The sequence below is a fragment of the Mytilus californianus genome, unplaced genomic scaffold, assembly GCF_021869535.1.
Source record: "Mytilus californianus isolate M0D057914Y unplaced genomic scaffold, xbMytCali1.0.p SCAF_3, whole genome shotgun sequence".
Classification (NCBI taxonomy): Eukaryota; Metazoa; Mollusca; class Bivalvia; order Mytilida; family Mytilidae; genus Mytilus; species Mytilus californianus.
In genome coordinates, this window is record NW_026262679.1 from 57,161,201 (window position 1) to 57,305,379 (window position 144,179).

General features: G+C 32.2%; 3 protein-coding genes and 2 long non-coding RNA genes across 6 annotated transcripts; 1 reads left to right on the forward strand and 4 right to left on the reverse strand.

The window, feature by feature from the left end:
• Positions 1–40,790: 40,790 nt before the first annotated feature.
• LOC127733020 (stonustoxin subunit beta-like) lies at positions 40,791–49,141 on the reverse strand. Its single transcript, XM_052242273.1, has 3 exons — positions 49,079–49,141; positions 44,699–44,928; positions 40,791–43,432 (listed from the first exon to the last, which is right to left on the reverse strand). The coding sequence occupies exons 2-3, from the start codon at positions 44,926–44,928 to the stop codon at positions 41,944–41,946; spliced, it is 1,719 nt and encodes a 572-aa protein (XP_052098233.1). The 5' UTR covers positions 49,079–49,141; the 3' UTR covers positions 40,791–41,943.
• Positions 49,142–49,179: 38 nt separating this feature from the next.
• Positions 49,180–61,895, forward strand: LOC127733023 (neoverrucotoxin subunit beta-like). Its single transcript, XM_052242276.1, has 3 exons — positions 49,180–49,220; positions 52,449–52,614; positions 60,213–61,895. The coding sequence occupies exons 2-3, from the start codon at positions 52,463–52,465 to the stop codon at positions 61,414–61,416; spliced, it is 1,356 nt and encodes a 451-aa protein (XP_052098236.1). The 5' UTR covers positions 49,180–49,220; positions 52,449–52,462; the 3' UTR covers positions 61,417–61,895.
• A 14,747-nt stretch (positions 61,896–76,642) lies between these two features.
• On the reverse strand, positions 76,643–78,831 carry LOC127733055 (uncharacterized). The gene is made up of 3 exons (XR_007996684.1): positions 77,897–78,831; positions 77,813–77,854; positions 76,643–77,770 (listed from the first exon to the last, which is right to left on the reverse strand). It is a non-coding gene; the product is annotated as an uncharacterized LOC127733055 (long non-coding RNA).
• An 11-nt stretch (positions 78,832–78,842) lies between these two features.
• LOC127733022 (MFS-type transporter SLC18B1-like) lies at positions 78,843–111,521 on the reverse strand. The gene is made up of 14 exons (XM_052242275.1): positions 111,454–111,521; positions 103,979–104,204; positions 101,220–101,315; positions 100,286–100,359; positions 95,758–95,905; positions 93,590–93,658; positions 91,842–91,932; positions 88,824–88,960; positions 87,888–87,986; positions 87,093–87,187; positions 86,074–86,169; positions 84,718–84,792; positions 83,345–83,438; positions 78,843–82,959 (listed from the first exon to the last, which is right to left on the reverse strand). The coding sequence occupies exons 2-14, from the start codon at positions 104,189–104,191 to the stop codon at positions 82,810–82,812; spliced, it is 1,437 nt and encodes a 478-aa protein (XP_052098235.1). The 5' UTR covers positions 104,192–104,204; positions 111,454–111,521; the 3' UTR covers positions 78,843–82,809.
• A 10,913-nt stretch (positions 111,522–122,434) lies between these two features.
• Positions 122,435–126,877, reverse strand: LOC127733058 (uncharacterized). Of its 2 annotated transcripts, XR_007996689.1 has the most exons (4): positions 126,753–126,877; positions 125,786–125,858; positions 124,219–124,282; positions 122,435–122,989 (listed from the first exon to the last, which is right to left on the reverse strand). It is a non-coding gene; the product is annotated as an uncharacterized LOC127733058 (long non-coding RNA). The 2 variants fall into 2 exon arrangements; XR_007996688.1 differs by lacking the exon at positions 126,753–126,877 and having other exon boundaries at positions 125,786–126,447.
• Between the last annotated feature and the right edge of the window lie 17,302 nt (positions 126,878–144,179).

Sequence of the window (144,179 nt, forward strand, 5' to 3'; positions counted from 1 at the left end):
CGGCTTTACTTTAAAAATATATCTATCATAGCAACGTTACAAATTGGACCACATACTGTAAGCTTAAGATTATAAATGTCTACATATATATTGTAAATATACAGCAGACTAAACCAGTCAATAGACAGTGAAAAGAGACAAAAAACTTGAAAATCACATTTCTTGGAGTGGCATTTTAACCTCAATAATCTAAAGTTCTCACTCGTTACAATTTCATAGCTTACTCGTCAATGATAAGCTCTGTATCTTACAGGAGTAGATGATACAAAATACAAAAAACTATGTATTTGCTTAAAGGTAAGGATAAGCCCGAATGCCAATTTTTGAGAAAAGAGAGAGAAAATACCAATAAGATAACCATACCCATAAAAGTATAAACAATTATAAGCATTGTATCATTGACGAATTTTACAACTTTGTGTCGATGCAACTGGTTTAACGGGTATTAGCTACGATATGTAAAAAAATATCAAAGTATGACTTTTTTGTTCAATCATTAATGAAAGTGAAATAGTAAAATAATAATTTGCTTTTAGCAGCAAATTTGGTTCAATTTAGTCAAAATAAGCTAAGAAATATTGCTGATGAATTATTCACTTGCAAGTGAATAATTCGACCTCATTTAATCCGTATTCATGTGACCTTCAATTTAACCACCTCACTGGAGATGGGTTACGCATGTATTCATCTATTAAAAGAAGAAAAAATGTCAACATTAACAGTGAAACAAGGATGAACCATTTATTTGACTAAATCGATCCACAAAATGTCATTCTTATACAGGTAAAAATGATGATTAACATACTTTTTAACCTACAATATTAAATCAAACAGACATAGACAAATCCAATTGCACGTGGTTTCTATCTAGCTATATTTATAGTTATATTCATATATGGATAAAAAGTAAAATAACAAAAATACCGAACTCCAAGGAAAATTCAAATCGGAAAGTCTGTTATAAATTGTAATTGTGGATTAACCTGACTTTATAGCTAGCTAAACCTCTCACGTGTATGGCAGTCGTATAAAATTCCTTTATACTGACAACAATGTGTGAATAAAACAAACAGAAATAATAGGTAAAAATGTCACAATTAGGGGTATGACCGGCGGCAGTCTTCGGATGTCATCTCGATGGTAAATTGGATGACGTCTAGACAAACATACTCATGAAACGTTGATTCATATTATCAAGTCCATGCATTGTTAATTGTTTATTTTAAATTTTTTGAAACCTGGATATACGTTTTAGTATGTTATCAATCAAATATGAGAATTTGAGTCAAATCGTTGAACATAGACATGACAGCCTATTCCCCATTAAATATATGATTTGGTTATTTACTGTAATATTATTGGATACTTTTTTAGCCATGATTCGCAGATGAAATTCTTGCAAATATGTAATATCATTATCACCCGTTGGTATGTTGCCCTTACCTTGAAACAAATACTACATCAGATCATAGGTTTTATTTGGTTCGAATAGTGATAAAAGCGATCAAAAAATTGTTGAAAAATAATGCAATCTCAGTCAAAATCAAGGTAAAAAGAAAAATCCTTAACCAGGATTTGCACCGAGCAACTCAGAAACAATTAAGCTTTGATAATTATTATTTGAGAGCATGTTTAGCAGTTTATGTAGTAACATTCGAATTTTCTATGTAGCAAAGTTTCACCATTCATTGTAGCAACAGCCCTACATATGCCGTATATATCTACCAGTTGATACAATACTCGAGAGCTTGCGTTTACTGTCATGAACTCATTGAAAGTTTGCTGCTTATAAAGAAGCTTTTGAACCAAGATCTTCTAGTTTTAATGTTGAGGATAGCCCTTCGAAATTTATATGGACGCCATCATGAGTCAGCTGGCCGTAATTGAATATCTGTGTAACAGATGACTACGGGTACGTTCCAATTGTCGTAACCACGATTTTGTCCTCGATTCCCCGAATCCTTGATTGTCAAATCACCGAATTCGATAAAAAGCAAGACCGGATATGTCGACAGGGTGAGCGTCTCATGCTATGCATGCATTTCCCGCCTTGTGAATCCACATTTTGTCAGTATGTTACAATCGGTAAATTACCAGACTAGACGACTATTCCCTGTATCTAAAGACCTACAACTACTAAATTGGGACACATACACATAGTATCGGTGAATGAATTTCTGATGTGGACCGTTGAACTGTGGATTTTAGTCTTCCTCGTAACTCCGTTTTTTTTGTAAGAAGAACATCCCTACTTGTAAAGTCCGTAAAGTGTGAACATGCACGAGAGTAACGTATCAATAGCATTTAACTGTTTGCTGAAAAAAAGAGAGGCGAAAGATACCAATGGGACATTCATACTATAAGTCGAAAATAAATTGACGACGCCATGATAATCAATTTATTAATGTTAGAAGCTTCAGATGTTATGCGAACTTTCTGAATTAGTTTATAGACAGTAAATGATATGGTCATAACCAAGAAAGTATCTATCGTATGATATAGTGTTTCATTCTATTGTCTATTCTTTACTTCTTTTCGAGTTGTAGACAATTTTTTAAACAATGTGGCTTGTAGCATTCTGAAATAATGGTCTGTGATTGAAGTATAATCGGAACTTGAAGAAAATGATCGTATTCATAAAACAGTACTTTTACATTATAAATGTGATTAACTATTAAAATATTCAGCAAAATCATCCTCAGACACAAACCAGAGATCCATAATGATAATTTGAATATTGTAATCTTAGTGTTACCTAAAGCGAAAATTGAATTGCATTATCACATAATTACGGTAGAGGCTTTATACTAAAACATAAAATTTCATACTTTTATGAGTCAAATCACAAACTAATAATATTGTCAATTATATTTCATGAAACTAATCAAGTATAAAAAGAGTTACTCTAAGCTCTTCGTGACTTTAATTTTACGATAGCATACCTTTCAACAGGAAAAGCTGAAATGCTAGTAGTTTAAGATCATGTATGTAAGAAACTACCTGTGTGCAGTCTTTAATAATGACAGCGTAACGCAGGAATGTACCTTGATATTGATTTTCTGAATATTTGGAAATGACTAGGTAAGATTTGTTTTAAGGTTCACAACTATGATAGTGCAATACAAATGTAATACATCGATAATTCTATTTCAGCAGAATTTAACATTGAAACGATTTCAAAGACTAACTTTTGTTATAGATTACATTTTTCATTAAATTGATTCTACGAACACTAGACAATTTCATGAAAATTAGTAGTTTTTCTCGGTGTTATAGGAAATACGATACTGATGTTTTCAGATCAATTATTAATGTCACTATATACATCAACCTTTTTTTATCAATCACACATTGCTCTGTGATGACCTTATGTTTACTTTTTCAATTCTTTCCAAATATTTTTTTTCTAAACTTTAATAATCGATTTGTTTTAAAGGCTTTCCATCAATGTTATTTGGATCCTGCCTCCCCATAAACCGACTGTAAATTGAGATCAATTGGTATTTTTCGCTGATTTTATCATGTTCCGAATGTGTCATGTTCCGATTGTGTCATGTTCTGATTGTTACATTTTGACTGAGTGTCATTTTATTCATGGGTTTATTAAACAATTTTACTTCAATTTGTTACCTCCAATGGTAAAAGTGACATTTCATATAATGAATAATGTTACTTTTTAACAATTTACATTTATAGATAATACACCCAGGTTAAAAGTGACATTGGAAATACTCGCTAAACCACTAACTGAATATACTTTCGAAGGGTTTTTCGTTTGTCGGCCTTTTGAGATGCCAACTTATCGTGCTCTTTTTATAATCTGACTTGCATAATCATTACATATATAAGCTAGGTGAGCCATACGTGTTTCATGGAGCCACTAGGTCTGTGGTTATTTTTTAAACTGCTAACACATCCTGATCATTTGAGTGCATCCAATCTACGGTGAGCTCGTGTTGCTCAATTTATAATTTAGTATGTAGTGTTCTTTCATTGTTTGTTTGTATTTTTGTCGTGTGTATTTCTTTGAACATAGTGTTGTCTGGTTTTATTAGACTTCTGACTTTTGATTGCACCCCTTTTTGACTTTTTGAAATGTTTATTACAAAGTATATTTGCCCAACAGTGTCTATTATTCATTTATTCTATCCTTTATTCGAATGCTATAACAATAGGAGATAATCAATAAATTTAACGGAGTAAATTTTTATAAACGTAGGTTAAAAGTTGAATTATGAAAGATATTAAACCTTTCACGTCAATATAGGTAAATATATAAAGATCTTTTGAGCTCTTTGCCCTCAATATAGCAATAGAATGAAGCAATAATTGTTCAGTCTTTTAATAATCCACAATTTAGTAACTGCTTACAGCTCATATATCCTAGTGAACTTGCGATTAAGAACAATAACGAAGATAGAAGGTTTGCTATATACCTTGAACATTTCCTCGATATAGACTCAGTTTTACTACTTAAAATTAGAATCTATTACAATCATGAAAATTTTATCTTTCCATTTGACGTCTTTTCATTGTCAGCAAAAACATAACCTCTGCTCAGTCTGATGGCGTTTACTACATATCTCAGTTAATACGTTACGCTCGTGCTTGTTCACACTATACGGACTTTTTGTTTTAAATAAATGGATTTGATAATAAAACAACACTTTATAAATATAAGACTAATTTGCTTAGCTTGGTACATTGTATCCAATTTCATTACATATGGGAAAATTCATTTCATTTGTATCGTTTCTAAGTTGGCTTGAATTGTTTTCTCTTCATTGGTTTTATTTATAAAAAAAATCTGAACTTTGTAAAGCTTTGAGCGTTACTGATAAAGGTATATCCAGAAAAGCGTTCGAACGCATGAAACTTTAAAGTGCTACTTTTTTGTTTATTTTTTCACAAATTATATACCTAGATTTAAGGTCAATAAAGCTTTAAAATTTAAAGATTGTAATGAATATTTCTATTATGATTACCATATAATTTGATATACATTCAGTTTTTAGGGTTTTTTTTGTCATAAAGAGCTCTTCTGACTCTTTCGGTTATTATATATCAGGGGCTCTGATTAATGTAGATCCAATTTTCTGGTTGACACCTACGACCACCTTTGGAGTTCATTCATATGGAGCTCACACTATGAAGTTATTATCTTTTACACCATTTTCTACATAAGAAAATGCCTGTAACAAGTCAGGAATATGACAGATGTTATCCATTCGTTTGATATGTTTGAGATTTTGATTTTGCCATTTGATTACGGACTTTTCGTTTTGAATTTTCCTTGGAGTTCGGTATTTTTGTTATTTTACATTTTACATCTTCATCGTTGCATAGACAATCATTGATATTTTGTTTTCTCGAACTTTGTTTGAATACGTTAAAAAACAAAGAAAATTGTTTATGCAACTTTTAATATTTTATATGATTTACTTCGCAGTAGACACTTACCCTGTCGACGCATCCGGTCACACTCGTTTTGGTTTTGGAGTTTATGTGATTTTCTTGGTTTTTGTCTGTTGCTTTGAAAAGTCTTCTTAATCAATTAATGAAACATGAATATCAGTTAACTACATTTGATGAGTTTAATTTATTAGTTTCATCTACGAAAGTATTTTCAATTCAATAAGATTGAGCTAAATGCAATTTGAACAGTTCATGAAAACGAGGCTAAGGTCTCAATAAATCTAGGAATGTTTTCATGCTATGGATATCAAAACGGAATGAACCCGTTTCAGCGTCCTACACAAAGGTAAACAACCGTTCTTTGGAAAATGTTTAATAAAAGAAAAAATAGATATTGCAAAATGAATAAATGAAATACGTCTGGAATAATGTGACGCCTTTTAAATCTAGCATTCAATACTGATGATATTCGTTAGCCGAAACAGCAATCGTTCAGAATAAATTACACATGCACTTTATGTAGTCTCTAACAAAAGCAATAATGTACAATTGGTTAACAAAACAATAATTAGTGCAAGGACTTTTAAAATATATTTAATGAACATTATTACTATTCAATCTTTATATCCTACACTTTCTATAAAAATGAAAACTTCAGCTTTCTAAATTAGTCGAGTTAAAGATTTATTATATGTTAATGTCATTAAACAAGGTCATGGAAATACTTTGAAAATACTATCCCTTGCCGTTTCCTATACCGAAACACTTTCAGTGATATACGCAAGTTTAATAATACTACATGACTTGCATTGTGATATAATTTATTACTTTGTGAATCATTTATACTTGTTGGTTACTTGTTTATTACTTAAAAAAGAATGACACAAGGTAATAATAAGTTGCAAAATAAACACCCAGATTGTAAACCTTCAAAACGTTTGCTTTTTGTTTATTCAAACTATATCTTACGATCATTAAAATAATATGAGGTATGCTAGTCATTGAGACAACTATCCACCACCATTAAACAAGAAAATCTTATATCCAATTGACAGTGAATTGTAGGAGCAATTTACTTAACCATGTTAAATACGGGATAATATAGAGATTACCACTTTTTGTTTTGTTTTTTCAACACTTTAAAGATTTAGTTCTATTTTACAAGAAATAACTCCGAAAACGGATCTTTTAAATTTAAGAAAAGATGAGTTTGTGCGAACCAGGTGCGTCGATTAGGTAAATGACTCTGCTATACATGCAATAACCGCCACGCGAATCTACACTCAGTCATAATGACAATCGGGTATTGCACACAATCGATAACATTACAGATCATTATTATGATTATTGGAAAGTTTAAATCATCACGTTTGTCGTAGGTTCTGGTTTAAAGTCGTCAATCGGAGTAAATATCTATGAAACGACCAAGATATGAAGCATATCTACTAATTTCTGTAATATCCGTAATTTGCAGCTTACTGAGATGTGTTAGATGCAAGCGATCACTAAAAAGTGGGTTATTGAGTGCTATATGAGTACTAAAACAAGTCGAGAAGGAGGGATGCACCATGAGTATTCATTTGTTAACCAACTATCTTGTCTGTTGAAATATCAATCAACAAACTTAACAAATATGTTATCGATCAAAAGTGTCCTTTATGTCATCTACGATGTGTTGGTGTTGGAACCATTGTAAAAAGCGATGATAAAGTATATTCATGTTTACCTTAATTTGGAATTTCTGTGAAACTTTTCCTAAAGTTCTGATTTTGAAGAATCATTAAACCGTAGCGTCAAGATAGCATCATGTTGAAATCTCATAGTTTATTCCCTGTTTTTTTTTTCAATCACCACTGACACTTCAACGATTGAGACAGCAAAATTGAAGCCAATATCAGATGCAGTTAACCTACTTTTAAATGCATGTAAAATTTAATAAAAAGATCCGAAATAAGGCCCAATTCGTACTTTGCCTTAATAAACTAAAAGAAAAGTTATAATTATATTTAAAACAGTGCTAGACACATTTAACTTTGCCGAACACTAATTTAACAAAATACATAACGAATAAATGGTCAACTATGTTTAATCTATGTGATAATTTTAATGTGTACATGTCTGTCTAGACAGGAGTCCCGTCACGCTGACAATCTCCTTTTATGGTTAAGTGATTAGAGAAAAAAGTTTGTGATGAGGTCAGTTTGTCAGTTACTAGTATACTATAAGCATTAAATCTACTGAATTATATATATTTAATTTACCAAAAAAATTTACCAAATCAACCATTATATATATATATATATATATATATAATGGTTGATTTGGTAAATGTTTGTATTCTTGTCTTTCGTTTTTGCTAATGAGCTTTGTCTATATGCATTTTTGTTTATCTTTGTTGACATATTTGCTTCTTTTTATAGCGATTAGGATTATAACACAATGTTGACTGCTATTTTTGACATTTTTACCTATTCTGTCTGTTTGTTTTAGTCACACATCGTTGTCAATATAATGGAATTGTATGCGACTGTCATACACGTGAGAGGTTTAGCTAGCTATAAAACCAGGTTTAATCCACCATTTTCTACATACGAAAATGCCTGTACCAAGTCAGGAATATGACAGTTGTTATCCATTTGTTTGATGTTTTTGAGCTTTTGATTTTGTCATTTGCTTAGGGACTTTCCATTTAGAATTTTCCTCGGAGTTCGGTATTTTTGTTATTTTATATTTTAAGGTGTTCATGCAAGTCTGATTGGATTCGACTGTCATCGTCATCTTTCCGTGTTTTTGTTAACTATTTTTACTTTGGTTATTTTCTAAGTAACTATGAGTAATTTGTCAATTTTGTTTGGTTGATAGACTCATTGTCCGTCTGACAGGCGAAACCTAGCTTTTGCCTTATTCATGATCAATGATCAACGTTAATGTTAAGTGCTTCAGAATTTTTTCATTTGTCAAAAAGAACTATTGTTATCTAATTATCAAACGTAAGTTTTAAATACAAAGAATCATAGATCGATTCACGTGTCCATCTTACAGGGGTTACCTGACATTGACCTAATTTTCATGGTTAAAATATCAATGTTAACGTTTCTTATGACGGTAAACATTTGTAGTTACTATCATTATAAGTTCAAATATATTTGGTTTCTAGAATCAGTATAAGTTGTCTGTATCTTGCCATCTGCCTTGAAATAATTTCTATGATTCATCGATAAAGTGTTCTTGATAAATGTAATGTGTTGTTTATTAGACGTGTTAGATAAATAAATACTTTTGACAAACAACAAACGAGAGTCAAGAGACGATAAACATTTTAAAGGGGTCGTCTCAAAAGACGTATTGATTTTTTTCTATCGTTAACATAATGCATTATGTAAAGTCAAATGAAGCACGATTAGGTAAAGATTGCATTTTCAGTCAATTACATTGCTACCAAACCAGCGCAAAGTTTAACAATCTGATTTATTTTCCAGCGCGGATGACCCCACATTGTACCAAGTACTTAATAATATTTAAGTCTGCTTTTGGATATTATCTTGTCATTATTGGATAACGGTTAGCATATATTCTATCCGCTAATATAAAAAAGATTCTCTATGAAATCAAGTAAAAGTCCTTGTCCTATTTCTGACATTGAGTTGAATTGTTGTGCATCGTTTTAGTGGCCCAGGAAATCGCTGCGTACAAGTCGTATGTGGTTTTGGTTATCAATCAAAACCTGGGTTTGAATACAGTGCATATGTCTGTGTACGGAATAAAACTGTTCCTGTGGCTCATTTGGCGGGCCATAGATTACATGAGATGTACCGTGTAATTTTAAAGGCTTTTGCTATTGACTCTGATTCTGATTCTAAATTAAAAAAAAAAGAATATCCTAGTATATGACTCATTTTTTTTTAATATATCGCTATGCGAGAAAAAATAACTATAAATTTAATATATACAGACGTTATAATTCATGACATGTTGTTTGAGTCTGTTCTCTGAACTGCAAAACATTATCGTCGATTGAGGTAGCATTGGCGGATCCATATGGTGTTCCGTGGGTTGGAACACCCCATTGTCTTTCGAATTTATTTTAATTATGTGAACGTTCAAGGTGTTCCGGATGTTAGATCCCCCCTTATTTTCAAAATGGCTGGATCCGCGCCTTTGTAGCAATGTTAAAAAGTTATTATTTGTACATTGTAAATCAATTATCAATTCTACTCGTTTGAGATGGTCCCTAATTTGAATGTCTCAACTATAGACTCTCGACTCTCACTTGTCAACAATAGTTATGTATCTAACATGTCTATTAAATAAAAACTGTCAACAAATTACTCAGAGGAAAATTTTTAGTACTCTTGATATCAAGTAGATGTAAACAAACTGTGTTAGAATTGATATATAAAAAATGTTTGTTTTTCTCACATACAGCTGGACAGTAAATTCCTGATTTGTCCGCTAAAATCTTGAATTATAGCCAGAGAATCAAATTGAGTAAATTTCCAAAAAAAAACATTCAACAGATGTTGTAGATTAATGGGTTGCGTTGTGTATTGTTAATCGTGTTCGTAAGCTTGCTTAAGGCATTATAGATATAAATACGTCTGCCATTACATCTTTCTATTAAATAATAACATAATCGTAAATCACAATAACGCGACGTCACAAAGATAGCGGCCGCAACCCAAAAGGGTACGTTTAACGTTAGCGTAATTCTTAACATTCTGGGGCCGCAGAAATGATATTTAACTCAAAAATACAATGGTAAAAAAACTTAAGTGTACAATTAAATGTTTCTGATCAATTACGTCACAAAATAGAATAAAATGATAGTTAAAGTCTTTCAAAAATTCTTTAGAAACTTCACTGTTCACGTTTGAATAAATTAACAATTTCACAAGTCAATCTAATAAGTGTAGTAAATTTGAACAGTCTATGCATAAACCTATTTCTTTCGGACGGAAAAAGTTCATTCACTGTCACCATTTGTACTGTGTATTTCCAGCGGGTAGAGCATCTCAATTGCACGGTTGGTAATTCTTGTGTCGGCCTCGATAACAGCGGATCGAATGAACCCATCTTTTCCACGAACTTAATTTTGTACAACTGCTAATTTCCACATGATACGATTTGTATCATTTTGTACTTGTACAATGTCTCCTATTTGTATTGATTGTTTATTTCTTCCAGATGTACGGTGGAATTCGCGGAGTGATGTCAGATATACGTGTTTCCATCTTGATCGAAAGTGGTTGATAAGTTCGTCTTGTCTCTGTAGATTTTTATTCAGTAGAAAGTAAAATTGAGAATGGAAATGGGGAATGTGTCAAAGAGACAACAACCCGACCATAGAACAGACAACAGCAGAAGGTCACCAACAGGTCTTCAATGCAGCGAGAAATTCCCGCACCCGGAGGCGTCCTTCAGCTGGCCCCTAAACAAATATATATACTAGTTCAGTGATGATGAACGCCATACTAAACTCCAAATTGTACACAAGAAACTAAAATTAAAAATAATACAAGACTAACAAAGGCTAGAGGCTCCTGACTTTGGACAGGCGCAAAAATGCGGCGGGGTTAAACATGTTTATGGGATCTCAACCCTCCCCCTATACCTCTAGCCAATGTAGAAAAGTAAACGCATAACAATACGCACATTAAAATTGAGTTCAAGAGGAGTCCGAGTCTGATGTCAGAAGATGTAACCAAAGAAAATAAACAAAATGACAATAATACATAAATAACAACAGACTACTAGCAGTTAACTGACATGCCAGCTCCAGACTTCAATTAAACTGATTGAAAGATTATGTCTTCATCATATGAATATCAGGCACAATCCTTCCCGTTAGGGGTTTAGTATCATACCATCATAACATATATGAGAAGAACATAACCCGTGTCATGCCAACAACTGGTTTTTAAATAAATGTGTTTAGTGCCGATGCAAAGACCCTATAAGTGAATCAATATTAACGCCAAAATATGCAATCTTTAATGACCTGACAACAGTATCGTAACTATATCCCTTCTTATAAAGTCTATTTAAAGGTTTTGTTAGCTTCTGAGGTGAATACTGACATTTTTGTGCTTTATAAAGAATATTTCCATAAAAAATTGGATGTGAAATACCTGAACGTATAAGAAGTCTGCATGTTGAGCTATATTTACGAATGATGTCCTTATACCGATGATAAAATTTAGTAAATGTTTTGACTAGTTTGTGATATCGAAAACCCTGGTGTAATAATTTTTTCAGTAATACATAAATTTCTCTCGTTAAAATCTAAAACATTGTTACATACACGAGCGAATCATACAAGTTGAGATGTATAAACACCGTAAGATGGTGACAAGGGAACGTCACCATCTCAAAATGGATAATTAACGATAGGAAATGAAAAATCATCTCTTTTATCATATATTTTAGTATTAAGCTTTCCGTTAATGATATAGATATCAAGATCGAGGAAAGGGCAGTGGTCATTGTGAGTATTAGCTTTATTTAAAGTAAGTTCAACAGGATAAATTTCTTTAGTATACACACTGAAGTCGTCATTATTGAGAGCCAAAATATCATCCAAATATCTAAAAGTATTATTAAATTTGTGTATCAGATGTTTTTTCGATGGGTCTTTGCTGATTTTTGTCATAAATTGTAACTCATAGCAATACAAAAAAAGGTCCGCAATAAGTGGTGCACAGTTAGTTCCCATTGGAATTCCGATAACCTGACGATATACGGAATCTCCAAAGCGAACAAAAATGTTATCTAGTAAAAACTCAAGGGCATATATAGTATCAAAGCATGTCCAATTGACATAGTTTTTTTGTTTATTGCTTCTAAAAAATGACCTAAAAGAGTTTGAACATATATATTCACATTCTGACTTTTTAGATGCCCATTTAATTAGGTGTGTGAATTTTTTCTTAATGAGAATGTGAGGCAATGTGGTATATAGGGTAGAAAAATCAAAACTTTGAACAGATTCAAAATCATTAATATATGCATGTAATTTATCAAGTACTTCCAACGAGTTCTTGACACTCCAAAAGTAATTAATTCCACTATTTTCGAAGGCCTTATTTGAACAATTTATTATCAGGTTTTTGATTGTACCAAGTGTACTGGTAAGAAGAATAGACAATTTAGTAGTGGAATAATGGCTTGAAGACGAAATGAATCTATATTTGTAAGGTGTTTTGTGTAGCTTCGGAAGCCAATACATAGTTGGGACTTTCATTGTATTTGGTTCTGCATGTAAAGCGGTAGCTAAAAGTTTATGTTTGTTACAAATGTCGTTTTCTGAAAATGGAGTCAGTTGGAATGTTAGTGAATTGGTGATTTCTTTTTTCAGAACCTCAATGTAAAATTTACGTCAAACAATAATAATATTATTAGCAGCTTTATCGGCCGGGACAAAAACAAATTCCTTGGCTAGTTCTTTTAGTTTATGTTTGATACGAAAAATAGGTTTATTGTGGTTATTGTTAAGAATAAAATGTTCTTTAAAATGTTGAATACGCATATCAACTATGTTCATTACTGAATTAAAAAAAGAGTCTAAAGATTTTTTGTCAGCTTTTTCCCGTTTTATCCATTTCAAACAGTAAGTATGGAGTGAGTCGTGGGTGATATTACGACACTCATTCCAATTAATAATTGACGGGGGACGATATTTAGGTCCTTTACTGAGGAATGATTTTAACTCTCGGTCTTGAACGATGTTAAGATCTCCTGTTATAACATGGGAAATGGGTCCATAAATGTATTCTGAATTACTGCAATTACATGAAGTAGGTGTATTTTCACTGATATTAACATCTTTACACAATTGGCTATAATTAAACACAAATTTCCGGGTAGATTTCTTGTAAATATAACAAATAAGAGGGAGCTCAGTATTATCAAAATATCCCGGAATTTGTTCTTTAACAGAATGGTCGTTAAAAATACCGGCAATATTTACAAAATCAAAACCTTTATTGACATACTTTATTTTAATAAACTGTTTTTTATGATCTTCAGGGCGATCAATTTTGGGAAACAGTTTAGAATAACAATATGCCATTATAATTTGAACGATTTCATACTTAGGACTGCTATATGAAATTGTGTTGCAATCCTCAAAAATTTTATTTAACTTATTAACCGGTAATGAACAGAGCTTTGTTAACAGATAATGTCTGCCGTTGTTTTTTGAAATAGAAATTAGGTCCGAAATATTGGTATGATTGGTCCGAAATTTTCTTTGATTGCGATTTTTTCTACGACCATGAGAACGGTTTTAGAAACTATATCCAAAATGTTAACAGAATCGGTTCTTGATATATTACCAATTCCCATGATATTATCATTAAGACCGAGAGGGTAGACTGTCTGTAATTTTTTAATCCAATTTAATTCAATTATTTTCCGTGATCGTACAAACTTTGAATGAGATTCACCAGGCTGCTTATTTACTACTTCTAAAGGTTGAACTGCTAAATATTTAATAGGATGATTGTGCTTCTTAAGGTGTTGATAAATGATACTTTTGAATTTATTGGGTCTTTTAAAACGATACAGATGTTCTTGAATGCGTTTAGAAAAATATCGTCCAGTTTCACCTACGTACCGAATACCGCATCTCGGTTTGTTTCAAGTGAGTAAATAAATAATAGTGTTTGTTTTTCAAGTTATATCAGTTTCAAAATTTAAAGAAAATGTGCGACCATTAAACGTGGACCTTACCGTATTGTTGGTGGAAAGAGGGGGACATGTAAGTCATTTTTTAGCATGACACTTATCGATAGAAGGGTAACCACGATTTTTATTGTTAAAAATGTTAGCGATGGTAGTATTTTTAGATAAGCGATTTTGAAGATTGAGACGTGCAGATACCCTTTGAACGAGTTTAGTATTTAATATTTTTCCATTTCTAAGCTTCATATTTGTTTTTTGTTTGTGAATTATATTAGAAAGGAGCAAAGACTGGCGTCCAGAATATGAACCAGCATACAATGCATTAAATTATGTAAAAATGATAAATCTGTTCGGCTAAAGATGTCAAACGCTATCCGTATTAATTACCCGAAAAATAAAGGGTATATCAGGGTAGTGACTGACGTCTGACTAAATAGTAGAATGGGGCTGAATATTGAAATACTACTTTTTGATAAATATTACTAAAGTAATGAACTAGAGAAGTTCTCGCTCGGACACACACTCCATAATCTAGTATATTTTAAGAGCATAAACCTGAAGCACGGGGAGGCACTCTACTGTCTCCACACGGCACTAAAGACAAACTCTGTAAAAAATAAAATTGAGAATGGAAATGGGGAATGTGTCAAAGAGACAACAACTCGACCATTGAACAGACAACAGCAGAAGGTCACCAACAGGTCTTCAATGCAGCGAGAAATTCCCGCACCGGAGGCGTCCTTCAGCTGGCCCCTAAACAAATATATATACTAGTTCAGTGATAATGAACGCCATACTAAACTCCAAATTGTACACAAGAAACTAAAATTAAAAATAAGACAAGACTAACAAAGGCTAGAGGCTCCTGACTTGGGACAGGCGCAAAAATGCGGCGGGGTTAAACATGTTTATGAGATCTCAACCCTCCCCCTATACCTCTAGCCAATGTAGAAAAGTAAACGCATAACAATACGCACATTAAAATTGAGTTCAAGAGGAGTCCGAGTCTGATGTCAGAAGATGTAACCAAAGAAAATAAACAAAATGACAATAATACATAAATAACAACAGACTACTAGCAGTTAACTGACATGCCAGCTCCAGACTTCAATTAAACTGATTGAAAGATTATGTCTTCATCATATGAATATCAGGCACAATCCTTCCCGTTAGGGGTTTAGTATCATACCATCATAACATGCCAACAACTGGTTTTTAAATAAATGTGTTTAGTGCCGATGCAAAGACCCTATAAGTGAATCAATATTAACGCCAAAATATGCAATCTTTAATGACCTGACAACAGTATCGTAACTATATATAACTTAAAGTGCAAATCTGCAGGTATGATACTGTCAATATTTCGTTCAGATCGGGTGTCAAGTCGGCAACCATATAACAGGTGCGATGGCGTCAGCGGCGCAGGATCTTTAAAGTTTGGAGTAAAATGTTTAGAGCTTCGATCTTGTTATCTTTTTAGCGGCTGCCTTGAAGGTTGTTACATTATCGGACAACATAATCCTTGGAATAGATCTTCTGGCAACAAATCTTTTAAATGCAAGTATGAAAGACTCCATGGTTAAATCTGTGATTATCTCTAAGTGTATAGCTCGTGTAGCGGCACATGTGAATACACATGTGTTCCTGTTTTCTACAAAGCTCCTGTAAAATCAACAACGGTTACTGAAAAAGGATAATCGTAGTTGACTCGTTCTTTAGGCAGCGGTGGCGGATCGGGTGCGCTGTAAGGCATTCCTGATATCTAAATGTGTTTTTACGCACTGCCTTATTCGGGGTTTCCAATATTTCTGTTGAATATAAGCAATTGTACTATTAAGTCCGCCATGTAAAGTCTTGGTGTGTGCATCCTTAATGATTTAGGACGTAAAACTGTGATGTGTTGGCAATGACAACTGATATGTTGTACTTTTCTCCACAGGTTCGTTTTGTATTCTCCCGGTACATCGTAGTAATCCATTTTTGTCTAAATATAATTTAAGGTTCATCATAACCTTTTTGCTGATATGGCCGTATTTTCACCACAAATTTTACTCTGAGTACAGACAAACCTGTGCACCTGGAGAAGTTTTAAGGCATGGCAGGAACTAGATAATTAAATTCTAAATGCTTTTTATGTTTCAGAAAATTATAAACTTTTCTGGATTTTGCTATTCATTTTTTTTTCATTCCTTCAGAAGGTGCAAAAATAAACTAAGTTGGGAAAGAGGTTTGAGAAGCTCCCCTCATATAATCAATGTTGTGAGTAGTATTGAATTCAAGCTATCAATTTCATTCGTAAATGTATCCTGTTTTTCTGCTCCTATTAGAACTTTTAATGTTTTATATCGCTCCTCAACACTGATAAATCCGATTTGCCTTTTATCTTTTGAATTTTGTAAGTTCTGTATAAAACGCAAGACGTATGCTGTTACTGGGCAGTAATTCCATTCAGCATTCTCTGTTAATTTTCTTATTTCTTTAAGTCGATTTGCTATGAACGGTTTCAAGTCTTTTGGGGATTTTATCCAACTCAAAACAATTTGACTATCGTTCCAATATACACATGTTCTATTGTTAAGACTTTCAGAAGATGCTAGGCTAATCTGGCTCCGATAAGCGCGCCCATAAGTTCTAAACGTGGTAGTGAAAACAGTTTTATGGATGCTACTCTGTTTGTAGTCATGACGATGACCGATGAATTTGCTAAGTAGGCACAAGCTCCGTATGCTAACTGACTAGTGTCCGTGAAAATATGCAGCGACGTTTTCTAGTTAAAAACTCTTTCCGTTAACATTCGTGGAAATACTATTTTGATAGCCTCCTCGATATCCGAAGCGATAACCTGCCATTTCATTCTCAATTCGTCGGACAAACATTCATCCCAATCCAACTTAGCCTTCCATAGAGTCTGCATAAAAAGCTTAGGTTTCACCGTTATTGGTGAGAGTAATCCTAGGGGGTCGAAAATTCTAGACGCTCAAGTTCTGTTACAATTTTGTCCTTTTCCATAAAATCAATATGTTGAAATCTCAGATCGTCGGATTTCCTATCCCATCTCATGCCTAAAATTTTGACTATGACGTCATGGTCGCCGATCAAAAGTGATTATTCATCTGTAAAACTGGTGAAGACGTTATACACGTATAAATTTTTCTGTAATTCTGTTGATGTAGTTGACGGATTGTCTCTTAAATGGTTCATTAGCGTGGCGCTTAGTATGAATGGCAAACAGGTGGCCCCGAAATGTACAACATTAAACCGGTAAGTAATCAAACGGTTTTCTAGGTCAATCGGATTCTCTTACCAAAACATCTTGTGACATCTCTGTCATTAACATCTAGTTGAATATGCAAAAAAGCTCTTTCAATATCCGCTGTAACTGCATATTTAAACATTCTAAACCGTACTAATATCTCCGTCAAATTAGTCATAATTGGTGGATAGGTTGTTAAACAATCGTTAAGACCAAGGGTACTGTCGTTCGCCCTACAACTACAGTTATATATTGTACTTATTGGGGTGGTGGCTGAATCCTTTTTTACGATGATGCGGAATGTAATGAACCCTGTTCGTGCATTTAATTTCATCGGATACCTTTTCAATGAACCCCCTTTGTTCAAGATCTTGATCTGTAATTATCTCACCATACTTTCGGAACGTCTCGGGATCCTTCTTGAGGCAACGAATATCACTTTCCGTTCTGCGTTTTGCGATGTCTTCATTTGTCGGTAGTTCTGGCGCATATTCTCTCTATGGTTCTTTCGTAATATATCTATCATTTTCCTTCGTAATTGAGGAATGTATGTAATTTTCAATTGATTCGGCCAGTTCTGGATCATTTTGTTCTTTAGTGTCAATTCACAACGATTCAAGCTTCCAAAATTTTTCAAGATCACACTCTTCTTGTTTGTGACATAATAGTATATTCATCATTTAGAAAGATGCATTACTGGTTCGTGTAGGGACAGTACCGGAAAGTAGATATCCAATCTTCGAGCTAATAGCGGTTGGACCGTTCCCACGCACTATTTTGTCTTAAACTATGTCCCAGTAAAAATCACCTCCAATTAATAAGGATATCTCAAATTGTCCTCCTTCCATGACTGAGTGTGCTAATTGTAGACCACGTAAAAATGGAAAATTCTGCGTCATTCTTATGTTGTGACTTTGATGTGGTGAATTCGAAGCAATGGTTGGTTCAACTAAACTTTAATAGGAATTAATTTTCCTTCGGTAGACTTTCGATTAATTATTGTTGTTTTATCAAGATTTCTCACCTTTTTGTAGTGCTTCCAAATATAGCACTAATTTCTTTGTGATAGTTTGGATTTGTCATGTTCAATCCTGAAATTACGCAGCGAGTTCAAATTCAAAAATGTCTTAATGTCAGTTACTGTGTGATTGTTATGTATCGTGGTTTTGTAGGAATCCAATAGATATTGCCATTGTAAAATATCTTCGCTAAAATCTGGAAGCGATAGCTTTGGTAGGCGATGATTATTACTTGAGGTCGACCTTGATAGTGATAATTCTTGACTTGCATGTATAAATGGGTTTGAATACGGTAAAAACTCTGGGACGTTAGAATTTAGTATTGAAGATGTGGTTTGTGCTACGGGTTTCAAGAACTTTTTTTGAATTTTTGAATTTTACCCTCTAATTCTAGATAATTCTCATCTGTTTCAAATATTTCATCAGTAATATCCTCGGATTCGACTGCATTTAGTATCTGTTCGTCTATTGTGGGTAGCGTATTCTTTTTCTTCTCAACTGCTTCGAGCATTGTTGATATTTCCTCCGCGTCTATTTGCAAATCTCCGATGGCGTCCTCAAGTTTTTTAAAAACTTTTGTCACCGCTGCTATATTTCCTGCTCTCAAAGATTTTAATCGGCTGATGTCCATTCTCTTCGTTTGTCACGGCACCAATGTAGATTAATGGGTTGCGTTGTGTATTGTTAATCGTGATTGTAAGCTTGATTAAGGCGTTAAAGATATAAATACGTCTGCCATAACAATTATTATTCAATAATAACATAATCGTACATCACAATAACGTGACTTCACAAAGATAGCGGCCGCACCGCAAAAGGGTACGCTTAACGTTAGCGTAATTCTTAACCAGTGTTGCTGCGCAGAAAATTTATTCCCGGCGAAGGACGACCCGGTAGGAATCGTGAATTTGTGAATTTTTAAGAAACCAAACGTATCATGAGCGGTATACATGCTATTTTTTATTCTATGAAAACATAAAAAGTCAAAGTAATATGTCGTTGAAAAAGAAACTCAAGCCACTAATTTCCTGTCATCACTGCCATTTTTAAACTTCGACGGCCATTGACAAATTTTCAGCTGAGGACGGATTGACACAGGCCTTGTTTACCTAGAAAAAATAAATGTGAGTTGTTTATTTTGGTATACTTGGATATGAAGAACAGAATTAGAATGGTCACATGACGTTACCATTCTTTGTTTACACACGAACACAATTTCAATATACATCACAATATATTTTGTGAGGCCGCGCAAGGAATCTTTTTTTTTCTCAAAACCTTTCTTGACCAAACGGCTCAGAATTACGACAAGATTGTCACATAGGAAAACAGTCAACTTGTCATTTAAATTATCAAAATCTGTTATTGTTTTGTGATTTATTTTCCCTTTTCGTGTCTCAATGATGTCTTTTGGTACATAAAATTACAAAATATGTCTACTTTCTCAAAAATCACTGGATTCATTCTGGATTAAGCACATTATCCATAAATGGATATGATATTTAAATTTCTCAATCATATCCTTAAATCAGTGCATTTGTTTGGGAAGTCCAGTTGTAAATTTTTGTGATCTGTTAGCATGTCAGGATTTGTCCTGAGATAAGATCTGATGTATATTATAAATAAAAGACAGAAAAAAACACAATTTGAACAGAGTCAGATCTTTATCTTTTATCTTTAGCTAACAGATGAAATTGCAAAAAAAAAAAAACGTTATCACATCATAATATAATTGTTTGTTCTCATTCCCTATTCATCTTTTCCAGGCAATCGATAATTTTTTTTTAATTTGTAATCTTCATTATTTCACATTTTTTTGTATGTTACTAGAGATGGTTTAATATGTCTCTGATGGTACAATTTAGACTTTATAAAAAGCTTTTTATACCAATAATATAATTAATTTCACATCCCATGGCCTTGTTTATGTTTTGATATTTTTATATTTGATTACATTTATATTCACTAAAAAATACACAATTAGATATTATAAAATTAATGTTATTGTCAGGTTTTTTTACGGTAAATAAGCATTTTACTTTATCAAGTTTATTGCATGTTTTGCAATATCTTGTTATTTGATAAACATTTTTGGGGATTGTGGATTTAAGTTGACAAATTCATAGTATCTGTCACACCCAGAGTACATCATACATCCTGATTTTCTTGGCATTGACAATAACTGTTCTATAAAGTAATTTGACATTTCTGTTAGAGCCTGAAGGTGCATTTTTTCATAATATTATTAAGCTTTCAACAATTGAAGAACTAGTGGATTCATTTAATAATAAGTGTTAATTTTTTTCTAATTTCTGTTGAATAATTAAAAATTTAATATATCTTGTTAAATACATGCATGACAACTCAAGGGGGACTGTAAATGGTGGATGGGTATCCATGTCATATGTTAAGCTTTATATATCCTAGGTACTGAAAAGTTCTGAATTATTAAAAACAGAAACAACTACATTTCTAGTGGTTTTTTTTAATCTTCCTCATATAAAATAAGACAACACACAACAAAACATATGACAGGTTTGAAATCATTGTCTGGCCAAGGGTCAACATACAAGTTAGAGTGAAAAACCACTGCAAAGAAAGAAAATATTTAAAGAAAAAAAATGCAATTCTGACATTAATTTGTTCAACCTATTATTATCAAGTTTCCTTCTACAGTGATAGGAGAGGAAAGAACACTCAGTCTATAGATAAACTCCTGATTATAGTTTTACTATTTTTTTTCTGAATTTTTATTTCCTTGTAATATTGCTACATATACCTACATACACACAGAAATTATATGTTTCATGAATAAAAAGCCTTTTTATAGAGTACATTGATATTTCCATTTGTAATAAACATTTCATGGGCATCATATGCCAGTGGCTTGGAGTTACATTTCAGTGTTTATCATTAGACCTCAGATTCATAATCTTTATTTAACTAGTACTGCATTTAGAATGGGCAAAATGTAGCTCACAGACATAACTTGCAATGGGTCTTAACAGAAATTATCTAAAAATATCACTATACAGAATAGAATAATAAAACTAGTACATTTCATACCCATAATCTTTATAATTTTTTCATGGAGATCTACAAAGAAATAATCTGTTTCTGAATCATTGTATTCTAAATCAACATGAAGTCTTTAAGTGTTTTCGAGAATAAAACTTGATTCTTCTAAGGAGATGTATGCCTTCAAACAATTATGTCGATCAAAGTATGATAAAATAAAGGAAAACATGTTAACGGGGAAATGATGATAAAAAATTTCCCCTTTTATTGCTGGAAATGTTTCAACTTAGCCTGGAATCAGTATTTTTTTCTAATAATTTATTGGTCCAAAACCCCTTACTTTGTGTTAATATGTTTACCACATGCTTCTTTTTATTCCCTATGAAGCTGATTGTGTGTAATATTATAGTTCTAAAAACAATGTAATTGTGTTTTAAACTGAAAAAAAGATCTTACTATGTATTGTTTACCTAAACTACACAAAAAACAAGCAAAATAAGTGTTCTACAACTAATCTTTCAGTGCTTTTAACTAGTTCCTTAACTAGTATCAAAGAACTTATCATAAACTTTTGTAATAAAATATATGAAAATAGTGGAATTAACTATTTTTGGAGTGTAAAAATTTCTTTGGATGTTTTGATAAATAACTTGCTTTTGATGGTCATTTTGATTCTGTTGACAGTTTTGACTTTTAAACTCTTTACTCTACACTTCCACACAATTTTATTAATCAAAAGTTTTACCTATTTAATTCAATGGGCGTTTTGTAAATCTGAATGCAAATATATTTGCTGCAACTCATTTAAAGCCTTCTTCTCTAATGAGAAAGGTAAATATGCTAGATATACGTACTAGAGGTGAAATGAGAAGATTGAAGCTGTTAATTTTCTCCTTGATAATATTTATGTTCGTTTCGGCAACAAAGTTTATCGATAGGTTGTAGGTATTCCTATGGGCACTAATTTCGCCCTTTTTAATAGCAGAATGGTTTTTGTACTGTCATGAATCACAGTTTATGACCAAACTCAGTAAAGACCCGTCTAAATTGCATTTAATTGATAAATTCAACAACACTTAGCGTTATCTTGATGATATTTTTTCGTTAAATAATCAAGAATTTTCTAAATATACTGCCGAAATTTACCCAAGGGAACTTACTATAAATAAATCTAATGTAAATGGTAATAACTGTCCTTTCTTAAATTCAGATATTATAGTTTTACACGGGAAACCCCACACTACAATTTACGACAATAGGCACGAGTTTTCGTTCCCTGTTGTTAATTTTCCTTTTTTGGATGGTGATGTTCCTTTGGCACCATCTTACGGTGTTTATATTTCACAACTCGTTCGCTATGCCCGTGTCTGTTGTGACGTTTTTGATTTTAATGAACGTAATCTATGTATTACTGGTAAATTATTAAGTCATGGATTTCGTTGCCACAAATTACTTAAAGCCTTTACTAAATTCTTTTACAAGTATAAAGATTTGGTTTAAAAATTTGGTTGTATTTCAAACGGGATAGCACATCCTAATTTTTACGGAGATGTTGTAAACCGTGCCCGGAAATTAAGAAACGATCCTGGTAAACTTATCGATCCTTTAAATAAACTTATTCTAAAAGGTTACCAATTCAACGCTGTAATTAGATATTTGAATATTGTTTTTATTGGTATTAATACTGATTTTGTTATCGTAAATTATTAGCAAACTAAATATGATTGTTGTATACATATGCACATTCATGGATCTACAATCTGTCGATACCTGTATCTTGGATTGCACAATGATATGTTTTTCTCTGACTGTTTATGACGTCTTTACACTAAATCCATTGGATGTTGGATGTGAACTGATTGATAATTTAGTCTTAGATGCATGATTTTTTTTATTAGTTGTTATTGGTTTTGAACTAGCTGTCAGTAACTGCGAGTACTCTCAGATCTGTACTCAGTGTCTTTTTGTTTGATGGGATGTACACATACCCGGCCACATCCACTCTGTGTTTTTGTTAGATGTATTTCTATTTGTATCCATCTGATGAGTTAAACCTTTTTAAACTGATTTTTATAGTTCGTTCTTATGTTGTACTGTTACACCAATGTCCCAGGTTAGTGGAGGGTTGGGATCCCACTAACATGTTTAACCCTGCCACATTCTGTATGTATGTGCCTGTCCCAAGTCAGGAGCCTGTAATTCAGTCGTTGTCGTGTGTTGCTGTGTTACATATTTGTTTTTCGTTAATGTTTTGCACATAAATTAGGCCGTTAGTTTTCTCCTTTGAATTGTTTTACATTTGTCATTTCGGGGCCTTTTATAGCTGACTATGCGGTATGGGCTTTGCTCATTGTTGAAAGCCGTACGGTGACCTATAGTTGTCAATGTCTGTGTCATTTGGTCTCTTTTGAAGAGTTGTCTCATTGGCAATCATACCACATATACTTAATGTGATAATTGGCAATTTCTTTAGCAATATCCATGATTTCTAGATGATTATAAGAAAAAAGTAAATTGTGATCTAACAAAACGGACATACATTTTGTAATAATTTATCTCACTATTTAGATCCTGAAACGTGACAGGTGCCCTAATGCCCATTATTAATTGTAATTTCCAAGATATTTTGCATATTTACATATTTTACTACCTTATACAGATAAAGTAACGGAGATTATGCCCAAGAAACACATCTTGCTTTACTAAAATTGAGAAAATTGCTTATTTTCACTCGTTGCTAATCAGCCGTCCCTTGACCGAGTTATCATTCGAGTTCTCTCCCTTTGTTCAGCCGTCAATTTTGAACCTGTTGAATTGGCACACGGCCGATCTACCTGGCCGGTTTGAATAGGCATTTCATATACAAACCTCTTAAAAAAAAATACGTTACTATTTTGTGTGTCATTTCAAGTTACATTAATTAATTGACAAGTGTCATGGCCGCAGCCTGTTTTTTTTTTATCTTTGCCATCAATTTATCAAGGTAATTCTACCTCTCCATTCGTCAAAAAATAGCGTAATGAACGTATAAAACCTGCCGTATCAAATGATATATTTGGCTAAGCATGGTAAATACACAAAATGTCTTCACATCGTCGATTTCTGGGGGCTATTGCCATTGCTAAAAATGTCATTTTTGAACTGAAAATCATATGACAAGAATTATAAGATCGACGTCATTATGAAATTTGCTGTCCGGCTGATATTTACTGTTTTAATGCGTAGTTATGCTGATTAAAAGTTCAACATTCAATTTTTCACATTGTGATTTAAATCTTATCATTACAACTCTCTGCTAAACGTTAAACTTATTTACATAAGTGTATAAAAACTAGAAATTCTTTTCTAGATATGCCATTTTAAAGACTTGAAATTTCTATTTGATCAAGGTTCTAACAGATGAACGAAAATGGGTGAAAACGAAATTCCAGCCTTAGGCAGACCCTTTGAAATAGAAATGTTGTATGTTATTCGAACCAACAATATAATAACAAATCGAAGAATTTGGGAAGAAAGGAGCATTAACTTACATAACTTATACAGTGCAAACCCGATTTGTTACCGGGTTTGTACTAACATGAGCAACACGACGGGTGCCACATGTGGAGCAGGATCTGCTTACCCTTCCGGAGCACCTGAGATCACCCCCAGTTTTTGATTGGGTTCGTGTTGCTTAGTCTTTAATTTTCTTTGTTGTGTTTTGTACTGTTGTTTGTCTGTTTGCCTTTTTCTTATTTATCCATGGTGTTGTCAGTTTATTTTCGACTTATGAGTTTGAATGTCCCTCTGGTATCTTTCGTCCCTCTTTACACACTGTTTCACAGCTGCAACCATAGTAATTCAAAGCAGAAAGAAAATCACCAAAAAAAAAAACCGAAAGATTTTGATTTCTAACCAGTTTTGTTTGAAAAAAACCGGAATTAAACGTGAAATAGTTTCGATAGAGAGAAAAAAATAAACAACAAAATACCAGGCATTGAAACAAACAATTGAAATTTTTTTTTTTTTTTTTAATTCTGTCATTTATAAGAATGTTTTGTTACAATACGTATGATTCTCGTACAATTATAGTTTGGAAGATCAAACATGTCATTTTATGCTCTTTAATATGTTATTAGGGAGTTTGCTTTTGTATATAAACATAGTGTATTAATAAATTTGAATGCACGAAAAATTATCGCGATACTTAACTGAACAACACTATGGCCTATTCAATTCTACACTTTTAAGAACCTGTTAAATTAGCTATAATTTAGTTCAATCAGGAGTTGATATTGAAAACAACGCACCAAATTCTAATTAAGCAATATGTAGGTCCATAATGTTTCTCAAAAAGACATCCATCGTGTTGCTCAGAACTTTGGTGCTAGCAAGATAATACGGATATTATTTTCAGTCATAAATTAGAGTGACAGTAGTTTACCGATTGTCAATTATCGTAAATCGATTAAGAAGTGAGGGAATAGCATTATTTCCAAAAGGAGCGAGAACGGGTGCGTCATCAGTGTACGCTTCTGCTATACACTAATTACCCACCACTCGAATTCTTATTCAGTCAGAATGTCACAATCGACAATAAGACACACAACCAGAAATAACAGATCAGACGACTATACTGGTATCTAAAGATCTTAGACCGCGAAAGCATGTCATTAATGAGTTGAGACATTAACACATCATATTGGTCAACGAATTTGTGATAATGACCGTAAAACTGATAATTTGTCGAATTCAGTCGTTTTAACCTCATAACTCTGTAGGAGCAGGTTTAAACTTTGGAAATCCTTTTGAATTTAAAAATGTATCTACCTTAAGCACAATTTTTATTTCTTGACCGGGTTTGGTTGTTTTGTGTGTAAATCACTTTATATAAACTTAGGTATGGACGACAATCAACCAAATATATATATACCAAAAGAAAATCTTGGGCAATCATTGCCAAAGATTAGAACTTCATCTTCGTTAACACTTTTTGATACCTGTCAGACAGACAGAAACGTTTACCAAGTAGCTATTGAAGCAAAGGTTCTTCGTGGTAAAGTTAAAGTCATCCCGTCAACAATTTTGCCGAACATTTGTGTAACTGATGTTGCAGGATAAGTTCCGTTTGCCGTAGTCACAATATTGTTCTTTTCATCGTTTAAGATTTATCTAGATCTTCCAAAAGCACCATATCATATCATTTTTTTTATTTGAGCGTCTCTGGTAAGTCTTTTGTAGACGAAACGCGCGTCCGTCGTACAAAATTTTAAGCCTTGTATTTATGATGAGTTTATTGACACGGATTCTCGACTTCAAACTAGTATCTATGAAAAGCGTGATGATTAACTTAACTTTCCAATTGTCAACTTCCCATTTTTCAGCATTAACATACCCTCTGCTCTATCGTTTGGCGTTTACAATTGTCAGTTAAAACGTTACGCTCATGACAGTTGTTGTCCATTCGTTTGGTGTGTTTGTGCTTTTGATTTTGCCATTTGATTAGGAACTTTCCGTTTTGAATTTTCCTCGGAGTTCAGTATTTTTGTGATTTAACTTTTTTTATGCATGTTCATTCTATACGGACTTCATTAACACAAAAACTCCTCCAACAATGTTATTAGATAGAACGACTGAAATCGACACTGCATAAGTTTCACGGCCACCATCACGAATTGGTTGACCGATATGATGTGTCGGTGTCTCAACTCATTAGCGACATGTTTTTTTTGGAGTAAGATCATTAGATACCAGAAAAGGCGTCTGATCTATACTATAACCGATTGCGTCCTATTCCCGATTGTGACATTTGGAATGAGCATGAATTTGCAGACAGGTGAAAATGCATAGCAAGAGAAACCTGCTCAGTAGATGCACCCGGTCTCATTCCTTTTGAAATGCATGCGATTGCCTAAGTTATTTTTTGTTACCTTGATGTGTCTCTTTTTAATCGATGAATGAGCTTTTGAAAATTGGTACACCACTGCCGCCTTAATTTGGACCCTAATTTTAATGAAATTTTCAAACAAAGTTCGCTAAAATAATATCCTTTATGTTATATTTCAATATATTCACCAACCCAACGGCAAAAAACATAAGCAAACTTTCGTCTTTAGTAATAGAAAAAATCTAAATACAATAAGCCAAGTTCTTCATTACCGAGATTTTGAAAAGTAATAAACTAATTTAAGGAACTATTAGCGCAAATGTCATTAAAAAAAATATTACACACAAAAACTTCTCTTACAGACTTATGAGGAAGTATCACTTGATTCTACACTGAATAAGTTTTTCACCACCACGAATTAGTAGACCAATATGAGGTGTCTGTATCTCAACTCGCTTGCATGTTTTCGTGATCTTAAAATACCAGTGAAGTCGTCAGATCTTTTATTTTACTGATTGTGTCCTTTTCCCGATTGTGACATTTTGACTGAGTGTGGATTCGCTTGGTCTCGAACCTTTTATAATGCATGCAATGCATGTAATGCCCTAAGTTTTTGTTTGTTACCTTGATTTGTATCTTCTTAATCTACTAATTCCTAAATTTAAGTGACAAGATATATAGTTTTCTTAATTAAATTGTTTCATATTTTTCATGTCGGGGCCTTTTATAGCCGACTATACGTTATAGGTTTTCTCGTTGTTGAAGGCTGTACGGTTGCCTATAATTGCTTACATCCGCTCCATTTAAATTTGGTAAATAGTTGTCTCATTGACAATCATACCACATCTCCTTATTTTGATATTAACAAAAACATGTTCACTAAAGAGATCCCGGTTAAGAAATATCCCAGAAAAGAAAATATATGAAAACAACCATAATGTCTGAATTTACAAAATTAGCAATCAGAACTCTTCAACAATTAGTCATTTCATTAGAAAGATAAAATCTGGACATCGAAATCGAAGTTGTGTTGTCACAAAGATGTCAAAATTTGCATATTAGACCTAAAATTACTATAACACATTTTGTCCCTGAAGAATAAGGTATGAACTACAACCGACACAAAAAGTTACATCACCCACATACACATACACATCTAAGTATAGATATGAGAAAACTATCCAACAGAGTCCAAAAAAAAGCGGCTTCAGGCAAATAGGCCACATCACGGCCATTAAAAATTAGCAAAACCCATACTGTGTAGTCCGCTATAAAAGTACCTGACATAAAATTAAATAATAGGATTTTGCTCATATTTAGATATAAATGACAAGATCTCATACTGGGGATTAATTGAAGTTTTATGCAGTTTTGTATAAAATAAAGATATTTTCAAGCTGTAAGAAAATACTCGGACGTAGAAATGCTGATATCTTCCTGGTTAATTTATTGTTAACTGCTGAATTATGCTGTTTGATAAACTTAAAATACTTTTTATTTTTGAATTCAATGGACCGTCACCATGCTTTCGCTTTCTGCTTTTTCTTTGTAGATAAGTATAATAATAAATCCTATAGTTGTTTATACTGGTAATAAATCTTAGGTCTTGTATAGTTAATATGAATATTGTTTTAATTTTTTACACCTTGTATTAAAATAAAATAGTGTCATTTATTTTTTATCTTTCTGCTATCAGTCTTTGTATACGGATCTATCTCATCGTCTAACTATGATGAGAGAAAGGTCAATGGAATGCGCAGATCAAACAAGTAAAAGTTGTAATATCTCTGGATTTTTTAATTCATAATAGTTTATCTGTTGGTTCCTTCTAGATGTGATTTTGATTTTACTACAGAAGACACGATATCTGAGAAAACATCATTCTTAGATATAAATGCTGATCTAAAGCTAAGCGTTTTTTTTTGGTTTGGTTGGAGTCAATGGATCAGCTAAATACTTAGAAAATCACAGAAGATTCACACGACAATCCCGTGTATCACTCAAATACAGATGTAGAACGCATTTCAAAGAACTTGAAATAAAAACATAATTTCTGAGCGGCAGGTAGATCGAAGAGCACTCAATTATGGAAATGCTACGCATATGGTTAGTGGTGTTCTATACGGAATAGATGTCATATCTATATTTGACAGAAACGCGACTGACAACGAAGATGAACGACAAATTAAAAAAAAAATAGAGGCAAAGGTAAAATTTCTTCCGAAAGCTTCAGTTGCATCAAATACAGATGAAGGAAAACTATTAAATAATGTCAAATTTACATATCATGGTGATAAACCCCTAGATTGCGAGCTTACTGCATTTGAAGAAGCCATAAACATTTATAAAACGTTACCTTAAAAAACCACAAAGAGGTGAAAATTGTGTACCAATGACTGTATGGTTATTTCCATTATGTAAGATTACAAATAAGACGTTGACATAAAACAAGCCTCTAGAGGTAACACTTGTCAATCAGATTGAAGAAAGACTGGAAAAAGTTCAATTCCTGAAAATGAAATGCAACGATCTTTATGCTAGACCTACATGTGAATACGACGAGAGATACAGACAAAGAGAAGTTGAAATGCAAACGATTATTAAACAATCTGAACAGAAGTTTAAGCGTCAGCTGGCTAGAAATGTTACCGAGGCAATATCAATAGATTTGATAAAACGAAATGTAGGGAATCTTTTAGATGAATACGACAAGTCACAAAAAAGCCCCAAGAAACTAGATAACGACTTATCAGATATGAGAACCGTTATAAATGTTCTAGACACTTGTGTTCAAATAATTCAGTCGTCTATTAAAGGAGATATTCAATCTAATACACTTATAGATTTCAAATATCAATTGTCTCATTATGATGAACAACTTGAATTACCGCATATTGATTGCTCTTTTGAGGACTTCACAGAAGGCAATTGTCGCACAACTACACAGCTAAAACAAGACATTAGGAAAAATGTGTTAATCATGGGAAATAGAGTGAAAGAAGACATTGACACGTTTATTTCAAAATTGGTTGAACAAATTAAAAACCAGCGTGATACAAATACCGTATTTCCATTACCTTTACAACCAGGTAAACCGTTTTTATTTATAAATAAACCGGTTGTGAGCCTGGTACCTTTGATAACTCTTTAATACGATCTTTTGAACATGAAATCGAAATTGCATGGCAAGTTCCGTTGGATGTATCTGACGGTTACTTTTACGAGGTTTCTTATGTCTTGACCATGAAGAGTGGGTAATATATCCAACTGTAACAATCAATCCCCAAATGGTGATTGATTCTTTTCTTAAAAGTAGTACTGCCTACGTATTTTGAGTCAGATGTAATTGCGATGGAGAGTTTGGAGAATACAGTGAAGTTTCAAATGCAATTAGAACAGAATATTGTCTTTGTGATAATTGGTTTGTTCTGTAATTTTTGGTGTTCGTTCGTGCAAAGGAATCATCAGCAGTTGAAACAAATAATGCCAAGATTGTTCTGAAAGTGTTCACCAAAAAACTTTTGTTGTTGTTTATTAAGCATTTTTGAGTTATTTTTCGCTTACATAAAGCATAATAGTTAACAAACACAACCTTCACCACACAATTTTAAATTTTACAGCGTGTCCTCTTTTATCACATTATTAGAGTTTACAAAAACGTGTTCTGTTTCATTAATCTTTGTATGCAATGAGATGTTATGATGTCCTTGATTTTACTCCATTTAAACAACTGTTTCGGTCCGAACCCGTGTTTGTCTGTTTATTACCAAAACTGACATAGAACGCTTTCTTTGTATATCACAAAATATGTTTTTACATTGTTATGAAAGAAAGTTTCAGCAATCACAAATATACCACAATTTATGACAAAAGAGACGATTCTAATTTTAAAATTATAAATTCACCCCCACCTTAGCAGCAATATACCAACTTCACCTGCATATGGGATATACATTTCCCAACTTATCATCGGTACAAGGACATCATTCGTAAATATAAATCAACGTGCAGACATCTCATACGTTCAGGTATTTCATATCCAATCTTTTATGGTAATATTCTATACAAAGCACAAAAATGTCGTCATTCACCTCAAAAGCTAACCAAACCTTTAAACAGACTTATTCAGAAGGGATATAGTTACGATATTGTTGTCAGCTCATTAAAGATGGATTTTTGGGGAATTAATATTGATTCACTCATAGGGTCTTTGCATCGGAAATAAACACATTTATTCCAAAACCAGTTGTTGGCATGGTACGGGTTATGTTTTCGTATATTTTATGATGGTATGATACTAAACTCCTAACGGGAGGGAGTGTGCTTGGTTTTCGTATGATGAAGACATAATCTTTAATCAGTTTAATTGAGGTCTGGAGCTGGCATGTCAGCAACTGCTAGTAATCCTTTGTTAATTTATGTTGATCATTGTTTAGTTTCTTCTGTAACCTATTCAAACATTAGACTCGGACTCCTTTTAAACTGAGTTTTACTGTGCGTATTGCTGTGTGTTTGTTTATTCTACATTGGCTACAGGTATAGGGAGAAGTTTGAGATCTCACAAAACATGTTTAACCCCGCCGCATTTTTGCGCCTGTCTCAAGTCAGGAACTTCTGGCCTTTGTAAGTCCTGAATTTTTTTAAATTTTGGTTCATTTATATGTTTCGGAGTTTAGTGTGACGTCCATTTTCTCTGAACTAGTACACATTTTTGTTGAGGGGCCAGCAGATTTCCGCCTCCGGGTGCGGGATTTTCTCGCTGTGTTGAAGACCCATTGGTTGCCTTGCCCTGTTTTCTGCTCTTTGGTCGGGTTATTGACACATTCCACGTTTGCATTCTAAATTTTTATCATTCGGTATTCAAGAGCTTGCAGCTGCTACTCAGACTTTTATAAAACGTCACCAGTGTATGAGCAGAAAGTTGATGAACCTGGGTTTTGTCAAAGAACGTCTCGTACTTTTTCTGTTTTCTTTTTTTGCTTATGTGCTTTGTCTATAGAGTCTAAACATGCCATTTTGTTTGTCTTTGTTGACATAGTTGTTTGTTTTTATAGTGATTAAGATTATAACACAATGTTGACTGATGTGCCCCAATTTTAGACATTTTTACCTATTATGTCTGTTTGTTTTGCTCACACATTGTTGTCATTTAATGGAATTTTATGCGAATGTCATACAAGTGACAGATTGAGCTAGTTATAAAACCAGGTTTAATCCACCATTTTCTACAAATGGAAATGTCTGCACCAAGTCAGAAATATGGCATTTGTTTTTCGTTCGTTTGATGTGTTTGAGCTTTTGGTTTTGCCATTTGATAAGGGACTTTCCGTTTTGAATTTTCGTTGGAGTTCGGTATTTTTGTTGTTTTACTTTTTTATACCGAAAAACAGCTTCAGTAGTTTACATAATCTTCTTTGATTCAGGTGACAATCATTCGAAACCTGCTTATATCTATTCACCGTATTAAATGCAATTAAATGAAATCAACTTATTCAAACGAATAAAGTTCCCATAACTTTGTTTCAATTGTAATTGTATTGTTAATTTTGCTCATTTAAAGCCATTGAAATTTCATACTGTGATCAATGCACATTAGATTTTGTAAAATTTGGGAGGTCATAAAAATATATTACATTTAAGCGCTTTTGGTATATTATGATGTAGTAAGCCTGTCTTAGACTTCAAGTATCGGTATGAAAATCTAGATTGAACTTTTCAACATTCGGACAATGCTTACATGATTCGATAAAGTAACCTATAAGAAAAATTCATACAATAAATTTTGTTTATGTGTGTCTGGTTTCTATTCGAAATTCATTAAAATATTAATGTATATGTTTTTTTTTCTAAAACATTTTTTGAAAACTCTGTAACAAAGTTCACATATTTTGGCTACTTGAAGTTTTAATTTTTACAAAATCTCCATAAATCAATTATTGACACTCACTGCAAAACATTTCATAAAAGAACAAATGACAATTACCATTCTAAAAAAAAATGAGATAGCACTTTATGTATTTCATGCGTCCGAGGCTCTTTTCTGGAATTACCTTCATCATTTTGGCTTTTTGATATTTTTTATGTAGCCTGTGATTGATTTTATATATTACTCCGATTACGACAATTTAAAAGACTGCTCTTTTCATTCATAGATCCCCCCTTCCAAAAAAAACAAAACGAGTTACGGGGTTATACAAATACTGGTCTGCCCTCAGTTCGTGTGTCCGTCCGTCCGTCTGTCCTCTGTTTGTGTGTCCGTCCGTATAGTCTTGTAAGCGCTCTCATCTATACATTCTTGCCAGATTTTTCTGATATTTTTATCGACGGTATATATCGCTGTTGAAAAGAAATTATATGAAAAATTGTATTGTAGGCGTTCCCAAGCCTACATTTGTAATAGAATTTTTAGTTCGAAAAACAGAGTTGATCAAATACTTTTACAGCAGTTAAATAACTGAAAATGTAAATTTTATGGATATTTGCAATGTGAGCAGTCTCAAGCATACATTTCAGGTACTACAAAACATATTTTTTAAGTATTAGAAGGTATGAGCGCATTTTGGATCCGTCAGACAACTACTTCTTTCCAATAATTTGAATTACAAGTGGGGGTATGCTTACCACAACAACACAGACTATTTTGTTGGAATTATTGACATTGGACAGATAATGTATGTGCATCGGCGGGGGACATTGGAACGCTGTAACTTTAAGATACCTTTTATGTCTTTCATGTTTACCCAAATATTGGAAATTTGAAAGTTTGAACGTTCAGGATAATTATATTTTATCCGCCTTATAACGCTATTTATGAAATGATATGTATTTCCAGTGTTCTGAATAAAAGTTATTTTTTGTATTTCTTTTCACGATATGTTATATTTTTTAACACTTTTGTTTGTTTAGCAAGTATAATTTGAATTTTTTCTTCTACTATTGAATATTTGATTTACGATTCTGTAGATTATATCTGTGAATTGAAATATTAATGAATTTGTTCATTTATTAAGATCATTGTAAATATCTGTTATGGTTTTGTTCAAATGATTAAACTTAAAGGCTAAAATGTTTATGTTGATTAAGTGAAAATTAGGAGAAAATAAATGTGCATTATGTAAGGTCATAACATATACTTCACTCAATACAAGCTTCATTTAAAGATGTAGTCTCAAGCATACATTTCAGGTACTACAAAACATACGTGTTAAGTATTAGAAGGTATGAGCGCTTTTTGGATCCGTCAGACAACTACTTCTTGTTTTCTACTTTCACAACAAACCGAATTTGCAGCCCTTTCTTCTCCTTCGCAGAAATTGAAATATTTCCTCGGATGATATTTTAACTCACATTGATGAACATATATATGTCATGAGTCTTCAAATGAAGAAGAAGGTGTTGTGTCGTTGTGTCTTTAATGTTCCATTTTATCAAAAAACTACACAGAAAATATATTGCCCTGCATTGTCGAACTATGCTAGGAAATTAACGAAACGGCTGTTTTATCGATACAGTTAGAAATTGTACATAGATTATAATATTTTATATAACAGCTAGAACAATTCCTGTTGTATTTATCTACCAAATCAAATGGAATTAATATTTTTTGTGCAATGTCGATTTCATGCCACGTCACTTTTCTTCCCAATTTGGGTTTCGTTTAGGGATTGAAAATGCGTTTTGTTTTTGTATAAACATTTTCATAACTTTAATTTAAACATTTTTAGCTATAGCATAAAAACAATATTAAGCCAATGTCAGAAAAATATCAACTTCTTTTTTATATTCGGCACGAAACAGTTGAAGAGCTCGTTAAAACTTTTCAATCTGCAGTTTTTAAGCCTCATACAAAAAAAAGTTTATATTTTCCGATATTGACCTTATATGGTATATATATTGACTTGACATAATAACGATATAAGAATAAGGCTTAAAAACGGGGAAAATGCGAGGCTTTGTGGAGCATTTTCGGTGTTTCGTGCCTAATCTTTTTATCGTTATTATATCAAGTCACGTCAGTACACTATTAATTTCTTTATATTGAAATCTAAAACAACTTCATACCCATTTTGGTAACCATTTTGCTTAAAAAAATATATCTTCAAACTGTTAAAGTTTCACCATAGAAGTGGCCTCTGACTTTTGCGGAGTAAAATAGTTACGTTCTAAAATGTGACGATAAAATCATGCAGTTCATGCAGTCGGCTGAATGAGTGCGGCAGATTTTGGAAAGTATTTTTTAACACAATTTTATTTGAATATGACTTTACAATGTACAAAAACACGATTAAAGTAAAAAATGTGTGTATAATTTAGAATAAAGTTATTGAAAGCGATTCATTTTTACATTTGGTGCGATGCATTATCACTGTAAGTGAGATCATTTCTGATGTGGGATTTTTGGAGGTACGATTGATTTTCATTGTGGTTTTATGTGATAATTGGACATGCAAAAACTGACAATATCCATTTGATGACTTAAATATTGATGATATTTACAATTTAAAAATCCAAACTTATCGTACATGCTTACTTGAATATACACGGGATATAACCATCATACAGTTGATTCCAGACGTTGTGCGTTTTTTTAGCGATAAACAACAAGCTGAGAGAAGCCGATATATATATATTGTATACAAGAAAATATTATATACGTTGCATGCATATTAAGTCATCAATATTCATTACAGAGTTCCAATTCCAACTCAAACTGTACTTACTGAATGATAAACGCACGTATGTTTACAAACCTTGGGTCACAAAAACTTGCTTAAAAATGCTTCAAAAATGCAAACATTAAATAAGTTTAAATAACAACTGATATATGTGCAGGTTAGTGAGCGTATCTGCCTCCAGAATATATCCCACATACCTAGTTCATTGTTATTATCATGATTTTCTAAAATAGTCATAAGTTTTTGAAATTGTTTATACTGTACCGTTTGTTGCGCGTTTTCGTAACAGTACTGTTTCCTTCGTTGTTAAAAATATAGAGAAGAACAAATGCTGTCTCCTTTGAAATATCAATCTTTTATTTTTACGACTTAAATATTTGACATTTCTAACATTTCATATTGAAAATTAAAACACTTGAATTGTGTGTATATTTAATATGAGATCAAGAGGACCCCATTCATCGGGAGCACCTGCATGATTGCAATCTAGTGTCTGATAGATTTCGCGAAAACATCTAGTTTTTGATCTTGAGGTCAAGGCCACGCAAAGGATATGCGCCACATCTTCCTGAGTTTGCAATTCGTGTGTCAGGGATTCGAAAATATTCGGGAGTAGAAATCTATGAATGCAACGTATTTTTATGGCGAATTTTCCTTGAAAAGTTTTAGTACTTGATTAAATAAGCTTTGAAAAGTTGTCAAGCAGTACTATTATGTTATATACAATTTTTTACCATATTGATCGGCTTTGAGTTGTCAAAATGCACAACGAACAGTACAAGAATTTGCAATGAACGGTACTAAACAAAAACACCATAAAACAACAAAACATGACGAAATTCGTAGTTTGGTCTTTAAACATGCATAAATGAAATATAACAACGTGTTTCTCATTATTTGTGACTTTTTTAAATAGAAGTGTGTATGAATTACTTGTGAACATCGCGAAACAAAGATTATGTGTAACAAAAACTTGAGTAAACTATTAATAAAAGCAGGGTATGTTCACTCGAAAACTAAATGTGCCGTGCGTTTAATGATTTTTGTTGTTGTTGAAATTAATAATGGGTGTTCATGTATTATAAACAATAAACAATGCTGTCAGGGAGCAGTAAGCTTTGTTTTCCTAAACATGTTATACTAACTGTTACGGCCATAAGTCTTTGAAGAAAAAATATTTGGACGTTCTATCTACCAAATTCGCTTCGCTACACAGCAACCTCCGAAATACGTACGGTGGATATACCAGTGATATAGAACCATTTAATCTTGTAACAATAAACTGTTCTCAATATGTCATTGTAATTTCAAAATTGCATATTCTTTTTATGTCCAAGATATACACATACGCACTGATGAAGTTGCATCGATACGTGATGTATAGCACCTAAGATTTAAACACAAATTGAAAACGTAACCATTCACCAAAGCGTAAAATGTTGGTCATTGTGTGAACGCTCTTTATTATCCAAGATGCATTAATTAATGACGTTTCATTAGTATGTGATGTATAATCCCCGAGATAAAGACCGAAACCCAAAACTTAAGCATAGTTTTCTGTGGCCGGTAATGTGCTTAACTGTACAAGGTATATGTATTCAATGATGAAATGTATCCTGACGAGTTATTAGAAACATAGAATTGAATGTTTTAAGCAATAAATGCTCTTATTTTTACGAAATTAATTTTTGTATTTCGTTAGACTTTCACCCACAAAGTAAGCATTATCAAATCCTTCGATCGTTATTTAGTTTGTCAGCGAGTCGGCTGAATTAACACTCTATTTGATGAAAATGAATAAGATTTCTACTGTGAAAATGCACCGCATATACAATTGAAATGAATCGCACCTACAGTGAAAATGAAAGTAATGTATTATTATTCGACGGTAAACATGAATCGCATAACGAAAGCAGCACAGTGGAATTTAACTCAATATCAACAAACTGAATAACAAAATCTGTTTAAAGTTATACAACATTAATGATTATGTTAAAAGGTATATTTTTCTGAAAATAAAACTTTACATTTACTGTTCGTGGAAAATTCTCGATATTTACCTATTTTTGTATCGATTTCACATCTGGATGGCTGCAGGAGCGGTACATACCCGTCTGCATCTCTTACATGTATCATGAGTTTATTAAAACAATCCATTTGATATATTATTTATCATTTATTTCAAAATCATCAATTTTTCGTCTGTATATTTATCATTCTACATTAGAAATGTATGGTCTATACAGTGAAAATGGTATTTCAGGATCCGCACTTTATAAACATGTACACTGTAGATGAGTTTTAGGTTTTTTTGTGTATGTCTTGGCGTGGCTGTTTCGCTGAGTAATAGTGACCAGTGACCGTCATGTTCATGTGCCTACATCAGTTTGTGTGAAAGATTTACAGTGATACGCTGATGACCTGTTGAAATATTAAATTAAGTCACCCTGTTTTCATGTGGCAGTAACAATTTTTGCTCTAAGTAACCCCAAAATCCGAGCCCAACAAATCGAAGAAGGATTTGTTTGTTCTCGTGATGACTTAGTTTTATATATATTGTCATAAGTCTTCTGGCATTCAATCTTTTGAAATGAGTTTGATAATAATGTGATTTTTTTCTTCATTTTAATAGCATATTGTATTTATTGTTAATTTGTCCTCGTCCTGATCATGCATGAAATATTTGCCACTAGACGTTAATCAGCTAAAAATCAACCAATCAATCATTTTTGAAATATTGACATGATTTCAGAAGTACGTGTAAATAACAATTGGGTTTTATTAATTAGGTACTAAAGACATATCTTCAAACATTTGAAATAAGAAAGGCCGGGGATTCAAATCTGTCGACATGGTTAATTGTTTCCATTAATGCGACCCAAAAATAAAGAACATTGTCCCTATTTGAAATATGTATATTCTTTTCGATTTAGATACAAAAGAGATATCTCCAATAAGAAACATAGAAAAATCCTTGGTCAGATAGCAACTAAACAACAACACAAACAAAATCATAACATCTATCTATCAAAGTAAGATCTAAATGATAGCAAAAAAAAGTCGAAAGATACCAAGAGGACAATCAGAAATGATAAATTGAAGAGAAACCGAAAACACCATGGACAAATAGCATAAAACCGCACAATAATCTACAAGACATAATAAGGGAGGCTTTCCTCGATTGTGATATTACCGAATGAGAATTATCACCAAATTTGTACTAACCATGAGTAACACGACGGGTGTCACTTCCCTTACGGAGTACCTGAAATCTCCCCCAGTTTTTGGTCGTGTTTCTCAATCTTTTTTATCTATGTAGGTGGTTTTTGAACTTATTTGTATTTTCGTCGTCTTTCGTTTTTTGTCAATGAGTTGTCAATTTCTTTCGACTTTGAGGTTTGAATGTCCCCTTGATATTTACATTCTATTTTCTAAGACTCAGCAAAACGAAACCCACCAAACTCCGTAACGTAAGTCAATACATCGTTTTAACTTTTATAGTCTGGAATAAAGACTTAGTGTAAAAGTATTCAAATGAAAGTATTCAACTGAAATCACATAAGATTGCAATCAACAATCAATCTTTTTTTTTACATAGGTGCACTATTTCAGAAAAAGTAGAGGTTGTTGCAGTTATTCTGCTATACAAATAAAAGGATATTCATAGACTTTGATATTTTGTATAAATTAATTTTTAACTAGTTAAAATTTTGTTTAGACATGTGATTGGTTTAATTAAACAGTACATGGAAACTTTAATAGTTTTAATTAAATATTCCATTCACGAGGTACGAAATTGTCGGAGTATGAAATAGTTTTTGACTGGGTACGAAATAGAGGGTAAAAATGATTAAGGTACGAAATGATTATAATTCCAATAATTAAATACAGAATACCAAAAATGGGTCATCGCTTGACACAAGTAAATTTTAACAAATTGAATACTAACGTCTTGGTGGGCAAATATTTACCTTGCAATTCTAAAGTGATATACACATATATTTCTATATATAGACTGAAAGTTGGTTGTCGATCGATTTGAGATCATAGAATATAGTGCCATATATTACCTCCCTTGCAAGTGTAACTTTATAATGTAATGTCGTCTTGAGTTGATAGACTAGATAGTAATAACTGAATTACAGACCTCTGACTTTGGACAGAAACAAAGTAAATCATGTACCATGTAATCACATCCGGTCCTCAGTTTTTTGTTTGTCACCTTATCTTTTAAATTGGATTTGTGATAACTCTTTCAAGTATATAGGCTAACCACACAGATTCACCGTTCTTCCATCAACTGACCAATTCGTAAAAGTTTAAAAAATTATCCCTTTTCCCACCTTCCATCAAAAACCAGAACCAATTTTGTAAAATATTTTTTTCCTTGAAAATAATCCTATAATTTGTCTGTGCAGATTCAATTCCACATCGTTGCATAAAGTAGAAATATTACAAATAACCTATGAGCATGGATAGGGTTTGTTCGCCAAACATAACATTTTTGTCCTACAACCGTTCGCCCACAGAGTCTGGTAACCCTGGGTTCATTTGCCCATTTTTATTAGTAAATGCAAACGATATTTGGTTTTTGATTTCAAATATCATGAACGTGCGGTCAGAATCCGGATGTTTAATCTGATGCTTTGTGCAGAGAGAGTGCAACACTCTCTACATGTTAAACATGTTAAAGAATCATTGCAACTACTCGGGTAAAACACAATAAACAGTCAGGGGAAATACTTAAATGAGTGATTTCCTAAATCACTTATTCAAGTAACATTTTGTCAAGAAATGTTGCAAGTAAGAGTAGGCTTACTTTAATAATCACATATTTAAGTAGTAAAAATAAACCACTAGACTAAGTGATTTGAAGATTTTTTTGTAACTTTAAATATATATTAATGATCTAGAACCAACATCTGTGTTCATAGAATTACCGGTCATTTCAGGTGATGACCCTGTACTAAATCTGGGATAATAATAAGAAAATCACTTGTTACATAAGAAAATATTCTTTTCCTTTTTTCCTTAATATAAACAAAACAAAAACAAAACAATAAACAAACAGAAACGCAAATCTATATTTAGAATCTAAAGGTCGAGTCAACTCACTTCAGGTAAGGACTGTTTGATCCACGCACTTGTTAATCTCTAAAGAAATAATAATCAACAAGTTTACTGATTACACGTACATTGACATCGGTTATTAATGCAGTCAGACTAATTAAGAATAATCTGTCACATGTTGATGATAACATCAGATTGCACGTAAGTAAATAAAACATTCACTAACTTACACATCGTAAAAAAGGCAAACGTACAGAGATGTAAAAACAAATACGAAGAAATTGGCCAATTTGTTCCTAAAAATTCATTTTGTAGTCACTATGTTTGGTTCCTGTGATGAACTGCGTCGTAACTTTTCATTGTTTAACCAAGTTTGTAACAATTTAAAAACCTAACGAAGCCTGAGTCAAATAATACTCAACGTCGGGGTTACAATCTATACACACACAATGTTTTTCTTAGTGCATTTCATCCATAGTAATCGAATGGAACTGCAGTATTTACTGTCCGAACTTTTTTGAGTTCCAATCAATATATTGTGATTGGATAAAAAAAATACAACATCTACTGAACAGATCATTCCAAGTTGAAGGATGGACCATGTGGATATTTTTTTAACAAATAGATGAAAATGAAATCTTGAGATTTGTAATTACTGAATGTGATAAGACGTCAAAGAACTTGTCGTCTTAGGTTTATAAAGCTAGCAGAATAGGATAACGGTCATTTGTTTTGTTTTTGTCATAATGTTGCTGTCTTAATAACGTATAATAGCCGACATATCCTTTTATGCAAACTCATGTATATTCACATATAGTTTATAAATACATAACTGAGTTAACTGTGTTTGTTGATTCTGTGTTCTTGTTAGACAGTGGCGAACATTCTAAAATTTTTATACAGCACAGACCACACTAGCGTCACATTTATTATAGTTAGTAAAAGTTATTTTTTTAACAATTTCCCATCTGCAAACCGGAATCCGGTGAAGGCCCGGTATACATCCCCTACAACTGTGCACAGCATTTTCTCAAGTACAGGGGAAAAAAAATCAATTAGTTTAGTTTCCTTCCCATCTTCATATAACACTACAGAGGCACAAGATGATAACTTATCGTGTGGTACAATGCGGTCTGTAAATGTAACAAAAAATTTAAAGTGACTAGCTTTTGTGGAATTTAAAGTGACAAAACGTTTGATTGTCTTTCGAACATATGCTTTGATATTGGAATCTGTATACCAGCTGTTAACTTCAGCAGATGCAGAAGATGTTTTAGGTTCGTGATGTCTAGACTCTTGCATACTGGGTAACGTTTGTTTAACAGAGGACTCTTGCTGTTGAGTCGTAGAATGAGAGCTTTTATCAGGTTCTTTTTGTACATACTGCCCACTTGAAAATGGTAAATCGATGTCTAAAATGATCAGATGATCATGTTCAAACAGTTTCGCATCAACTCCTACTTTGGGTAATATTTCTATTTTCTCTTTCTTAATTTTGTTGATATACATGTTTAACAAACTTATTTCTATTTCGGCATTTTCTGAAATCCAGTGTGTCATATTGTCTATCGTATCCTGCCGCGGTGGCATTTTGTCTGTTGACTGGTTGTCTTCATTCAAAAGATAATTGAGGACTTGGTCTTGAAAGTCTTCTTGAAAATGTTGAACACTTCTTCGAAATTTATCGATCTTGAATTTGATTTCTGGAATATGAACATAAGCTTGCCCCGACATAATGTCATTACATGAAACAAAGATTCGTTGCAGGTCGTCCAGTGCAATTACAGCCTCCTTCATCTTTTCCTTATTGGTTATTTGTAAAACCTTGTTTTCAGGTGTTATTCTTTTATGGATTGGATATAGCCAGACTGTCACTGGCACTGCTTTACCCTCTTTAAGGTAGGATGGAAGCTCTTTGTAGACCCGAACAGCCTCTTCATATGTCGTTGGATTAAAGGGGAGTATGATGTCACCGTAGAATTTGCAAGATATATTTTCTGCCTTTTGCTTGTCGATATTCTTCATGCTAATTTCTGCTTTTCCTGATGCGTGAAAACTGGGTATGCAGTCAATCATTCCCGTTAATTCACCTTTGACCTCTTGCATGTCTTCGCTATTGGATATTGATCTTTCAAATGCAAATGCTACATTTGTTCCATATTCAATAGCAGTAACTATATGAGTAGCATTTGCTTTTGTGTTTGAAATTTCCGATTGAAAATGTTTCATTTCTAATTCCTTGTACAACATTATATATTCAGCTGTCAACGTAATTCGCAACTGCTTCTTTGATGAAATTTTGTTCTTGAGAAATTTCCCTGAACTGCCCAATGTCACTTTTCCAGTTAACACATTAAGTTCTAGATTTGCATCGCCATTGAAAACTACTGATTTATTTTCAAAAGTGTCTCCATATATTACCTCAAACGAACACCTTGAAGAGAAAGAGAAAATACAGTACTAAATAAAACGTTTATAAATGTCGTGTGTCAAAAGCTCCATTCTTTGCTTACCGTCATACGATACTATCAAACCCACTCATTTAAAGGCCAAGGGTGTTGAAATACCTGAATACGTGTTAAATGATCCAAAAACTTAACTTTGCATTTACTTTATAGTAATGTTTAACAAATGCTCTACGCTGTTCCCATTCTATCAGTTATACATTCATTGTATTGCTTATAAAAGTAATGTATTCTTATATTCATGACAGATACTTTGAAAAAATATTTGCGACCTTACCAAGACATTTCGGTAGAATTTTGTAAACCAAATATATTGAGCAGTGTTAAGTTTTTGCAAGTAAACCAAGTTTATTTTCATTTCATCTGTTGATAACCTGTATGAGAATTTATGATAATTTTCAATGATAATAATAATAAATCCAAATTTAGACAGAAGGAACAATTTAATCCAACTCTTTTTCATAATAAGAAAATGGATTAAAAGTACTTCAAAAATACTCTTATTCAACAGAATATTGTTTGAAACTGGCTGCATCTAGCTGCTTGATATTTTGATTGAAAATACATTTGTTACTTGTATTGTTATATACATAACTATGTGATTAAACGTTTGTTTTTGAGATAAATACATCGACAAGGGGAATAACTTTGTCCCTCCTATTACAGATTTAATGTTTTTGATAGCTTGAATCATTTTTTTTTCAAAACTACATAAAGATCGGATCAAACATTACGTGAAAAATATTTTAACAAAATGTGTCAATATTAGAAAGACATACTATCTGTAAATCATTAAGATTATAAACCATATAAAAATTTTATTTTATTCGCCTAATATCTATCTTACTGAATCAAACATAAAAATTGACTGATGATTTCCATTTCAGAGCTTTACTATATTTTTCATGGTATTCTTCATACCATAGTTTATTATAAACGGAATTTCCCTTACTTTGATGGTGATGTTCCCCATCAAACGAACGGAAAACATCTGTCATATTCCTGACTTGGTACACTACTATTAAGCACTACTATTAAATTTTATCTCAAGCATAATGACTGATGTGGAAGTATGATTTTATGAGCAGAATATCAAAAGAAGCTGTATTTCAAATCTAGCTTTTAACGGAAAAAATTCATAATCCAAAGTGAATTGTCAACGACAGAAATGAATATATGAAGGCGATACAACAACAAGATGGACATATCTTTTTATAATAAAAACTAGAACATACCCGTTTCTATTCTCTTTGAATGTATGATTTTCCATATCTTCCATTGTAAGCAACGTTTCTCCAGGAATAATGGTATCGTGTACTCGGTCATATAACATTCCTAGGCGGAAGGGCCTTCCTAATGCTGGAGTCCGAATAATATATGTATCATCACTTTTCTTTAATAGGTCATCCCCTTTATTGACCATTTCTCTACCTTTCCCCTCGTTCCATTTGTTTTTAAAGCTCATCTGAAATAAAAAAAAAACACACTGTTTTATGTTACAGCTAACTCAATGGAGCATGTCAACCCATCTTGGTATGTGAAATCTTAAAACCCTTACCTCATTTCCAAGAGAATAGATAGAAACGCAAAAATGGTTAAAACTGAATAGGTCTATGAATATATATGCTTCATCAATCTATCAAGACCCAATTGTTGCAAAGTACTGATCCTACCTGCCTTACAAATATGTTGTTGTCCCCGCAGAAAAAGCCCCAAACAACATCATTTTTCTGTGTTAATCACATTACATAAACTGCTTGATAAATGAATAAGGTATTGACAATTCACTTGGAAACTCAACATATATCCCCACGACACTTACCATGGAGAAATCCAGGATAATCATAGGTCTGTTCTATGTTCCTTTAAAATTTCGACCAAAGATGAAGAACTAGATCTTCCTTCATTCAATGTAATGGATACCTAAATTACATAAGTGCCCTTACAAACAACGTTATATTGCTGGTTCTTCCAAGAGCTCTACGAAACCTCTTTCTAAATTATTAGCATCAATTTTTTCAGCAATCAAAGCCGGGCTTCAAAGCTTTTGTAAAACTACCTATTCTAGGCGGCTTTAATCAAATGTGGATATTAAAAAATTTAGAAAATCTGTTCGAGCACATACAATCTACGACTCTTTCACATCTGGCAATAGTATTAAAACATTTGATTTTTCTACCCTTTATACAAGAGTTCCCCATTCCAAGCTAAAAGACAAACTGGAAGAATTTGTCCTGCTTTGTTTCATAAAAAAGAATGGCCAACGTAGATAAAAGTATCTTGTCTTAGGAAGGGATAAATCGTACTTTGTAAATAATCACTCTGATTCAAATAAAAAATTTCTCTCAAACTGATATTATCAAGATGCTTGATTTCTGGATTAACAACATATTTGTTACGTTTTGGGGACTTGTTTTCAACAAACAATCGGCATTCCCATGGGAACCAACAGTGCTCATATTCTTGTCGACTTATTTCTTTATTCATATGAGGCTGACTTCATGCAGGAGCTTCTATGGTAGAATTAAAAGAAGCTAGCATTATCTTTTAACTTCTCCGCTATATAGACGATGTCCTCTCACTAAATAATTCAAAGTTTGGTGACTATGTTGGAAAGCATCTATTTCATCGAACTTGAAATAAAGGATACAACCGATACAGTTAAGTCTGCCTCATATCTTGATGTACATCTATGAATTGACAATGAGTGTCGGGTGAGAACCAAACTTTACGACGAAAGAGATGATTTCAGCTTCCCAATTGTGAACTTTCCGTTCCAGAGGCACCTGCGTATGGAGTGTACATCTCCCAGTTGAACGATATTTCAGGGCTTGCATTTCCTATCATAATTTTTTGAAAGAGGATTGCTGCTCACAAGAAAACTATTAAACCAAGTTCCAAGTGATGAAGTTGAGATCATCCCTTCGAAAATTTCAGGTCACCATCGAGTTGGTTGACCGTTGTGGAATATCTGTTTCACAGATGACGACTGATATGTTCCCAATTGTCTTAATCACATCCCGTCTTCTTTTTCTCGAATGTGATCTACCGAAATAGACTTGTCACCGGGTTTGTACTTACATCAGCAACACGACAGGTGCCACATGTGGAGCAGGATCTGCTTACCCCCCAGGAGCACTTGAGATTACCCCCAGTTTTTGGTGGGATTTGTGTTGCTCAGTCTTTGGTTTTTCTATGTTGTGTTTTGCATACTGTTGTTTGTATTTTTGGTCTTTTTCGTTTTTTGCCATGGCGGTGTCAGTTTATTTTTGGGGAGACTGGTAGTGATTGGGGAATTATTTCACTCGTTCCTTACTTTGGGCCTGACAAGTTCTAGAATTTGCAGCTTTGGAAAATGTGGTTAGTGGTAACAGTGGGATCTACAGATTGGACCTTCTCCACCACATTTCTTAGAGGGGAGGCCTACACATGCCAACACTTAAAACTGGAGCATTGGTAATACGAGTGTTTTTCCTTGTCACTCCCCTTGGTAGGTGGTGTTGTTTAACTACCAGGGGTTTTTATGACACTGTGTCAACATAAGTCAGTTGATAGCCAATGGTGTAGGTAATCAGTAGTCTCCTTGGCGCTTCACATAAAAGAATCTTGACCTAGACGATCTGGTGCTTGCAATTCGATTATAACTTTGATCAGGATATATTTTGTTTTTCATTTTTTGACACTTGCTTATGAGATTTGATCTAAAGATCAAAATGATTAAAAAAAGTTTGACATTTTATTGTCCGAAATTAAATTGTTTTATCATTTCACATAGGCTTCGATATTAGACATATATTGTGTTGCGTTCTATGGAATCGAATATGGCATATGACGTTGATCTTTACCTTCAATGACAAGTAATTGTTTTTTTTATATGTCCAGCATAAAACCATATATATCCTAACCTCTTACCAATATATAGTCCTAATTGCCTTGGTAATACCCTTACCTGGGAGATACATTTTATCATCTTTTGGATGCATACATATATACATATAAAAAATCTGAGACACGATTTTGATGAAAACTTATTTTCTTTGATTATTTATTTTACTTTCATTTGACCTGAATGTGATATTTTCAAACAAGTTTGGGACAATTTTATAGTAAATGAGCCATATATTTTAAGTAATCATAATGTAATAACTTTTATCTAAAGATATATATATAGAAACGTATGTAAGATTAAATAAAATAAGTTAAAGACTATAATATTTCATTGTGTAGTTTTTGGAGAAATTGACCTGTTGATTGGTGTAAGAAAAATCAGACTGTTTTGCTACCTTAATTAAGCAAAAAATATATTAATCAATATTACGAATCAATTGATAAAGGACGAAAGCAGAAATTAAACAAAAATGAATTTTATTTTTACAAATAAACTAAAGATAAATTCACAAGTCAGATATGATACCAAAATGCAAAATTCTTATACTGTATAGTTTGTTGATTCTAGCCCTTTCGAATTAATTCATAAGGTTTTAATCCAAGTATGTCAAATGAATAATATTAATTCCAAAGTTCACATTATGATAAATCGAATGGTCATTAGTTCACAAGCAGACTGTTAAAAAATTACGTATCGCACCAGTAAAAATTAAATCCCACAAATGATATTATCCTCAGGTGGAAATAAGTCCAAAGATAATAAATTTACTGATTAAAACATCCAATTCACAAAGTGATGGCACAGAATAATATTTTAAAAAATCGTCAAAAGTAACCGGCTTATAATCTGGTACGACAAACGCAAGTTTCGCCTGCATAGGAATCATCAATGGCGCTCGACAAAAAAGAAATGGGTTATGTTGTTTTAGTCTCTCTTTATATTCTGAACAAAACAGAAATGTCTAAAATTCTGATTTTAGATTATCTTGAAAATTATAAAATGATGTATATAAAATACTTCTAGAAAATTCTCCAGGTTTTCAACCTTCTATCATAATATTTCTCTCAAAAAGATGTGTTCAAGTGTGACATTACGTGACAAAAGTCACATAACCAAAAAACCGACAGAACATGACCAATTAATCGTTAAGCAATATCGATTGGAAAATAATTTTTAAAAAATATGATATTAATCATTTTACATGAACATGCATATGATAATAGATATACATGGAAAATTAGCATCATGATTCAAAATTTGATTTTTCATGATTCATTTTTGAAGATTTATAGAACTCGCCTGACTTAACGGTATCATCAACTATTTGATTACTTGTACTGGGGTATATATATAGCTAATAACATGATTTCAACATTTTCCTTGTATTGAAGACTGTCCGTTTTTTGTGTTTGCTGCGACTTTAAAAATATCATATCACCCTTGTTAGTACCATTAAAATTGTGATAAGGCAAAACGTTTTTGTTTTCAAATCAAAGTTTTTTATGTCAAAATGGACGCTATAGACTCATTCTTTACCAGTAGAAAGTACAACTAATGAAAAATATAGCATTCTAAGAATTCAATAAATCAAAACAATTAATATTTTGAACCGATTGAGGTACGACATTGATAGGAAACGATGGTGTCATACATGTAATTTCACTTTTTACAACAACGTTATTGTCAGTCGGAAAAAATTAATGAATGTCAATATATTGTAACATACCTTTCAACTGGAAAAGCTGAAATGCAGGATGTTGATGATTATATATGTTATGTAACTTCCCGTTTAAACTATTTTTTCATCACCACGTGACAGTTTCATGTATTTTAACCTTGACATTTACTAACTCTTAGCAGATGAAGAGGTAAGCATTGTTTTGTTCTCAACTATGATCAGACATTACAAATATAATAAACATTTGAATAATCAAGTACCACTTAAATCATATATTTTCAAATGTTGTTTTGGGAAAGATTTCTTTTTGTTTCTATCGTAGCTTTCAAAAATGATAAAACAGTAAATCGAATTGCAATTTAACAATAATAGAAAAAAATCATTGTAAATATAAATACAAATATGTAAACATTGAGAAGAGACATTCGGTGTTGTCCTATCACTTATAAGTCCATAAAGGTAACATGCGTGGTTTTTTATACTTAACTTGTTTAAAGAAATTACAGTTTTTAACACCACGTTCTATTATATACATGATGTCCTCTCACTAATTTGAAAAAAAAATAGTGACTATGTTGAACACTTCTATCCCGTCATTCTTGAAATAAAGGATATAAAAGACACAGTTAAGTCTGCCTCATATCTAGACTTTCATTTATAAATTGACAATGAGGGTCGGTTGAGAACAAAACTTTACAACAAAAGAAATAATCTTTCCAATGTGAACTTTCCATTTCTATGTAACAACGTTCTAGTAGCGCCTGCATATGGAGTATATGTATCCCAGTTGATACGCTATTCCAGAGCTTGCATTTCATATTATTATTTCCTTGAAGCAGGGTTGCTGCTACAAGGAAGCTACTTAAACAAGGGTTCCAAGTGGTGAAGTTGAAATTCTCTCTTCGAAAATTTTACGGACACCATCACGAGTTGGTTGACCGTTATGGAATGTCTGCTTCATAGATGACGACGGATATGTTCCAATTGACGTAACCACAATCACGTCCTCTTTTTCTAAAATTTGACCTTCAGAATTAGACTTATCACCGCGTTTGAATTTACATGAGCAACAAGACTGTTGCGACATGTAAAGCAGGATCTGCTTACCCCTCCAGATTTTGACCGGTTTTTGAAAAATGTGAGTATTTAACCAAAAAAGTATAAAAAGGATATTCTTACCCAAAACCCAAATTCTATTAGTAGAAATTCATTATAGTTTTATTTTCATTTTATATAAAAACTTATACATTTTGGTTAAGGATTTCATTCGGTGCAAAATGTTACAAAAATATGACAATTTCAATCTATTATCCTTAAAAGACGTACATGTATGCAGTAAGAATTGTATCATTCTATGGAGAACTATTAAGTATATTTTATAAACTCCTAAATATTCGAAATCAAGGAAGTTCCACCAACATTGAATTTTGACCCTGTGAGTGAAACAATTACACGGGAAATTGGCCCTACCTCTATAAAGAGATTCTTTTATTGCCAAACTGTTTTTAGACAATGAAAGAAAGGTCTGTAACCAAAACACTATCTCATTGTTTAGAATATTATTTCATTCAGTATAAAAATAAGGAGATGTGGTATGATTGCCAATGAGACAACTGAGTTCAAATGAAGTGGATGTAATGTTCTTATTATGACCCCTTGTTATCGGTATCTTCTTCCTCTTTTGATAAGGAACTATTACAAAATGAAATAACTAATATTGTAAAATAAAAATATATGTATAAAGAATTCATTTTTAGCCAGATGTCATAACATACTATATTGCAGTCAGAAGGAGCATTAAAGTTTAAGTACTTCATAAGCAAGAAGGGCATTCCTGATATTATGTTAATTTACATTTGAATATTTTCAACTGTTATTTCGTACTGTTTTCAGACTTTGAATGACAGTTGTATACCAAATGCAGTTTCTAGCCGTATAATATAATGTGTTTCAATTGATGTTGATATGCTGTTTTCACTTTACATTTATCGATCCCTTTTATTTCAAATATTTTAATTATGGTAACTAGGAATATTGGTCGGCTTTAAAACAAGACAAGAATTAAAACTTGTAGCTGAATATTTTATCAATAAAATTGCAGACATTCAGCAAAATTATTATGTAACCAGTTTATGTCACCTGGTACCTACATTTGCATTGGGTTTTTATTCTTACTTAAAACGACTGCATCTGCATCGACCCAGTGGTTGTAAAACTCATTAGATATATAAGGATTATAATTTATACGTAAGACCAGCGTTTCATCTATATAAAAAAAAGACTAGGAAATTATCAGTAGCCTATAAAAGTAATTTGTGCATTGTCCCTCCAAGAAAACCATGATTTCTACGAATAAATGTTCGATTTTGGACCCGTGCCGACGTTTTACTTATTTTTCTTTTGTTTGTGGTTAGAATGACTCATTGAACTTTGTGTGTTTATATTATTTATCTGAATATGAGGAATTTAAAGACACAATAATCCGTAAAAATGTATAGAAAAACTGTACCAATGAATCAATCAAAAACCAGGTGTCGACAAAAAACAGCAAAAACCCTAGCCAAAAAGAAAAAAAAGTCTAAAAGACAAACAAACCTCCACCCTAACCCGAAACTCCGGAAAGATAGCAGTTGATGATAAATACAAATTCGATGATAATTCGTATTCAGTGTTGTCACAACCGAGGACAAGTGAAAGGGATTGAGGCTTTAACAGACAGAAGGATAATATCCGTGGTCATCTTTGACAAAGATTTTTCATAAAGGTTAACCAAAATCAAGTGTCCGTAAAAATTCTCGAAGGGTTGACTTCAACTTTACCAGTTCGGACCATTGGTTCAATTGATTTCATGAATGCAGCAACCATCTATCAAGGTGATCATTGTGTGAAACGCAAGCCCATGAATATCATGTCAACCATGAGCATTATTCTCCATAGGCAGGAGCTGCCGTAATGTTGATACAGAGAAAGGGGAACATCACATTAAGAGAGAGAATCTCTTCTGTCTTAAGTTTAATGTTCAACCAATCCTTATTGTTAATTTCTAGATGTAAGGCAAGATATGAGACAGACTTAACCATATATACGGTATTCTTCGAATACTAAGTAATTCAACATTTTATAAACAGTGAATATACAGACAATAAACGTATCCATAATATTTGATGTCAACACAAAAGTGCTGATTACTTGGATGGCAATACCCTGGAGGACGAAACGTCCACCAGCAGTGTCATCGACCCAATGGTTTAACATGTCCATCTGGCAGGATTTACCTTAGATAAGGTTCTGCGCCTCTGATTTGAATTACACCGTTTAAACTCTGTTTTGCGTTTGTTATATTTGCGTCAGTGTATTGAATTAAATGAATATTTCTCGATAACCAAATTCAAATAAGTTCATTTTTTATCTGATTTAGGTGTTAACAGTTGCATGAATATGGATGAAAAAGAAATTCCAGCCTTAGGCAGACCATTTGATTTAGGAATGTTGTATGACTGTCGAACGCACAATTTGTTAACAGATAGAAGAATCTGGGATGAAAAAAACATAAAATTGCATACTGTTTCACATCCTCAACCTCAGTAAGTAAAATCAGGAAATACAAATACCCATATTGTTTCTTTTTAACCAATTGAGTTGCCGTAACATTATTTCAATTAATGACAAATCTTAAAATTGATTAGATTGGAAATAAAATCTAGGAAATTTTAACCAAATAGTCAAATTATAAATCCTCACTCATATCGTCTACAATTTTCAACCTCTTTTCGCTGTCTTTGAAAGAAATGAAAAACATAATTTGCTTTTTCAACTCAGTTTCATTTAAGTTAACATCTAAACTGCTTCTTACATGTATTAGATTGTAATGGTATGCCTTTACCCCTTTTTGTTATTCTAATAATGTTAAGATTACAAATTAGAAATATAAATGGAAAATACGTTTAAGAATCTATTCTGGTCACATACCAATAGATCATGTCAGACTGGGAACAAATTTGTTAGTGAATGAGGTAAAAGGTAAGTGTTATGGGTTTCTTTTCAGATTATTGAAGAAAGAGTAGAATTTTGATATTGCTCGCAATAAGAAAAGATTGGCATGACTAAATCATCAGAAAATTCTTTTACCAGTTGGTATACTTTGAATGTGTTTTAGCAAATGTCCATTTCAGGTTTTAATCATCACTCTGGATACTCTCCGGAGCACATGAGATCATGTTCGGATTTTGAACGGGATTGTATTGCACAGTCTGCAGTTTTCTATGTAGTTTTTTTCAAAGCTATTGATGTCTATATAACAATTTTCCCTGTTGTGGTATGCAATGGTGTTGTCGGTCTCTCGGTGATTATCCCCTTAAATTGTATCTTCCTTTTTGTCTTCTATCAGTCACATTGTATCCTTCTTACATATTTTAGGCCAAATAAAGAACCCACTTAACTGATGTGATAACTAGGCAATTTGCAGAGTGTGATAGGTGGTGGGTTTGATCTTCAGATTGGTCACAACAAAGACTTGAAATCTGATAACCACTTCTTTTACGCAAACCACGCAGCACTTAGAAGTAAGAGAAAAAAAATGATTGGATTTAATTTGAGTCAGAATCAGAGGTGTAAACTAATATGTATTCCTGCGAAATGTGTATTCCTTTTAAGCTAGCATGTGAAAATTGGCAACGTTAGTACACATACAGCAGTACTCCCATTACATCGTTTCATTTAATGTTTCTACCACCGCTTCATAGACATTGTTATGGATTTAGACGTTTAACCAAAACAATCAAAGTACCGAATGTAAACACGGCATCAACCATTTACCACTGGAAGTGGAGAGATTACCAACCATTTGTTTTAAAAAGCTATAATGCACTATAAATGATTATATTATCGGTCAAGTCGTTATGATTGACAGAAATACAATCATTGTTTCTTCATTTTAGTTTATGTCTTTTTATACTTATGTTTTGTTTCACGTACAATTTTCCCATAACATTGTCCTCAAATTTATCTTAATTGATAACCATGTTTTATATTCATACATCTTTGTTTTTGATTGTCTACATACAATGCATACTATTTGTATATATTGTTGCATATTTGACTTATATTGTGGTCAAGTATTAAGCATTTCATTTTTATTACAAGTAAAACGATTCACGCTTTATATTAAAACAATCACACAAAGGAATTAAGTTTTTCTTATGAAAAAATATCGGTTAAGTTTTTTTATATCGAATTATATCAAACTCTTTATAGTGACCCACTTGGATTCCTTCACGATTAAAGCAAAATTTCATTCGCAATTGACATATTTTGCCAACTTAGTATGGTGTTTTCTATATGACTGTGTAATAGTTCACGAATAATATACCAAACTTGATTTACAGTGCATATTAGTATATATCAGGACTCATTCGCCCATCTGCGGTTGAGAATAATCTTCCCTCTAATATCAGACAATCATTCACAGTTGTTAAAAAGTTTTTTAGGCTAAAATCCTACAATTTACTACTTTATATTTTACTGGAACGAGAATTGATAATATTTCACATTCACGTTAAGGCAAAATTGCACTAAGAAGTTTGAACTTAGATCTTTTCAAATACAATCTCCCAGATTATCGTTACTGTTAATGTGACAGATATATTAAAAACGGTGACGAATTTTTCTTAAGTTGTCGTTTTAACATACAACGGATGCCTCAACTCTCGCAAAACTTCAATAGACTGTGTGTCAAATTTCACATTCATAATATTCTTTTTGAAGATCAACTGTATGTTATATAAAACACTACAAATTATATAATTTCAACTTGCGGTTTGTCTATACATGTACTTTTATTAAGACGTTTCTTCCGACGACAGCAAACCTCCTCACATCACACGCGTGGCGTGGTTTGTGGTGTCATATTTGTTTTTCTTTCCCAATATCATATATTTCTGTGTCAAATATTCTGTATCGTAAATTGTCTAAAAATGTAATTATAATTTTGTATTTGAGAAGAACTTAATTTTTACTTGTTTTTTTTTTTTGCAATAAAGTATGTTTAAAGTAAAGAAAAAATAAAACTTGATTCAATGCTAAAAGTGAAGAGGAAACAGTCATGCAAGTTCAATATTAAATTATATCAACTAAGCAATAAATAGACACTCGTTTTAAATGAGTTAAAGTTGTTAAGTCGTTCATACAAATAAAGTGATAAAATAAAGCATACTTACAATCCTATAAGACTGTAATTCCACTTTTATGAAACGTTATACTGATTTTTCATAAAATCATTGAAGTGGAATTAAAGTCTTATAGAATTGTAAGTATGCTTTATTTTATCACCTTGCACTTTCACCACTTGACCCTGTTTTTCTTCAGCAGTTATTAAAATTTCTGACCAGTTGAACAGTTTGGTTTGATAACACAAACTGCAATTTGGTCAGAATTTTTAATAAACTGCAATAGGCGATGAACAACACTTACAGTCAAATCACAGTAATACACATACACCATCTATCATCTAAGACTCAAGTGTTACTAAATAAATTGAACAATAGACGAGAAAGGATCTTTCTTCATTCTACCAAAATTACATGAGGTTATATTGCTGGGTATGCCAAAATGCTCTATGAAACCTGTTTCCAAAGTATTGTTAATTCAGAAATCAATGCGCACATTTATTATTACGAGTCATTGACCTTTGGCAAAAATACGAAATCTAATTTATATGATTGTTAAAGTTTGATGATGGGAAATCACTACTGAAATAATGAATGGGAGTTTTTATTAATGCAAACCTAGGTTTACGGTCATGCAACTTTCGAGTACGATTATTGTATTCGGACTCAGAAATCAACCAATCAAAATACTGGAGTTTGCGTTTCGAGCACAAATTTTGAACTCAGGTATTGAGTAAAGTTTTACGACCGAGAGCCCTGATACTGTCGCATTTTTCTCATTTACCAAAACATAGCAAACATTTCTGAATTTACAGTACTTATAGCCATTCTAGCAGCAATTGAACCGATGTTTTAGTGTTGCTAGTGTGAAACAGACGATAATTGAATCTTAGAGATTTCAAAGATCTGTAAACAAACGTCGTTCTCATCATGCAATATTTTTATGAAACAGTTAACTTCTCTCATCGTTACACAAGTAGTCATCATATCAAAATTCAAGGAAGAAGGAGTCGAATTTTGTAATGTAAAAAAGACATTAAAACCGAAAACTTTTTGATAAAAAAAATATTTGGTATTTCTATCGGAAACAACTGCGCTTCTCTTCTTGTCGATTTCCCGACCTGTTCATTTACTTATTTGAGGCAGTCGTCGTAAACAGGCTTATCCAGAAGAATAAACATAAAACTGGCAATATTCTCTTTCACGTTCCTCTCTAAAGGTGCAATATTTTCACTGAAAAAATTCAAGGTTTTGTGACTATGTTAATCGAATATATCCTATTCAACTTAAAATAATAAAGGATATCATATTTACAGCTAGAAATGATGAATACCTTAACTTTCACCTGGAAGTCAGCAGTGAGTGTCTGTTAAGGATTTTAAAACAAAAGAATTGACTTCAATTTCGCTATCATGAACTCACTTGCATATAAATTATTCACATCTCACCAGAAACGAAATCTTAAAATGTTATTCCTGTCAGTATTTTCTTGGTTAATTGTTGCAGCTTACAAGAAAACTATTGAGATTATGGTTCTTCATGGGAAAAGTAATAAAAAGGGAGAAAAACCCAAGACGGCAATCAAAACCCATTAGACAACGACAGACCATGTCATGAAAAACGACAAAAGACAAACATTAGATCACAAATCACTGCCAATTACCTAAATATTTGGCAACACCAACCTACCAAAAATCCGGGAGGGAACTCAGTTGCTTCAAAAGAGTAAACAAATCCTTCTCCACTGTTTATGGCAAGTAAAATCCGGGGCTGAATCCCAACATTGAAGTCACAATTAAGGAAAAGAGGACAGATATGTGGCTACGACAATTGGAACATATCCATGTTCAATTTGTATGAAGGCGTCTGTGAAACGTCAGAAGGGATGAAATCAATTTTACTTTAAAGAATCCCTGGCTTAATAGCTTCTTTGTAAGCAGCAACCCCCCTTCAAGAGTATCATGATGGAATAACCCTGAATATCGTATTAACTGGGAAATAAATATTCCATAAAAAGGTGTTCCTGGAATGTTGCTTCAAAGAAATGGAAAGATCAAAGGTGGAAATTTTTAATCTTCTAATTGTCAATTTCTAGATGAAAGCAAATAAATGAAGTGCACTAAGAAATATGGCTATTCTAGCTTCCTTTCATTCTTCATGAGAAGTTATTATATGAGGTCTGCCTCATTTAAAAAAAAAGAACAATTTTGTCGAAGTACCTTTGAATCCCGTAGTAATGCCGCTTGCATTTTAACGTCCAACAAACGTAACAAATAAAATATATTGGTAATAGAAAGGTCAAGCACTTTTAAGGTGCCTACTAGTTTGAATCATTATTATTTTCACAATGTATAATTTCCAAGAAATGTGTGGCTATTCCTTTTAATGAATGAAAGTTGGACTACTTCTTCCAATCTGTCTTTGGGTTTTGAATGTGGAATACTTGTGTAAAGGGTAGATCCGTCACTTGCTTTATACTTTGGCCTTTCGTTATCGGGAGAATTTGGTGAAATACAAATCGACATACAATTGTATAATGACGAGTTTTCTAGGTCTGTCAGATTCATGCCATAGATCAAAATAATTATCGTGTTATCTGTGTAAGATTGTATTTTGTAAGTCGTATCAGTCAACGAAATTGTTCTTCCTAGTGGCTCCTTTATTTCACTTTTCAATGCTGACATTCTTTTACTTTTTATAACTGAACATGCTAAGCACCTGCACAACCCATAATTGAGCGTCAACTAAAAGACTGCATGCATACGGACCCAAATGAGGTCGAATTATTGTCTTGAAAAAAGTAAAATAACAAAAATACCGAACTCCAGGGAAAATTCAAAAAGGAAAGTCCCTTATCAAATGGCAAAGTGTTAGTTCGTTGAAGAATGCTGCAATTTTGGCAATATCAGAGGCCAAATAATGACTTTTATCGTGCCTCATGCTTTATCACTTCTTTTATCGACTAGAACGATTAAGAGCTCATCATATTTTGTGGACACCTGTTTGTCGTTGTTGCACTCAAGATGTCGTTTGGTTATTTGTCGTTTGATTACTGTCTCAATGACGTAAACCCCTAAAATTTCTTTTATTAACATTAATATCTAATGTATTTTAACAGATCTTTGTAATTTGTGTATCGACGTCTGATTCATACCGCCCCATGGTAGGTAGTTTCACAGGAACTCTGACGACGGTTTGAATTGAAGTTACAACGGAAGTTTCAAAAAGGAATAAGGTTTCGCAGAGCGTTTGGCAGACCCATCAAAATAACTTGTTTATAGGGATTCTTTAATGTAATTTGGGTATCCAGTTGTTCATCTTTAATTGAATTCCAACATTGCCCTTAGAAACATAACATGGAAGTTATCTAATTGTGAGTATATCTGCTATTGCTATTAAAATTAATTTTAATAATGAAATATAAGAAATAATTGTTTTCAATATGAAGGATTTAGTTGAGATTTATCCGAGGGCATTAACTTTTATTGCAGTTTGGCTAGACCTGAACATAAAAAGACCAAACTAATTAGGTCATAACAGATACAAACAACAGTTTAGGTCTATCATTTCCTATCATGATTTCCTTAATAGAGGTTTGCAACTTACAAGGAAGCATAAGAACCAGGTGTTTTCATGTTAAGGTTCATGTCATCATTTCTTCAGATCAACATAATTCTTTCTTAACATTCCAGTACAATGTACTTCTGGCTAAACCTGAACATAAAAAGACCAAACTAATTAGGTCATAACAGATACAAACAACAGTTTAGGTCTATCATTTCCTATCTGAAATCAAACAAACGTTAAAGTTGATCTTTTTCACTTTTTTAAGATCCTTTAAAGGACGTCTTCAACAAAAAAGTGATGCAACCAGGAGGTCTCTTCTTTTGTCTTGTTAATTTTCTATTCCTTACCATCTATATTCCTTTCATTCCTTCTGATGTGATCTACATTTCTTTGTTGGTTCTATTAGTTTTCTCAAATATGAACAAAACAGGGATGAGGGATAAGAATACTAAAACAAGTATGTTAAACTGTTAAACTGTTCATGTAAAGTACTTTTTCTGAGTATATTAATATTGCGAGTTTTCGTGAATTCTACTGATCGAGAGAAATATGGGAAAATTTTCATTAATATTAGTATAAACAAAACACTCACATCTGGGACCTTATTGAAACATATTTCATTCACCTTTTTTATTAACTCTATAATACATATAGTTATTAAGTTTTCGGGATCGTTAACTGTTTCATAACTCAGAATAGCTGTTTTTTATTACTTTAATGTCTCGATTTCAATATGAGGAAAATGGTATGGGGCGTATACGTCAACGAGATCGCAATATAACAACATAAAGAAACCTAAAGGGACATTCAATGATAAACAAGTGTCAATATTATATGTTAAGCTCTCAATAGATTTTGATGATTGTTGTAAACGTAGAATTCCGAGCGTTCATATTTATAAATAAACACCTTCTTTGTAGAAAATAACACGATTTATTCACACTGCATGTACAGACGTTACAAAGTTCACATAAAATACAAAACACACGGCATACACTCCGACAGTTCACACCATTCCAGCTAATCTGTTCATTCGTCAATAGTCACATCCAAACATCTCTCTCCTCTCAAGTCACTATCAAACAACGTCAAATACGGGAATGTTAACACTGTATTGCATAATCACGGACATGTAGACAAAGTTGTAGTCCCAACAATGATTTTCAGTCGCAATTTTTTTAAAGACTACCGCAAAATCGATGCAAAAATAAAGACTGAACAAAACGTTTGTCATAAACATCGGCCACCATAACGATGCACCTAATTAACTTGGGACAGGCATATTAAAATTTTGAAGGGTTACGCTATTCAGGTTAGTATATCAACGCTATCCCTTTCTGTATAAAACAATATATCTTCTGACAATAATCAAAGTAAAATAAATGTATATAAGATTTTTAATTCATTATGTGCAAAATAATGTACCTAAATTTACGTGTTTTCCCTTTTAGATGTGATTTTGATTTTACTGCAGACGACACTATATCTGCCAAAACAGCGTTCTTAGATATAAATGCTGATCTTAAGCTAAGTCTCCTATGTGGTTGGGTTCAAGTTCATGGATCAGCTAAATATTTGGAAAATCACAGAAAATACACACGACAATCACGTGTAACATTCAAATACAGATGTAGAACTCATTTCAAAGAGCTTCTAATAAGAGAAATAATGTCTGAGCGGCAAATAAATCCAAGAATACTCAGTTCAGAAAATGCTACACACGTGGTCGCTGGTATTCTATATGGGACAGATGCCATATTAGTATTTGACAGAACGACGACCGATGAAGAAGATGAATTGGAAACTCAAAGAAAACTCGAAGCAATGGTAAAATTTCTTCCAACAGCTTCAATTAAATCAAACACAGATGAACGAAAAAATAAACTATTGGATAATATTGAATTTACATATCATGGCGACATTCCGCTTGATTCCGAACCTTCTTCATTTGAAGAAAATATTAAAGCTTTTAAAACGTTTCCCTCAAAAATAGGACATATAGGGGAAAATTGTGTACCAATGAATGTATTTTTATATCCATTATGTAAGATTACAAATAAGACATTGACCTTAACCAAGCCTCTAGAAGTAACACTTGTCAATCAGATTGGAGAAAGATTGGAAAAAGTTCAATTCCTGAAAATGAAATGCAACGATCTTTATGCTAGACCTACATGTGAATACGACGAGAGATACCGACAAAAAGTACGTGAAATGCAAACGAGTATTGAACAATCTGAACAAAAGTTTAAGAGTCAGCTTTCCCAAAATGTTACCGGGTTAATATCAATGGATTTAATAAAAAGAAACGTATGGAATTTCTTAGAAGAATACGACAAGTCACCATTTAGCCATGAGAAGCTAGATAACAACTTGTCAGAACTGAGAACAGTTATAAATGTTCTTGACACTTGTGTAAGAACAATCCCGTCTTCCATTAAAGATACCCATTCGAATCCACTGAAAGACATCAAACATCAATTTTCTCATGTTGATGGACAATTTCAATTACCCCCAATTGAACACTTTTTTGAAGAACTACGCAAAGATGATAGTCTTACAACTGCACAGCGAAAACAAGGCCTAATGAATAATATTTTTAGCATGAGAAAAAGAATAAAAGACGACAGAGGCATCTTCAAAAGAAAACACTAACCAAGAAAACACTGTATCATTTCAAAAACAGCTGAAATACAAGGGATTATAGTGAACAAACTTTCGTCAAACAAGACGAAGATGTTGAACTATCAATTTCCATTAGACAAAGCAAACAGTCATTAAGACGAACAGAACATTTTGAAATAAATTTTGAAATAATTGCATGACAATTTCCTCCAAATCTACCTACTGATTATTCTTACGAGGTGTCCTATCGAAATGTTGATGGCGAAGAATGGACAAACCATCCGTTTCAAGTAAAATATTCCTCAGTGAATCTTTTTTCCTTTTTTTTTTTGTTAGTCAGATTCAGGTATAAATGCGGTGGATTTCTCGGAGACGACAATGAAATTTCAGATGCAATTATTGCGAACCGAATGAAACTTTTCCACAAATTCATCTCCTGTTGTTCAATCTATTTAAACTTTTGTCAGTTCTATTGTCCCATTGAATAAATACAATAGCTATTGTTCTCTATGTAGTTTATTCACTGGGATCTTTACATTTCTTCTAAGAGAAATCTATCACTCTTTGATTAATTTACCTGAGTAAACAATTATCTTCTACATGATGAAAATACATGTTTTAACTCACAAAACTGCATGTGATGTTGTATTTATTTAATATCAATAATATATTTTCAATCTGTTCAATGTAAACAGTAGATTTAATGTTTTGTTAACAGTTAATTTATAACTATGACCATATCAATGATACTGCATGTCAACACAGAGGTGCTTACTACTAGGCTGGTGATACCCTCCAAGAGAAACCTCCACCAGAAGTGGCATCGACCAGTGATTGTAAATAAACTCATCATAGATACCAGGATTGAAATTGTTTGCCAGACGAGCTTTTTGTCTACAAAAGACTCATCAGTGATGCTCGAATCAAAAATTTAAAGGCAAAATAAAGTACCAAGTTGAAGACCATTAGAACACAAAATTCCGAAATACTAGTATGCGTCAAAATTGTAATTTGTCATATAATTTGAAAGTTCACCTCACGATGAAAAAATGTTCTATACTAGTTTCAAGTTGGTGTGACCAAAACATCATGATAAACTATATTAATCAAAAGCTTTAACCTGAGATTGTACTAATCAATACTATAACGTTTCTATGTTTAATGAACCGTGTAATTGGGGGTATAACCGTAATCTGCCAAATAATATAAACATTCACATTACAATATGAGCAATTGTCTAACATTTCAAGTCGATGTGACCACATCTTCATGATAAACTAGGGGCCGCGGTGGCCGAGTGGTCTAAGTAGTCGAACTACTGTATCACTAGCCTGTCAACACTGAGGTTGTGAGTGTGAATCCCGAACGTAGCAGGTGAGCTCGACTCCCATCTTAATTGACTAGGAATGTCAGTTTTCCTACCGAAGGTCGGTGGTTCTATCCAGGCGGACATAAAAATGAATGTTACAACAATATTAAGCTCTTTATTATTTCAGAGAGCAATTATAAGCTATAGTTTCTGCTTTGATAAAATTTTAAGTTATTACATCATATTCTGTACTGAATTATACTTTTGGAATTCATTAGGTGATATACTTATAACATTTCCGTCTATAAGTACTGTCTCGTGATTTCAATTGCTTTTCTGTCATAGGATTTTTTTGTTGTTGTCAAAGTTTAGTATTTCCTACAATTGTGAAAGTACATTGTACGAAAAAATGTAAACAATCATTTCTGCACCAGTCAAAATTTCCTGTTATCAGTTTCACATTGTTTGATTGTATTGTCTTTCTAACACGATTTAAAGTAATTGTTAATATGCACGTGCCGGTAAAACAATAGCATTTGTTAAAATTAAAAAATATATGAATTGTGTTATTAAAAAGTATTAATAAAAATACCGCCTTCCAATGTTAACTCAAAATGGAAGAAGTCCATAAAAACTGACAAAATCAAACGTTAGACTTTATTAACCAACGGAACGAATGGAAAACAACTGTCATACTCCTGATTTGTTACAGGCATTTTCAGATGAAAATGTTGAGTTAAACCTGACTTCATAGCTAGCACAACCTCCCACTTGTATTAAAATTGTTCAAAGTTCCATTATATTGACAAAATTGGGTGAGCAACCCAAACAGACATAATAGGTTAATGTGACAATAATTGGGACCCAGCAGCCAAAACAGTGTAAACATACATCAAAGACATACAACACAACCAAATAAAGATCTAGACAAACATACAAATAATTTTAACAAAGACGCTACAAAAAAAATTTTGTAGTTGATAGTACATACAGAATACATTTTCTCGATAAAATACAAATGAAATAAGACATATATAAAAGGGAAAACAAAATGAAAATAAGCTCATCATAGATACAGCGATTAAAATGTGTACGCCGGACGCTCGAAAACAACACTATAAAACCTCTGGTGATCGAATCGCACCCCTGCACCCATCTGCACCATGAACGCTCAAAGCCAAAGACCCAATAGCTGGAAGCATAAATACCGAGTCACGTCAAAAGACATAAGACCAAAGGGAATATTAAATACAAAAAAGTCGACTCTGATGTGCGGAAACAATTGATGATGTGCTTAGTGGGTTTTTTGTTGAAAATGTATAATTACATCAGAAAGGATTTTTTTTTCCAAAACTTTAATTTTGGTCACTAAATGGCCAAGGGTGTATTAGCATTTCTCTCTTTTTGTATTTATTATTGTGATATTCGACTTATTGTCGCTGCAAGTTCTGTAAAACTTTTCAACAAGACGAAGACGATAACATTACCGGGTGTAGTAAATGATTATGTTAAACAACTGAACTCTGATGTGTGGAAACAATTGATGCTGTTCTTAGTGGGTTTTAAAAAAAATGTACAATCACATCAACAGTGTATTTTTTTTTCAAAAAGTTTAATTTTGGTCACAAAATGAGCAAGGTTGTATGAACATTTGTTTTGTTTTTTGTATTTATTATATATTGGAAATTATTATCGTCATGTAGGGTCATAGTCTTATTGTCATATTGTGTTTATCATATGTCAATCTTCGTTTATTGGAGGAAATTAAGACAATCAATCAATCTCCAGTAGCTACGATATTTCTATCATGAAATCCTTGTAATATTGTTAGTAAATAACAGTAATTAAATAATATGTACGTGTAAACAATGCATCCGGTAAAACCATTGTATTTGTTAAATTCAATAACAATTATTTAGTGTTGATGACAGATCCTTGATTGTAATTCCTGTTTAATCTTTTCACAATTTGTTTAGATTCGATGTAGATCTTAACAATGTGCATAGACACCTGACTATTGTTCAAGACTTTATGTTGCACTCATGTCTTCTACTTATTTGTGACAATGGTTGGTGGTATATACTCTACATCTTCTAAACGTATTCATTTGTTAGTTTATCGGTTTCAGACTAATTAGTCCGGTCTTCACTACACCCCAAGAACACAAAACAAAATGAGTGCATTTAATCTGCAATGCTAGACTCGATGTAGATTTGGCGTTTAATATGCATGATAAAAATGTATGCATCCGTCTACGGCTAGAATGATTTTCAAACCGAAAGAAAATAAAATCTTGCTTTCATCTGATTAACTGGAACTAAATCTCGATGGATATGAAATTATTTTCAAGGAAAAGAAATATTTTACTAAATTGGTTTTGAGGTTTTATGGAAGTCGAGGTTAGGAACAAACTGATTTGAATTGATCAGTTGATGGCAGGACTGTGAATGTGTGGTTAAAATCATTATTGTTGAGCGGGCTGGTATAGGAAAGGTATTCAATTGTGGAAGTTATTGCGCAAATTAGTTATTGTTAATCTTAATAGGTTGTATAAAATTTAACTATGGAGTGAAACTTTTAAAAATGTCCTAAATTTGGTTAAGCGACAGTAGTTTATTTGTGTTAAAATTCCGTTAATCGAATTAAAAATGATACAGATATAAGTAACAAACAATAACTGATGGAATTGCATGGAATCCAAAAGGAGCGAGACCGGGTACATGAATTACTATTTGCCCATCCGAAGTTAGTGTCCTGTAATATTCAGTTATTACTATCTATCAAGACGACGGTTCAATTTATCAGATTATACCGAGATTACTACTACAATGTGTATAGAAAAGATTTGTTTGGATTTAACATAGTTATGCTAGATTGGAAAACAAAGGCAATTTTATGAAAATGGGCAATTCACTAAATTGGCATTACATTCTTTATGTGCCTGTCCCAATTCAGGAGCCTGTAGTTCAGTGGGTGTCGTTGGTTCATGTCCGTCATATTTGTTTTTCGTTAATTGTTTTGTTATAAATTAGGCCGTTAGTTTTCTCAATTGAATTGTTTCATATTTTTCGTGTCGGGGCCTTTTATAGCCGACTATACGGTATGGGTTTTTTCTCATTGTTGAAGGCCGTACGGTTGCCTATAATTGCTTACATCCACTTTATTTGAACTTTTGTGGATAGTTGTCTCATTGGCAATCATACCTCATCTCTTTATTTTTATATAAAATAACATGCTACGCATTCAAGGTTTTTGAATTCAAAGATACAATGCATTTTCAAAAATACAAGATCTTGTTGAATTTGTGTATACATAATTTATTTATGTTGCTCGCTTCAGAAGCAAATATGTCATGCATATTAAAGACATTCAGTTTCTTAATTCTGATTTGTATCAACGACCTCACAGCCTTAATCCATTCGGAAAGAGTATCTACGTCTTCTTTCTCGCGTTTAACCCATTGCCTGGCATAATCATCGGTATTTTGAAGTTATGTTTCCAACTGATGGATTTAGGGTCACGATATTTCAGGCCTTTGGATAACACATTTCGCAGAGAAGTATTATTGACAATGTTTAGGTCACCAGTAATAACGTGGCCAGCCGGATAATATATGAATGGGGAACTAGCACAGGTGCAATCAGGAGGTTTAGACTTGAAGTCGTCAATATTGAGATCCTGCAACACGTGTTTGTAATTGAAAATTTTAGTTGCAATTGGTTTGGTATAGGTATAAGAAATGATAGGTACAGAGAAAAGTAAAATAACAAAAATACCCAACTCCAGGGAAAATTCAAATCGGAAAGTCCCTTATCAAATGGCAAAATCAAAAGCTCAAACACATCAAACGAATGGAAAACAACTGTCATATTCCTGACTTGGTACAGGCGTTTCCTTATGTAGAAAATGGTGGATTAAACCTGGTTTTATAGCTAGCTAAACCTCTCACTTGTATGACAGTCGCATAGAATTCCATTACTAGTATATTGACAACAATTTGTGAGCAAAACAAACAGACATAATAGGTGAAAATGTCAAAAATAGGGGTACAGCAGTCAACATTGTGTTATAATCTTAATCACTATAAAAACAAACAAATATGTCAACAAAGAAAAAACAAAATTGCATATAGACAAAGCACATAAGCAAAAATGAAAGACAAGAATACAAAAGATGACCAAAGCACAACAACTCATTGGCGGGATGCATAAGTACCGAGCCACGCCAAAAGGATATTACCAAAAAATGGACTAAACAGTAAAGTAAATAATTTACAAAGACAAATAAAGGAACACTATAATACGTAGTTAAGATTATAAACAACGTCAGTACCTAGAATCTATACTTTAAGACCATCATGTATTATTTGTGAAGTTGATACGAAATATTTATCAACAAGGTCTTGGTATCTTCCGATGAACTTTTTTAGAAAAATGACGAGACGTTCTTTGACATAACCCTGGTTGATCAACTTTCTGCTCAGACACTGGTGACGTTTAACAAAGTCTGGGTAGCAGCTGCAAGCTCTTGAATACCGAATGAGTTGGGAAATGTATATCCCATATGAGGTGAAGATGGTATATTGCTACTAAAGTGGAGGAAATTGATAACTTCAAAATTAAAATCGTCTCGTTTGTCATAGATTCTGGTACTGAGATGACCGCTTATGTCAAATTCGAGGTATAAGTCTAAAAATGAGGCGGTGGAATCTGTGTCTGTTGTTTCTTTAATTTCTAGTTCTGGAGGATATATTAATGGAACCCAATCAGAAAAGTTTGGATAGTTAATGGAAAGAACATCATCAATATATCTGAATGTGAAATTAAATGATCTGGCTTCTTTGATCTTCTTGTTTTTTGACAGGTGTCTGAAGGAACTCCGACTCATATGAAAATAAGTAGAGGTCGGCAAGAAGAGGCGCACAGTTCGTTCCCATAGGAATGTTGACAATTTGTTAAAAAAAGTCTACCTCCAAATTCAACAAATACGTTGTCAATAAGAAACTCCAGCATACTGATCACTTGTTCCTCTATGTAGCATGTTTTACTTTTTTGTTCACTATTAACAAAATATGCCGTATGGTATCCCCAAGTAATATTTTTTAGCGTATGCTACCATTTCTATATTGAAATCATTGTGTATAATTTCTTTTAGACGATTTTTCAATTTCACATGGGGAATGGTGGTATACAGGGTTGAAAAATCTAAAGTTTTGATAGAATTAATTTCAGAGAAAGATCGAGATTTTAAATTATCCAGAAGTTCTTTTGAGTTTTTTAGAATCCACATATGGTTAATTACGCGAGTAAACAGTTTCACAGTATTTCTGAAGACCCTCTTTCATTGCGGACAGAATTTTTGTCAATCTAATGGACAATTCCTTTGTAGAACATGCAGATGAGCCGGCAATGTACCGTTGTTTGTACGGATTTTTGTGAAGTTTAGGTATCCAATACAAACAAGGTAAGTCCTCAGATTTTCTGTTCAATGTAATGTTCATTGAAGCAATGAAGGACTTATGGTTCGCCAAAATCTCTTCCTTGTCAAATGATATATTTTTGTATGTGGGATTACCTGAATGCTCATTTATTCCTAATTCGTTTACAAGACACTCGTAATAGTACGATTTACATACAAAGACAATATTATAAGAAGCTTTGTCCGCAGGAACAACAACATATTCATCGTGAAGAGATGATAGACATTTCACAGCTTCTTTGTCTCTGAAAACGGACGTTGGTCGATCATTCACACACTTTTTCAACTTAAATATTCGACGTTTTATCAGAGACCTGATTGTTTTGACCCATTGTGACAAAGTGTCCAGTTCAACTTCTTCTCGTTTAGTCCATGCTCTGGCGTAGTCTTAAATGGAATCCATAATTATTTTGAAGTTATGGTTCCAATTGATGTGTTGGGGTTCTCTGAACTTAGGACCATGAGATATTACCTTTCGGAGAAGTTCATGATGAATTACGTTTAGATCGCAGTAATAACATGGCCAGAGGGGCTGTAAATATAAGACGAGTGGGAACAGTCACATGTCAGAGGGTTTTTTAAAGTATTCTTCTAAATCAAGGTCCTGCAATGCTTGCTTGTAGTTAAATACCTTAGATGCAATAGACTGATCTTGAAAAAAAGTTGAATTTTAGATGTTACCTCCTTGTGATGAAGAACGTTGCTGATGTTGATTGCATCAATTTCTTTATTTGAAAACTGAACTGGAAGGAATTTCCTCTTTTCATCATGTAAAGGTTCCGATCTTACTGGTTTAATAAAAGAACAGAGTTCCAATGTCCCCCGCGTTGCACATATTATATCTATCCAAGGTACAAGGGCAATGACTAAAAAAAGCACTTTTTTTTTGTTCTTTAAAACTTTTTATTAATATCTTAAGAGAAAAGGCTTCAGAGCAAATGCAATGTGATTTCAATTATAATTTATATTTCCAAGGTGCATAACTCGTTAAAAATATTTGATCAGAACTTATTTTCGAAAGTGTCAAAGACATTACTGATATAAACCTATGATATAAGTTTCATAATATTCTGGCAAGAATTGAACACATAAGAGCGATAACATTGCAATTTTCCATCTAATCAATATTTTCAAGGGCATAACTCTTTTAAAATAATTGATCGGCACTGATTTTTGAACACTTCAAGTACATTGATGATATAAACCTAGTATATAAATTTCATAAAAATCTGGCAAGAATTGTACACATAAGAGCGCTCATAAGGCAATTTTCCATATAATTAATATTTCCAAGGGGCATAACTCTTTTAAAAATTATTGATCAGCACTGATTTTTTCGAACTCGTCCAAGACATTGCTAATATAATCCTATGATTTAAGTTTCATAAAATTTGTCAAGAATTGTACATATGAGAGTGCTAACAATGCAATTCTCCATATAATTTATATTTCCAAGGGGCATAACTTTTTTAAAAATAATTGATCGGCACTGATTTTCGAACTTGTCCAAGACATTGCTGATATAAACCTATGATATAAGTTTCAAAAAAATCTGGCAAGAATTGAACACATGGAGCGCTAACGATGCAATTTTCCATAAAATTAATGTTTCCAAGGGGCATAACTCTTTTAAAATATTCATCGGCACTGATTTTCGAACTCGTCCAAGACATTGCTAATATAAACCTATGATATAAATTTCATAAAATTCTGGCAAGAATTGTACAAAATGAGAGCGCTAACGATGCAATTTTCAATATAATTAATGTTTCCAAGGGGCATAACTCTTTTAAAATTATTGATAAGCACTGACTTTCGAACTCGTCCAAGACATTGCTAATATAAACCTATGAAATAAGTTTCATAAAATTCTGGTAAGAATTGTACACATGAGAGCGCTAATGGTGCAATTTTCCATATAATTAATGTTTCCAAGGGGCATAACTCTTTTAAAAATAATTGATCAGCACTGATTTTCGAACAAATGCTAGTCAATTCGTTCCAAGTCCGATTCGTTTAAAGCCTATTCGTCCCAGATTTGGTCAATTTGTTCCAAGTCAATGATCAACTGATTTTGTTCATTATTACTGGGACTTAATAATTTGTTACTACTTTTTTTTAATGTATATGTCTCTGTATATTATAGTTTTTGTATAGATAAGTGTACGGTACATGGCTAAAGTAATTTTCACGTAAAAGATTTTGCTATATATTTCATATAAAACAAGTGTGGACACAGATCAGTGTGGATAGTATGATTGGATGTTTGACAGTGTTTTATATGACAAAAGGAGTTCTATGTTTTATGTTTTCTATGTATTAACTGTGTTGCACAATGACAACAAACATGAGCATTAGGGGTTTTGTTTATGTAATATTTAGTTTTTTATGTTCAACACGGGCAAGGAAGAGATACTAATTGCATTTATTACCAAATGATTATGATAGAATATATATGTTCCACATCTTTGATTTTGGATACATTTTGTAGCTAGGAGAGGAACATATAATAGGTTCATTTTTTTCTTAATGTGATTTTTTTATATGGGAGATGGTATCTGAGAACATGTATTTGCTTACTATTTGTATGGTTCTATTTATATAACTTTGTAGGAGATTGTCAGTATCATAAGTAAAAGATTTCGGTTAAACGTGGAAATTGTTTCTCAGTTTAGAAGACATTGAATGTTTTTTAGTAATGACAATGCCTGACATGATGATTGGGGCTAGATGAGCTAGAAAGTGAATTTCTGTGTTATTTTTTATTAATTCTTTGAAAATACCTCCTCCAAAGCTTGTCAAAGCAAAAAAAGTTTTGACCAGTATGAAAATGATATCAACAAAAGAACCTTTGTGAGCATGCTTCAAAGACTCATAACTTACTACAGAAGTCATATGATAAAATGTCAAGTGGATATTATGAACATCTACTTAATATGTCTAAATATCTAAAAAGTTTTAGTATTCAATATGAAAAAGCTATTGCAAAAGTATTCTCTTTTCAGTTTTTTTTGTTATATGGATACAAATATAAGTGATACCAATACAGTAAGGCAGTTTTGTTATGGTATGAAAGTGTAGTAATTAGCATTTACTGTTAATTCACACAAATTAAGAAATAAACAAATGAATGATAAATGTTGAACATGTACAATGAAATATATTTTAGAAATCAATTAGGCCAGATAGGCCTTATAAATTTTGGTCTTTTTCTTAACATACTGAATGACCATTTACACTCAGGACTGAGTCGCCATGCAGTAGGCAGTACAGATGTAAAAAAAATGTGGATAGTGTCCACATTTGGACACAGATGATGCCCCCGCTTGCATATCATATAGTTATAAAGGGACATAACTGAAGAACGGTAAAAGTGACGCTACCCAAATTTGAACTTGATCTGAGTTTTGTGGTAATAAGCATTGTGTGTAAGTCTCATAACATTTGGTTGAGGCTAACTTAAGTAGAGAACAGAAACTCAAAATTCAGCAATTTTTCTATTTGTAAACACGCATAACTCTAGAACGGTTGTGTATAAGTTTTATAATATTTGGTTGAAACAAACTAAAGTTAGAGAGCGGAAACGAAAAATTCAGCAATTTTTATGTTTATAAAGGGACATAACTCAAGAATGGTAAAAGTGTCGCCACCAAATTTCGTACTTAATCTGTATTATGTAGTAATAAGCATTGTGTATAAGTTTCATAACATTTGGTTGTGGCAAACTAAAGTTAGAAAACGGAAACAAAAAATTTGTACTTGATCTTAGTTTTGTGGTAATGAATATTGTGTATAGGTTTCATAATGTTTGGTTGGGGCAAACTTAAGTTACAGAATGGAAATTAAAAATTTAGCAATCTTTCGATTTATAAAGTGGCATAACTCAATAATGGTTAAACTTGTATAAAACTACGTATTTCAATAAATTATTTTGTTATCCATCTTCCCTTTGAGGTGTCTTTTTTGGTTTCGTACAACTGAGTAAAACAACCAGTGCTAAATGAGTTAAGTTACAATGCACTTTAGAAAATACATAGTACACTTGGTAAGTTGGTATGGTTTCAATTATTATTTTCAAGCATTTGTGACCCAAGCTGAGTAGGGGTTTATTCTCTTGATGAATGCATAAAAGACTTTTTATGCGCATAGTACGTACACAATGTATTAAAATACATAAGCACTTATAATGAAATAATGATTTCTTTGAAAATAAAATTAGTTAGTTTTTTATATTAAATGTCATGAAATATTAACTTGAACATGTTGAATAAATTGTTTACTGCCAATATATCATTTCTAGAATAAACCATAGAAATAAATTTTAAATAAATATTTGTGTACATTATATATAAATTATATAGGTACAGCATTAAAAATAAAATGCTCCGCAGGGCGCAGCTTGATACGACCGCAGAGGTCGAACCCTGAACAGTTGGGGGAAGTATGGACACAACATTCAAGCTTGATACAGCTTTGGATTTGGATTGTGATTAAATATTTGACACAGCATAGGTTTCTAACACAGATTGAATGTGGTCTAAGAACTTAAAAATTTTAAATTGGACATTCACCTATTATGGTCCAATATCCAAAATCTAAATACATGGTTAGATTCAGCATATCAAAGAACCCCAAGAATTCAATTTTTGATGAAATCAAACAAAGTTTAATTTCGGACCCTTTTGACCTCAATGTGGACAAAGTTGATAACGGGGCCCAAAAATCAAAAATCTAAATACATGGTTAGATTCAGCATATCAAAGAACCCCATATATTCAATTTTTGTTGAAATCAAACAAAGTTTAATTTTGGACCCCGATTTGGACCAACTTGAAAACTGGGCCCATAATCAAAAATCTAAATACATGTTTAGATTCAGCATATCAAAGAACCCTAAGAATTCAATTTTTGTTAAAATCAAACTAAGTTTAATTTTGGACCCTTTGGACCTTAATGTAGACCAATTTGAAAACGGAACCAAAAATTAAGAATCTAAATACACGGTTAGATTCGGCATATCAAAGAACCCCAATAATTCAATTTTTCATGAAATCAAACAAAGTTTAATTTTGGACCCTTTTGACCTCAATGTGGACAAAGTTGATAACGGGGCCCAAAAATCAAAAATCTAAATACATGGTTAGATTCAGCATATCAAAGAACCCCATATATTCAATTTTTGTTGAAATCAAACAAAGTTTAATTTTGGACCCCGATTTGGACCAACTTGAAAACTGGGCCCATAATCAAAAATCTAAATACATGTTTAGATTCAGCATATCAAAGAACCCTAAGAATTCAATTTTTGTTAAAATCAAACTAAGTTTAATTTTGGACCCTTTGGACCTTAATGTAGACCAATTTGAAAACGGAACCAAAATTTAAGAATCTAAATACACAGTTAGATTCGGCATATCAAAGAACCCCAATAATTCAATTTTTGATGAAATCAAACAAAGTTTAATTTTGGACCCTTTGGACCTCAATGTGGACCAATTTAAAAACGGGGCCCAAAATCCAAAAACTAAATACACGGTCATATTCAGCATATTAAAGAACCCCATGAAATCAAGAATAAAACCCCATTGAAATTGGTCAAGAAATAAGCAATTTATAGGAAGTATCTTCTTTTGCACAATCCTGTGCTATTAAATATTTCTTGCTATTGCGCAATACTGTACAATTGACAATTTCTTGCTATTGCGCAATATTGTGCTATTGGATATTTCTTGCTATTGCGCAATACTGTGCAATTGAAGATTTCTTGCTATTGCGCAATACTGTGCAATTGAAGATTTCTTGCTATTGTGCAATACTGTGCAATTGAAAATTTCTTGCTATTGCACAATACTTATTATATAATAATTTACACATCCTGTTTGGTGTGTATCTCCTACCATATCATTATTATTTGATTTTAAATATAAATCAGAAATAACCAACTTAAAATGGAAAATTTTAAAAGAAACAAAAAAGGAAAAAAAGAAAAAAAAGGAAAAAAAAATAAATCCCCCCCCAAAATTTTTTGAACCCCCATTATGATTCATCACCCCCAAACTCAATCCCAGCCTTCCCTTTGTGGTATGGTACCTTGCAGTACAATTTCAGAGAGATCCATACACTTGAACACAAGTTATTGTCTGGAAACTAGAAAAAAATGTGTTTTTTGGCCCCTTTTTGGCCCCAAATTCCTAAACGTTGAGGGCAATTACCCCCAAACTCAAACCCAGCTTTCCCTTTGTGATATGGAACCTTGTAGTACAATTTCAGAAAGATCCATACACTTACACACAAGTTATTGTCATGAAACTAGAAAAATGCTTGTTTTTTGCCCCTTTTTTGGCCCCTAATTCCTAAAATTTGGAGGCAATTACCCCCAAAATCAATCCCAGCAATCTTTAGTGATATGGAACCTTGTGGTACAATGTCAGAGAGATCCATACACTAACACACAAGTTATGTCTGGAAGTTACAAAAATGCTTATTTTTGGCCCCTTTTTGGCCCCTAATTCCTTTACTGTTATTACCATAACCCCCAAAATCAATCCCAACCTTCCTTTTGTGGTATTGAACCTTGTGGTAAAATTTCATAAAGATCCATTCACTTAAACTAAAGTAAGAGTGCGAAAACCAATGTGTCTTCGGACGACGCCGGACGACGACGACGACGACGACGACGACGCCGGACGACGACGACGCCGGACGACGACGACGCCAACGTCATACCAATATACGACCACAAAAATTTTTTTGCGGTCGTATAATAAATGCAATACGGTTATTTCAATAGTTCATATGGTTAAACACCGTTCTAATTAAAGTTGGAACAAATTGACCAAGCAACTTGGGACGAATTGGTTGGTACGAATCAGAGTTGGAACGAATCATCTAGATACCTTTCGAACTCGTCCAAGACATTTCTGATATAAACCTATGATATAAGTTTCATAAAAATCTGGCAAGAATTTTACACATGAGAGCGCTAACAAGATCGGACGGACGCCCGGTATTTCCATGTCCTCCGCAACGCGTTGCGCGGGGGACAAAAAGACAGAAAAGAGCTACATCAAAAATTATACTGACCAGTCTGTATATTGGAGAAAATGTATTTATGCATCCCTTGTCAAGTGCATAATCTCTCAAACATTTTAGAAAATTAACAGGCAGTGAAAAAAGAATAGTTCTAATGTAATGTAACCCTAGCGGATGATGAAGATGTGAAAGAAGGTCATCAAAGCTCCCAGAGGGCGATCTTGATTTGGAAGACTTTTTTACATTGGGCCGATGGTAATGTTTTTGCCCATGACTACGCTGGTGTCTTAAAGTACATTTTGTAGTATTAAATAAGCTCATTACATTTACATCACTGCAGGCTGGACTTCGACAAATTTCCTACTCCTTTGATGTTATCAATGCAACCATACGGCATTGCATTACCTAGTTCCCTTATCTAAAAATTTTCTCTTATCTTTTTGGAAAGGAGTACTTAGTATAGGGCTATTGGTGTGGTGATAAATTCTCTCGATGATGCGTACTTTCATAGATAAAGAAGGATCATGGTTCGGTTGATTAAAATGGTTATAAAGAACCCTAAATTGCGGATCTTTATCATCAGACCAGTGTTAATTCATCCTTTTACGCAAAGTTTATTGAGTTTCACCAACATAAAGTAGTCCATACACACTGACTGATCTTTAAAATAGGGAGTTATTTTTCGAGTGAACAGATTTATGATGAAGATTATTGCCCAAGTTGATGGCATCGAGACCTTTGTTGGCAAAGGAAAGTTTAAGAAAGGATCTGTTCTCCTTTTCATATTTTCCAATGCGAACTGGTTTAAAAAGTCTGTTACTTGCAATATCCGAAATGATAGCTGTAAGTTTGTATTGGTTTGAATGAGGGTTTGTAACAGTTGTTTCCAAACAAGTTGTACAGAAAATGAAGTTTTGAAAGGGGTAATGAATAAAGCTACGTGCTAATGTGATGAATACCTAACGGCTTTTGTATAAATGGCAGCAGGTCATTAATAGAGACATCATGGAGGGTAGGTGATGTACCATGACCATGACTGTGTCTACGTCGAGTTGTAGAGTTGAAAATGTTCATCACATTCACCGAGCTACAGGAAGGACTAGATAGAATACCTATACCATCAATTTTGTCATTGCAATCATATGGTGTCGCAGTTCCCAATTGTCGAATCCAGTAGACTTCTTTTTGTCTAAGGAAACATTGACTTCTGTCACATTTGATGAGATGAACAAGTTATTTATATTTCAATCTGGTTTTACAAAGTTGTCACCAAAGGTGCTAAACAGGCAGACTAATCTAATTATTTATAAATCTTATGTCACAAATTTGTAGGTTGAAACATAACTTCAGGATATTTTAGTTGACAATTGCTTGCCCTGTAGGTCAAATGACAGAAATAGATAATACTGCATGTAAGCAGTATATAATAAAACACAATTGCAGTATTTTAGAAAGTTTATTAAAAACATATCTAATTAACAACATTATAAAAATCAACATATAAACTGATACAATATAAATCAAAAAAAGCAATAATTTGTGTATAAATATAGCTTAGTCTTTAAGTATTTCAAATCAAAAATAATAATTTTACTGACTAATAACTGATTATTTCTTAATTGAAATATTTATTACAAAAATGATGGTTTCATTTTGGCTGCTTGACATTTAAATGGAAAATATTACATGAATATCCAGGATGAGAAAAAAATTGCAACTATGCCAAGAGGTATGTGATGAAAGTCTTGATAATCAGGAGAACATGCAGAAAAGTTTCACTGACACTGAAAAGCAACTGGAATGGAATTGAGCAAATTAAAAAAAAAGTATAGCCTAAACATTAGCTACCTACAGACCTCTCCAAAAAACATTGTTGTCTATCTATTTTCTAAATTGTTTTACAAACTTTAAAGCATGGTATTTCTGTTTTACTAAAAGCCGTCTTCTTTGCAAGCATTAGGCAACCATGACAAAATACAACAGAAAAATTCCTTCTAAAAGCATGAACTCAAATAATTTGACATTAAGGATGATGATCCTCATTTAGTCTTATTTCGAGAGAATATATACATACACCATGTATGTTTTGCTGGCAAAATTTCTTTTTCCTTTTGTACTTCTACCAGTACTCATAACAAATTAACTCAATATTTGAATAATCAGCCAACAAACAGTTGGCAATTTCTGTTATAATATCATCTAAATCGCTGTAGTATTACCATTTAACTCAATCAGATTAAAATACAAAACATTGAAGACTATCGTCAATAACTGGTGAAAACTGCTATTATAAGGTAATAGTTACGATACAATCTTTTAAACCACTAACAGCAAGACTTGACTATGTTTTCCAGGTATCAACCTCAAGGACAAAGATCAGATGAATGGTGATTGTAAATGAATAACATAAAAAGAAAGTATAAAATTTAATTTTTCCATTTAACTGCTCATTCGTTGCTTTAGATTAAAAAAAAACCAAGACATACAAATGGATTGATTGTTGGATTTGAATGCATTTTCAGCCTATATACAGTATCAATGCATGACACTGATCTCTGGGCAATCCTAAATACAGTATCAATGCATGACACAGATCTCTGGGCAAACCTAAATACAGTATCAATGCATGACACTGATCTCTGGGCAAACCTAAATACAGTACCAATGCATGACACTGATCTCTGGGCAAACCTAAATACAGTATCAATGCATGACACTGATCTCTGGGCAAACCTAAATACAGTATCAATGCATGACACTGATCTCTGGGCAAACCTAAATACAGTATCAATGCATGACACTGATCTCTGGGCAAACCCAAATACAGTATCAATGCATGACACTGATCTCTGGGCAAACCTAAATACAGTATCAATGCATGACACTGATCTCTGGGCAAACCTAAATACAGTATCAATGCATGACACTGATCTCTGGGCACAATTGTTTCTGGAATAAGGAATAATAACCTCAATCCGTATATTCAAGGCAAAAGTCTATAGAAACCAAATTCTAGCAAGTTGACAGGTATATTTACTGCACAGTGTCTTCTATATATGTACAGTAGTAACCTTGATGGATGCAAACAATCAAATCACTTTATCAAAATGATAGCCAACATCAGTATAAAACTTAGTTTGTCTAAATGTATATAATACCGCAGTAAGTGATTAAAGGGGCATTAGCTAGGAGATATAAAAAAAATAAAATATGATTTTTTTTGTTCTATCATTACTGAAAGTGAAATAGTGATATAATAATTCGCTTTTAACAGCCAGTTTGGTTCAGTTTTGTCAAAACAAGCAAAGAACCATCGCTAATGAATTATTCACTTGCAAGTGAGTAATTCGACCTCATTGAATCTGTATTCATGTGAACTTTAATTGAACCCTATATCTAGAGATGGCTTACGCATGAACTAGGCGTGTTCAGTTATTAAATGAAAAAGAATGTAAACATTGGAAGTGAGACAAGGTAAACCATTTGGTTGACTGATTCGATCTAGAAAAACTCATTTTTATACAGGTAAAAACGATTATTAACATATTTTTTTAACAATAATATGAAATCAAACAGACCTAGAAAAATCCAATTGCACGAGTTCGCAATCTATTTATATCTATGTTCATGTTCAGCAGTCTTCGGAGGTCACCTCGATGGTTAATTAGATGGTTATTTTAGACTTTTTATTATTTGGATATGCATTTTAGTTTGTTATAAGTCGAATGTAAGAATTTGAATCAAATCGGTGAACCTGAATTTGACAGCTAATGCCCCTTTAACATGTATTCATAGTAAAAAGGACTTGCAATCATATGTCATATATTCTACAAAAAAAAATATATATAATAATCAAAAGATAATGCAAATCAGTGTAAAAAATATGATTCAAAATAACTGAACCGGTATAATCAATATACCTCGATATTTATAATATATTATATCACTAAACAGGAAAGACAATAGTAATGTGTAACCTCTCATAGATGGTAATATGGCATATAGCTGCATACACAAATATATCGCTCAAGCAAATACACAAGAATAAATACAAAGGTCAAATTATATTTTAAATATTTAACTAGTTGTAAAAATAAAAATGCCATAGCACTTACAATCTTGCTGTATAGCATAAAATGGTTTAGTACACATTATTATAATTCTAATAAAAGCCATTTGGCTTAGTCAGCTTGCATAAATTTCCAAATTTATAAGTTTTCTGTCAAAATATTAAGGGAGGGCATCTAGTCAACCAGAATTTTATAATTTAAAAATATAATATTGTAGTTATAAGCAATTTTTTTTTTTTTTTTTGGCTCCAAACTGCATCTTTGTAAATTGTAAATTAAAAAAGTATGAAATATATATTGCATTATTGAATCATAATTTGGTAAAAAAAAAATATGTAACAATCTTGGGTATTTCCATGACAACACAGTATGATTTATGAACAATTTCTTGCAATTTTATCTTATCATTCCAAGTTAACAATATTTATAAAATATTACTATTGAATGATAAGTTTGTGTAAAATTTCATACAAAAAAAACAGTTACAAAAATACAAAAACAACATGTGGTATGACCTTAAATGACATCTCATCATTAATGAAACCAATGAAACTTGACTTTTAGCTTTTTTTCAATCATACAAAATAACAACCATTTTTCGCCCAATCAAAGATTTGTTTTGTAAAATGACCAAATGCTATTGTTAAATTTAATATTTCTTGCTATTGCGCAATACTGTGCAATTGAAGATTTCTTGCTATTGTGCAATACTGTACTATTGCGCAATACCATGCAATTGAAGATTTCTTGCTATTGTGCAATACAGTGCTATTGCGCAATACTGTGCTATTGCGCAATACTGTGTTGTTGCGCAATACTGTGCAATTGAAGATTTTTTGCTATTGCGCAATACTGTGCAATCGAACACTTCTTGCTTTTGCCCAATACTGTGCTATTATACAATACTGTGCTATTGCGCAATACTGTGCAATTGAAGATTTCTTGCTATTGCACAATACTGTGCAATTTAAGATTTCTTGCTATTGTGCAATACTGTGCCATTGAAGATTTCAAAATTTTGAAGAAAAAATTAACCCTCCAAAAAAATTGGAAAAAAAAATCCCCCCAACTTTTTGATTTGATTTTTGGTGTTTTAACGTCACTTTTAAGCACCACTTTTGGGCTATTTCGTGGCGGCCAGTTTTATTGGTGGAGGAAGCCAGAGTGCCCTGAGAAAACACCAACTTTTTGAATTATTGTCTGGAAACTACAAAAATGATTGTTTTTGGTCACTTGTTTGCCCCTAATTCCTAAACTGTTGGTACCATAACCCCCAAAATCAATCCCAACCTTCCTTATGTGGTATTGAACCTTCTGATAAAATTTCATAGAGATCCATTCACTTAAACTAAAGTTATTGTCTCAATTGTCCTTTAACCAGAAAAACCCTTGTTGTTCCCCTTTTTTTGCCCCTAATTCCTAAATGGTTTGAGCCATAACCCCCCAAAGTCAATCCTAACCATCCCTTTGTAGTATGGAAACTTGTGGTATAATTTCAGAGAGATTCATACACTTTAACACAAGTTATTGTCTGGAAACTACAAAAATGCTTATATGGGCCCCTTTTTTGACCCCTAATTCCGAAACAGTTGGGACCATAACCCCCAAAATCAATCCCAACCTTCCTTTAGTGGTTATAAACCTTGTGTTAAAATTTTATTGATTTCTATTTACTTATACTTAAGTTATTATCCGGAAACCATCTGTCTTCTGACGACGCTGACGAAGGTGACAACGTGATACCAATATACAACCAAAAAATTTTAATTTTTGCGGTCGTATAAAAAAAATCAGCAGTTTTTAGCAAAAATTAGAACATGGAATCATTTGCATATTGTGGCCATACTCAAGCTTTTTTCATACCATATACAGTGTATGCTAATTTAAACTGTAGGCATGTTATGTTATTTACTGAAATTAGCACTGTTTTTATAATTTTAAATGGGTCAGATTACAAAATTTCTTAATTGATCATGTACTATTTAATTTCATTTCCTAATAACAGCGTTACATTATTATTGTTGTTATCATTATTATTGTTATTGGAATAGATGAGTCTTTTTTAAAATATCAAATGATATTTTTCCTGAAAATTTGCTGTTTTCATCTATAAATAAACAATAGTCAGTTTAAAGTTTGAACAAAATTTAACCACTGAACAGGTGAAGTCACTTCATGGACCTTTCATAGGTAAATCCATCAAGGTAGATTCTTACAGGTTCAGTGAGATTTAAATCTGGCAACTGGTCAATTTAAATGTCCCAATTGTATTGTCAATTTTAAAATCTGGTTGAACAATAGGTAAAGGTAAACAGTAACACCTATAGTCAAGTCATAGTAAATAGCAGAATAAAGTTTTAGTCAAAATTGAAGTAAAATGTTAAATTAAAGCATGTGCCGACATTATCACTAACAAAGACTTAAAGACAAAGGTCTGTTTGCGTAGATTTTAAAATGCTTATGCAACAAAACATGATATTACAAGGAAGCTTTGATTGTCATATGTCATGTACATAGTACATAAAGGATGTTTAGAAGGACATACATCTGTTGAAGCATCAAAAGGACGTGGAAACTTGCTGAGGTATATTAAAGAAGAAAACATTTTACGGACTTTTTACTAATACCAAAAACTCATTTAAGAACAGTTGGCACTAACAACAGATCAAATCACAGTAAATATGATTATGAAAGTATTAAATTAAGTAGATTAAACTACGCAAAGAGTATTGCACAACTAATGGAGTATAAAAAGTTTCATTCATCTTACAGTAAAAGAAATTAAGATTACAAAATGTTGCCCATAACATTACAAAGTACGGTGGTTATAAGTACAAGTCACTATCTTAGGTATTTAGAAACTATGGAAGTATACCTGTTAAGCCCTCATATTTGACTTAGTCAGTCATAAAAAAATTTTAATATTTAAAATAATTAAATTTTTATCAATGTCAATTCAACAATTTATGAAAAAGAACTTTTGGCCATTGCAGTTCTACATTTAATTGATAAGAAAATAGAATCAATATATTAAACAGATATTACTACAAAACAATCGATAAATAAATTCTATATTGCTTTTAATATTTGATTACTAAGCTTTCACATTACTCTGTTTGGCTCATCTGGCTTGTAGACTATCAAATTTTTGAACTGTTTCTCAGACCTTTAGACTATTAGGCCTTGCATTCCCTTCTCTAACAATTAGTTTCTAATTACTTGGCTGAATGACTACCCATCTAATCTTCAAAATACCAGGCCTTGGAACTGTATATTAGACCTTCTGATTACTATGTTGACTGCATTAATGAATTACCGGTACTGGATTTCATCAAGTAGAGAGAAGAAATCTTAAAAAAATATATTGAGGTAGCTATACTGGTTCATGCTGAAATGAAGTTCTCTTAATATCCAATACTGACTACATGTATATTATCTTCCATGGTTGAGTTCTATCACAATTTTTTCAAAGGCGACCCATATCACAGACAACATGCTACTTTTTGCGATCACATACCAAATTAATATTACATATCATACAGTTATCTGTGATTCTCTGTTGGTCATAATCTCGACAGAGCTGTTTTCTCCTTCAATCTGGAGATAATCTGTTTGTGACACTGTGTCTGCATGTGATGTCCTACATTTTGATGACAGAAGTGCATAAAGTAAAATTAGAAAAGCCTGAAAAAAAAATGTTTATTTGCTAATAAATCTAGATATTTTATTTACCCTTTATCATGGCTATATCTTTTTGAAAGCAATTTTTTTTAGAGGATTAAAAGTCAAATGAGGCATATTAGAAAGCTGTAAATAAACAAATTCTGATTATTACGATTGTTGAATGATCAACAAATATGAAAGATTAATTTTGTTTTAAGCAAATGCTGCATACAAATTAATGTTATACGAATTCATAATATGAGTTTTAATTTTTGTAAAACTTACTTGGATGCAATTTGGCAAAATAAAATACATTGCAAAAATTTTTTTCTGAATTTACAGTAGCTTCTGAGAACTGAAACCTCAATCTAGAGGAATAATTCATTTAAGGTCAAGTTATACTTACAGCAAATAAAAACAAACCAGCTACCCCAGTGGATCCCCATTTGAATCCAAAGGCATCAACAAAAGCGCCACCTGCAGTTGGTCCTAAAAATGCCCTGTAAAACAAGACAACTATTGCATGATCTAGAACATATACTGAAGATGACAAAGAAATTTAGCTTTTTTAGCCTGGATTGTTTAGTTTTTGGTTGATAGTGAAAGGTGAAGAGGATGAATGCTTTTCAGAAAGGGACCCTTTATTTATATAAACTTAGTGATCGTCAGAAAGGGACTCTTTATTTATACAAACTTAGTGACCGTCAGAAAGGGACCCTTTATTTATACAAACTTAGTGATTGTCAGAAAGGGACCCTTTATTTATACAAACTTAGTGACTGTCAGAAAAGTACCTGATTTTGTGGCTTATGATAATGTTACAGAATTCTGAGGGGTATTACTTTTACCTATTGGTTTCTGTGTCCCTGTCACTTAGTGAACCAAAAGCTGAACTTTCATTAGTTGAAACCACATCAATTATGTGTAGAAGTAGAAAAAAATATGATGTAACCTACTTTTAATTTGTCTTGGATTAGATTAATCTATACTGCTGGGCTCCTAAATGACCTATTTGTTACAGAAATTTCATTGGTTCAGACATTACTGACTCGGTATTAAAGTCTCAAGATGATGCTAAGACTGCTCAAAGTAGTTTATCAGGATGGAAATTGAATTACTGATTGGTGCATTTAAATCAAGGTAAAACAAGCATCAAGGTAAACTGAACATTTATCTCCTATTACTTCTGTTGTATTTGATTGTATAAAAAATTCAAACTTGATCTCTGTTTTGTGGTAATAAGCATTGTGTATAAGTTTCATAACATTTGGTTGAGGCAAACTAAAGTTAGAGAACAGAAACGGAAAATTCAGCAATTTTTCCCATTTGTAAAGGGCGCAACTCTAGAACGGTTAAAGTGATGCCACGAAAATTCAAACTTAATCTGTGTTTTGTGGTAATAACCATTGTGTATAAGTTTCATAATATTTGGTTGAGGAAAACTAAAGTTAGAGAACGGAAACCAACTTTGGGACGTACGTACAGATGGACTAGGGTAAAACTTAATGCCCCCTCCGCTACGGCGGGGGCATAGGCGAGGGCATAAAAATCATTTACCTTCATATTGCACTTAAATTCTTTAAAGAATTTTACATTGTTCAATTTCTGAACAAATCTTTTTTGTTTATTTCTTAATATTGCCTTATTTGCTTAATTTATCGTTTTTAGTTTCAAATGAATAAGTCGAAATGGAAATAAATTGAGGTGGCGATAAATGTACAAGTAAGTGATGAATAGTGACTAGTGAAAGACTTACTGTAACTACATGTATTAACATACCCTAATGAGAATAATGAATTAAAGTATCCTGACACTATACCATGGGTATCCATGTTTTCTGGCATTCCAATTTCTCTGAAACAGAAAAAAAAAATGAATATAATTGTGCCTTTATGAAACATAAGTACAAACACAAAACATTTGATGCTATAAATAAAAATACATTAAGAGCTTAATTGACTTAGAAATTGCTAGATATAGAAATTAAATTTAAATGACTTGATACCTGTGAATGATCAATTGAAATTTACCACTACAAGAAATTTAATACAATATTTCTCCGCTTGAAACAGTCTTGCAAATTTTTTTTTTTAAATAAAAGAAGAGATTTCCAATGTCCCCTTTGTTACACATATTTTGTCTGTCCAAGGCCAAATATTAAAATTTTGTTTTTGTTTTTTTAGTTCTTTACAAACTTTTTTTAAATATCTTAGTTGTAAGAAATGTAGGCTGGAGACCGCTAACAATGCAATTTTCAATATGATTAATTTTTCTAAGGGCATAACTCTTAAAAATAGTTGATCTGCACTGATTTTTTAATTGTCTGAGACATTGCTGATATTAGTTTGATAAACATCTGACAAGAAGTGTACACATGAGAATGCTTACAATGCTAAATTCCATATAAATAATATTTTCAAGGGGCATAACTCTTTTAAAAATAGTTGAATTTTAGAATTTGTCTAAGACATTGCTGATATAAACATGATAAAGCTGGTTAAGTATCAAATTTATTATCAGTTTGACATTAGTAACCTGATAGATTTCAAGGATCTACATGATCAGTTCAACTGAATATGGACAGAGAACTATCTACAACTATATGAGGGTGTGGATGGGGGTTTACAGAATAGAGAATAATTGGCAAAAATTATAAAGAACAGTGAAAAATGGACCAAAGAAATAAAGAATAGAGAATAATGGGCAAAAAATATAAAGAAAAGAGAAAAATAGCCTAAAAAATTATAGAATACAGAAATGAAGGACCCCCATCAAGACCCTCCTATATTTTTGGTAAACAGCATAAAATTATGATTATAAACAAATTACTTATAACTGAAATAAATCTTTATAACTACAAAATAATTTCTTTTATGGGTACAATTTATAGTTAAAAGTTCATGCATCATAAATATTTGATTTGGTTATATATTACAGTCTTGTCAAACAATTACTAATATTTCATTTTTTTACATGAAAAGAGCAAAGCTAGTATATTAGTATATAATTTATAAAAATAAAAGAAACAACTGTAGGTTGTCCTTTTTGTTGTACATGTACATGTACTTGTATTATTGGCTTGCAGTCTCATAGCCATTTATAAAACAGCCCCTTTTATCCATACACAATACTTACAAAGCACCTTGTAGAACTCCCTTGAATGTTGGAATAAGGGCACATCCTACCATTAAACCAAGTAGAATCAATGATATGATCATAAACCATATATTACTGAAAGAAATAATAATCATTAATTCTATTTTTAGGTTTGTATAAACCCCATCTTATCATACATATTTTAACAAGGTACACATTTTTCTCTTTCAAACTTATAAAATGTTTTTAAAAAATACAGTTAAACAGCTCCAACAGTCACCTCAAATCGTCTTTCTTCCAATCTAAATGTGTTCAATGTATTTTTTTAAAAAAGTTTCATCAGCCATCTGTTTTCGTACAAAATCACTGTTCAGACTCCTTATACAAGCAAACTTCAACAGCCAAGGAAATCACTCATGTGGCATAAAGTGTGCTCAAATCAAATCATATGCAAAGCCAAATCCAAGTTTGCCTTTTGCTTCTTTTTCTATGATTTGATTGGCTATTTATGAAAATTTTTGTTTGCTTAAAGCTTTTTTTATATTGTGCTCTTATCAAATAACCATTCTTCCATCTTTAATTGTTCAAGTATGTTAAGTCTAAAACTTAAATTTATCACTTCTCTTACAAAAGCAATGTCTTATTTGTAAATAAATGGAGAATGTGTCCATGGGACACAGATGATGCCCTCGCTTGCATATCGCTTGCATATAACATATAACATATAACATAATAAAGGGGCATAACTAGAGAACAGTAAAAGTGACGCCACCCGAACTTGACCTGTGTTTTGTGCTGACATTTGGTGTAAGCAAGCTAAAGAGTTAGAGAACTGAAACCAATTTTGGGACTTACGGACAGACAGACAAGGGTAACACTTAATGCCCCCTCAGGTGATGACAGGGGGATAAAAACCTGCATGTTTTACAGTATTTACAAAGATTGTTTATTACTACGTGAAAGACAACTGTGCATACCTTAGTAACCACCCAATATTTGCATTATCACACAATAATACAACATCAGGTGTTGGTTCACCATGAATAATAAATACTTACAATGGAAAGAAAGGTATTAAAGATGATGGGCCTAACATCAGGAAAGCTAAAACACTTAAAAGATTTCCTATAAATATCATTGTTCTTACATAACCCTGAAAATAAAATGACAAATCAATTCAAATGTTACTTTTATTGGAATGATTGTTCATGATCTATATTACTGTCAGAGTAAGCCATAATTAAAATATTACATGCTGATTTTTCTTTGTGTGCTGAAACAAAATACACCAATATTTTCTTCTTAACATTGCTTCAAATGCCCTATGTCATAGTAAAAGTTATATAGAAGTAACAGCAATTTTAAAATCACTAGATGGGCTATTCTACCAAAATCATTAATTATAACGTAAAGGTATTTGTTTTCATTTTTCTTTATTATAACTATGCAATTAGACATTAATTTTACCTAGTGCATAGCAGACTAATGTTTATAACAAAATAAATGGAAAAATATATATCTATAAGTCAATACTGCTAGTCCAGGAGTATATATATGTAATCTGCTTAACAGTCTTTATTGCATGACATCAGATAAATTTTGATGGAAATCCACAGATAACAAGTTTTGCAATTTTTATAAGAACTAAAATTTCAACTTCTTGAAATAAAGTTGACCTTTAAAGTTGGTTTTAGCTGATTTGAGACAACCACTCAATTTTATTGCATGGTTCTTTAGCATGCAAAAAGCATGGCACTTATCCTAAAAGGAGCATCAGATTTAAGTTCCTCATTCGAACCAGTTTTGCAAGCAAAGCATTCATTGCGACATTTAACAAATTATCTCCCCCTTACCTTACTATCAGTAATCCAGCCCCATAATGGCGCTGTGAAAGCATATATTCCTGGAGCTATCAAAAACATCAATCCTATCTGCCATGTATTTAAATGCAACTGAAATATATGAAAACATGTCCTTTGTAAAACTTTTATACCACAAAATACCTCTAACAAGATTATGAGTTACACATTCCTGTCAATTTCTCATGGAAAAATATCATACATGTACCTCTCATATGAGCTCTAAGATTATTTCTTTTATTTAATAAACATGTCCAATATCACTGCACAGAGATTTTTTGTGTACACACTATTTTTGAATTTCTCAATTTGAGGGCATATTAGGGATATTGACCCATATACTCAGATATTCAAGTGTTAAGAATGATATGTATTAATGTGTATATCCATACTTGTCAAGAAAACTATTTTTATTGAAAATTACTTAAATTGTGCTTTTGAAATGAAACTATCTGATCTAAAAATAGAAAGGGAAGGCCATATCCTGAATATGAGTTATATTACCTTTCATTGCTTAATACAATGCAATGTTTAATTTCATGTTCACACTGGAAAATGAAAGCAATCTTTACCGTTCAGTGTTCACAAGTACTTTGACTATCATTTGCTATTGGTAAATTATCTGATCAGGATCTAGATATACAATGGAAGGTTCTTGCATAATGAAGGAGATTTCATTTATAAAAGCTAAAATCTACTCCATTACAATGGATGTGGTCATGTGTTAGTTTCCAAATCCCCCTCCCCAACAAAATAATTGTGCATACATCAAATGGATGAACAAACATAAATGAAATCAAACCTCTCTTTCTACCCTCCAATATTCATTTAATGGCATAGCCCTATCAGAATATAAAATGAACAGAAAAAAATATTAACTCCAGTCTGCCTCAGTATATACTGAATTCGTGTGACTAAAAGGTAAATTACCTTTGATAAATGTTGAGCCAAGGTAGGATCCATAAATCCTAATGAAAATGCTCCTACAACGATGGAGATTCCAGTTACCAAAGCTAATGGACTCTTCAGGAGATAAATAAAAGGTTTTGATAACTTGCTATGGTGATCTGTAATAGAAAAGTATTACAATAAAATACTGTAAATTCAGAATTTAATGCAATGTTTTTGAAAATACGAAAAATAATATAGGACGTTCAACTCATTAATAAAAACACTAACAACATGGTTTTAAATCACATTACTTTATCTTACATATAGAATGATCAATAGAGATTTGCAAAATAACTATGGAAGTGATTTCTTAATTTACAGTTTGTATCCCTTTATTATAATGTTTATCTGAAAATTGTCTTGTAGTGTTTTGAATATTCAATATTATACTTCCTTAAGACATCCTTAACCTAAATCAGGTAGCTTGTATTTTTTAAATATTTTTTTCAGAATTCTGTTACTGAAGTTTTTGTTAAATACTCTGTATTTGTAAGATTGTGGTGTGTTTCCTTTTTTTTTAAACGAACTTAAATGTATCATTTAACAAAACTTTAACATTCACTTTATTTCAGCATATTTTTGTCAAACTTTCTATTTTCAATAATAGTCGTGAGATTGTTGGATAGCAGATAGGGCCATCACCCTTAACTCTTAAAGTGGATTGTCAGTGTTTCCTTTCAACAAAGTTTAGCAGCTATAGGACTTTGATGAATTTTATTGATTTTACCCATTTGTTCAATATAATGCTATGGTATCCATGTTGGTTGATTTTCTAAAAAAATCCTATGAATACTTATGGGTAAGTTTGATTCCTATTAGCCCAGTAGTTTCACAGGAGATAATTTACAATTCTGAAAAAGTTTTTGATCACTGATGTGCCTAACAGATAACTGAGGGCAAATAATGAGAAAAGCTTACGCTGCCCCTTAAGATCAGCTGTTCTAAATCAATAGGTTTGTAAGTTTCAATCAATTTTACAGATACTTAAACCCTGCCCAATGAAACATACCTATTTAGTTACACAGCCAATAGGTAATAAAATGCTCCATGGGGCGCAGCTTGATAGGACCACAGAGGTAAAACCCTGAACAGTTGGGGCAAGTATGGACACTACATTCAAGCTTGATACAGCTCTGAATTTGGATTGTGATTAAATATTTGACACAGCATAGGTTTCTGACACAGAATGAATGTGGTCAAAGAACTGAAAAATTTGAAATTGGACTTTTACATATTATGGTCCAATATCCAAAATCTAAATACACGGTTGGATTCAGCATATCCAAGTACACCAAGAATTTAATTCATTTATTCATTAATGAACAATATTAGCTAAGTTTTTAAAGGGGTCCACTTCTTCAAAAAAAAATATATGTATACAGCATTCTGAAAATTAATTTATACAGAATAACAAACAAACCTACCACGAAGTTCTTCTAAAATACTAAAAAAATGAAAAAAAACAAATTTCCAAAATATCATTCCTCATTATTACAATGTCTTTAAAAAATCTATAAAAATTACCTTTGATTATTTTTTTAAATATCTAATAATGAACAGTAAATTTCAAACTATATGTATACATAATTTCTTCTCTAAAATCCGAATCGATGCTGTATCTATTTCTAACTATGACTCTACTTACAATTTCTATTTATTGTGCAATACAGCTCTGAATTTGGATTGTGATTAAATATTTGACATAGCATAGTTTCTGACACAGAATGAATGTGGTCTAAGAACTTAAAAATTTTAAACTGGACATTTACCTTTTATGGTCCAATATCCAAAATCTAAATACATGGTTAGATTCAGCATATCAAAGAACCCCAAGAATTCAATTTTTGATGAAATCAAACAAAGTTTAATTTTGGACCCTTTGAACCTCAATGTGGACCAATTTGATAAAGGGATCCAAAATCTAAATACAAGGTTAGATTCAGCACATCAAAGAACCCCATATATTCAATTTTTGTTGAAATCAAACAAATTTTAATTTTGGACTCCGATTTGGTCCAACTTAAAAACTGGGCCCAAAATCAAAAATCTACATACATGTTTAGATTCAGCATATAAAACAACCCCTTGAATTCAATTTTTGTTAAATTCAAACTAAGTTTAATTTTGGACCCTTTGAACCTTAATGCGGACCAATTTGAAAACCAGTCCCAAAATCAAAAATCTAAATACATGGTTAGATATTGCATATCAAATAACCCTAATAATTCAATTTTTCTTAAAATCAAACTAAGTTTAATAATGGACCCTTTGAACCTTAATGTGGACCAATTTGAAAACCAGTCCCAAATCAAAAATCTAAATACATGGTTAGATTCAGCATATAAAAAAAACCCAATAATTCTAAACACATTGAAATTGGTCAAGAAATGAGCAATTTATACAAAGTATTAGAATAGTATTGTTTTTGGCCCCTTTTTTCTAAATGGTTAGGGCCATAAGCCCTAAATCATTCCCAACCTTCCTTTTCTGGTATGGAACCTTGTGGTACAATTTCATAGAGATCCATAGACTTTATACTCAAGTTATTGGCTGGAAACCAGACAATCCGAGTTTTTTGGCCCTTTTTTGGCCCCTAATTCCTAAATGGTTTGGTCCATAATCCCCAAAATCATTCCCAACCTTCCTTTTGAGTAATGGAACCTTGTTGTACAATTTCATACAGATCCATGCACTTATTATACACAAGTTCTGGTCCTGAAACAAGAAAAATGCTTGTTTTTGGCCCTTATTCCTAAACAGTTAAGACAATAGCCCCCAAAATCAATCCCAACCTTCCTTTTGTGGTATGGAACCTTGTAGTACAATTTCAAAGAGATCCATAGACTTATTCTCAAGTTATTGTCTGGAAACGAAATGTTTTCGGACAACGACGACGCTGACAACATCATATTATACGAACGCAAAAATTTTGCGGTCGTATAAAAACTGCTCATTATTTTTTTGTGAGTTTTCTAATCCCTTTTTTTTAAATCTTACCTTTAACTGGAGGCATTAGATAGAGACAAAACAATCCATACAGTATAACTATGGAACCCATAGCAAAGAATGGTAAACCAAAGCCTCCAGCCTAAAGATACACACATATTTATGTAAGAAAAATATTGTCCAAGAAAATTAAAAAAATGAATGGATATATGGACTTATGTTTTCTGTCTTGTGTGATTTAAATATCAAGGAACAGATGGACGACTGCATAATCAAATATTTTGCGTTAATCAAACTTTGTCAAAAAAAGGCTGCTCTTTATTAAACCAGCACTTGAGTAACTTTTGTTTGTACTAGTAACTATTGGTATTTTCTCAAATTTTCCTTTGATCTTTCTGTATGATAATTTTCCATATCACATTACTAGAGTGATATTGGTTTTTCTCAGTTTAGTAGAAAGAGAATGCAATGACATCATAAGCTTACAACATTGATGTTGCCTAGGAAAATAGCCTAAACATATTATCAATGATCTTTCAATCATACTGGAGAATGTTTCCTGGCTAGTTTTGCCCCTATTTTGTTTGATCAAATAGCGCATTGATATCTTGGTAGCTTGCTGGCCTTGAGTACACAAGGATTTCTTATGTTCTAAGGAAGAAGAGAAAGTGAAAAACCTCATCTTTGCTGACAACCATTATCTCTTTTTTTTCTTTTTATCCTTATCATTTTTCACTCCTATACAATCTGTGACTTATTATTATTTATTTATTTATTCATTTTTATATTTTTAGAACTTTTTTCTTCTGATCTGTTCTATAGAAAATGTCTAATATCTCCAATTATAATGTATTTATAATAATGATATTTTATATCTTACATGTATTTATTGTATGTATGTCATGTATATGCTTTAATTGTTGGAAATACAAATAAATGGAGAATGTGTCCATAGGACACAGATGATGCCCCCGATTGCATATAACGTTATAAAAGGTCATAACTCAAGAACGGTAAAAGTGATGCTACCCAAATTCGTACTTGATCTGAGTTTTGCGGTAATAAGCATAGTGTATAAGAATCATAACATTTGGTTGAGGCAAAATTTAAGTTAGAGAACGGAAACAAAAAATTCAGCAATTTTTCCATCTGTAAAAAGGCATAACTCTAGAAAGGTAAAAGTGATGCCACCAAAATTCAAACTTGATCTGACGTAGGGATGGACGTACAGACGAACAAGGGGCATAAAAAGAAAACTAAACGAACAAAAACAATCATTATCTACTCTCAACACAGTAAAACTAAAAATTCTGGAATTCAAATTACTAAAATTTCATTTTCAAAATTAAGCATTTAGGACAGAGCCAATCTATGTATGTAGGTAGGTAGCTATAGGTAAAGGGAAACAATCAGCTTTAATTTTCACTAAATTTTCTCACAGGAATAAGTCATCAAGATTATTTATCTATTTGAATTCATTTTAAATCACAAACTGTTTCTGCTTTCAAAGAGTTTTCTGTCATATAAGTTTTTACAGTAGTTTTTCTAATGGAGATTTATCTAAATATAATTACTATCATATATGAAAATAAATGTCATTTGATCAAGTGATTTACTGTATTTCCGTGAAAATGAATCCTGTTGTCATTTGCGAATTCCAGTTTCATTCTTTATTGTCACACAGAAAAAATTCGGTGCAGGTTCGATTTTACTATAAATACAAGCCTGCACTAATTTTTTCTTCATGTAAAAGGGTCAAGACACCACAAGAAAAGCAGCAGATTAAGATTATGACTTACTGTATATAAAGCTCCACCTATTGCTGGACCTACCATCATACCTATTCCACTAAATGTTTCTAGTGCTCCCTGAAATAGAGATAAAAAAATATGAACAATTGCAATGATCTGGGGTCAAAAAATTAATCAACATTGTTCATTTTCAAATAACCTGATTTACAATAAGTGGATATACTAGTATATATTCAAAACAAAGCTGTTACCTGCTATTGTAATGCCTTGGGATTATTAGCTCTATGAAGCCTGTATTACATGCCTGGTATCTAGAGTGGATTCATTTATTTTTATGGTACCAGTTTTTATGGATTAATGAAAAATTTTATTTTTTTGGCACCTGTAAATTCTGAAATTATTATTGCGAATCACTGATTACTGGTAAAAATGTGAGATTTAATAAATGTGATGGCATAAATTTATGAATGAAAATCACTACTGTGATTAGGAATGTGAGTTTTTATTATTGCAAACCTGATACAGTTGCATTTTTCGAATTAATGCAACATTGCAATGATTTCAAAATTTACAGTATTTAAGGCCAAAAATAAATTTAAATTGTTTGGTGTTGCCTACCTACCCACCTAAAAAGCAGCCTACTCAAAATATTTTATGACACAAATGGTTTTAAATTTTTATTCAGATTTTCTCATGCTATAAAATTGTTTTTTTGTCTAAAACATGTAACTTATGTTGTTGGCCCCCTCCCAAAATAAAAATAAATTGGGAATGAGTCCATGGGACACAGATAATGCCCCCACTTGCATAAAATGTTATACAGGGACATAACTCAAGAACAGTAAAAGTGACACTACCCAAATTCGTACTTGATCTGAGTATTGTGGTAATAAGCATTGTGTATAAGTTTCATAACATTTTGTTGAGGTAAACTTATGTTATAGAATGGAAATGAAGAATTCAGCAATTTTTCCATTTGTAAAGGTGCATAACTCTAGAACAGTAAAAGTGACCCCACCAAAATTCAAACTTGATCTGTGTTTTGTGGTAATAGGCATTGTGTATAAGATTCATAATACTTGGTTAAGGCAAACTTAAGTCATAGAACGGAAATGAAAAATTCAGCAATTTTTCCATTTGTAAAGGGGCATAATTCTAGAAAAGTGAAAGTGATACCACCCAAATTCAAACTTGATCTGTGTTTTGTGTTAATGAGAATTGTGTATAAGTTTCATAACATTTGGTTGAGGCAAACAAAAGTTGGAAAATTAAACCAATTTATGGACGTACGGACAGACGGACGTACAGGCGGACAAGGGTAAAACCTACCTACCTACCCAACCCTACAAAGCATGGGTAGGCAATATCAAACAAGGAATTTTAGGGTGGCCTTATTTCTTGATTCAGCCAAAGTCTGCATACCAGCCTACAGAATATTTGTACTTCATTGCAAATGTTAAATTTACGGTTAACCTATATACATGTACCAAAGAAATTCATGAAAAATTAGTATCCCACCACTACTAATGAATCACAACAGCCTGTGTGGATTTTGCTTTTTCCACCGGCCCACCGTGGGCAGTCCACCCGTGCCCACTCTAGCTATAATCTCTTTTTTGTAAAAATATTGATTACAAATGCTTATCTGCTTTTTTCAAGTGATTGTACTTGCAAGTCTTTAGATGAAACAAAAGAAATTGAATGCCCACTCCTACAGGTGAGCAGAGTGGACAAGGTACAAATTTTGCCCACCCGGTGCCCACTCCCATGGTGGGCCGGTGGACAAAGCAAAATCCACCCGAGCTGTAGTATACCAATGAAATTCATGAAAAATTAGTATCCCACTACTACTAATGAATCTACAGTTATCCAAACACATTTCCTTTTGTTGCAATTGGTTGTGAAGGTTTGAAAGTTGAACGGTAGTCATGTATAGTTTGGAAACTGACCATGTCTAAGGGTGATGTTGGTCAACTATGGCCAAAATTGACCTGATGATTTTAGAAAAAAAGATGCCCGGAAATAAATCAATGGACAACAACTAAAGGCATAGGTCAAGTAGTGAGAAAAGCCTATAATTAGCTAAATTAATAAAAGAACATAAAGATGGGCTGGGTAACAGATGTTAAATGATGAAAATAGCTTATGTTGGCCCTTTTAGAGAGTAAAGGGCGATGACAGATAGACCAAACCCTTTTTTTACTATTTTCACTTACAAAAACAGTGGATACATTGTCAGGGAACACACTGGCAGTTATGGCAAACAAAGCTGTAACATATGCTGAGCACCCTAATGCTTCCACTACACGACAGCAAAAGCACATCACAATATAAACTGTCCCATCTGGACATCTATCTAAAACTCTGAAATATAAAAAAATATGTACGCATTTTATCTATATATGAAAACAGATAATTTCATACAACAAATGGACTGTGGTAATGAAATAAACTGGTATGTTACACTTCATTTCTGAGAAAATCAAGGGCCTCGGTGGCTGTGTGGTCTAAGCACTTCAACTGCTGTACCACTAGCTTGTCAACGCATAGGTTGTGAGTTTGAACCTGGCATGTGGCAGGTGCATTTGACTCCAATTCTAATTGATAACTAGGATTATAGCCAAGTGCTGAAAGTGGCATTAAATACCAAAAATCAATCAATCAATCTGAGAAAAATTGACCAAAAGGCACTCTTTGACCAAAGCGTGAAATGTTGGTCATATCTGTTAAAATAGTGCTAAATAGCAATAAACTATAGTCAGTCAGGGGCATTACTTTAAACCAGTTTTTTTTTAATTATCTGTACAGTTAATTTTGATAAGAAAATAAAATTACTCAGAAATTATTTTAAATTACAACAGATACATGGACTTTATGTACTTTTTATGAGTTTTATACTATTTCTAAAATTACATAAAATTAGGAAAATTGAACAGAGTATGCAGATAATAGGTAAGCTTACAAATACATGTAATGATAGAAATATTACAACAGGTAAGACAACAAAAATTAAAGATTCATAACTACTGATCTTTTCTTTATGTCCATCTTTGTTACTGCATGTCAGATATGTTAAATGTAACATCAAAAAGAAGATAAAAAGTAATAAACTGCTTCGCTGAGTGCAGCTGGATACACCCGCAGAGGTCCAACCCTGCACAGTTGGGGCAAAAATGGACACAATATTCAAGCTTGATACAGGTCTGTATTTGGATTGTAATTAAATATTTGACATATTATAGGTTTCTCAATAAATGTAGTCAAAGAACTTGAAATTGGTTATATGAATTGAATTTATATTCAATTAAAGATTTCTTGCTGTTGTGCAATACTTAGTAAATCTGTTGTCAGACTATAAACAAATAAAGTTCAATTTCTTCTCAATGTCATATTTGAAATTTATGAAAATCAATAGGGAGATTACATCAATAGCTATAAATAATTCACCAAAGTTTCATGAGAACTGCTGAAAGCATTTTTGAGTTATTGTCCAAAAACTGGAAAATCCCCCCTTTTTTAATGAATAAAACCCCATAACTCAGAAATGTAAAATCTAAAATTTATAAAATTCAAAAGGAAGCTTACATCAACAGATATAAACAATTCACCAAAGTTTCATGAGAACTGCTGAAAGCATTTTTTAGTTATTGTCCGAAAACTGGAAAATCCCCCCTTTTTTAATGAATAAAACCCAAAAACTCGGAAACGGTAAATCCGAAATTTATAAAAAACGAAAGGGAGCTCACGTCAATAGATATCAACAATTCAATAAAGTTTCATGCATATTGGTTAAAACTTTTTTGAGTTAATGTCCGACATGTTGACGACGGATGGACGGACGGACGGTCAACGGTATACCATAATACGTCCCGTAAACAGGCATATAAAAACGGTAAAATTTCCTTAATATTACCAATTCAGGGGCATCAACTCAACAATGGGTTTGTCTGATTCATCTGAAAATTTCAGTGCAGAAAGATCTCAACCTGATTAACATATTTACCCCATGTCAGATTGCTCTAAATGCTTTGGTTTCAGAGATATAAGCCAAAAACTGCATTTTACCCCTATGTACTATTTTTAGCAATGTCGGCCATCTTGGTTTGTGGATAACGTCATCGGACATGTTTTTGAAACTATAAACCCTAATGATGATTGTAACGAAGTTTAGATAAATTTGTCTCAGTAGTTTCAGAGGAGAAGATTTTTGTAAAAGATTACAAAAATTTACGAAAAATTGTTAAAAAATTTACTATAAAGGGCAATAACTCCTTAAGGGAGACAATTTTGTTCATGTTGACTTATTTGTAGATCTTACTTTGCTGAACATTTATTGCTGTTTACAGTTTATCTCTATCTATAATAATATTCACCAGGGTAGCAACCCAACAACGGGTTGTCCAGTTCGTCTGAAAATTTCAGGGCAGATAGAAATTGACCTGATAAACAATTTAACCCATGTCAGATTTGCTATAAACGCTTTGGTTTCAGAGATATAAGCCAAAAACTGCATTTTACCCCTATGTTCTATATTTAGCCATGTTGGCCATCTTGGTTGGCGAACCGGGTCATCGGACACATTTTAAAACTAAATACCCTAGTGATGATTGTGGCCAAATTTGGTTAAATATGGCTTAGTAGTTTCAGAGGAGAAGATTTTTGTAAAAGTTAACAGACGACGGACGACGAACGCCAAGTGATGAGAAAAGCTCACTTGGCCCTTTGGGCCAGGTGATCTAAAAATGACTCCACCTAAACTCAAATTTGATCTTGGTTTTATGGTTAAAAGTATTGTGTATAAGTTTCATAACATTTGGTTGAGCGAACTAAAGTAAGATAACGGAAACTAAAAAATTCAGCAATTTTTACATTTGTAAAGGGGCATAACTTTTGAACGGTATAACTGACAATGACTGACGCCACCAAAATTCAAATTTGATCAGTGTTTTGTGGTAATGAGCATTGTGTGTAAGTTTCATAACATTTGGTTAAGACAAACTAAAGTTAGAGAACAGAAACTAAAATGCTCCGCTGGGTGCAGCTTGATACGACTGCAGAGGTCGAACCCTGAACAGTTGGGGCAAGTATGGACACAACATTCAAGCTTGATACAGCACTGAATTTGGATTGTGATTAAATATTTGACACAGCATAGGTTTCTGACACAGAATGAATGTGGTCTAAGAACTTGAAAATTTTTAATTTACCTATTCAAACCATATCATTATTATTTGCTTTTATATATAAATCAGAAATAACCAATTTAAAATGGAAAATTTTAAAGAAAAAAAAGGGAAAAAAAATCCCCCCCCCCATTTTTTGAACCCCTTTATGATTAATCACCCCCATACTCAATCCCAGCCTTCCCTTGGTGGTATGGTACCTTGCAGTACAATTTCAGAGAGATCCATACACTTGAACACAAGTAATTGTCTGGAAACTAGAAAAATGCTTGTTTTTTGGCCCCTTTATGGCCCCAAATTCCTAAACGTTTAGGGCAAGTAACCCCAAACTCAATTCCAGCTTTCCCTTTGTGATATGGAACCTTGTAGTACAATTTCATAAAGATCCATACACTTACACAAGTTATTGTCATGAAACTAGAAAAATGCTTGTTTTTTGCCCCTTTTTTGGCCCCTAATTCCTAAAATTTGGAGGCAATTACCCCCAAAATCAATCCAAGCTTTCCCTTGGTGATATGGAACCTTGTGGTACAATGTCAGAGAGATCCATACACTAACACACAAGTTATGTCTGGAAGTTACAAAAATGCTTATTTTTGGCCCCTTTTTGGCCCCTAATTCCTTAACTATTGGTACCATAACCCCCAAAATCAATCCCAACCTTTCTTTTGTGGTATTGAACCTTATGGTAAAATTTCATAGAGATCCATTCACTTAAACTAAAGTTAGAGTGCGAAAACCAATGTGTCTTCGGATGACGACGGCGATGACGACGGCGATGACGACGCCAATGTCATACCAATATACGACCACAAAATTTTTTTGCGGTCGTATAAAAACCAGATACCTGTTAAATCAAAGGTTTTACTTAATTTTGTACCGTACACAACATACTCAATGTTGTACAAATGTACTTCCGATTGACTATTTATGTTGCTATGCACGCTTATTTTTTTTTCTGTGGTTTTGCAGAGATAAAATTTATTTGCACTTTTGTATGCGATTGATTCCTACATTTTGTGTTGCAGATTATTCATTTTCATGCTGTCTTATGCAAGGTTATTTAATTTCAGCTCTGAACAGGCCAGGATATTCTTTTACAAAATCCTTCTGCAACCCCCACCACAACCCCTGAAAATGAAATATTCATCCCCTTACATAGAAGAGATATTTCAAGGTGACTAACTCAAAACTACCAGCATTCACTGTAACAAATCACGACTAAGAGTGATTTTTTACTTAATCAACTTATTCACACTGTATAATATGACCATTCACTCTATCGTCAATAGACCATGACTGAGGTGGAGCCAATCTCCATAGAAATGAGATGTGCCAATGCTAATACATCTGCATACCAAATATCACTGACCTACCATTAAAGGTTCCCCTTAAACTGACCTAATCACAAACTAATACATGTAAAGTAGGCAAAAGTTTTAAAACTTATACATTGTTTACCCTGCCACCGCTGCCACTGCTGGAAACAGCAACCTAAGTCTCACTCTTTCGACAAAAACTAGTCAAATTTAATGTTTTCGTCCGGAAATTATAAACTTACCCAAAAAGAATTGCACATGTTCCGGTTACAAATGTACCACATGAAAACATAAACTTTGAGCCTATTCTTGTGATCTGTTCCAAAAAAAGACATAAAGAAAACATTCTAAATTTAAGATTGCATATTCTCATACTGTCAATTCATTATTATGTTTGGAAACTAATCTTTGTGGATTTCATGTGTTTAGGTGAACAACGAATTTAAATGTTCAACGAAAAACAAAATTCCTAATTTCGGAATATAATAAACGTTTTTTTTATACCTATGAAATCAAGTACATGTATCATGAAAATTGTTACTCATGAAATAAATGAATCCACAGTATATAAAGAAAAGAAAAAAACCAGAGTTCACCCCTGTTTTTGGAGGGTTTCGTGTTGCTCAATCTTTAGTTTCCTATGTTGTGCTTTATAGACTGTTGTTTGTCTTTTGGTTGTTTTTCATTTTTTGCTATGGCATTGTCAGTTCGTTTTTTTCTTATTACGATTTCTTTGGTATCTTCCAACTCTCTTTAACCAAAGGTTTCCTTTTATCCATATTTATATGTGAAGTTTTCAGATTCACTCTACAACTGGATAAAGAAAAAGATAATGAATGAATTCATGCAAGAATGGATGGATGAATGGATGAATATTTCAAGTCCAGTGGCAAATTAAATGCATATTCAGAACGAAAAAAATGTTAATGTGATATGGATATTAATATGATACATGCTTTGTAAAAAATTGACATAAAGGCTTTGAAATAGCTGTCAGTAATTGTGAGTACTCTCAGATCTGTTCCTGTTTTTTTGTTTCTTAGTGATGTATAAATATCCTGCCACGTCCGGCCTGTGTTTTTGTTAGATGTTTTTCTGCTTTGCATTAATCTGATGAGTTAAGCAAACACACAAAAAATAAACAACATTAAAATCTGACAACATACCAGTACTTACATAATTACCAAATATTGGTGATGATATAAAAATAATAAATTCAAAAACACCAAATATAAATCCTGTAACTGTTGTTGATACTCCTTTCCTTGCAGCCTAAAAATATATAAATTAGAACATTTGATTGGATAATCAGTTCAAGTAATCAAATATACTGTGAATTCATTATCATGGATACCAGTTTTCATCATGTTCATGGATTGAGTAAAATTTACCATTTTATGGATATTTGATTTCTGTGTTTTGCCAAAATCTGCATGAACATTCATATAAATCGTTTAAGTTTACTATTGAAATCCACGAAAATTGGTGTTCCTTAAATAATAAATAAAAAATAAAAATCACAAAAAAATGAACTCTGAGGAAAATTCAATAAAATGCTCCACTGGGCCCAGCTTGATACGACCGCAGAGGTCATACCCTGAACAGTTGGGGCAAGTATGGACACAACATTCAAGCTTGATACAGCACTGAATTTGGATTGTGATTAAATATTTGACACAGCATAGGTTTCTGACACAGAATGAATGTGGTCTAAGAACTTAAAAAATTTTAATTTACCTATTCAAACCATATCATTATTATTTGCTTTTATATATAAATCAGAAATAACCAATTTAAAATGGAACATTTTAAAGAAAAAAAAATGAAAAAAATGAAAAAAAAAATCCCTCCCCCAAATTTGTTGAACCCCCTTATGATTAATTACCCCCAAACTCAATCCCAACCTTCCCTTTGTGGTATGGTACCTTGCAGTACAATTTCAGAGAGATCCATACACTTGAACACAAGTTATTGTCTGGAAACTGTAAAAATGCTTGTTTTTTGGCCCCAAATTCCTACACGTTTAGGGCAATTACCCCCAAACTCAAACCCAGCTTTCCCTTTGTGATATGGAACCTTGTAGTACAATTTCATAAAGATCTATACACTTACACACTTGTAAGTAATTGTCCTGAAACTAGAAAAATGCTTGTTTTTTGCCCCTTTTTGGCCCCTAATTCCTAAAATTTTGAGGGAATTACCCCCAAAATCAATCCCAGCCTTCCCTTTGTGGTATGGTACCTTGCAGTACAGTTTCAGAGAGATCCATACACTTGAACACAAGTTATTGTCTGGAAACTAGAAAAATGCTTATTTTTGTCCCCTTTTTGTCCCCTTATTCCTAAACGTTTTGGGCAATTACCCCCTAACTCAATTCCAGCTTTCCCTTTGTGATATGGAACCTTGTGGTACAATGTCAGAGAGATCCATACACTAACACACAAGTTATGTCTGGAAGTTACAAAAATGCTTATTTTTGGCCCCTTTTTGGCCCTTAATTCCTTAACTGTTGGTACCATAACCTCCAAAATCAATCCCAACCTTCCTTTTGTGGTATTGAACCTTATGGTGAAATTTCATAGAGATCCATTCACTTAAACTTAAGTTATAGTGCGAAAACCAATGTGTCTTCGGACGACGACACCAACGTCATACCAATATACGACCGCAAAATTTTTTTGGGGCCGTATAAAAAGGAAAGGTCCCAATCAAATGGCAAAATCAAAAGTTAAACACATCAAACGAATGGATAACAACTGTCATATTCCTGACTTGGTACAGGCATTTTCTTATGTAGAAAATGGTGGATTGAACCTGGTTTTATAGCTAGCTAAACCTCTCACTTGTATGACAGTCGCATCAAATTCCATTATATTGACAACGATGCATGAACAAAACAAACAGACACAATAGGTAAAAATGTCAAAAATAGGGGTACAGCAGTCAACATGCTATCATCTTAATCACTATAAAAACAAACAATTGAAACAAATGTAAATAATCCACAGTAACTACTTAACTGTATTATCATTATAAATACTATCTCTGTACAAGGGCTTCACAACAAATAAAGGTCATTAAGTATCCTCATAGTAGTAGTTAAATTATATTCCTAGCTTCTTCTGAAGCACCTTAGATCACCCCCCGTTTTTTTGCTAAGGTTGTGTTGCTCAGTCTTAATTTTCTATGTTGTGGATTTATTTGTCTTTTTGTTGTTATTTGTTTTTTGCCATGGTGTTGTCAGATTTATGAGTTCTGAATGTCTCCTTGGTACAAATGTATCTTCTGACTTTTTTTCTGTTGTAAGACACCAAAGGTTTCTGTTATAATGTAAGAATATTACATAATAAGAAATTATTTTGGCGGACAAACTTGAAATTGGTGTATTCAAGCAATGCTTAAGGCTACAGTTCATTATAATTGTGTATAATTACTTTACATTTTAAAGGACCATAATTTATACATGCAAATTGGTTGAAATATTTACTTGCAAGCCAATAATATTTAAGAGAAGTTTTTGAACTGCTTTTGACAAAATTGAACCAAAATGACTGCTGATAGCAAAATATAATTTCTGCTTTTATAAATGTTTGAAACATCAAAAATAATTTGTCTAAATCTTAGCTAATGCCCCTTTAATCAAAACATGTCTGCTCTGTTATACAAATGTAGTACTAATTTCATCAATGTAATAATTTTCAATATTTTTGCACTTAAAGGACCCACACAATGTAATACCATCCTAAAAAGTGCATTTACATGAACATATACCGCATTTAGCCGTGTATAATACGCACCACCTTTTCATCCCTCCAAAATCGTGAAATTTTTTTTTTTTAAATATGAAAAAGTAAAAAAAAAAATTAAAATAATTAATAAGAAATGAAAAAGTGAAAAAAAAGGATGATAGTTAACTGTCTTGATATAGAACTTACCTCAGCAGGGAAAAATGGTGCTAAAAGTGAAAAACATGTGCACGCAAAAAAATTCATAAGTCCCATAGATAAAAGCAGCAATTTTTCGCGTCGTGTGATTCTGGAAAATGAAAATTCTTCTTTGTTAGTATCCACTGATTTTTCTTTTTCTTCAGCATCTTGAAGAACTCTATCAGAGTTAATTAAAGGGGTCTTTTCTGATGAATCTGTCATTTTGTTATTTTTTCTAAAAAAAAAAGCATATATTACAAATTAAGACCTATATACATGTAGTGGTATTAGGGGAAGAACAAGGAATACCGACATATGAATAATGATTTTGCTTTAGAGACAAGAAGTTAAAAAAAGTCTAAAATTTGAGTATCTATGAATTAGTTTGCCACTAGTTATCATCATGATCATTGATTGTACATGTAATAAGTTCCTGTATACAGATCCTACAAAATATCATTGCTCAAGCTTCAAAATGGTATCTGATGATATGGATACTTTCAGGAACACAACTGACTTTGAAATAGTGCATTCAACATAAAATAAACTGCTTCGCTGAGCGCAGCTGGATACTCCCGCAGAGGTCCAACCCTGAACAGTTGGGGCAAAAAAGGACACAATATTCAAGCTTGATACAGGTCTGAATTTGGATTTTATTTAAATATTTGATATATTATAGGTTTCTGAATAAATGTAGTCAAAGAACTTGAAATTGGTTATATGAAAGATTTCTTGCAGTTGTGCAATACACTGTGCTGTTGCGTAATACTTAGTAAATCTGTTGTCAGACTATAAACAAATAAAATCTTATAACTTGGAAACATAAAATCGAAAATTTATAAAAATCAAAAGGGAGCTTATAAAAATAGATATAAACAATTTACAAAAGTTTCATAAAAAATACTGAAAGCATTTTTGAGTTATTGTCCGAAAACTGGAAAATCCCCCTTTTTGTAATGAATAAAACCCCATAAATCAAAAACGTGTTGTCTGAAATTTATAATAAAATGCTCCGCTGGGGCGCAGCTTGATACGACCGCAGAGGTCGAACCCTGAACAGTTGGGGCAAGTATGGACACAACATTCAAGCTTGATACAGCACTGAATTTGGATTGTGATTAAATATTTGACACAGCATAGGTTTCTGACACAGAATGAAATTAGTGGTCTAAGTACTTAAAATTTTTTAATTTACCTATTCAAACCATATCATTATTATTTGCTTTTATATATAAATCAGAAATAACCAATTTAAAATGGAAAATTTTAAAGAAAAAAAAGAAGTAAAAAGGAAAAAAAAATCCCCCCCCGAAATTTTTTGAACCCCCTTATGATTCATCACCCCCAAACTCAATCCCAGCCTTCCCTTTGTGGTATGGTACCTTACAGTACAATTTCAGAGAGATCCATACACTTACACACAAGTTATTGTCATGAAACTAGAAAAATGCTTGTTTTTTGCCCCTTTTTGGCCCCTAATTACTAAAATTTTGAGGGAGTTACCCCTAAAATCAATCCCAGCCTTCCCTTTGTGGTATGGTACCTTGCAGTACAATTTCAGAGAGATCCATATACTTGAACACAAGTTGTTGTCTGGAAACTAGAAAAATGCTTATTTTTGGCCCCTTTTTGGCCCCTTATTCCTAAACATTTTGGGCAATTACCCCCAAACTCAATTCCAGCTTTCCCTTTGTGATATGGAACCTTATAGTATAATTTCATAAAGATCCATACACTTACACACAAGTTATTGTCATGAAACTAGAAAAATGCTTGTTTTTTGCCCCTTTTTGGCCCCTAATTCCTTAACTGTTGGTACCATAACCCCCAAAATCCATCCCCACCTTCCTTTTGAGGTATTGAACCTTATGGTAAAATTTCATTGAGATCCATTCACTTTAACTAAAGTTAGAGTGCGAAAACTAATGTGTCTTCGGACGACGACAACGACGACGTCATACCAATATACGACCACAAAAATTTTTTTGCAGTCGTATAAAAATCAAAAGGGAGCTCATGTCGATAGAAATAAACTATTCACCAAAGTTTCTTGCAAATTGGTGAAATTGTTTTTGAATTATTGTCTGAAAACTGAAAAATCCCCACTTTTTTAATGAAGAAAACCCCAAAACGGTAAATCCAAAATTTATAAAAAACAAAAGGGAGCTCACGTCAATAGATATGAACAATTCACAAAAGTTTCTTGCAAATTGGTGAACTTTTTTTGAGTTACTGTCCGAAAACTGGAAAATCCCCCCTTTTTTAATGAATATAACCCTTAAACTCGAAAACGGTAAATCCTAAATTTACAAAAAAACGAAAGGGAGCTCACGTCAATAGATATGAACAATTTACAAAAGTTTCATGCAAATTGGTGAAATTATTTTTGAGTTATTGTCTGAAAACTGGAAAATCCCCCCTTTTTTAATGAATAAAACCCCAAAACTCGGAAATGGTAAATCTGAAATTTATAAAAAAATAGAAGGGAGCTCACGTCAATAGATATAAACAATTCACCAAAGTTTCATGCATATTGGTTCAAGCATTTTTGAATTAACGTCCGACATGTTGACGAAGGACGGACGGACAGACGGACAGACAGACGGTCAACGGTATACCATGATAGGTCCCGTAAATGGGCGTATAAAAATACTTGCATGGGATTATACTGGTGTTTACATTTGTTCCAGGTGTGACTTTGAAAAAAGCCATATCATATGACTTACAACTTACAACTCCCGTTAGCACCATGTGTGACGGTCTAACCTCCGTATTTCTCATCAGAAAAGTTGTCCTTCCATTTTGCATTTCTGTAACTTTTTAGTTTTTAAGAGGATAGGCGCCTATCGCTCAATCCCCAACCTGGAGAACCAGAGAATTTTTACTCAAGGTTTCTTTCCTTTAGATCAATTGCCTACCAAGGCTGACAAGTCAAATCTACCCGGAATTTTATGTTAGAGTTATCTTCTCCTAGATGAATTACCTTCCAAGGCTGACGACCTTCATCCAGCTGGCTATTAACCCATAACTGGGGCAAGGTTGATGAGCGTTAGGGCATATCCACACATCGATGGGCCTACACACTTCATCTCTAGGGTCCTTGTTACTCCGAGATCCTCTACAGTTAAGCCTAGGACACTAACTCCTAGTTACCATGTGCTGTTGCGAGGAGGCACTGTAGAAGTCTTGATAATGCAGAGGATATGTACTGGCAGGAAAAACTTACGCACTCGGCTTTCTTTTCACATATGAAACAGGCTATCCAGCGGCAGTGGAAGAGTCTATGACTCCCAACCGCACTAGACGCATACACAAACCTGTGGTAACACCACCAGCACACCATATCATATGACACATACTCTTTATTATATACCTCAAGTACTGTGAATTCATTTATTTTCGTGGCTTCCAATTTTCATGGATTGAAGAAAACTTCCATTTTCTTGGATATTTGATATCGAGGTTTCATATATTCATAAAGTAAGATTGCTATTCGCTGAGCATTTAAATTTGTGGTTTCCATGTACCCAAAAAATCCACTAAAGGTGGTTTCCAACGAATAATAATGAATCCACAGTAGGTATTTTCATGTGACATGATGTAATACAGAGTAGGGTTTTGATATTTAAAGCCTTTGCAAATGTGACTGATATTGATATCATCACAGCTAGATGGCTGAAAATGGGTCAGTATGCGTAATTGATTTCCCATAGCATGCATAGGTGGTAATGGTAACATTTTCTTCTGTAGCTCAGTCCATATTGTAAACTTGGATATGTATGATGGCTCATTTCGAAACTGAGACATTTTCACATATGTGGTTTAATTTTCGGGGTAAATTTTTTCCGTAAATTAGCACACCCTGAAAATTCTTTCGTGATGCAGCTCCTCGTCGTAAAAAATCCCTTTTTTCACACAATAAGTTCTTTGAAAATTTAATACTTTGTATACATTTAATAGCTCCATATTTTTTACACATTTATTCTATGGTCCTTTACTTTCCAAATCAACATAAATGGTTAAGCTCAGTCACTTCTTAAAAATGTTAAAAATAGAAACATGTCCAATATCACTACACATAGATTTTTTGTTTACGCACAACTTTTGTGTTCCTCAATTTGAGGCACATTAGGGATATTGACCCAGATGACTGATACAGCACAATTGCCATTGATTTTATTACACAAACAGTTTACTTGTATTTACTAATATATAAATAAATTGCTTCGCCGAGCGCAGCTGGATACGACCGCAGAGGTCCAACCCTGAACAGTTGGGGCAAAAATGGACGCAATATTCGCGCTTGATACAGGTCTAAATTTGGATTGTAATTAAATATTTGACACATAAAAGGTTTCTGACACAGAATAACCGTAGTCAAAGAACTTAGAATTAGTTATATGATTTGAATTTATATTCAATTTTTTTCAACTATGCTGTTGCGTATTAACCCTTAACCCCCACACACACACTTTTTTTTGGCAAAAAAAATAATATTTGAAGAATTTTTCTTTTTAATTTCTGAAATCTGTAATGAGAAAAAATTGACCCCCCACAATTTCTTTTTACCCCCCCCCCCCCCCCCCCCCCCCCCCCCAAAAAAAAAAATTCTTTCCCTCAAGATATTGTCATAATCTCAATTCAAATTTCCAATGGAGTTTGCAACCATAATTACCCATTTAAATTTACCATAATGCTAACTTAATCTATTTTATAATAGAATTTAAAATATGGTGTCAAATCTTTCATATGGATTTTTTTGTGAAAAAAAAAGATGCAACATTTGCAGATATTTTTACTGGTCTTCCTCTATAAATTTGCATTTCTTTAAACATAATTTAAAAGCAGTGTAAGGGAGGTAATCAAAACGTTGTATTTGGATTACCTCCCTTACACTGCTTTTAAATTGTCTTAATTGTTCATTAACCATTACTTTATACATAAGTTAAAAGCAGTGTAAGGGAGGTAATTCAAATGATGTATTTGAATTACCTTCCTTACACTGCTTTAAATTATATTTTGTACTAAAGTATTTGTTCATTAACCAGGGCACCCTTGTTTTCCCCCTTTTTTTGCCCCTAGTTCCTAAATGGTTTGAGCCATAACCCCCCAAAGCAAATCCTAACCATCCCTTTGTGGTATGGAAACTTGTGGGGTAATTTCAGAGAGATCCATATACCGTTCCACAAGTTATTGTCTGGAAACTAGAAAAATGCTTATTTTTGGCCCCTTATTCCTTAACTGTTGGAACCATGACCCCCAAAATCAATCCCAACCTTCCTTTTTGTGGTATTGAACCTTATGGTAAAATTTCATAGAGATCCATTCACTTAAACTAAAGTTATTGTGCGAAAACCAATGTGTCTTCGGACAATGACGACGACGTCATACCAATATACAACCGCAAAAATTTGTTGCAGTCGTATAAAAATATACATGTACCAGAATATGTAAACGTGTACCTTACATTTTTGAAGATAAATTACAACTTGTCAATCTGTTGCTGATTTTAATAGTTATTAATTCTAAAAATTCAAGACCTTTTTTCATTTTTACTACAAATTGTACATAATGTATTGGCACTAAAAGGTAAATATCAACATTGTTTTGAGGTGCATTGCATATAAAGTTAAAACATGAGTTTTCAAGCATCTATTCATGAATCATGATAAATAGGAGTTATATATAAAAATTTTATAGGTAAACAACAATATAATTCATGTGTACTGGGTAGATTTCACTAGCTAGTTCCCCGCCAAAATAAGCTTTACCATATCTATGTATTTGATTTGTTTCATGTGTATATTACTTTTCTGTATTTCTTTATGTGTTCTTAATTAAATATGGTCTAACTTCATAAGTTCCAAATATCTAATCTTGCAAGTTCTTGCTTAGTCACAGAGTATTGCATAATCATACAAGGGTGTTTAAGGACTAGTACCCATGCATGTCTTGCACAGTGTAAGACATAAATATTACAACTGGAGTGTTTAAAGACCTGCTTGACTGGCTCTAAAGCCCTCGCACAGTCAGATACATAAATATATTGTATATATGAAAACAAATTCTGATAAATTACCATTTAAGCATTTAAAAGATGTAGAGATCTCTCAAATAACTTTCACTATATTATCTTTTTTTTTGTCCTAAGAAAGTTAAAATCATTTTATGTACTATTCTTATATATTTAGGGTTAGGGTTAGGGGTTAACGTTAGGGGTTAAGGTTAGGGTTAACTATTTAGGTTAAGGGTTAAGGTTATGGTTAGGGGTTACGGTTATGGTTAGGGGTTTAGGTTAGGGTTAGGGGTTATGGTTAGGGTTAGGGGAGGTGTAAGTGCACAAATTCCTCCATAAATCAGCCAAATTCAACTTGTTATACTAACTGCTAGACTTAAGAAAAAGTTGTTTTCTGAACAATTCTAATTTATTTTAACATGCTTGCTTCATAACTACAATCTAGTAAGGACCTTTTATCATACCTATTTGAACCAAATGTTTCAAGTTGGTAAGTCAAATAGAAAAATCAACCATTTACCCCCCCCCCCCCCCCCCCCCCCCAAAAAAAATGGTGGCCAAGGGAAATAACTCAAACTCAAATTATGTCCTATCGAAACCTATCTGTATCTGTAAAAAATCTTCACTTCCAATATATATAGGAGATCGATTATCTATTATCTTAGAGTCAAGCAACAACAAGTAATAGTCTTTCAAGACCTCTTAATAGACGACATTCGAGTTCGTTGTATTTTCGTCATAACCTTTGGTTTTATATTAGTGAACATCATTCCTGGGTTTATGGGCGTCGTCACTTCTGTTCCTATGTCATGTAAGTTGAGCGATTGGTTGAAAAAATGGTAATGCTATATTCATGATATTGCACTAATCATTCGGCAAATTAAATTCTTATAATTGATATTTAGCACTGCTATCATAAGGGAATTGTGATTAAGTACTTACGGAACAATATTATTTCTAGTTTATCCTGCATAATGACGATCACAAAGACGCTTGATGAACTTTAATACTAATAGAACAGGGACATCATGTACATTTGTACAGGCAATCCCCTCTATTTGGTAAATGACGTCACAAAAGCGCACAAAATTGACGAACTTTTCGGATAATGGACATAACTCGAAAATGGTCTAGACTATTATTTGGAATTATAGTTTATATAATATATGTTTTTTTTTTCTTCAAAATGGTCTTCTCTTATTTGTTTTTCATGATTTATACTGTGTTGAGGGGGAAGTCTAATCCCTCTTAAGATTCTGACTCCAGAGCGATTTTCTTATTCGGCTTGATTCAGATGCCTCCAAGGGATGATTAACATGATTAATTAGTGGTTGCTTAACGTCCAGTGGCAAATATTTCGTGCATATTCAAAACGATAGAGGGAGTTCCGTATCCCTTATGTAAGGCAGTCAACAGTTGCACACCTCAAAACACTGTTGAGTGTTCTAAAAACGACAATTAATAGTACCTGTTGTTTTGATAAAAGGTCGCATACTGCAGATAGCACGCTGACGGCTGCAAAAGAGTTATCCTCCCTGGAAAAATAAATTACTGAATCAATTGCGGAACAACTCTGTAAGAATACGCGAATCAGTTATCTGTGCATAAAATCTGTGACATAATATATTGACTAGTCCCAGATAAAATTAATAAAGGTTTATCCTTAAATATATACTACTTGTTAAAAAATAGACCTTTATAAACCTATGACTTACCTTAAAACTCGATTATGTTTACCGTTTACGAAGTAACATTGTTTTTATATCATAGGTCACTAGCCTAACTTACATTATGTTGTGCAACACACAGATATCGTCCTTCCCATTTCTCAATTCAAATCAGGTTTTCACAGAGTGTTCAAAAAATAGGTTAATAATCTTATAATGGCCTCCAGTTTTGGGGTGCGTCTTAACACTGCTATTCCTTAGTGCAGGCTATATATAAGGACTTATTAATATAATATGCCACTACTGATCACTACTCTGGGAACAGTATGTCAATATATATGTTCCTGCACTACTGAAGGACTTTAGAAGCCCAAGGGGTGCTATTCATGATCATTCATGTCAACAAATTTCATATTATGGTAGAGATTGATATTTTATGCATAAATTCTAAATTTTATAGAAAAAGAATCACAAATAAACGAGTAATCAGGGCTGTGACTACATTGAGGCAAATGAGGCAAATGCCTCATGTTGAAAATTTCGGAAAAAAAATCATAGGTTGAAACAAAAACTTGTCTTCATATCAAATTGTTTTCACGGCGAGTGTCTTGTAAGAAGCAAGTTCTGTTCACCCTCTGACGTCGTCCCGGTCTGTTTTTCGGGTCCACGTTCCTTATTTATTTTTAGTTTTCAGTCTATTGTTTGTCGTCAGTTATGTGTCTTATCTGTTACCGGGTTTGTCTTTTTTGGCAATGTTGCATGTCCACCGATGTCCAGATATTGTTCGAAAAAAGGTTTGAGTAGATTCGATACTACCGGACATAGAAAAATTGGTTGTTTTTTTTTTTCATGGAAAATTAAACTTTATATTAAAGAATACAAGACTGGCTCTCTTTTCTGTAAATAAAACTAAAAAGCTGACATGGGTTAAATTAAAGTGAGAAAACCAATCTCCCGGAATCAAATCATTTAAAAAGAAAAATCATGTTATGCCATACGACCTTTTATATTGAAGGGCTAAACTTTCATTAAGCCGTGTTCAGGCCCTTAAGTAGAAAATAAAGGGATATGGAGTAAATGTGCATGGGACAAAATCGCACACACTACATAGAAAAAGTACAAATTATCAATGAACAGGGTTTTTATTCCTGTTCTTCATCTTGACAGTCGCTTAAGGGTCTTCAACAATGAAAGAATCATTCATACCCTACAACAAGGTCAAGACGGCCCCTCGTGTAGACTTAAGCGGTACTTAAAGTATTGTACTGTGAATAAATTTCAAAGTCACAAAAAATTACACCAAAGTCTAAACACTAAAATACAAGGCCAGAACAGACAGATCCGACATTAATCAGCCGGTATAAAATGTAACAATGAGGCCTAAGAACAGTTTTCCTGAGTCTACCTTGAGTGTTCCCTTTCATCCCATTTAGGAACTACATCAAGCTGTTATTGAAATGCGTTATAAAATCTGAATTCACATAGTTAAATAAATGATAATCAGCCCCCTCTTAACTTGATTTGAAAAAAAAATAATTGACAGGTATAATACGTTTTCTGCAAGCCGAAACTCAATTAAAAAAAACAGCAGCCACACACTTAATTATGTAAAATACGATTTTTGCTTTATCCTACTTATCGGTCTTTTGATGTTGTCCCTAAAAACTAAGACTCTTACAATGAATCTATATATTTTGCTTTGAGACCAGAATATCGTCGAAAACATAATTAAAACAAAACTTTCGTTTCAGATTAAGAACGGATCCGAGAAACGCTCAGAATGCACAATTTTGCGTTATTTTTTCCAGAGCTTCCAGGCCCCTCGCCGAAATGTTTTTTGCATCGCTTCGCTCGGCGAATATATTTGGCCTGACTTTTAAAAGAGGCTAGTTACGGCCCTGGTAATAGAACATGTTTAGGCACATGCGTGCCGTTTTTTCTATCCCGATATTGCCGAAAATCAGTGAACCGTTACACATGTGTCAAATTACATAACTGATTACACTATCATATCTTTAAAAATAAAATAATTATTTGCATAAGAAAATAACCAGACATTAGATATGTTTACCATAAAAACACTTATAAGGATTTATTATTGTTTTGAAATCTTTTTTTTTTAATTCAACATCTATAGTTTAAATCTAAAGTATACATCGGTTAATTTAATGATAAGACATAGAAAATTGTTAAGTGTTTTTTCTTTTTAAAGTAAAGAAAAAAGTTTGTCCCTCCAAAATGATACCTTTAAAAACAAAATAATTATTTGCATAAGAAAATAACCAGACATTAGATATGTCTACCATAAAAACACTTATAAGGATTTATTATTGTTTTTAAATCTTTTTTTTTAATTCAACATCTATAGTTTAAATCTAAAGTATACATCGGTTAATTTAATGATAAGACATATAAAATTGTTACGTGTTTTTTTCTTTAAGTAAAGACAAATGTTTGTCCCTCCAAAAAAATAGCTCCTCCCCCCATAATTGTTCATTGCGTTAGTGGGGGCTAAATTTTGGAGACTGCCATAAACAACAGGAAGACGAACAGCAAACAGTTGATACAACATTTGATATGTATGACAGACGACGACGGACACAAACTGATTGTACTGAACAATTTCAACTACCACAAGATACCCTATGAATTTATTGACATAAGGAATATATTTCAGAACAATAACGAATTCAGCATGTATACTGTACAGACACCAGACACCAAGTGATGGATAAAATTGTTGCTTTTATTGCTTATTTCATTTTTTAGTGCAATATTTGATTGATTGATTGTTGGTTGCTTAACGTCCAGTGGAAAATATTTCATGCATATTCAGAACTAGAAGTCGTTTAAGAAATAGATTATGAAGTATTTAGTATTACAAAATTTAATGTTATAATTTTCTCATCATTTGGTAAAAGGATATTTTCTAAGCTGTTAAAATTTGTAAGAATCATAATTTTTTCTGACAAAATTATATCTTTTGCTCTAAATTAACACGTACGATTCTGAAAATAATAAGAACATTGCAACTTAAGTCTCGGGAATTATTTGTATATTAAGGCTTTTGAGCATAGAATATCAAATTCAATTATTGCCGACATTATGGTTTCATGTGTTACAAATAAATAACCAATTAAAAACAATAAGGTCTTTCCTAACGTAGTGGAAAGACCTTAATAATATACAATCATGACAACAATTACTTTTTGATAAAACAAATGTCGAACAATTACAAAAATAAATAAGTACAGTAAGAAGCCTCTGTAAACAAGTTTCAAACTCAGTGGCGTAGCTAAGCAATTTTTAAGTGTACGCCCGAACCTCGGCGAGGGGTTTGAGGGTCCCCAGCGGGTACAAGGCAAGGGAACTCCTAGCAGGGGTCGGACGGAAGCTAACGATTTATTAAGAGAGAGATACTATTTCTGTCATTAAAACTCATCAATAGCAACATACTAGTACTTTAAAGTCTAATTTCTTGATTTTTTCATGTATAATTTATTCAGTGTGTTGATTTGGAATCTAATGCAGTGGCGGATCCAGAACTTTTTGTAAGGGGGGCCCGCTGACTGACCTAAAAAGGGGGGGGGTGGGGCCGCTCCAGTCACGCTTCAGTGATAATCAACCAAATTTTTCCCACGAAAGGGGGGGGCGGGCCCCCCAGGGCCCCCCTGGATCCGCCTATGTAATGGCCAATAGTTGTTACTATGAAATATGATTAAAAGGAGATGTGGGGTAAAACAATCAATCGACCAAAGATCCAAACCTTTCGAAATATAAAAAAGCAAGTCTACATTTTCAATGGTGCCGTACTTTTGATTATTATGACTTAATCTAGTTTTATGCGCAAATTTCGTTAATGGACAAGTACACACAATAATAAATCTTCATAGATGGTCATGTGTGATATAAACATACTCAAAGGGTTCCGTGGAATCCCGTGTTTCGCCTGGGATTGCTGCTGTCGGTTAAACTATAAAAAGTGAATCCATTTATCAGTCAAATACAGGATTTAAAAGAAATCAAACTTTTCTTTAAATGTTTTTCTTGATCTTGGAAGATAAGCTTCTGTCCAAGTTTCATAACAATCTAAGAAAGTTTACAAATGTAGCAGGTGAAAAATATCTAATTCAAAACCGTCTGCTAATTGCCCCAAAAAATGGTAAAATACTGAAAAATGAAAAAAAAATAAATTATTTTGTAGACAGAAATTTGCTGACTGTTGTAAAAGTTTTGAAATCATTTAAAAATAAAGGAATATATCTCCCCCATGCAAAGCTCTGATTCTTTGTTGAAAACTAGTGGTTTTGATAAACCACAAGGACGCCACATGATTTTTTCAGTTTAATATAATCGCAATTCGTAATAACTCTGGAGCAAGTAATATAAAGTGGAAAAGCAAGCATTATGGTTTTTTTTTTATAGTTATGCAAAATTTACTCATATTTTTTAGTGAAACCATTTTGTATATATACGCATCGTTGTCGGAATAAAAATAAAATATATCTATTCCTTTTGTCTTGATACCTCTTTAATAAATAAACATTTTTACAAGCTGACGCACACCAAAGCCTTGCACCTATAGCAAATAACTTTGTCAAAAGAGAAATAAAACAAATTAAAGCAAAATGATTTGTCCTTTCAATCATTGTAAATAAGAACAAAACATTTGATTATACATATTTAGCACTAGTCTTTACAATTGTTAATTACTTAAAATAAAAAGATTATGATTGAATTTGTTTAATCAGTTGTTATGTGAGTTGGCTCGTGTCGATCGTTTCACTGATTTTCGGCAATATGAAAGAAAAAAAACCGACACGTGCTTAAACATTTTACTCGTTTGTTTGTGGTTCTTCTTTTTTTAATGAAATTTGGAATTTATGCATTAAATATCAATCTCTACCATAATATAAAAACAATGTACATGAAACAGCACCCCTTCTAGTCCTTAGTGGCATATTATAAGTCCTTAGTGCACTAAGGAGTCCTTAGCAGTGTTTAGACGTATCGCCTGTTTTGCAGCACACTGAGCTAATTTTCCGGCGGCATGTTTTTCAAGAGCGTGAACGACCATTTAATTTTGAGGGAGGGGGTTCAATCTGATTTTTTGGTGGTACCACGCAAGCATCAAATAAAGGCAAAAACTCCTACTCAGAATTTGTTTCATTTCTCCCTGATCAAAATATTTTTCTTCAATGTTGGGAATCAGAAATTGATAATATTTTTAAGAAACAAGTTCGGTGACACCATTTTTTCTTTTTATTTTCTTAAAGCATATTATAAAACCTTTCTTCTCATATTTTATTTTCAATTCTATCTCATAGATTTCTATTTATTCACAAAATTGTTTTTCATGAACAATCTATGCAAATTTGTGCAATTTTGCACGACTTGTAGCTTGGAAAATAGTTACCCATACTATTTATTATATTTTTAAACCAGAGGCTCTAAAGAGCCTGTGTCGCTCACCTTGGTCTATGTGCATATCAAACAAAGGACACTCTCCAACATTGTAGACGAGAATAGAATTCATGACAAAAATCTCTATTTTGTTGATCTTATATTACTGATCTTTTAGACTGTGTAGTTTCTCTCTATCTTCTTTAGTTTTTGCTCAAAACACAAAAGAGGGTAAAAAATTCTCATTTAAGGGCAATCACTCCTATGAAGAGTGACAGTCTAGTAACTATATCGGCAAAATTTGACTTTTTAATTGATCTTGCCTTGCAGATCATTTTTGTGATTTAAAGTGTCTATTTATCTATTATAATTTAAATCATATAAGGCATAACGGAAAAAAATTGTTTCTCTCTAAATATGATAGTTTTCATGATAATAGGCAAAAATGGAAAAAAATGGTAAAATTTGTCATTTATGGGCAATAACTCCCATAAGAATTTGTCTAACAGTTTTGGACAATTGGTAGAGCTCATTATTCTGAACATTTTTGCTCCTTTCAGATTTTCTCTGTTTATAACGGTTCAAAAAATAATAAGACAAAACTTGCATTTTACCCCTATGTTCTATTTTTAGCCATGTCGCCCATGTTGGTTGGTAAGCGGGGTCATCGGACACATTTTTTAAAACTAAACACCCTAGTAATGATTGTGGCCAAGTTTGGTTATATTTGTCTCAGTAGTTTCAGAGGAGACGATTTTTATAAAAGATTACAAAAATTTACAAAACTTTGTTAAAAATTGACTATAAAGGGCAATAACTCCTTAAGGGGTCAATTGACCATTTTGATCATGTTGACTTATTTGTAGATCTTACTATGCTGAACATTATTGCTGTTTACAGTTTATCTCTATCTATAATAATATTCAAGATAATAACCAAAAACTGCAAAATTTCCTTAAAATTACCAATTCAGGGGCAGCAACCCAACTTTGGCTTGTCTGATTTGTCTGAAAAGTTCAGGGCAGATAGATCTTAACCTGATGAACATTTTTATGTCTGTCAGATTTGCTCTAAATGCTTTAGTTTCAGAGATATAAGCCAAAATCTGCATTTTACCCCTATGTTCTATTTTTAGCCATGTCAGCCATATTGGTTGGTAGGCAGGGTCATCGGACATATTTTTTAAACTAGATACCCTAATGATGATTGTGGCAAAGTTTGGTTAAATTTGTCTCAGTAGTTTCAGAGGAGAAGATTTTTGTAAAAGATTACAAAAATTTACCAAAAATTGTTAAAAATTGACTATAAAGGGCAATAACTCCTTAAGGGGTCAATTAACCATTTTGGTCATGTTGACTTATTTGAAGATCTTATTTTGCTGAACATTATAGCTGCTTACAGTTTATCTCTATCTATAATAATATTCAAGATAATAACCAAAAACTGCAAAATTTCCTTAAAATTACCAATTCAGGGACAGCAACCCTACAACGGGTTGTCTGATTTGTAATAAAATTTCAGGGCAGACAGATCTTGACCTGATGAACAATTTTAGCCCGATCAGATTTGCTCTAATGCTTTGGTTTCAGAGATATAAGCCAAAATCTACATTTTACCCCTATGTTCTAGTTTTAGCCATGGCGGCCATCTTGGTTGGAGGGTCGGGTCATCGGACACATTTTTTAAACTAGATACCGCAATGATAATTGTTGACAAGTTTGGTTAACTTTGGCCAAGTAGTTTCATAGAAGATTTTTGTAAAAGTTAACGACGGATGATGACGACGGACGACGGATGACGGACGCCAAGTGATGAGAAAAGCTTACTTGGGCCTTTGGGCCAGGTGAGCTAAAAAAGCATAGTAAAATCTTCATTAAGGCAAAGTATAAGAAAATTCTATCTGAGGAAATATATACCGCTAATCCACCTTAAATAATTTTCGAGAGCATTTTACGGAATAAGCATTATTTTTTAAGATAAAGAAAAATACCCTAAAAATTTATAGTATACAGAAATTAAGGACGCCCATACATATGGCAAGCCGTTGAGGAATTTATTCCCTTTTTTTAATATTGATTTATATTGGAAAATCATTTTTAATATTAAAAAATGATATGATTTTCTAATATTCTAATCAAAATTCCCTAATGACAGTAGTGCTTATTATCAATTTTAAGAAATTAATTTGCAGATTAATTAGTGCAATATAGCATCATATTTTTTCAACCGCTCTCTCAACATGGGAAGGAAGTGATGATGCCCCTAAACGCACAAATGAGGTTCACTAAAACCAAAGATTTTGACGGAAATGCAACAAACTGGAAAGTGGTCTATTAGTGTGATTTCACGGTCTTGCCAATCTCTTTTTATATATGTCTCTTGTAGAACTAAGTGTTCTGGTAATTTTTGCTGTTTCTCAATATCTATTATATTAGTATTCAAAAAATGAAAACACTGTAATTTTCATGCGTCCGAAGTTCTTTTCTGGAATAACCTTCTTAAAGAACGCTCAAAGCTAAATATTTGAAAGCCAAAGCTGTATAAGAACCAAAACAGTTGAGCTATGAATCACCAAAATGGACCTAAAAATAAAAGCCAAAATCTTTGTCTCAGGGAATTGAAACCTAATAATTTCTTAATAATTTTATAATTTATAAACGGACAATTTAAGAAAGGTTTGTTATAAATCATGTCAATACCCAAGTATTGAATACTGATACCCTTGGGGACTGGTAGTCCACATGCTGTGGTATCAACCCAAAATAATAAAGAAAAAATTTCAAACTGGATTGCCCTATTTTTCTGAAAATTACATAGAGATAAATCTGAACTGTAGATCATTTTACTCTTGCTAACTGCTTTAATTATTGAAAGTCACACCAAAAAGTACATTTTACCCTAGGCCATGTTCTTTTTTAAGCATCAGTGGCCAAGTCTTTCTAAACTAGATACTCTAAGAAGCATTCAGATAAAGTCTGGTAAATTTGGCCTTGTAGTTTCACAGGAGATTTTTTTAAAGGTTAGGATGAAGGATGCTTAGTGTTGGTATTAAGCTACTTTTCAGCATTTTTTGTTTATTTTGTATGAAAATGAATGTTGGTTTTTTTTGTTCAACTGATACACAATACACAATCAATAGGCAATACACAATCTGTTCCTTGAACTGCTTTTTCAAATCAACATGTGACACAAGTCCCACAACATACATGTACACACACTGGCCTCTAAAAACACTGCAAAGGATCTCATTTGTGTAGAGAGCACACTGTAGCACAAAAGTGAATAAAAAAACCACAAAGGACCTAAACAACGTGTTTTTATCCCATATGTATGCAGTGTGCGTCTTTCGAAATATTAACTTGAATCCATTTAAACAATTTCTACAAGTTCATAAGTTGTGGCTATCACTTTTGTCTCGTTGATCAGAAATAAAATAGTCATAAACTAAACTTAACCGAGTGATTGAAATAAAATCATGTGAAACACTCCTAATTTCAGAAACCTCTTTCCTGTTACTGGCATTTGCCGTCCAGATTTAATCTAAATTTTTAGATCTAATAATTGAGCAGATACACCTGCTTGCAGAAAAAAAAACTAGTAAATGAAATACCAAAATTAAAAATGAATGAGTATTTTATGTTTCATAAATTAAGTGTTAAAATCAAAAAAGCTTTTGTCAAACATTACTTCATTATTATCTGGAAAGAAGAGAGTTAAATGTTTAAGGTAACTAAGGGGCATAACTCTTGAACGTTTATTCTCAAAACCATCAAAATGGACCTTGAACAGTTTTTCGATGATCAATATTATGTACAATTTCAAAGGATTGGGTCAAGTGGTACTATAATTATCATTCAGAAATCAAAGAAATAACATTTTCAATGGCAAGTCGCAAACCTTGAACAGTAATTGTGAAAATTAAAGAACCTTTGTGAGCACGCTCACATACCCCATGCTCCCACATTGTCACTGGACAAACAAAATCTCACCAGATTCCTAAGTTCAAAGACTCATAACTCTACAAAAGTCAACTGATAAAAATTTTCTTGTGGATATGCACATTTATATATTATGTCCTCATTACCTACAAAGTTTCATGAAATTCTGTTGTGTGGTTTCAGAGGAGTTGCGATGACAAACTGTTGCAGTAGTATATTGAGGCCACTAAGTTCAAAGGGGCATAACTGCTAGAAAAAAAATTGAATCATAATTTCCTGTCGATATGCACATCTACATAGTATGTCCTTATTATCTACAAAGTTTCATGAAATTCTGTTGTGTGGTTTCAGAGGAGTTACGATGACAAACTGTTGCAGAAGTATATTGAGGCCAATAAGTTCAAAGGGGCATAACTCCTAGAAAAAAAATTGAATCATATTTTCCTGTCGATATGCACATCTACATAGTATGTCCTTATTATCTACAAAGTTTCATGAAATTCTGTTGTGTGGTTTCAGAGGAGTTGCGATGACAAGAACAGGACTGACAGACGGACGGACAGACAGACAGACGGATGGGTCAAAAACATTATACCCTCCGCAACTTTGTTGCCTGGGGTATAAAAATCAAAATCTAACTTGACCTATACTGTTATGGTCCATGACATTCTCAAATAAATTTCATTAACGAGACTATTCATATAATATTACTATAACTTCTATCCCTTAAATATTTAGGCTTAAACAAAACTAACACAATATTCATGTTGCTGATAACCCAGACAGCTCATCTGGACACCAGATTTTAATGATTTTTAAAACAATATCCATGTATACAAATTGTAAGCATATATACATAAAAGATAATCATAAAAATTATAATTGATGAAATGCTTCTATGCTGTATTTTAAATTAAATACCAAATAATGACAAAATCTCTATCATCATCAATCTCCCTGCCAGGAACAACAATGACAACCAACTAAAGCAAGTGAACTTGATCAAACTTCTTTAAAAACTGAATTTGTAGTGGGAAAATGTTGGAAACCTGAGTCCAAAACCTAATGCTCTGAAGACTGTCTCAGGAAGTATACTTTAGACAGTATAAAAAAATGTATAATTATTCAGAATAAAACAATTGATAAAAATATAAATTATATCAAACTCAGCTAAAAAATAAAAGAAGAATGTGTCTGAGGACACGATGCCCTTGCTCAAGCTTTGCAATTTTAAAAATTGTAAAAAGGAGCATAAATCTAGAAAAGTAAGTGACTCGCTGTCCAAATTTGCAACTTTCCAACTGTTAAAGGGGCATTACTCTTAAAAGTTAGTGCGGAAACAAAAATGGGACAAAAGGAACAACAAAAGGACAGAAGGACGCCAAGGGTAACACTTAATGCCTCCTTTCCCTATGGCAGGGGCATAAAAAAACGAAAAAAGTCGGAAAAGATATATATTTAACAACGGTGAAAGCCAAAATATACATTTCTCATTTTTTTCTTTTTTTTTTAGATTCTCCATTCTTAACTTCTGGAAGTGTTTTGACTAGACACGGACCATTATTAATATATCTAAAAGAGTAGGTCTTCAAATAAAATTGGTCCATTTCAATTCATTTTCAAAGTACCAATTAAATCTAGCCACAGGGGAAAAAAAATAATGAATACAATCTGAACTATGAACACAAAACTAAACTATACATACCAAAAACCAGTTCAGTATCAATATGCATGACAAAAAAATTGTCAAGAATGGACATGAGTAGAGCTACCTGAATATATCCTTTGGTTTTAATGGTAAAAAGAGAGATTTTAAAATTCAAAATAAGTTATCTATAACTTACAATCTTGTTGAAAATGGAGAATCTTTACACTATTTTTTTTTTTTTGTAAAAAATTATAAACATTTTCTCAAACATACACAAAAATTGTCTGAATTACATTCTTTACTGGTACAGTCACCCAATCATTTTCATGCAGCCACAGTTAAAGTTACCTGAAAAAGAAATATTCATTCTTAAACATATCTGTCAAAACTATATTTAATGCAAAAGAATAATTAACTGGGCATTACAATTATGATGCATATAACATTTCTTTACCTAGCTTTAAAGTGACTCGTGGACATAACTTTTAGACTACCAGTCTTTGTTGGCAAAAAAAGATGAAAAACAAGTCGTTGTTTGTTGTCTATCATATTTTTTGTTTTGTTTATAGTTTTATCCTATATCAAGTCATTGGTTTTCTCATCTGAATTCTTTCACATTTTGTCATGTTGGGGCCTTATATAGCTTACAATACAGAATAGGTTTTGCTCATTGTTGAAGACCATAAAATGGCATTCTATAGTTGCAAACATCCTTGTCATGTGGTTTCTAGTTGATAAATGTCTCATTGGCAATCATACTATATTTCTTAAGGTAGATGGGGTGTCTAAATTATAATCCATAGAATTTTTTAATAATTTGCCAAAATGTAGTTTATATCATGCTTTTTAAAAAATAATAATAAAAAGAATGGGTCACAGGGCTTATTTTCACGCTACAGGTTGTGCAAAATTGACAGATTTTGTATAGATTATGCATGGAAAACCCAATTTTCTGCCATAAAACAAAAACTACACCATAGAATTTTGAGATAAAATATGAGAAGATAGCTCTAATAGTATGCTTTCAGATAAGAAAAAGAAAAAATAGGGTCACGGGACCCATTTTCTTGCTACATAATAAAATTGGTAAATTCCTAACACATTCTATTGTAAAAGTAACTTTATCTGAATTATCTGCCCTTACATTTGAGTTGCCTCCCCTTATGTGGCAAAGTTGGAAAAAATAGAATCAAACAAAAGTATTCTGTTTTTTTGTAATATACAACCATAAATATGATAAAATATGTTATTTTCTATATTGAAATGAAAATTCTTACACATGAATTACCTACTACTCTCAAAATTTGCACCTTTTATTAAAGATCTAGACCGATTGTCTTCTGGTATTTCAAAATCCAAGATGGAGGAAGACACCCTATCTACCTTAATTTCTATATAGTGGGATTAATTTAGATAAAAAAAAAAAAACAGAGAGAAGATATCCAAAATTCAAATCTTTGACTTCCCTTATTTGTATCTTGATACCCCCTTCCAAATTATACATACACTTATAACATGAAAAATCTAGTGACATGCTCCAAGTTGAATAGTTCATAAATCTATGTACTGATTCTTACCATAAAAGTCAGCTCCAATGGCCATTCCCAACCTCAATCCTTACGGACAAGCTGTGATGTTAACCTGAAATATAAAATGCTTCATTATCAAAAATTGTTTAAATTGATCATTGTTGGTATACTTATATATGTAGGACTCTAAAGTGCGATGGTACTCTAAAGTGCGATGGCCACGCTAAAGTGCGATTGTCTACGCTAAAGTACGATGGTGTCTCACGCTAAAGTGCGATGGTTGTTTATTTGCTAAACCGTACGATGGTACATGTATATCACGCTAAAGTGCAATGGACCAATAGGGTAAGGTTCGAGGGACTAAAACGTTAAAATACATGGATTTAAAAATAAAAATAGTAATTTTGCAAAAGTTAGTATGCTAAGGCAATTATAGTTTGAGGTTGGGCGATTATTTTAGCCATATTGACTGGACTATAACATATGTGAAAGGCTTTATAATTTACCGGTAGGCTTAAGTGATTGTTTCTAAACTTAGAAGACCGACCACGTAATAATTGCTAAAAAGGTAATTTAGGTGTGACAAAATACTGTATTTCCTGTTAAATGAATTGTTAACAATTTGAGCGTAGCAAATATTTGGATAATTGGTGTAGCTTGTCGCTCACACAGTCTATCAATACCCAATCTTAACATCCCCCCTTTTACAGTCGTCTGACATTGTAAATTACAAATACAAAATGCGTTCATTGTCGGAATAAGTAACACTTATTTGTATACAAGGCTTGAAGCATTAATTTAAATGCAAGAAAAATGCTATATTCGCCAAGCTTTCTCCTTTTTTGTAACGAATACTAATACATGTTATATTTTCCTACACTGTACAAACTTATGTTTTAGCCGACAAATTATAATTTACACCTAAAAACATGTACCTTTATTTAATGATTTAAATGTATCCGTTCGCTTCCAATAGTAGCAGGATACAGGATACCTATGCGTATACTATTTTGTATCTATATAGTAAAATGGTCGACTGCAAGTCCTTCTTCCAGCACCCCCAAAAAACACATTTGCTTCAGCCGACAAAGCACGGTTAGATCTGAAATTAAGCATGGACATTTGGTTTTAAAATTGTCAATCAAGTATTCTTAATTTATATTACGGCATATTCATTTTGATTTGTATTTATAAACGAATGTTAACGTCACAATCCAACTACGTTTCTTATGTCTATACTTTCGCGGACCATCGGACTTTAGCGTATGGAGGCATCGCACTTTAGCGCAGACCATCGCACTTTAGCGTGACCATCGTACTTTAGCGTCCCCATCGCACTTTAGAGTCCTACATATATATTTAATATAAATACTGGTAGTCTATAAATGTGTAATAGATGTTGAGAACATGTGGATTAGACAGCTATCCAGCAACCCAGCAAACTTTTATATAATTACATCAGATCCTAAGATTTACTTATATAATGGTAGCTGATAAACGAAAGAGTAGACTTCTTACCAACTCCTAAAAGCCTAGAGAGAATTTTCCAAAGAAATTTTATAATACATTTGGTTTTTTTTTCTCTTCAAAACTGGAATAACATTCTGGTACTTACCTTCCTTTTAGATGTATTAGACCCCAAAGTTTTATAATCCAACACCATGAAAATCATGTCACAGAAAGGTTACCTAAAAAGGAATTAAAATGGATACATTATTATATATTTTATAAATCCATTTCTGTCAACATAAACATTTACTAAATATTGTTTTGATTTCTTACTTCATGTTCACAATAGTATAACATCAACACCTAAATTTGTAAAATTAATATATAAAGATGGAAAACTAAAAGGAAGTCAAAGAATAATGATTTGAATATCAACTGCATTAAAATCTGAATATTTTACAGAGTTATCTCCCATTGAATTAACAAATCTTGGAAGCTCTATTCCAATCTCAGGATTTACTCTTGCTATTTTTTTAGAAAATCTTGTTAATATACTTGGTACAAATTGTATCTTTAAATATTAAACTGGTAAAATAATTCTCGGTCTGGTAGATGTTTTCACAATTTTTAGTTTTCAGTTTTCTAACTTGGAAAATATGTTCTAACCCTTCACATGGCTACTGTGAGAAAAACATTTATAATGTCTAATACAGTTATCTTTTAATTATTTTTGTTTTAATTATCCTGATAAGAATTCAACTGGCCAATGTACATGTAATGGTGTATAATATCATACCATTAGTATTTGCAGAACTTTCTTAAAATGGTGTTGATTCTTTATAAAGGTATTTAAGTTGATTTCTTATCCCATTTAAATCAATAGTCAATACCCTATTTTTATTTCTTTAAGACAAACAATTACACACATAGGACATATAAAGACCATCAGAAATAATAAATATAGTATTGTAACCTATATATCTCTGTAAGAACTCTGTAATGGAAATAAATAATAAAGATTAGTGATGTTTGAAAAATTGTTGTCACTTCTATCAAAGCAGGCTCTCTTAAAAGCTTACAGTAGACTTAGCTTCATCTGTGATAAAAATAAAATATATAGAGTATAGAGTTACGGAAATCTATATGCCACTCTTCCAGGTCTGTTAGCCATATTCAAGGTCGACAACTGAAACATCCTCTCTAAGCTGAATCTGCAAAAATCCAAAATTACAAATTAAACATCTGTGAGTGAACTCTGAAATGATATATAAATATACTAGTCAACAAAAGTAACGATACACAAGTTTGAACTCCAATTTATCATAAAATATAATAAAATAGGAAAAACTGTTAAATTATCCAATGAAAAACATTCATTTGCAAAGCAAATGCATATGATTAAAAGAATCTGACCAAAATGGAAAGTGAGAAACTACCGTGTTATATAAAACAGCGGTCAAATTTATTTTGCGGAACATAGATTTTATTACAAATTTATTTTATTGAACATAGATGGTCCTCAAATAGTCAAAAAATATCATAGAGACTTAAGGGCTACAGTTCCGCAGCTACCTTACCATCAATTCTTTGAAGAAACCTATATAAAAAATAAATATATATACAACAATATACATGAAAATATATAAAATGAAATAAATCAACCAATCTTACTATTAAGTGCGGAACCAAAGCTTTTAATTAGGTCCTTATGATATATTATAAAGACCTAAGAGCTACGGTTCCGCAGTTACCTTACCATCAATTCTTTGAAGAACCCTATATAAAAAATAAATATATATACAACCAAATACACATGAAAATATATAAAATGAAATAAATCAACCTATCTTACTATAAGGTGCAGAACCATAGCTCTTAATTAGGTTCTTATGATATATTATAAAGACTTAAGAGCTACGGTTCCACAGCTACCTTACCATCAATTCTTTGGAGAAACCTATATAAAAAATAAATATATATACAACAATATCCATGAAAATATATAAAATGAAAATAATCAACCAATATTACTCTTAGGTGCGGAACCGTAGCTCTTAATTAGGTCCTTATGATATATTATAAAGACCTAAGAGCTACAGTTCCGCAGCTACCTTACCATCAGTTCTTTGAAGAAACCTATATAAAAAATAAATATATATACAACAATATACATGAAAATATATGAAATGAAATAAATCGACCAATCTTACTATTAGGTGCGGAACCATAGCTCTTAATTAGGTCCTTCAGATATATTATAAAGACCTTAGAGCAACGGTTCAGCAGTTACCTTACCATCAATTCTTTGAAGAAACCTATTCAAAAAATAAATATATTTACAACCATATACACATGAAAAAATATAAAATGAAATAAATCAACCAATCTTACTATTAGGTGCGGAACCATAGCTCTTAATTAGGTCCTTATGATATATTATAAAGACCTAAGAGCTTCGGTTCCGCAGCTACCTTACCATCAATTCTTTGAAGAAACCTATATAAAAAATAAATTTATATAAACCATATATACATGAGAATATATAAAATGAAATAAATCAACTAATCTTACTATTAGGTGCGGAACCATAGCTCTTAATTAGGTCCTTATGATATGTTATAAAGACCTAAGAGCTACGATTCCGCAGCAACCTTACCATCAATTCTTTGGAGAAACCTATATAAAAAATAAATATATATACAACAATATCCATGAAAATATATAAAATGAAAAAAATCAACCAATCTTACTATTAGGTGCGGAACTGTAGCTCTTAATTAGGTCCTTATGATATATTATAAAGACCTAAGAGCTACGGTTCTGCAGCTACCGTACCATCAATTCTTTGAAGAAACCTATATAAAAAATAAATATATATACAACAATATATATGAAAATATATAAAATCAAATAAATCAACTAATCTTACTATTAGGTGCAGAACCATAGCTCTTAATTAGGTCCTTATGATATATTATAAAGAATTAAGAGCTACGGTTCCACAGCTACCTTACCATCAATTCTTTGAAGAAACCTATATAAAAAATAAATATATATGCAACCATATACACATGAAAATATATAAAATGAAATAAATCAACCAATCTTACTATTAGGTGCGGAACCATAGCTCTTAATTAGGTCCTTATGATATATTATAAAGACCTAAGTGCTACGATTCCAGAGCTATCTTACCATCAATTCTTTGAAGAAACCTATATAAAAAATAAATATATAAACAACAATATACATGAAAATATATAAAATGAAATAAATCAACCAATCTTACTATTAGGTGCGGAACCATAGCTCTTAATTAGGTCCTTATGATATATTATAAAGACCTACGGTTCCTCAGCTACCTTACCATCAATTCTTTGAAGAAACCTATATAAAAAATAAATATATATACAACAATATCCATGAAAATATATAAAATGAACTAAATCAACCAATATTACTATTAGGTGCAGAACCATAGCTGGTCCGAGTACACAGTTATTTCGTAGTGCATTTCTTTTAGACAATAAATGAAAATTAAAAAAATCCCACCTGCGCTTTCTCAATAATATTTTTACAGTGTGTTGTACTACTTTTGGGACAAATCATATCAAAATTATAGAAAACTTCATCGGCTCTAACTCAAAATATGGACAATTTTATGTTTAGGGGGTCTTGAAATCTTTTGACAGCTTCCGAAGTGCTAATTTTTAACCTTTTTCAGCTGGACCAAATCACTACTTTACTTTAAAATTCATGACCCAAATTTTTTTTAAGGTCATTTCACCCCCTTACTTGCTATTTGAGGCATAAAACATGGAGAAATAAATTTGGAAGGGGTATAAAAAAGATTGGCAAGTAACACACTGTCCACACTAAGGACTATATTCGTGGACAACGAAAATCAAAGGACGATAACTGTGTACTCGGACCTAATAGGATAGAAAACGTTGACCAATCTTAATAAAACTTGGTATGACCAAAGCTTAATAAATTATAAGACTGCTTACAAAGTTTTATGGCAATAGGATATATATTATAGACAATATGATTAATTCTATATTCAACTTTGCGTGTTAAATTTAGACGTTAAAATTGAAAAATTTCAACTATCAACATTTGGGGCTTTTAAAATTCAAATTTTGCAAAAAATACTTTTAAATGCCTTAATATATAATATATCATGTATTAAAAGCAATAGAGTACTCATTTGAAAAATCAGACTTAGCATAATTATTCAAAAGTCAAATCTATATGAGCCTGTGCCTAAAAATGGAAGTTTTCCAATGAAGGGGGGCATTACATGAAGATGTAATATTTTCCAGCAATTTTAAATTTGTGAAGCTTTTTGGTTATATATAATCCTTACATTTGTATTTAATGTACTTTAAATAGAAAGAAAACTTACAAATAACATATCATATTAGTTTAAAAGGGTCTTAGGCCAAGTAAGACTGAAAATAATTTAGGGTCAATTTAGGCCGTAGCACATATTTACATTTAAAAATGCATATTGAAGCTATAGGAAATAAAAATTTGTGTCTTTTCTATCATTTCTATACTCAAGTGACATGATACAATAAATCTGAGCACAAAAAGACTCTTGCATTCAACTTTTTGTGCAGACAGTATGGTCTGATACAAAGATTTTTTCACTTTTTAGTGAAAAACTTGCATGCAATTTTAGTCTCAACAGGCTTATATTTGAACCACATGCTATCCTACAGAAGAAATGAAAAGATATTATGTGAAATGAAACAGGTACAACAGACATTGTTAAGTTCTTTTTATACAAATTTAGTGAGGTATTTATTATGGACTTCAACTTTTATGTACCAAGCTCCTCACATTTAACTTGATCCAAACAGGGTGTTAGACGAGGGTCATTTATACAACAAATTTTGCACATATTGTCTGAGATAATCTTCTTTTCTGTAGATTCAGAGTTCACAAATGAGTAACACAACTGGAGTAAAGCATAGAAACACAAATATTGACACATGAAAACCTGTCAGATAGAAAGTCAGAATGCCACTTATGCATCAAAATTGAAAAAGCTATGAAATGCTTATTTTGACCATATAATGCCAAAATTGGTCATTTTTGCAGAAATTCTATCAAATAAAAGTTTAAATCCTTTAGTTTTATGCTATTTGACAAATTGACACCATCAAATCATTCAGGGAAGTTGCCAAAGTACAGATTCTATATTTCGTGATTTGACCTCTTAGGTCCGAGTACACAGTTATTTCGTAGTGCATTTCTTTAAGACAATAAATGAAAATAAAAAAAAATCCCAACTGCGCTTTCTCAATAATATTTTTACAGTGTGTTGTACTACTTTTGGGACAAATCATATCAAAATTATAGAAAACTTCATCGGCTCTAACTCAAAATATGGACAATTTTATGTTAAGGGGGTCTTGAAATCTTTTGACAGCTTCCGAAGTGCTAATTTTTAACCTTTTTCAGCTGAACCAAATCACTACTTTACTTTAAAATTCATGACCCAAATATTTTACAGTGTCATTTCACCCCCTTACTTGCTATTTGAGGCAAAAAACATGGAGAAATAAATTTGGAAGGGGTATAAAAAAGATTGGCAAGTAACACACTGTCCACACTAAGGACTATATTCGTGGACAACGAAAATCAAAGGACGATAACTATGTACTCGGACCAGCTCTTAATTAGGTCCTTATGATATGTTATAAAGACTTAAGAGCTACGGTTCTGCAGCTACCTTACCATCAATTCTTTGAAGAAACCTATATAAAAAATAAATATATATACAACAATATACATGAGAATATATAAAATGATATAAATGGACCAATCTTACTATTAGGTGCGGAACCATAGCTCTTAATTACGTCCTTATGATATATTATAAAGACCTAAGAGCTACGGTTCCGCAGTTACCTTACCATCAATTCTTTGAAGAAACCTATTTAAAAAATAAATATATATACAACAATATACACATGAAAATATATAAAATGAAATAAATCAACCAATCTTACTATTAGGTGCGGAACCATAGCTCTTAATTAGGTCCTTAAGATATATTATAAAGACCTAAGAGCTACGGTTCCGCAGCTACCTTACCATCAATTCTTTGAAGAAACCTATATAAAAAATAAATATATATACAACAATATACATGAAAATATATAAAATGAAATAAATCGACCAATCTTACTATCAGGTGCGGAACCATAGCTCTTAATTAGGTCCTTAAGATATATTATAAAGACCTAAGAGCTACCGTTCCGCAGTTACCTTACCATCAATTCTTTGAAGAAACCTATATAAAAAATAAATTTATATACAACCATATATACATGAGAATATATAAAATGAAATAAATCAAGCAATCTTACTATTAGGTGCGGAACCATAGCTCTTAATTAGGTCCTTATGATATATTATAGAGACCTAAGAGCTATGGTTCCGCAGTTACCTTACCATCAATTCTTTGAAGAAACCTATTTAAAAAATAAATTTATATACAACCATATACACATGAAAATATATAAAATGAAATAAATTAACCAATCTTACTATTAGGTGCAGATCCATAGCTCTTAATTAGGTCCTTATGATATGTTATAAAGACCTAAGCGCTATGGTTCTGCAGTTACCTTACCATCAATTCTTTGAAGAAACCTATATAAAAAATAAATATATGTACAACAATATACATGAAAATATATAAAATGAAATAAATCAACCAATCTTACTATAAGGTGCGGAACCGTAGCTCTTAATTAGGTCCTTATGATATATTATAAAGACCTAAGAGCTACAGTTCCGCAGCTACCTTACTATCAATTCTTTGAAGAAACCTATATAAAAATAAATATATATACAACAATATCCATGAACATATATAAAATGAAAAAAATCAACCAATCTTACTATTAGGTGCGGAACCGTAGCTCTTAATTAGGTCCTTATGATATATTATAAAGACCTAAGAGCTACAGTTCCGCAGCTACCTTATCATCAATTCTTTGAAGAAACCTATTTAAAAAATAAATATATATACAACAATATACATGAAAATATATAAAATGAAATAAATCGACCAATCTTACTATTAGGTGCGGAACCATAGCTTTTAATTAGGTCCTTAAGATATATTATAAAGACCTAAGAGCTACCGTTCCGCAGTAACCTTACCATCAATTCTTTGAAGAAACCTATATAAAAAATAAATATATATACAACCATATACACATGAAAATATATAAAATGAAATAAATCAACCAATCTTACTATTAGGTGCGGAACCATAGCTCTTAATTAGGTCCTTATGATATATTATAAAGACCTAAGAGCTACGATTCCGCAGCTACCTTACCATCAATTCTTTGGAGAAACCTATATAAAAAATAAATATATATACAACAATATCCATGAAAATATATAAAATGAAAAAAATCAACCAATCTAACTATTAGGTGCGGAACCGTAGCTCTTAATTAGGTCCTTATGATATATTATAAAGACCTAAGAGCTACGGTTCCGCAGCTACCTTACCATCAATTCTTTGAAGAAACCTATATAAAAAATAAATATATATACAACAATATACATGAAAATATATAATATGAAATAAATCAACCAATCTTACTATTAGGTGCGGAACCATAGCTCTTAATTAGGTCCTTATGATATATTATAAAGACCTAAGAGCTACGGTTCCGCAGCTACCTTACCATCAATTCTTTGAAGAAACCTATATAAAAAATAAATTTATATACAACCATATATACATGAAAATATATAAAATGAAATAAATCAACCAATCTTACTATTAGGTGCCGAACCATAGCTCTTAATTAGGTCCTTATGATATATTATAAAGACCTAAGAGCTACGATTCCAGAGCTACCTTACCATTAATTCTTTGAAGAAACCTATTTAAAAAATAAATATATATATACAACCATATACATATGAAAATATATAAAATGAAATAAATCAACCAATCTTACTATTAGGTGCGGAACCATAGCCCTTAATTAGGTCCATATGATATATTATAAAGACCTAAGAGCTACAGTTCCGCAGCTACCTTACCATCAATTCTTTGAAGAAACCTATATAAAAAATAAATATATATACAACAATATACATGAAAATATATAAAATGAAATAAATCAACCAATCTTACTATTAGGTGCGGAACCATAGCTCTTAATTAGGTCCTTATGATATACTATAAAGACCTAAGAGCTACGGTTACGCAGTTACCTTACCATCAATTCTTTGAAGAAACCTATATAAAAAATAAATATATATACAACAATATACATGAAAATATATAAAATGAAATAAATCAACCAATCTTACTATTAGGTGCGGAACCAAAGCTCTTAATAGGTCCTTATGATATATTATAAAGACCTAAGAGCTACGGTTCCGCAGCTACCTTACCATCAATTCTTTGAAGAAACCTATATAAAAAATAAACATATATACAACAATATGCATGTAAATATATAAAATGAAATAAATCAACTAATCTTACTATTAGGTGCGGAACCATAGCTCTTAATTAGGTCCTTATGATATATTAAAAAGACTTAAGAGCTACGGTTCCGCAGCTACCTTACCATCAATTCTTTGAAGAAACCTATATAAAAAATAAATTTATATACAACCATATATACATGAGAATATATAAAATGAAATAAATCAACTAATCTCACTATTAGGTGCTGAACCATAGCTCTTAATTAGGTCCTTATGATATATTATAAAGACCTAAGAGCTACGGTTCTGCAGCTACCTTACCATCAATTCTTTGAAGAAACCTATATAAAAAATAAATATATACAACTATATACACATGAAAATATATAAAATGAAATAAATCAACCAATCTTACTATTAGGTGCGGAACCATAGCTCTTAATTACGTCCTTATGATATATTATAAAGACCTAAGAGCTACGGTTCCGCAGCTACCTTACCATCAATTCTTTGAAGAAACCTATATAAAAAATAAATTTATATACAACCATATATACATAAGAATATATAAAATGAAATAAATCAACTAATCTTACTATTAGGTGCGGAACAATAGCTCTTAATTAGGTCCTTATGATATATTATAAAGACCTAAGAGCTACGGTTCCGCAGCTACCTTACCATCAATTCTTTGAAGAAACCTATATAAAAAATAAATATATATACAACCATATACACATGAAAATATATAAAATGAAATAAATCAACCAATCTTACTATTAGGTGCGGAACCATAGCTCTTAATTAGGTCCTTATGATATATTATAAAGACCTAAGAGCTACGATTCCAGAGCTACCTTACCATCAATTCTTTGAAGAAACCTATATAAAAAATAAATATATATACAACAATATACATGAAAATATATAAAATGAAATAAATCAACCAATCTTACTATTAGGTGCGGAACCATAGCTCTTAATTAGGTCCTTATGATATATTATAAAGACCTAAGAGCTACCGTTCTGCAGTTACCTTACCATCAATTCTTTGAAGAAACCTATTTAAAAAATAAATATATATATACAACCATATACATATGAAAATATATAAAATGAAATAAATCAACCAATCTTACTATTAGGTGCGGAACCATAGCCCTTAATTAGGTCCATATGATATATTATAAAGACCTAAGAGCTACGGTTCCGCAGCTACCTTACCATCAATTCTTTGAAGAAACCTATATAAAAAATAAATATATATACAACAATATACATGAAAATATATAAAATGAAATAAATCAACCAATCTTACTATTAGGTGCGGAACCATAGCTATTAATTAGGTCCTTATGATATACTATAAAGACCTAAGAGCTACGGTTACGCAGTTACCTTACCATCAATTCTTTGAAGAAACCTATATAAAAAATAAATATATATACAACTATATACATGAAAATATATAAAATGAAATAAATCAACCAATCTTACTATTAGGTGCGGAACCATAGCTCTTAATAGGTCCTTATGATATATTAAAAAGACCTAAGAGCTACGGTTCCGCAGTTACCTTACCATCAATTCTTTGAAGAAACCTATATAAAAAATAAACATATATACAACAATATGCATGAAAATATATAAAATGAAATAAATCAACTAATCTTACTATTAGTGCGGAACCATAGCTCTTAATTAGGTCCTTATGATATATTAAAAAGACTTAAGAGCTACGGTTCCGCAGCTACCTTACCATCAATTCTTTGAAGAAACCTATATAAAAAATAAATTTATATACAACCATATATACATGAGAATATATAAAATGAAATAAATCAACTAATCTCACTATTAGGTGCCGTACCATAGCTCTTAATTAGGTCCTTATGATATATTATAAAGACCTAAGAGCTACGGTTCTGCAGCTACCTTACCATCAATTCTTTGAAGAAACCTATATAAAAAATAAATATATATACAACTATATACACATGAAAATATATAAAATGAAATAAATCAACCAATCTTACTATTAGGTGCGGAACCATAGCTCTTAATTAGGTCCTTATGATATATTATAAAGACCTAAGAGCTACGGTTCCGCAGCTACCTTACCATCAATTCTTTGAAGAAACCTATATAAAAAATAAATTTATATACAACCATATATACATGAGAATATATAAAATGAAATAAATCAACTAATCTTACTATTAGGTGCGGAACCATAGCTCTTAATTAGGTCCTTATGATATATTATAAAGACCTAAGAGCTACGATTCCGCAGCTACCTTACCATCAATTCTTTGAAGAAACCTATATAAAAAATAAATTTATGTACAACCATATATACATGAGAATATATAAAATGAAATAAATCAACTAATCTTACTATTAGGTGCAGAACCATAGCTCTTAATTAGGTCCTTATGATATATTATAAAGACCTAAGAGCTACGGTTCCGCAGCTACCTTACCATCAATTCTTTGAAGAAACCTATATAAATAATAAATTTATGTACAACCATATATACATGAGAATATATAAAATGAAATAAATCAACTAATCTTACTATTAGGTGCAGAACCATAGCTCTTAATTAGTGCTTATGATATATTATAAAGACCTAAGAGCTACGGTTCTGCAGCTACCTTACCATCAATTTCTTTGAAGAAACCTATATAAAAAATTAAAATATATACAACCATATATACATGAAAATATATAAAATGAAATAAATCAACCAATCTTACAATTAGGTTCGGAACTGTAGCTCTTAATTAGGTCCTAATGATATATTATAAAGGTTCCGCAGTTACCTTACCATCAATTCTTTGGAGAAACCTATTCAAAAAACAAATATATATTTATTACCATATAATTTGCATCTGCACTAAACACATTTATTTAAAAACCAGTTGTTGGCATGACACGGGTTATGTTCTTCTCATATATGTTATGATGGTATGATACTAAACCCCTAACGGGAAGGATTGTGCCTGATATTCATATGATGAAGACATAATCTTTCAATCAGTTTAATTGAAGTCTGGAGCTGGCATGTCAGTTAACTGCTAGTAGTCTGTTGTTATTTATGTATTGTTGTCATTTTGTTTATTTTCTTTGGTTACATCTTCTGACATCAGACTCGGACTTCTCTTGAACTGAATTTTAATGTGCGTATTGTTATGCGTTTACTTTTCTACATTGGCTAGAGGTATAGGGGGAGGGTTGAGATCTCATAAACATGTTTAACCCCGCCGCATTTTTGCGCCTGTCCCAAGTCAGGAGCCTCTAGCCTTTGTTAGTCTTGTATTATTTTTAATTTTAGTTTCTTGTGTACAATTTGGAGTTTAGTATGTCGTTCATTATCACTGAACTAGTATATATATTTGTTTAGGGGCCAGCTGAAGGACGCCTCCGGGTGCGGGAATTTCTCGCTGCATTGAAGACCTGTTGGTGGCCTTCTGCTGTTGTCTGTTCTGTGGTCGGGTTGTTGTCTCTTTGACACATTCCCCATTTCCATTCTCAATTTTAACCATATACACATGAAAATATATAAAATGAAATAAATCAACCAATCTTACTATTAGGTGCGGAACCATAGCTCTTAATTAGGTCCTTATGATATATTATAAAGACCTAAGAGCTACGGTTCCGCAGCTACCTTACCATCAATTCTTTGAAGAAACCTATATAAAAAATAAATATATATACAACATATACATGAGAATATATAAAATGATATAAGTCGACCAATCTTACTATTAGGTGCGGAACCATAGCTCTTAATTACGTCCTTATGATATATTATAAAGACCTAAGAGCTACGGTTCCGAAGTTACCTTACCATCAATTCTTTGAAGAAACCAATTTAAAAAATAAATATATATACAACCATATACATATGAAAATATATAAAATGAAATAAATCAACCAATCTTACTATTAGGTGCGGAACCATAGCTCTTAATTAGGTCCTTATGATATATTATAAAGACCTAAGAGCTACGGTTCCGCAGTTACCTTACCATCAATTCTTTGAAGAAACCTATTTAAAAAATAATTATATATACAACCATATACACATGAAAATATATAAAATGAAATAAATCAACCAATCTTACTATTAGGTGCGGAACCATAGCTCTTAATTACGTCCTTATGATATATTATAAAGACCTAAGAGCTACGGTTCCGCAGTTACCTTACCATCAATTCTTTGAAGAAACCTATTTAAAAAATAAATATATATACAACCATATACACATGAAAATATATAAAATGAAATAAATCAACCAATCTTACTAGTAGGTGCGGAACCATAGCTCTTAATTAGGTCCTTATGATATATTATAAAGACCTAAGAGCTACGGTTCCGCAGCTACCTTACCATCAATTCTTTGAAGAAATCTATATAAAAAATAAATTTATATACAACCATATATACATGAGAATATATAAAATGAAATAAATCAACTAATCTTACTATTAGGTGCGGAACCATATCTCTTAATTAGGTCCTTATGATATATTATAAAGACCTAAGAGCTACGGTTCTGCAGCTACCTTACCATCAATTCTTTGAAGAAACCTATATAAAAAATAAATATATATACAACAATATACATGAAAATATATAAAATGAAATAAATCAACCAATCTTACTATTAGGTGCGGAACCATAGCTCTTAATTAGGTCCTTATGATATACTATAAAGACCTAAGAGCTACGGTTCCACAGCTACCTTACCATCAATTCTTTGAAGAAACCTATATAAAAAATAAATATATATACAACAACATACATGAAAATATATAAAATGAAATAAATCAACTAATCTTACTATTAGGTGCGGAACCATAGCTCTTAATTAGGTCCTTATGATATACTATAAAGACCTAAGAGCTAAGGTTCCGCAGTTACCTTACCATCAATTCTTTGAAGAAACTTATATAAAAAATAAATATATATACAACAATATACATGAAAATATATAAAATGAAATAAATCAACCAATCTTACTATTAGGTGCGGAACCATAGCTCTTAATTAGGTCCTTATGATATACTATAAAGACCTAAGAGCTACGGTTCCACAGTTACCTTACCATCAATTCTTTGAAGAAACCTATTTAAAAAATAATTATATATACAACCATATACACATGAAAATATATAAAATGAAATAAATCAACCAATCTTACTATTAGGTGCGGAACCATAGCTCTTAATTAGGTCCTTATGATATATTATAAAGACTTAAGAGCTACTGTTCCACAGCTACCTTACCATCAATTCTTTGAAGAAACCTATTTAAAAAATAAATATATATACAACCATATACATATGAAAATATATAAAATGAAATAAATCAACCAATCTTACTATTAGGTGCGGAACCATAGCTCTTAATTAGGTCCTTATGATATATTATAAAGACCAAAGAGCTACGGTTCCGCAGTTACCTTACCATCAATTCTTTGAAGAAACCTATTTAAAAAATAATTATATATACAACCATATACACATGAAAATATATAAAATGAAATAAATCAACCAATCTTACTATTAGGTGCGGAACCATAGCTCTTAATTAGGTCCTTATGATATATTATAAAGACCTAAGAGCTACGGTTCCGCAGTTACCTTACCATCAATTCTTTGAAGAAACCTATTTAAAAAATAAATATATATACAACCATATACACATGAAAATATATCAAATGAAATAAATCAACCAATCTTACTATTAGGTGCGGAACCATAGCTCTTAATTAGGTCCTTATGATATATTATAAAGACCTAAGAGCTACGGTTCCGCAGCTACCTTACCATCAATTCTTTGAAAAAACCTATATAAAAAATAAATTTATATACAAGCATATATACATGAGAATATATAAAATGAAATAAATCAACTAATCTTACTATTAGGTGCGGAACCATATCTCTCAATTAGGTCCTTATGATATATTATAAAGACCTGAGAGCTACGGTTCTGCAGCTACCTTACCATCAATTCTTTGAAGAAACCTATATAAAAAATAAATATATATGCAACAATATACATGAAAATATATAAAATGAAATAAATCAACCAATCTTACTATTAGGTGCGGAACCATAGCTCTTAATTAGGTCCTTATGATATACTATAAAGACCTAAGAGCTATGGTTCCGCAGTTACCTTACCATCAATTCTTTGAAGAAACCTATATAAAATAAATATATATACAACAATATACATGAAAATATATAAAATGAAATAAATCAACCAATCTTACTATTAGGTGCGGAACCATAGCTCTTAATTAGGTCCTTATGATATATTATAAAAGACCTAAGAGCTACGGTTCCGCAGTTACCTTACCATCAATTCTTTGAAGAAACCTATATAAAAAATAAACATATATACAACAATATGCATGAAATATATAAAATGAAATAAATCAACTAATCTTACTATTAGGTGCCGAACCATAGCTCTTAATTAGGTCCTTATGATATATCATAAAGACCTAAGAGCTACGGTTCTGCAGCTACCTTACCATCAATTCTTTGAAGAAACCTATATAAAAAATAAATTTATATACAACCATATATACATGAGAATATATAAAATGAAATAAATCAACTAATCTTACTATTAGGTGTGGAACCATAGCTCTTAATTAGATCCTTATGATATATTATAAAGACCTAAGAGCTACAGTTCTGCAGCTACCTTACCATCAATTCTTTGAAGAAACCTATTTAAAAAATAATTATATATACAACCATATACACATGAAAATATATAAAATGAAATAAATCAACCAATCTTACTATTAGGTGCGGAACCATAGCTCTTAATTAGGTCCTTATGATATATTATAAAGACCTAAGAGCTACGGTTCCGCAGCTACCTTACCATCAATTCTTTGAAGAAACCTATATAAAAAATAAATATATATAAAACCATATCCACATGAAAATATATAAAATGAAGTAAATCAACCAATCTAAGTATTAGGTGCGGATCCATAGCTCTTAATTAGGTCCTTATGATATATTATAAAGACCTAAGAGCTACAGTTCCGCAGCTACCTTACCATCAATTCTTTGAAAAAAACCTATATTAAAAATAAATATATATACAACAATATCCATGAAAATATATAAAATGAAATAAATCAACCAATCTTACTATTAGGTGCGGAACCATAGCTCTTAACTAAGTCCTTATGATATATTATAAAGACCTAAGAGCTAAGGTTTCGCAGTTACCTTACCATCAATTCTTTGAAGAAACCTATTTAAAAAATAAGTTTATATACAACCATATACACATGAAAATATATAAAATGAAATAAATCAACCAATCTTACTATTAGGTGCGGAACCATAGCTCTTAATTAGGTCCTTATGATATATTATAAAGACCTAAGAGCTATGGTTCCGCAGCTACCTTACCATCAATTCTTTGAAGAAACCTATATAAAAAATATATTTATATACAACCATATATACATGAGAATATATAAAATGAAATAAATCAACTAATCTTACTATTAGGTGTGGAACCATAGCTCTTAATTAGGTCCTTATGATATATTATTAAGACCTAAGAGCTACGGTTCCGCAGCTACCTTACCATCAATTCTTTAAAGAAACCTATATAAAAAATAAATATATATACAACCATATACATGAAAATATATTAAATGAAATAAATCAACCAATCTTACTATTAGGTGCGGAACCATAGCTCTTAATTAGGTCCTTATGATATATTATAAAGACCTAAGAGCTACGGTTCCGCAGCTACCTTACCATCAATTCTTTGAAGAAACCTATATAAAAAATAAATATATATACAACAATATACATGAAAATATATAAAATGAAATAAATCAACCAATCTTACTATTAGGTGTGGAACAGTAGCTCTTAATTAGGTCCTTATGATATATTATAAAGACCTAAGAGCTACGGTTCCGCAGCTACCTTACCATCAATTCTTTGAAGAAACCTATATAAAAAATAAATATATATACAACAATATACATGAAAATATATAAAATGAAATAAATCAACTAATCTTACTATTAGGTGCGGATCCATAGCTCTTAAATAGGTCCTTATGATATATTATAAAGACCTAAGAGCTACAGTTCCACTGCTACCTTACCATCATTTCTTTGAAGAAACCTATTTAAAAAATAAATTTATATACAACCATATACATGAAAATATATAAAATGAAATAAATCAACCAATCTTACTATTAGGTGCGGAACCATAGCTCTTAACTAGGTCCTTATGATATATTATAAAGACCTAAGACCTACAGTTCCGTAGCTACCTTACCATCAATTCTTTGAAGAAACCTATATTAAAAATAAATATTTGTAGGACTCTAAAGTGCGATGGTACTCTAAAGTGCGATGGTCACGCTAAAGTGCGATGGTCTACGCTAAAGTACGATGGTGAATCACGCTAAAGTGCGATGGTTGTTTGTTTGCTAAAGTACGGTGGTATATCAAGATAAAGTGCGATGGACCAATAGGGTAACGTTCGAGGGCTTAAAACGGTAAAGTACATGGATGTTAAAAAATAGTCTTTTTTCAAAAGCTAGTATGCTCAGGTATAACATATGTGACAGGCTTTAATTTATAATTTACCGGTAGGTTTAAGTGATTGTTTCTAAATTTAGAAGACCGACCACGTAATAATTGCTAAAAAGGCAATTTAGATGTCACAAAATCAGGCATGGGGCGAATTACATTGCAATGTAATGCATTATATTACAATTACTTTGACCAAACCATGCATTATATTACAATTACAATTACATGCATTTATCAAAGTAATGCATTATATTACAATTACTTTTGCAAAGTAATGCCTTGAATTACACATTACATTTAAAAATTTTATTAGTGAATAGACAAATTAAACATTTTGAAAAACAACTAGAAGTCACAAAAGATTCTAGCACATGCAGTAGCTGTTCCATGAATTGAATATAAGTATACATGTAAAAAGTCTATTTAATTTGACTTTTACAATTTTTAATTATTTTAACTTAATGTTGACTTTACTTTTATAAATATATTTTTTGTTGTTTTTTTCTTAATTTTAAACGAAATATTTAATTACTGTAAATTACTTCCCTAATTATAAAATAAACATAGACCTTAATTAATGAACAATTGTCTAAATGGTGAAAATATTGATTGTTAAACAAACTAATTAGTGTTTTATAACAAAGTTTAATTATCTTTTATTTAAGCAAAACAAAGATATTCTTTGATCTTATGACAACAATACAGCTATGCTTTTCAAATATCAATCTTTTTATGCAGGAAAATGTATGAAATAAGATGAAATAAAGAATATATTCTAATGATTAACATATTCTTAGTTAATCAAGAAATCTTAAATTTGGTTTAGTTGAAACTCTAACAATATGTTAAAGGTGTAGTATGTGAAAAAAGTAATGACATGTAATGCCATGTAATGCATGAAATTACACAACTTTTTGCTAAAGTAATGCATTATATTACAATTACATGTAATGCACAAATTGCTGCATTACACATTACATGCAATTACTTGGGAAAATGTAATGCATTACCATGCATTACAATTACAAATTTGCATTACCCCATGCCTGCACAAAATACTATATTTCCTGTAAATGATCTTTTAATAATTCGGGCGTATTAAACATGTTAAATTCTTGGATAATTGGTGTAGCTTGCCGTTCACACAGTCTATCAATAACCTGAACACCTCCCCTTACAGTCGTCTTTGTAAATTACAAATACAAAATTCGATCATTGTCGGAATATCAGTAACATTTATTTGTACAAGCTTTAATCTAAATGCGAGCGAAAGGCGAAATTCGCCGAGCTAGCATTCTCCTTTTTCGTAGCGAGTACACATACATGTTTCATTTTCCTACAATGTACAAACTATGTTTTAGCCGACAGTTTATAATTTACGCTTGAAAACATGTACCTTTATTTTACCGATGTTACTTTTCAATAAAATCGACAATATCTTAACGGGGATCGCAAAG

Bases quoted from the DNA above. Each gene is read 5' to 3' on its own strand.
- LOC127733022 (XM_052242275.1), bottom strand. From the start codon at position 104,191: ATGACAGATTCATCAGAAAAGACCCCTTTAATTAACTCTGATAGAGTT. The intron at 88,961-91,841 runs GTAAGATTTAAA...TTTCTATTACAG, and splicing joins TCTAATGCCTCCAGTTAAAG to ATCACCATAGCAAGTTATCA. The intron at 83,439-84,717 runs GTATGTTAATAC...CTTGTTTTACAG, and splicing joins AATTCATTATTCTCATTAGG to GGCATTTTTAGGACCAACTG.
- LOC127733023 (XM_052242276.1), top strand. From the start codon at position 52,463: ATGAATATGGATGAAAAAGAAATTCCAGCCTTAGGCAGACCATTTGAT. The intron at 52,615-60,212 runs GTAAGTAAAATC...TTTCCCTTTTAG, and splicing joins GTTTCACATCCTCAACCTCA to ATGTGATTTTGATTTTACTG.
- LOC127733020 (XM_052242273.1), bottom strand. From the start codon at position 44,928: ATGAGCTTTAAAAACAAATGGAACGAGGGGAAAGGTAGAGAAATGGTC. The intron at 43,433-44,698 runs GTATGTTCTAGT...TTTCTCTTCAAG, and splicing joins TTCAAAGAGAATAGAAACGG to GTGTTCGTTTGAGGTAATAT.